Below are 112,500 nucleotides of genomic sequence, written 5' to 3'. Positions count from 1 at the left end.
CTTTGACCAGCAATACGTTTATTAAATAATTCTTTCCTTTACCAACAGAACCGTACAAAAACATTATCTCGACCACATCCTGCCTCGACATTTTTGATTACCTGTCTGCGTGAGTTTCTGTTGCCTTTTGATAATAATAATCGAAAAGATCTCGTTACTAATTTTTCACACGTAGTTCAAATTTGGAAATGGTCCTTGCATTAACTATAACTTGCATCACATAATGTTGCTTTGACGACCCATATTAGAGATGATGGGATTAATGCTTGGGTTTATATTTAAATTCTAAATGAAGCAGTCGTTAATACCCTTCTGTTAGCAAATCTTTATTTTTCTCCCCGGGTCTAAAGAAATCGGAAACGTGACTAAACTCCAACAAGAATGATAGCAATACTCGCATTTAACATTGGATGAAATAAGCATGCAATATATTGTGCGTCTTTTGAGGTACTGTCGGTAGGCTACAAATTGGATGTTATACAAACTTTATCTCCTTCACAACACATTACATCAGATTTTTTTACTCCACTTTATACATTGACCATATCTGCAAACCGATTTATTTCGTCTATGTTTGTCACTGGTTTGTGTTTGTTTGTAACCTTCAGGTGTAATTCAAAAAAATCAACCCGTCTTTTTCTATCCTTAAAAATAGTGGTTATTTTTTACACTTATGTTCGTTGCCGTCGATCGCTGTCATTCACACATTTCCTTTATAACGCCTTCATCACGCATTGACTCCTGCAACTGTTTTTCTCGTTTGACATTTCCTTCCTCAAGTTTATTTTTGTTCTATTATTATTATATTTCAGCCTATTTTCTGTTTCCTGTGACGTTTCTAAATCAAAAGTTTGTTTTATATTCTCTAGCAGCGGATGCTGTTTTTTTTTAGATGTTTTCTACATCACGTTTTTATCGGCCCTTGCATTTTCAAGTCTATTCCTTCTTTCTTCTATTATTTCATTGTCACGCCTTAACTTAAACATATTACACGTATATTGATGCCATGTCTCATTATGTTTATCTTTTTTCTATCTTGTTCTAATTGAGTTTTGTAAAGTCCACATCATCAGTGGCTTCAACAACTAGTAATAATTGTTTTACTGATAGTTTTTTTTTGTATAAAGATTTTAGAGAAAGTATTGTGTCATAGAGGTCTAACGCTTCTATCGAGAGTGCAAATGCCTAAGTCAAACTCTGAAACATTTGCAAATTTAAATGATTGGAAAACTATGAGATACATAAAAGAACATACTAATGTTTTAGTCAGGGGTCTATATGATATCCCACTTTGCACTACTTTTACCTATAGGTATTCTAAAAATAAGCAGCACAATAAATTATAAAGATAACAACACTCGACGGAAAGGGCCACTTAAAAGAGAGTTGCTCAATTCAAGTCCGGTATATAGTCTATTTAAACCCCGGGCTGCGGGTGGTCATGCAACATACTGACATGGGCATAGAATAATTAGAGTAATGCAGATAGGCCTATTGAAGGTATTGTGATTATATTAGCAGTAGCTGCATACTCGTGCTCCGCCACGGTAAATCTTTTTTAATGTACCAACAACAAAAACACAAACATAAAAGAAAACACAAACCCAAAAGAAAAAAAAACCTAAAAGAAAACACAAATCCAAAATAAAACACAAACGCAAAGAAAACATAAACACAAAACAAACACAAAAGAAAACACAAACACAAAAGAAAATACAATCCCAATGTCAACAAACACAATGAAAATACAAACAAAAATACAAACGCAACACATTAACACAAAAGAAAAAACAAGCGCAAAAAAATGAAATCATAAACACAGCACTCGTAACATAAGCACAATTTAAATGCAAAAATAAACTCATCTTGCTCACAGTCTAGCCCGTGGCGCCAAATCGCACTCTGCCCGAGCACCGGCGGATGTGCCTCATTCAGTGAACGACTATAAAAACCCCAGCCTGTCCGCAAACCGAAATAAAATAAATAAAAGATTGCCTTTTATCAATCTATGCTAATTATAATGTTCTAACAATAATGTCCTCTTATATATCCGCATAATTTGCATTCACATTCTGCTAATTATATTATTGCAACAATAATTCCTTCTAGAAGGTCTGCAGATTTTTCGTTCACAGTTTTTATTAGCGTGAGTTGAATTTATTTTTAAATTACCTCCCTTGGAAAATTATAAAACAGTTTAATTACATTTTTTTAACCCTATTATTATTAACATGTATCCACTTTTTCTAGGAATCTAAATGAAAACGAGAAAAATGGCCCGTTGAGGAAGGATACACCGGGCGCTAGGTTGATAGTGCTGTCTCTTTTCTCTAAACTAAAACCAACCCACCCCCCCCACACACCCCCCCCCCACCCCCACCCCCCCACCCCACACCCACCCACACCCCACACACCACCCCCACCCCCACCCACCCCCCCACCCCCACCCCACCCCCACCCCCCAAAAAAACATGTCTACCGTCCCATTCAACGAAATATAATTAGATCTATATACTTTTTCCAGTGTCCGCCCCCTCCCCGAAAATTTTACCCCCGCCCCCGAAAATTTCAAGTACCCCCACCGCTCTCCGGGGAGGAAAAAGTCTGAAAGAAACACTGGTGTCGCGCTTAGCCACTACGCGAAGAATTGCATTAAAGAAATTGCGAGAAAACCACTTTTTAGATTAGACACATTAATTAGGCGGTAATTTTATTATAGAGTATCGATGAAGAAATTTCTTTTGAGTTGGGGAGGGGGGGGGCTCAGACGTTCTTACGCGGGGGGTGGGGCTTCGCCCCTACACGAAGAACTGTATGCAAGAAACTCTTCACGCAAACCATTAAGATTAGACAACATTTCCTTTTTATTCAATGTTAACGCGAAAATCAATGACGTCATATAACTGTGAGCACTCTCTGGGTTTGAGATTATTTTCTACTCTATGCTAAATGTGTCGACGTCATACTTCGTTTTTCGAATTACTATGCAGGTTTTTAAATTCCTTGTGTTTTCTCTAGAGCGTTCTTGTCAGACAGATAGATACATAGAGAGACAGCGAAACTATTAGTATTAATGCTATTTGACATTGATCTGGTTAACAGGTATTAGCAATGTGCGTGTATTTAATATTATCCTTACGTTATTCAAAAGAATAAAAACAATGGCAATTATAAAATAAATTTAAGTCGTTATATAAACAAACCCTACTCAATTACTTATAATAAGACACTGCGATGCAAGTAAAAAGCACGACATGTGAAGTGTTTACTTTTATGGTTCCAAAATCTATAGCGATGACTAGTAATCTTACACCTAGCCCTCTTTCACCTAGTCATCTTACACTAAGTCATCTTACATCAAGTGACCTTGCACATAGTCATCTTACACCTTGTCTGCTTACAAATATTCATCTTACACATAGTAATCTTACACCTAGTCAGCTAACATTTAGACATCTTGCACTTAGTCTTCTTACATCTAGCCATCTTACACTTAGCAATCTTACACTTAGTGATCTTACACCTCGTCATCTTACACCTAGTCATCTTACACTTAGTCAATTTACACTTAGTCGTCTTACAGTCATCTTACATATTGTCGTATTACACTGTAATCTCACACCTCTCATCTTACACTTAGTAAGTTTACACTTAGTCGTCTTATACCTAGACATCTTACACTTAGTCATCTTACACCTAGAAATCTTAAACTTAGTCATCTTACAACAATTCATCTTTATCTTAGTCATCTTCCATTTAGTCTTTTGTACCTCGTCATCTTACACTTAGCCAACTTACACCTAGTCATCTTACACTTAGTCATCTTATACTTAGACATCTTTTACCTAGTCATCTTACAATTAGTCATCTTACACCTAGAAATTTTACACTTAGTCATCTTACACTTAGTCATCTTACACCTAGTCATTTTAGACTTAGTGACCGTACATTTCGTCACCTTACACTTAATCATCTTACACCTTTTCGACTTACAATAAGTCATATTACACCTAGTCATCTTACAATTAGTCAGCTTACACTTACTCAACGTTAACTTAGTCATCTTACACGTAGCCAATTTACAGCCCTAGGACATCGTAGTGGTTGTCGGCGTCAAATATTGTTGACAACACCATCGCCATCTTTCGATACGAGATTGTCATCACCAGATGGTAAGACAATAGGATGTGCATCAATCTTACTATAAAACTGATCGTTTTAAGCGTTTTTTTTCATTTTAAAATAATAAAATCAAACTTTTTTTCTTATTTACATACATTAAAAAAAACCGGGAGTGATGGCAACTCGGGATATAGACTTCTGGACATGATTTTTAATACATTTTAAATACTCAATTTTTTAAAAATAGAATATAATCTCGTAGAAAAAAGAAATGCACACCAAGTGAACGCTATATAAAGATGTGTATAATAGTGCGCAATATTATAAGTACTTTATAAATTTACATGCGATTTTCGAGAAATCGGAAATAGCGTAAATAAGTACTTCCGGTCAACGGAAATTACTCAAAATTTGACAGAAGGTAGAAAATTAGATCTTTTACTTACATATCAAATTTCATTTATCTATCTGAAATAGTACTCAAGTTATAGGCTTTTGAAAAATTCAAAATAGAAAAAGGACCACTTCCGGTTATCGGAAATCGCTCAAAAGTTGATCAGGATCTACGATTTTGATAAAATACTTATATATTAAATTTCATCAACCTAGCTGTAACGGTTCTCAAGTTATCGTGTTTACACACGGACACACACACACACACACACACACACACAGACATACGGACAAGATTGCAAAATTATGTTTTTCCGTATCAGTGAGATGTTATCTTGCACGATTACAAGACTTTCTCTATATTTCGTATATACGAGAAAGTAAAAAGTGTTTAACAACGTCAAATATTTGTTAGTGACAATTCGTGAGGTATTAATAATGAGATAGGAATGAACATAATATTTTGATATAAGACGAGTTTTAAAATGTCATAAAAAAAAACGTGTTGCAAATATAGAAGTATTTAATAATAAGAGAAAAATCAATATTAAAAGCATGATATGACCAAGACGTAAAAAATAATACAATGTTAGTAGTTAGTACCCATGCAACTAGAAATCTAGTTACAGAGGGATGGAGCTGGTGTGAATTTCCACTGGGTTTTGTCCCTTTATTTTGACAGAAAGTGATTTTATATTTAACTAGTGTACACGTCCCCGCGCGTTGCCGCGGAAATAGAAGAAAGTCATCGAAATATATAAGGGTTTCATCCATGCGTTACCAATCCTAGAATCTATATTCTTAGACTCGTGACCTTGTTTTCTAAAAGCGAGTTATTTAAATGTAAACAATTCCTGTGCTTGGATCATAAGTACCGGAACAAGAGGTTTACCTACACTACCGCATGAAAACCTTGAGTGTACATTAATCACTTAACGAAATATTGAGATAGAACACACTTCGGTGACCACTTATGTGTCAGGGACGTAGAGTGGCGCTCTCAGGAGCATTCCCCCCCCCCCCCCCCCCGATTACACTACCGCATAGGTGCATAGGTGCCGCGTACGGCCCCTGGCTCCTTAAAACTAACAGTACCCCATCGTGCCAAATAGCATCCTGTTAACAATGATGCAGATTGCGTCATTAGCTAAAGTGACACAAATGAACAGGATTCTTTCTTTAACACGTAAAAAAATATTTGACGAGTTTTAAACATAAGTGTGACTGATGCAATATGTTGAGCGTTACTAATGGTCTATTATTAGATGCTCCATATCAATTTCTATTTGGATTGTCTAAAAATAGGTGCTAATTGCATCAAATCGCAAAGTGACGAAACTGTTTGGATTTTTTTACGGACAAAAAGAAACATCCCAGTTAATAATCTAACCTTGGTTAATTTTTCTGATTATTAAAATAAAACGTATTACATGGCCCTCAGCGGCCCATGTGAGCCTTGGGGGGACGAAACAGACATTTTTATTTGCAGCCTAATCGCACCCTACAAGGGCGCCAGAGGACACGCCTGATTCAATTTAGTAAGCGTTTGTAACGCCACATCCTATCCATTGTCTGTTATATTGTTTAGACCGAACGTATTCACCATAGCGCTCAAGGGAAAGATCAGGGCGCCAAATCGCATCCTGCCGGGGGGGGGGGAGGGGCGCCCATGCAAAATTAAATCCCCCTTCCCATCACCCACCCACCCCTATTCACACCCCAGAAACCTTCTCGGGAGTATTCATCAACTCCCTTGTTTTAAGGCACCGGGTATAAACTGTGTAAAACCGCAATAGTATTTTATTTTTATATACTGTATATGGAGAAAAAAACTACCATTCCGTGGCGCCGCCCTTGCGAAATTAAAAAAAAAAGATTTTTTTTACAGAAACCTTCCCTGTAGTGTTGAAATCAACTCCCCAAATTTTGATGGCGATCGGAATAACGCCGTGCAACCGCAATCGACGTTTATTTTTATATAACGTATAAAGAGAAAAAACAAATCGCGCCCTGCCAGGTGCCACCCCTGCGAATTTAAAAATGTTTTTGGCGCAGAAACCTTCCGAGGAATATTCTCAACAACTTCCCAAGGTTTCATGGCGATCGTGTGAACGGTGTCACGGCTATTCACTTTTATTATTTTTATATACGGTATATAGAGAAAAATCGCACCCTCCCGTGGCGCCGCCCTTTTGAAATTAAAAATGATTTTTTACAGAAGCCTTCCCCAAAGTGTTCTAATAAACTAATCAAAGTTTGATGGCGATCGGATGAATGGTGTCAAACCAAAATCGATTTTTATTTTTATATACCGTATATAGAGAAAAACAAATCGCGCCCTGAAGGGGCGCCACAGCTGCGAATTTGATTTTTTTTTCACACAAACCTCACCAGAAATATTGACAACAACTTCCCAAAGTTTCACGGCAATGTGATAAGAGGTGTAGTAATGCATAAAGGACAAACAGACAAACAGACAAACAGACACACACACACACACACACACACAAACATACATTGCTTTTTATATATTTAGATAGAAGATAGAAAATAGATAGATAAATATACTTGGTAAGGGGACATAACCGACTTTATAAAGATAGAATATTTAAGCAGTTTTCTCCCTTTTATGTTACATAATTTTTCCCCTTCTCCAGAATGTTTACTGTGTGAGCGATTATTTAAAACTGATTAAGAGGGAGGGGTGGTGTGTCAGAGTCACTGAAATGTGCCACGACTATGTTTATTTTGTTGGATCGTGACTTGAATACAAGGTAGCGGCTGGTAGGCGTGACGAAGTGTCGAAAAACTTGTCCTATTGTGCATTTTTTTTTTTTTGAGCTGTTATTTTCCGAGTTTGTCTTTGTCACGAGGTTCGAGAATACAGTGCGGTATCAAAAGTAAAATAGTAGTTTACAGTAGGAAAAACGCAATGTTGAAGCACAGATTATAATTGTGTATATATAATGTGTTTTATGAGCCATTTTTTAATCATGTACATTGTTGTCAAGATGATATTAATTAATAAATTAATAAGTAAAATGGTAGTAAATCGTGTCTGTACACTGTTAGTTTGTAGGCTGTAAAAATTATTGAAAGGATTACATTATTTATTAACCACATAACAAATTAAAAGAATTCAATATATATGGGGATACATTTTTCCCAACAATTACTAAACTAAATTAACAAAAACCCAAATCTACGTAAAATTTAACAAAAAAAATGTGTGGCTATAAAAATCTGTTACCTGTTTAACCAACTGGTTACTAGCTTCCTCACTGTAATTAACACAAATTTCAGTACACTAAAGCTTTGGACCAGTTTTATGGACAATCATGCGGCAAGACAATTACTTTCTTAATCAATGTCGTTTAAAATGTAGCTCACGAAATGCTGTTTTAATGGCACTCATCAAGAAAATAAAAATCGCATACTTAGCATTAATTTTGAAAAAAATCGTAAAACAAGCTTTATTTCTGTAAAAAAAAAATCAAGGTTTTTATATTTAGCACTATCATGATACAGTTAATTATTTAAGCACAATTAAATAATTGCAAAAGAAAATGAAATTATTAAAATAAGACAAGGCACGAATTTAAAAAACTTCCACATGTAAACTAAACTGCCTAACTTACATTTGGTTACCTTCGAGGATGAAAATCTGGCAGACATTGCAGTGTAAATTAATATCGGAAAAACATGAATTGATTCTGTTTTACTAGCACAAAAAAAGAAAAATTGAAACTGAAACTGTTTCTTATAGGTATCTCATACACTACCAATTACATTAAAAACACTAAGAGTGTTAGTTATACTGACATATCAACTTTAATCACTGTTCACTGCTATATATAAACAAACAATTGTTACCTTTTTTACTCACTTTATCGGGGAAACTTTAGTTTCGTTTCTTTTCAAATTGACTGTTCGACAGCGTCTAAAAATAGAGCGACGCCACATTTTCATATTATTTTCTAAGTAAAAATCCTCAATTATTTTTTTTTATATAGTAAGTAAGTAGGCCGTTGTTAGTGTAGCTAACATTGTACTTACATTCTTTTACAAGGTAGGTAGGTGGGTTAGTGTAGCTGTAAACTTACTTAAATTCTTTCGATATTTTTAGTTACAAAAATTGCAAATGCACTAATCTTTTTACCTAATCCTGTTCACTACACAACATTGGAACTATGGGGTCATCCATAAATCACGTCACGCTTTTTTTGACAATTTTTATCTCCCCCCCCCCCTTCCCTCCGTCACACGTCATGACAAAAAGCCCCACCCCCCCCCCCTTCCAATGACTTCACACATCAGCCTTCAACCCCCTCAAAATTGCTGTTGAATTTGTCTTAAAATATCGAAATTTTGATCAATTCCTATTACAATTATTAAAACCGTTTTCTTAAACTCGAAATAACGGCTAAAACTCGTTTTCTAACATTGCTTTTTATAATGCAAAAAAGTCACGTCACACCATCTGAACCCCCCCCCCCCGACCCCCTACGAGTGTTACGTCATTTATGGACGACCACTATGTCTGGTATCTAACTGACCGTGGTGAATTTAGAAAAAAAAATCCACATAATTGGAAATACAAAAATGTAAAAGAGTAATATAAAGGACAGTGCCACATAATGTTTTAATATCAGTATTTCTGATAACCTACATCCTTAAGTCAGACCCCCATTTATGGATTTAAGTTGTGTTTATGTTATGAATGTTGAGTTTTGTGTTTTAGTTTGTGTTTTTTATTTGCGTTTGTGTTTACATTGTGTTGCTGTTTTCATTTACGTTTTTATTTGCGTTTGTTTTTTCTTTTGTGTTTGTGTGTTGTGTTTCTGTTTTCGTTTGTGTTTGTTTTTCTTTTGTGTTTGCGGTGTGTTTGTGTTGTGTTTGAGTTTGTGTTTTTGTTTTGTTTGTGTTTTGTTTTGTTCTGTTACTAAGTTGGTGCATTTAAAATAGATGTACCGTGGCAGAGCATGGGTATGCAGCTAGTAAATATATATAAAAATAAAAGTATGTCTGTATTTCTGCCTGTGAGTGTGTTTGTCTTTTATTTTTTTCTACTCTTGTCACCGCTTGCCATGTAACTTTTTGAAAAATTCTCTTAAAATGGTTTCCACGAAAAAAATAAACATGGGCCTCCACGTGTTTATATTACTATAAATTTAAATAAACTCATTTATTTTCTACTTTTTAGTGTATTATTACGTAAAAGCTTGTTATTAAAACATTTTTTTATGAATTTTTTTTAGTACTTTACATGTTTTTATTTACAATAAAGTTACCATTGCGCTCCTATTAAACGTGATGACGCGGTATTGAACGTGGTGACGCGTGTTGAGTAGTTGGATAGAACTGCCTACTAATTTTTAATTAATTCATACAAATTAATTAGGCATCCAATTAAGTCAAATTTAATTTCACGATGCATTGTCTTCATGTCTAGACCCATGTACCAATTACGAACCGTATCTATCAGGTATAAGTCCCTGCAATTTCGCTAGGGCGTTTCGATCTAGGCAGACAGACTGACGACAGACAGACAGAGGAAATGAGTTAAATAAAAGCTTGTAAAAAATCAATTATTGTTAAATATTTAGTTTGTTCTTGGTTGGACAAAGGCTATGGAAGCAAATCCAAAAAGAAAAGCAGGCTGAAATCGGAGTCAATGGCCAAATTGACACCTATTCAAACAGGACATAGTAACATTCATATATACATGTATATTTGAAATTACAAAGGTGTACCTTCTTTGGTGCTAGTTTTGTCTTTTTCAAAATCTTCGGTGTTGTGTTTGTTTATTTAAGATTTTCCGAAAGAATACAAATTTAAATCATTTAGTAAACTGAAATTTAAAAAAAAAAAACATTTCGATTACTTATTCGTACATTTTTAAAATTCTTGAGCAGATATTGACTTAAGGCTTAATCGATTAAAAATGGAAATAATTATGTAGTGTTTTTTATATCATAAATTTGAACTGTTGAATTAAATAAACTTCATGTTCTTATACGTCTTATTTTGAATTGGTGTTTTCTTTAAATATTTGTAATAAAAATAAGTATTTACATTGACAAAAACTCTTGGCCTTTGTTGTTTTTTTAAATTTATCTGTGAGCGAGATACTCAAAAATAATATGGCGACACAATGCAACATGTGCAGCAGACGACAGTAAACAATTCTACACCAGATAAAGTTTAAAATCTATTGAAAAACAGTAAAAATAACAACTTAAGTAGGAGGAATATATTGTATAAGTGACCTGTAGCATGATACGACATACATGAGAATGATACAATAAGTATTAGCTAGCACTGAGGCCAAACATGGGGTAAAATAAGGGACAGCACTTAGATTTAACTGTGGAATAGCAAAACACGATTGTCGACCTTGTCACGTTTGCTATTGCTTGCAATGAAAATACACAGTTTATATTTTTTATTTTTGTTTCCTTTTTTAATCGTTTAAATAACATTTTAATATTAACATTAACCGTTTAACTAATTAATATTGCCATGTAACCCAACAGGTTAATGTATAACTAAATAAGCTTTGTAAATGACAGTTCAATGTTTCAATTTTCACCACATGTGGAGCTCTATAAAACAAAGTTTATCTCCAATGTTGTCATTCTGTTAAACGTAATAAGTCAAGTAATTGCATTATCTTTATTAAGTATTCAGAGAACAGTCTTCAACAAACATGTTTAATCTCCAGTTACTTACAGATTGTACACACTCCGATCACTCTCAAGGGAAATAACCATGTTATTTGCTATAAAACTGACGTTATAACTAACACGGCATGTAACAATAACTAGCAAGACAAAACATAACACTTCTATTCGCGTGTGCAGATCCATGTCTATAGACGTGAGTCTCACTGTTACATGGACAAGTAAAAATTGTGCAGGTGTACCAAAACGTGACACCATCCACCAACTGACTGAGTACCCAATGACCTACAGAGACCTGCTTAGCTCAGCCTAACTAAAGAACAAGCGCTAGTAGACATTGATAACTTTGGCGTTCAGTGAATACAGATATTCCTTATGTTTAAATTGCAATTTATAAAAATCAGTTTATATCTAGCCTTTTGTCTTCTTGTTAGCCGACAAGATAAAGCCCCAAAAACAAAATTATTACACAAAGAATATTCCTTTGGTAATAAAACTTGCCAATGCCAATCTCTGAGATATAAATCGTGTCCGTGCTATGAGCTACAAGATCAGGCTGTGGTTAATAACCGCTAGCTACCCCTTGAACGTATGTCTGCTAATACCCGTAAAACAGTGCGGGCATCTCTTACAGGGGCAAAATGTTAACGTAGTATTAGCTTTACATATGGTATATTGTTGTCTTCTCGTTAACTAGGAAAAGATTGGTTGTTTCGTGTGTAAATGTAGTTAGAAAGAGAGCTCACAGGGAGAAGGGATGAAATTCTTGACAAAAACATAACAAAACACGTCCATGTTGTTATTCATTGATTTTTTAAAGCACAGCTTTTTTTTTCTCAATCGAAAACCATTTATACAAATATAAGTTTAAAAAATAAAAAAAAATCTTTCAATAGCTTAGTAGCATTATCACATGCATTATTGTTGTGTTATTATTACAACCACTAAACGCCATGTCTGTTTACATTATTCACAAACGTAGATACTAAAAATGTGGGTCATATTCCAGTCCACAATAATTTAATTCTGCCATCTTTGGGTTCGTGCTAGTTCCGCTTTGTTGATGGAGAGACCAGTCACACCCGAGACCTGAGCCCCACTGCTACCTGGACAGGTACCTTCCATCTCCTTTATGTTGACTCAATGACCTACAGAGAGCTGCTTAGAACAGCCTTTATGATGTGACACTATAATGGTCAGCTTGTCCACATCTCTACGACTCTTTTATTTGTCACGCATTTCCATCAAAAGGCGTCGAAACCGCCTGACCATCTTCTCCACGTTTACACCTATTACTTGTTCAAGTGTCACACAAAACATACTACACCAGTCTTTTTCAATATCTGACCGACCCACCATCCACCCATAAATGTTGACCACTGGATTTTATCGTCATCAAACCACGACCTACAGCTGGATTGTCTCGCCTCCTTATCATCAAAAAACACATGTCTGGCTGTTTGTACATCAACCTCCCACAAACATTGTCTGGCTGTGTCCGAATGGTCACATTTAGGACATGGACAAGTTTTGTAGCCCATATTATCCCTGTGTAAATGGTCACTTTCAAAACCCTCCCAGTCCCTGCCCTTTGTAAGTTCTGTCCCCTATTGTTGTAGCAAGGACATGGATCGTTAGTGTCTGGTACAAGCTCTGGTCTGTCTTCACTTGTCAACTGAACGACTATCCTTACGCTTAGGTCAACCTGGGCTTTAACGAGGTCATACAGGACGTTGTCAAGGTTTTCAGGTGGTAAATGTTCAATAGAAAAATTATTTACGGGTACAAACCCCTTTATGAGATTTTTGACAGTTTTTTTTATAAAGATCAAAGTGTGCTTCATTCGAACCTGTTTCAGGTATACAAATCAACTTTATTTCTGAAAACATTTTTTAACTTTGACAATTATAAAACATGACAACTATCGACAACAGCCAATGTCACAACAATCTTAACCATCATCATCATGAAAAAACACCTCCAAATTGTTTCACCACAATGTCTACATCAGCTTGAATCCGGATTCGAACTCGAGACTTTCGAGTTAGCATATTATAGCTCTACCGCTAGGCCACACCAAGGACAATCTGCTACGGCAGATTTAAGGTATTTTCTATCAGATGAGTGGGTGTCCCCAGCCAACAAGCTTTGTCAGCCCGGGTTTCGTCAAATACGAAAATGGAACGGATTGTTTATATGTCCAGTTTAAGGGAATACTTACATACAGAGGGGATCAAAATGCGTGGATTGCTGGACAGTGACATCAATGTAACCAGAATATCTATTGTTTAATGCAAGACTTGAGGTATTTTTCAAGACTCAAACACAGCAGGTTAAAATGGAACATTCAGATCTGTCTCCAGAACAAGCGGTACACAATGTTTTAGAACAAAAACAACGTCAAAAATAAAAAAAAACTTGTTTAATCAACTAGAATTAAACGTACTTTACAAATAATGCCCTGGAAAAAAGTGTTGGGTGTTTTACCAAGATTTTGTCAAGTAAGAACAAGTGTAACTCGAGCATATTAAATACCGTAGCTTTCTGCTAGTTGAAGTTAAGGGCATTGTGTACGACAACGCTAATATATATTTTATTATAAAGTATTTAAATGTAATAAACAGAGAAAGATAATTTATAAAAACACCACTTGAGATGTACAAAGCCACTCAAACCCGTCAATAAGTTCTACTAATGACATCTCGTGTGTTGACGTAGAAGTTTGGTATCAGGACCATACAACATCCCCACGTGTGTTGATGTAAACATATGGTATCAGGACTTTACAACCCTCCCCCCGTGTGTTGATGTAAACATATGGTATCAGGACCTTATAATCCCCCAACCCCCGTGTGTTGATGTAGAAGTTTGGTATCAGGACCTTACAACTCCCAACCCCCCGTGTGTTGATGTAGACGTTTGGTATCAGGACCTTACAACTCCCAACCCCCCCGTGTGTTGATGTAGAAGTTTAGTATCAGGACCTTACAACTCCCAACCCCCCGTGTGTTGATGTAGAAGTTTGGTATCAGGACCTTACAACACCCCACCCTCCCGTGTGTTGATGTAAATATATGGTATCAGGACCTTACAACACCCCACCCTCCCGTGTGTTGATGTAAACATATGGTATCAGGACCTTACAACCCCCAGCCCGTATGTTGATTTAGAAGTTTGGAATCAGGACCTTACAACCCCCCCCCCCCCCTGTATGTTGATGTAAACATATGGTATCAGGACCTTACAACCCCCCCCCCCTCTCCCAACTCAATAACGTGCAAGATACCAATGGCTCTACTAAGCTTCCCGTAAGGAGTCAATCACTCAACTAAGCCACATGTTAGACGTCCACACCCCCCCGGTTGCTGATGTAAACATTTGGTACCCGCCCCCCTCGTCAATGACTCCACTAAGCCACCTGTAAGACGTCCACGACCCCACGTGTGTTGATGTAGAAGTTTGGTATCAGGACCTTACAGTGCCGTGACCAAAGCCCGTCTTCCTCCAACCTTTGTATTTCCTTCTCCCAAGACTTGCCGTAGTTGGTGCTTAGTATGTCAGCGCTGTATGCTACTATACAAAACCTGAAATGGTCAGGAAAAATCATACATGATATATAAGACGTCAACTAGGAAGAAGCGAAATGAAAATAAACAGGGAGTGTCCTTACCTAAACTTTCTCGAATATTCTTATATAACACTACATGGAATGGTTACTAGAGAAATAGATGTTTTTACTTTCTCGTTAACGAAGAATATAGATTACTACTTCCGATCAAAGGAAATTTTTCAAAAACTGAATGAACTCGGATAATAGTATCTTTTACTTATATGTGACATTTCATTTATCTATCTATAACCGTACTCAGGTTATAGGATTTTAAACAATCGAAAGTAGAATAAGTTCCTCTTCCGGTTGCCGGACATCGCTGAAAAGTTGATACAGTACTACAAATTTGATATAAAACTGATATTTGTAATTTCATCAATCTAGCTGTAACGGTACGCAAGTTATCATCTTCACAGACACACATACACACACAGATATACGCACAGAATTGCGAAACCCAGTTTTTCCTCTCTACTACGCATAAAACGCCTAAATTTTGATAAATCTGGATTTATTATTTTGCCTGATAAAAATAAGTCCCCTATACTTAGTATATTACGAAGTCCTGAGGTGTAAAATGGTGAAAACTGTCAAAATTTAATGTGATTTTTGTGCGAGATTTCAATACTTCCTCTATACTGTGTATACGAGAAAGTAATATGCGTTTGCCGGAATTAATACTTTACGCTATATTCCATTTCTCATAAAAAGCATGTGAATTATACACAATTTGTTTGGCATTCAATTGGTGCACAATTCTTTTTTTTTACGAGATTCTATTCTATTTTAAAAATCTTAAGAAATAAAAAATGGATAAAATATCATGTCTATATCTCGAGTTGCCATCCCCCGTTGCTTTATAAAAGAATATTCGAGAAAGGTTAGGGGAGATCACACACGGTGTATTTCTTTTATTATACTTTTAAAGACGCATAGGTGTGAAATTTTTTAGAATAGGATTCACGGGAATACAATATAAAAATTGTCGAATTCTGAAAGATTTCGATAAATCCAAAATAGAGAGGAATATCCTTTTATAAAGCACAAATTACCCGCTCTCTTTAAACACAATTCAATACAATAAAATGGATTAGAAAAGATGCTGTTCCCCAAAATTGGATAAAAATTATCAAAATCTTAAGTTTTATTGAGAAATCGAAAAGCTCAAGGCACTACTTCCTTATTAGTATTTAAAAACCGGAAAAAAAAATACCACTGGCGGATATTGAAAGTCACTCAAAATCTGAGAGTAATTCAAGTATTAAATTTTACTTATGTATGGAATTTTGCCTACATAACTAAAAGTTTTAGTGTACCATGGAAATAGAATACATTACCACTTCCGCTTTCCGCAGTCGCTCAAAAGTGAAAAGAAAACTATCAATTTGATGAAATACTTATATATGAAATTTCTTCAACTCACTAGTAACATGTAGCATATTCATATTTTTCCCTTCGAAATATGACTCAATAATTATTTAATTTAATTTTGTATATTAATATAAGTTTGTATTTGCACTTTTTTCTGTATACGCAACTTTTTTTGCAATTTTCCGATAGCCCTTTTTTCTATATATTAGATAATGAGCGCTGACATATGCGTAATAACGTTTTTTTTTTTGTATTTAAAAAAAAATAAATTAAAAAACCAACTAAATTTACAAATAAAATGTAAGAAAAACGGATAGAGAATAAAAAGCGAAATACATGTACAATTCAAATGCTAATTGTCAACCCAAAAACCTACTCACCCTCCTGATTTAGTAACACGTATGATTTCTGCAAGTGCTGACACGGGAAGATGGTTTTCCAGGACTGCCCCGGATGTAACAACAGCATCATAAAAACCTGGGGGAGAAGTAGATGCTCCATGTCTTTGCAGTACATATAATGGGAACAGAAGGTTAGAACTAATGCATCTACCTTCGGGAAAGTAAATAATTTAAAAATAAAAATTACTAAAACAGTATAGAAAAGTATCGAAATTAGTTTAGAAATGAATATTTTATAAAACAATACATTAAAAATAGGTGGTAAAGCTGAGGGATGCCAAATTAAAACGTCTCGAGTTCGAACCCTCCGGTAGTTGAGGCTCATTAGCTGGCGACAGCCACTCTTCTAGGAGAGAATACTCCAAAATTTAAAAAAATGCTGCCTTGTAGTTTATTTTGGGTTGTACAAAAGGTTAAAAACAAATCCAAAAAGAAGAAGAAGGAAGAAGAAAAAAGAAGAAAGAAGAAGAAGAACAAAGAAGAAGAAGAAAACAGAAGAAGAAGAAGAAGAAGAAGAAGAAGAAAGAAGAAGATAGAAGAAAAAGAAGAAGAAGAAGAAGAAGAAGAAGAAGAAGAAGAAGAAGAAGAAAAAGAAGAAGAGATGCCTGGAAGAAATTATGCTCTTAGACACAGCCAGTTCTACACGTAACCGAATAATGCCTTGGTTAAAATTTGGCACCTAAACAACTCACCGTTTTTAACCGGAAGTCTTGTGTCGTCATTGATGACGCTGCAAATAAACTTGGAGTAAACTTTCTTCCTGCGGCAGACGTCAAGCATGGCGCACGAGCCGTCGTGCGCGTGAACGTTCTCAAACCCGTGCCTGGACAGCTCTTCTCCCACCTGCCCTGTGGGTCAAATGTCACGTTCAGATTTACGGGTTTGTTATCAAACTCTATCATTAATTTTAATCTACAGAATAACCAACCAAATTGTCGACACACACACACACACACACGCGCGCGCGCGCGCGCACACATACGCACACACACATTTAAAGAAACATACCAAATGATTTTTCTAGTTATTTTTTGTCTCAAAATTATTTTAAATCATGCATTCTATCATGCATTTTAAATTCAACTACGTTTTTCTCACAAAATATAAACATACATTTCCCTGGGTATTTAATAAAAAAAAAATTAAAAACATTACTCAACTATGTGGTTATTAAATAACACTTTTTGTTTTAAACGAAGCTCAGCAATTTGAATTCTAAAATCATTTCTCAGAATAACACTACATAACGAGAACTTTACTCGTTGTAGCATGTCCCTTTATCATGCCATTCAATATATCCCTTTTAAAGCTACTAGTTATCTAAGGGACTTGTAGGGCCGAGATGCCAAGACTAAAATCCAAACATACGGCCCCGTCAAACTAACTGGTCATCTAGGGGACCTACCAGACCAAAAGCCAAGACTAACACCTGGGTTTACTGGTCACCTCGGAGTGGGACCTACCTGAACATACTGCCCCACTAAAGCTACTGGTCAGCTATGGGACCTACCAGTACAAAATGCCAAGTCTAACTCCAGAAAATAAGGACCCACTTAAGCTACTGGTCAGCTATGGGACGTACCAGGGCCAGATGCCAAGTCCAACACCCGAACATATTCCTTGGCATGCACGAAAATGCCAGCCAACATCTGCACACAGTAGACTGGTGCTTTGTACTCCATGGCTTGAGCGTTCGCTTCATACTTCATCACGTTCTCAGGGGTACTGTAATCTACGAAAGGGAGGGAGGAGGGAGAATCAACATGAGTTTGAAATGTTTTGTTACAAGTTTTATAATATGTAAACTATATAGCATTGTCTTGAATTAAATTATCTTGCTACGGTACAATACATCGTTATATGTGCCCAGTAGACATCGCTGAACTTGGGGATCGAAATCCGCAACGTTTTTAATGTTTTTCTGTGACTCTTTCTTTTTTTGCGTTTTCTTTCTGCACTATAGCAGTTTATCGCACAGAAAACGTATCAAATAAAGTTTTTAGCTAAAAAGAATTAGTGTTCGCAAGTACCTACTGATGTAACTACAGACGAACCAACAGATGTACCAACAAAAAGATGTACCAACAAATAGATGTTCCAACAAGTAGATGTACCAACCAATAGATGTACCAACCAACAGTGGCGTTGTGAGTTTGGGTATCACCCGGTGCGACACTTAATGGTGTCACCCTCCCAGAGGCGTAGGGACCCTTCCCGACGCCCGGGGACAAACTTTCAATTTTCGATTTGCACCCCCCTCCTCAAACTTCCGATTAGCACCGCCCCCCCCCCAAACTTCGATTTGCAACCCCTCAAACTTTCGATATGCACCCCCCCTTCCCCTCAAACTTTCGATTTGCACCCCTCCCCCTCCACCCTTGTCGAGATTTGTCACATTTGCTCTTAAAAGACTTTTTAACACTCGAATTAATCACTTAATTAAGTGGAATTAACATTTTTCTCTATATATTTTGCTATTTTTTGCCTTGGTGTCACCCCCTAAATGGTGTCATCAGGTGCGGTCCGTACACCCTCCCTCTCGCTATGCCACTGCCTACAAATAGATGTACCAACAAATAGATGTACCATCATATAGATGAACCAACATATGTATTTAAAGATGTATCAACAGATGTACCAACAGATGTAACGGCAGATTTATAAACATATGTACCAACAGATGTACTAAAAGATGTAGAAACAGATGTATCAGAAGATGTACATATATACCTGCAGAATTACCTGTAGTTGTTGCCAACAGATGTACCGGCAGATGTACATGTACAGGCACCTGCAGATGTACTTACCTTTGATGCAGAGGTCGATATTGCCAGCCTGGCTGCTTACAAATCTGGATGCATCAGAACGAGGCTGTAAATACAACGTAAACATTCCCATCTCTTCTATAAAGTTTGAAATCTTGAGCAAAACGATGCTTGGACTTATTGTTCTTAGTATTTTCGCTGGACGTACTAATTACTAATTATAATTTTTGAGCAACTACTCCGCACTATTATGTTAATTAGGTGCGCAATGGTTTTAATCATGACACTCTATTTTAAATATTTTAAATTTGAGTTAATGAAAATAAAATGCTGAAATTGCTACAGTGCAATATGGTAGGTAAACACTGTTATTTTAAATACTGCCTTTGCGTTTGTATTGTGTTTGTGTTGTGTTTGTGTTGTGTTTGTGTTGTGTTTGTGTTGTGTTTCTGTTGTGTTTGTGTTGTGTTGTGTTTGTGTTTGTGTTGTGTTTGTGTTTGTGTTGTGTTTGTGGTGTGTTTGAGTTGTGTTTGTGGTATGTTTGTGTTGTGTTTGTGTTGTGTTTTTGTTGTGTTGCGTTTTTGTTGCGTTTTTTTGTGTTTGTGTTGTGTTTGTGTTATGTTTATGTTGTGTTAGTGTTATGTTTATTTTGTGTTTGTGTTGTGTTTGTGTTGTGTTTGTGTTGTGTTTATGTTGTGTTTGTGTTGTGTTTGTGTTTGTGTTGTGTTGTGTTGTGTTTTGTTTGTGTTGTGTTTGTGTTGTGTTTGTGTTGTGTTTGTGTTGTGTTTGTGGTGTGTTTGTGGTGTGTTTGTGGTGTGTTTGTGGTGTGTTTGAGTTGTTTTTATGTTTGTGTTTGTGTTGCGTTTGTGTTGCGTTTGTGTTGTGTTTGTGTTGTGTTTGTGTTTGTTTTGTGTTTGTGATGTGTTCGTGATGTTTTCGTGATGTGTTTGTCTTTGTGTTTTACTCAGGTGTGGAGGTGACACCATGAGGTGCCGCAGGGGGTGACGACCTAAGGCCGCCACTGATCTTGAGGTAAAGACACGGTTAAAGGAGAGTTTCGGTACCGGTTTGTTGATGACAGAAATTTCTGTAAACGTTTTGTAACAAAATAGAAAAAAAATGTAGCTGTGCGTCAAAACTTCAATAGAACAATATTAGATAATAAATGTCATGACTTGAGAAAATGAAAACAAATATTGCACGAAAAAAAAATAAACTTCAAATAGCACGCGCCCGAGTTTGGAATAGAAGGGCGTGGAGTTCGCAAGTTCCCGTTGGTAGATAGTGAAGTTCGGAGTAGCTCACGGTATCAGATTATAGCTAGTTCTGATTGCGAGACATGGTGGTTTATCGTGGCTAAAGATATTAGAGTATGGCAGTTTCTGATTGCGAGACATGGTAGTTTACTGTGGTTTACGATAGTGTGTAACTGTTAGCTCTAATTACGATATTTTTTATCATACGCCATTATTTAGTTGTTTTATTTTCTACTTTTCAGTAATTCATAATGTGCGAATTCGACAGTATCAACGCTGCCACTAAAAATATTTGCTTTAAAATACTATCAGTAGGCTGTGAAGGACGATACCCTTCTTTCCCCCAACCCCAACCACTACCCTACACCCCCCACCCCCGTGAAAAAAAGCCCCCACTTAGTTACCTCCCCTAAGTTTAAAATAGATTCAAACTAAATTATCCGTCCCTAATAGGCATCACTAAACCCGCCTCTACGATTATAAACATTTAGCGTGAACCACAGCTCACCAGACCATGTGGGGTGGGGGAGGTTGCGATATGCCTAGAGAGGAAGAGAGGGGACTGCTAGTCGCGCTTACAACTTGTTTTCTAACGTTGTCCAAGAAGTAAATTATATATATAGATTGACTTACGATAAAAAATCATGTAGTTTGCAAGAGTTCATAATATGAAAACATGTCAAAATTTGTTTGCAATATGGTAGTATCAACAAGTTCAAGAAAAAAGAGCATATATTGTGGTTTGGGGAATAAAAATAACCAGCAATGATGCTATCATTATTTTTCTGCTTGTAAACTTGATTTATGTTTTTGTCCAAAACAGGCGCCTCTCTAAAAATGGTCTTATCATCACTTGCAAATCACTCTCTCAAAAGCTAAATCTTAATCTTAAAACCTACTAACACAAGACGGTCTACGCAAAAGTCTCAAAAGTAAAGAAAAAGACTTTCCGCTGAAGCTATTATAGTAGCTGCGTACGTTATTAAATCTTACCTGTACCTGATTGTACACCAAACACCTCCAGGAAAATATGGCATCACGGAAGTAGAAGAAAATAAAAGCGAGGGCCAGTATCATCTTTACTTGTTGTTGGGGTCGACCATGAAGTGGTGGATGATGTAACACCCTTTCAAATAGATACAACAATTCAAATCTATACAAAAACCAGATTTCAAAGGTACTGAAATAAAACATGTATGTCGTCCGAATCTGTTAAATAAAATTTCAAATTAAAAGAAAATGTTTTACTGTGAGTTAATAAGAAATTAAACCTTTATATAGATATTACAGTTAAAATAAGGGTTGCCTGCTTTAGAGGCTATATAATAAATTTTAACTAATTATGGTCAACTTACATCTTTTATTTAAAGATATTTGAAGACTAACACATCTCTGCTAACATGATTTGATGGGCAACATTTGTTCCTACTCGCTTATTTATTTACATTCATTAACAGGAATACACACGTTAATTTATTCATGTAAAGATACATTTTTATAATTAATTTTTTTTTCTAGGACAATGAGGTTAATCCTGAGTTTCTACAGTGGCCTTTTACATGTGAACTTAGCAAAGGCATTTAGAACTGTGTTTCTCATTCAATCTGAGCTATCATAATAAAAAGAATCGCACATCAAGTGAACGCAAAACAAATGTGTATAATAGTGCGGAATATTATTAGTACTTTATAAATTCACATGCGTTTTTTGAGAAATCGGAAAAGCGAACATTACTACTTCCGGTCAATGGAAATTTATCAAAATTTGACTAAAGGCAGAGAATTAAATCTTTAACTTATTTGTTCAATTTTACTTATCAATCTGAAATAGTACTCTAGTTATGGGCTTTTGGAAAAATTGAAAGTAGAAAAAGTTCTTCTTCCGGTGATCGGAAATCGTTTAAAAGTTGATACAAATCTACAATTTTAATATAATATTTATATATAAAATTGTATCAATCTAGCTGTAACGGTACTCAAGTTATCGTGTTTGCAGGCACAAACACGCATACACACACAGACACACTTACAGATATACGGACAATATTGCAAAACTATATTTTTTAGACTCTGGAAAGTACTTTGCAATTACGAAAAAGAGATACTTTGCATTTACGAAAAATTAAAAATGGTAGCTTATCACATCCCATCAGCTGACAGTACTTTATTAACTAGATATTTTGTCCGTTATGAGGACATACTACGGGCGCCTAACTAAGGATGCTTCTTCTTTTTCCCTTCCACACAGCGATGATCAATAAAGGTTTACAGATAAATGGGTTGTAAAAACAGTGACATGGATTTACAACAGATAGGCTAATTGTTCAGAACTGTGTGTCTTAACAAAAGGAAGAAGACTGGATTCTGTTTACCTTTATTCAGTAGGTCTACTTTGTAAGATTAATAATAAAATGTCATAATTAAAAAAAATATATTTGCTAGAAGAAAATATAATGATATCCTTTACCCTTTAACTGTCAGAAATTTTATTCGTTGCGTTATGTTTTTTTTTTCCGGCACATTATAGAAAACACTTATTTCATAAGGTGATAGATTAGAGCCTCCCTCCCTCTCCCTTCACGCAGAGACCCCCATAAAATGAAAGTTACCTAAAATCAGGTTGGGGCTATTGGCACGAACGCGTTCTTCATTACGTCTATGTTGAGGCCAAGTCAGGAGTCGGCTTTTTCGCGAGCTGTCGGTGAGGGTTAAACGTACCCTCTTTTAAAGCATTCATGTAACGTTATAGATCTATAGCTAGATCTATTTCAAAATGTACAAATCAGTTCTTTAAAAAGATCTACCTTAGTTAAAATTATGTTATACGAACTACGGAAGAGATCGATATAGATTTTAGGGCCATCCATAAACAAAAACGTAACACTTTTGTCTGGATCCCCACTCCCCCCCCCCACCCCCGAATCTTCACACCGTTATAAGACCCACCAAAAATGACGTCAACACTTCAGTTTATCTCTCTTCTTCATATTGCAATGTTTATTTTATGAAATAGATATAGCTACTTTCAAATATAAAGCGAGCTTCTCTAATATCGATCAGCTGTTAATACAATGTAAAAATAAAGTCTTAAACTGCGAAATACCAATATTCTAGTCTGTTAGTTAAAAAAAAGAAATATAGGCCTATTTATAAATGAATAATTATCTTTCACTATGTTTATGATTTTTCTATTGTTTATTGCCAGAGTTTCTTAAAGGCATCTCTTCGGGGGAGGTGGGGGGGGGGGCTCCGCCTACCTCTCCGAAGAATATCTACCGCCCCCCACCCCCCCCCCCCCCCCACAAAATTGATTTATATAGAAAAAATATACTTTTAACAGTGTCCACACCCCTGGAAATTTTAGACCCCGCCCCCCCTCCCCCGAAAATTTCAATTGCCCCCCCCCCCCCCCCCGCTCCGGAGAAAAAAGTCTGGTAGAAACACTGTGGTTTATATAGACGTTTTTCATCCAGACATTTATAAAGAAAAATTTCATAAAAAACGTTTTAATAACAAGCTTTTATGTAATGATGCACTAAAAATAGAAAATAAATTATTCACTACTATTTAAATAACTATAAAGAAAAGCTTGGGTCACTTTAGTACTTTAGTACCTATTGGATACCTTTACTAATATTTGAGAAGAGACCCAAGCTTTTCTTTATAGTATTTTAAATAGTAGTGTATAATTTATTTTCTACTTTTTAGTGCATCATTACATAAAAGATTGTTATTAAAACGTTTTTTATGAAAAAAATTTTAGTACTTTACATGTTTTATTTACAACTAGGCATACTGCCTAGCTTCGCTTAGGTTTTCTAAAAAAAATGAGGAATTGAATGATTAATTAATAGGTGATTGGCTGCTACTGTTAAATGCTTAGGGTCTAAATTTATATAGTGGAGTAATTTCATGCTACCCAAATATTGATGGAATATTCGCAAACTTATTACTCGCACGGTTATTAGAACTGCAAGGGGTTACTTAATAGTATCAATCTAATATTATAATAAATTACTTTCGCAATTAATTTTTACAATTTCAGTACAATGCAAAACTTAATTTATAACAAAATATTTATTTAGCACAATGCTATACTTTATGATTTTTGTTTTTTTCTTAAAAAGAGTATACAAAATATTTAAAAATTATTACATTAAAAAGTTACATCCCCTGTTCATAGATCAAATGACCAAATCTCGTATAATGAGAATTTCACTCGCGGTCATTTTAGCCCTCTTAGAGGGTTTTAAGACTGACAAGTTTTTCCATACGGCGTAGTCATCTATAGAGGTGTATACAAACAAAAATTAGCAAGATGTAAAGTACGTAAGTGCCCTAAAATCCGCTTTCAAATTACCCTCAGTTTTTCCCATAAAATACAAAGATTATATAGGGAAATACGTCTGGTCAGTTTTGACCCATTTCCCGATTTTTCCCGGACATGGCGAGTTTTTTGTGACACTCCAAGGCGTTCTTCTACCACCTCACAAAATTTCAAGGGTGGTCGTCGGAGGAAAATTTTTGTCGTACTAGTGCTCATAAAAAGAGAATTTCACTCGCGGTCAGTTTTTAACCCTCGTCGAGGGTTTTGAGTGAAACCCAGAGATTTCCCTAAAGGTCAAGCCATTTACCTAAGAGCATGCAAAATATTAGCCAGATGTAAAGTGGGTAAGTGCTTGACTTTAGATTCTTAAATATGAAGAACTATTGAAAATTGATATAAGTGTTGGAACATAAAAACAATAGCAAACGGACGTATTTATGAAAATCTATAGCCGGCAAAAAATTAGTTTTAGAAAGCGTTAAACGTTTGAATGGGCACTAAATCTTCGCTGGAAGCCGCCATTGTTGTTGTAGAAAGTAAATAAATCACGTGACGTCACTATAAGTAGTCATTGCTCTGAAATTTTATAACTAACGAGCCGACCCACGGCGTATCATACGCCGCTATTTAGTTGTTTTATTTTGTACTTTTCAGTAATTCATATTTGTGAATTCGACAGTACCAATGCTGCCACTGAAAATATTTGCTTTAAAACACTAACCCCCCCCCCCCCCTTTCCCCCAACCCTACGCTACAGCCCCCCCCCCTGAAAGCAGCCTCTTATTAGTTACCTCCTCTAAGTTTAAAATCGTTTCAAACTAAATTATCTGCGCCTAATAGCCGTCACTAAACCCGTCTCTATGTTTGTAAACATTAGGCCTAGCGTGACCACAGCTCACCAGACCATGTGGTGGGTGGGGGTGGTAGTGATAGAGAGGAAGAGAGGGGACTGCAAGGCGCCCTTGCAGCTTGTTTTCTAATGTCTCCTAGAAGAGAATTATATTTTATTATATAGATATGTTTAATCTACCAATGAATATATCAATAAATTAACTAACGTCTTCAAATGAGAAATCGTCGTGTTAGACAAAAAAAAAAAGGAATACATTATTTTAAACATATGTAACAGTGCTTTGCATTTTAGTAACGTGGTTTCTAAAAATCTGCATAATTACAATTATCTGAAAAACGCTAATACAATTAGGCAATGTTCAAAAGCTAATATTGGAAACTCGTGTCACATTTCGAACAAGTCATAGCCACACCAAAAATGCTTTTTTTCGTGTTTTTACGACCCGTTTTCGTTATGTTCAAATGTATTTTAAAAAAAAATGCACGTAAAACTTACCGAGGAAAATGCCTTTAGTGTTTTTAATTTCTTGAGACTACCAACGCTTATATATATATATATATATATATATATATATATATATATATATATATATATATATATATATATATATATATATATATATATATATATACTTAGAACTTGCACATTATGTTGCCCTAGTGTAAGAATAAACGATAGCGAGATAAAAGCAACCCGAATTTAATTTTGAGTTTGCCTTTGTAGTTGTATGAAAGAGGCGGTGTCAGCTGCAGTGCCTAATTTAAAATTCTTTTGTAAAAGCTCCAGCAGGAATGTTTTGCTAACTTACAAATGATAAAAAAAATAGCAAAACATTTATTTTTAGGGTTATTCTACGCTAGGGTACGCCTTTTCTGAGATCGCAACTAGTTTATATATATATACTAGACTACCCGTTATCTAGTTAGATAACTGTGGGTTTCGGGGGGTCATCCATAAATGACATCTCGTCTGCCAGCTCTTATCATCCCAACATATCCAGACCCCACATTCAAAAAGACGTTTTTTATATTTTAAAACTCTACTAAACTCTACTTCACCTGCCCAGTGCCCCGCCAAGTCTCAGACATGTTTGTATTTAAAAAAAAACGATTCCGGCCGAGCATGGCTCTGACCACACTATCCCTTCATATGCTGAGAAGATAGAAACTCTACTTCACCTGCCCTATGCTTCGCGAGGTCCTGATAGTCAACTTTATCATTCACATACAGGCCTAAAGAATAAGTAATTGAACATTGTTGTAAAAAATACTTCTAACTGTTACTATAGTCAATGTTCTAAACTTTTACAATAAATGTGGTTAATCTACCTATGAATATATTAATAAATTAATTAACGGCTTTAAATTAGTTAGTAATTAACAGTGTGTTCAAGAAAAAACAATATTTACCGCCCAAAATCCTATTTTACAACTCTACATATAATGCAGATTCTCCACAATAACAAATAAAAAAAAAAATGAGTTATCAAACGTCACTATTCAGTCAAAATTAAGCCATTGTTCTAAAACTTTTTAAAAAATGTGGTTAATCTACCTATGAATAAATCAATAAATTAATTAACGTCTTAAATAAATGTGTGATTAACAGTCTGTCTGCAATCAAAAATTATTCTCTACCTACATACTATTTTACAGCCCCCTATATAGAGCAGTTTCCTTACAGTACGAAATCAGACAAACAAATAAATATTCAAACATGTAAACAAACTTGAGTTTTAGTAGTATATATATATATATATATATATATATATATATATATATATATATATATATATATATATATATATATATATATACATATATATATATATATATATATATATATATATATATATATATATATATATATATATATATATATATATATATATATGATATATATGTATATATATACGTGAATTATAAGCCTATATATTTTAATGCTATGCTTGTTGAACATTATGAATGACACCATATTAAATGCACACACTGAAAGACACGTAAATGATTTGGTTAAAACCCGATAAGATAATTTTTATTCCGTTTAGGCTGAGAAACTTGGTGCTTTGACCATAGGGGGTTTGGCCATAGGGGTTTTTACCACAGCGTTTCTTTGACAAGCCGCTCCTTATAAATAATGCAAATTTGTAACATTTGCATCAACACTACACCATCTGTTATTAAATAGATTGCTCAATTGATGACTCATCTAAAGTGATGACGGTAACCTAAAAACCAGATGGTTAGCTAGATTAAAAGAATGTGCAATAAGTGAGCTCTTAGTGTATAGTTTTTTGTATATTGTTTGTATATAAAATGTAGGCTACAGCTATATGTTAGTTGTGGTTGTCGTTAAATATTATTGTAGTTGTGGTAAAAAGTTCTTGTTTACTATGTAAGTATAGACTAATAGTTTTACGAAGTTATGTTGTGTTTATTTATATATATATATATATATATATATATATATATATATATATATAGTTGCACACAAAAATAGAATATGACGTCGCAGGCTCTAAACCTTTCGTAAACAAAACAAAAATCTAATTCAAATGTAGTCGTTTGAATTGTTATGTTAATCGTTTAAAAAACGATAGAACGCGATTAAAATTCCGATTATATATGCCCTCCTTAATAGCAGCGACTGATAGTTACCGTCGTATAATTTTTATTTCAACTTTTTACTTGTTTTTGTTAATTTTATATTGAGTTTAAAAAGTTATATTTCAAAAAACTAATTTTAAAAAGTTTAATTTTTTAACAACAAAAATCATTGATTTCTAATGCATTATAGTAGGCGCTTAAATATAAAAATCGAGGAAAGCGGTATTGCTAATGTTTAGTAGCTTTACCTGTTGCTATTTAGATTAATGAAAATAAGAAAACATTGATTCACAGTCACAAAACAATTAAAACATATACCGGGAGAGCTAGTATTGTAAAAAATCGTATATATGCTTATAGTTTGGTGCAGGAATCTATAAAAGACAGACAAAAACGAATGCGCAAAAAAAGACACAAATAACAACCAGCTGTAAATCCCGTTCCCGAATAAAGATGTTTTTTTTCTTACGTCAAATGTATTTGATTAAAAAAAAATATTAGTAAACAGTACGTCCAGTGTATTAAATAAATAAATTGCAGTATTTAAAATACATGCAACATTGCACTTGATCAATTCCCGTTAATTATGTAATTATTTTTTTCCCAACACCAAAACAAAGTAATAAAGAATAAATTCTTTTCCATCCGATGTAAAACTGTTTTCATAATGCAAAGTCATTGTGTTTTCTTAATTAATCCAGGGACGTAATGAGTGCTAAAGGACTAAATGTAAATAATTTTCAGGCATAATTAGAATTCGTGAAAGATTATACATTTTTGTAAAACAAATCACAAATCTCATAGACAACAATAACCAAGAGACGACTGACCCTGAAAAAATTCAATCAATATTTAGACTTTATTATACGCAACTATACAATTTCGAAGAGACAAACACAGACATACAAGACTAATACCTTAAGTTTATTAAGCCCTTACATGACATCGACAAAATTAATATCGACACCCTCTTTCAGTCAGTCGACATAACCAAAACCATACTCAAATTAAATTCAAACAAATCACTTACTTTTAGCTACCTTTAGAGAAATTTTTCTCCTAGAACAATGCCGCGAAAACGTCAACAGATGATACATAAAAAATTAATACGCAAACCCAAAACCGATCCTAAATTAACCCCAAACTGTAGACCTATTTCTCTCTTAAACATTGATTACAAAATCCTAACCAAAGCTCTAGTCTCCAAAATTGAACCACACTTGCATAAAATTATACATGTAGATCAACAATGCAACATCACAGGTAGGAACATACAAAATCACAAGCACTTAATTAGAGACACACACGAGAAAAACACACAAGCATACAAACTCAGTTTAGACCAAGAAACAGCCTTCGACCGCGTAGGTCACAAATACCTTCACAAAATCTTAGAAGCAAACGATTTAGGACAATACTTTACGACATGGATAAAAATAATCTATTTTACTGAACTTCGTCACGTTTTGATAAACCATAACATTTCCCAACCCTTTAGAATAAATAAATCTGTCTGACAAGGTTGCCTCCTATCTCCAATCCTTTATATACTAACACTCAAACACTAGAATGCATTAGGAACTCTAGAGACATCAGAGGGATGGACATTCAAAACTAATTAAGTACAAAATCACATGTCTATTAACGTGCAAAAAAAAATATTTGTTTTTTTTCGGATTTTGGACCCTTCCCCTCTCCATTGCGGGGACTGGCGATATGGTAGTTCCATCCATGTTTCATTACCACGCTTGAGTAATTTTGTCTCTATCTTAGTTGACCTGTTTAAGTAGAATCTAGGTCACAACGCATTTCTGCACTCAGCAGGCTGCTACCAATATTTCAATTCTCTTTTAATGCTTTCTTCTTATATGTACATATATCAAATGTCATCTACTTTTTCATGTTTGCTTTAGATACTCAGTGTTGATTAAACATTTTTGAACCTTTATTTGTTTGATACTTGTATATTTTTAACCCTTATATGATTGGTTACCACTTTGCAATCATTCCCTCTTATTATATAAATAGCCTCTATCTATTCTATCATCATTGATTAGATTTCTGTCAACGTATATCACTATATTTATACTGTTGCTTAGGATTTTTCTTCACCATTATCCTCAATTTTATTTTACATCTGTATCATATCTTTCTTCTTCCACTCGTGATCTGAGTAGGTAGTGTTTGCCCTTTTAGTCCTTTTTACATTAATGTTCCTTCTCAGTGTTACGGGTCAGTTGTAGGTTAGATAGAAATAGGTTAGAATAATCTAGAATTAGGGGTGAGTGCGAGTGTGAGTTGAAATAACCATAGCGTATTGTTAACCCCGGTGTGTTTATGTACTGTTATCCCAAGGTCGAACGCGGTATAAAAGTTAGAATAATCTAGAATTAGGGGTGAGTGCGAGAGTGAGTTGAAATAACCATAGCGTATTGTTAACCCCGGTGTGTTTATGTACTGTAATCCCAAGGTCGCATGCGGTATAAACATTAGAGTGAATGGTTATCAGTGTTAGTTTGTAGAGGTTAGGGCGAGGGCGACCCTGTAATGTTGAACGTTAAACTAAATAAAAGTATACTATATGTGCCACGAATTGTTGTTGTTGAGTTGAATCGAACCCGGACGTAACACTTTGGTCTGCCTATCTATACCAGCAATGAGATTGGTAGTTACTTTTTTTTTCGAAGTAAAAACATCTATTAGATTGTGATTTCCTATATTTATGGTTACAATATCACTAATGAATACACTGCTTATTTAATGAGTTTGTGCCTTACCAAGAGAATCTGTAGTTTCTACAGCTTGTTTTATAGCCTATTTATTAACCATTTTTTATTCTTTACTGACTGTAATTCATATAGGAATGTTTTTGTCAACTTCCTCTTCTCTCTTTTAAGTTCCAGTATATCTTCTTTATACTTTGACTTCAGGTTTCGTAGTAGTTCTGCTATAGGTGCGTTATCTCTAGTGTTACTTGTTTCGTTGACTAATTTCTTGATGATAATTGGTTCGCTGCCATCCGACAGACGTATTGTATCTTGATTGCTGCCATTCTCTGACGGTCTTTTGCGATCACTATAACTGCCTTCTCCTTACGTTATCTACTTAAATGCCATACTCTGATTGTCTAATGATACTGTCCTCCTTGCCCACTTAAGTATAATTCAACAAAGAGCCAATCTCATTAGTATACGTTAATGTATCTATTCCCTTAAAATCTTTGTTTTGTTCAATCTGAATTTTCTCCATGGGTTTTATTGTTTGTGTACTTTAATCTCTGTCGTTTCAAATTCTAGTTTCAGTTTTTTTATTTCCTATATCCCTTGCTACCCGTATTTCCTTTTAGGCAATTATTATATTGATGTCTTGTTCTATTTGATTTTTATTCAACTCTCTTTCAGTTCCAATTCTTTCTCTATTTTCATTCACACCTGGGCCTCAATTTCCACTTGTTTTAATTTTATTTGTTGGCATAGCATTAGCCTTTATGTGGATACTAGTTCATGTAAATTTCAATGAATAGACTCTAAAAAGCCATGTATACAATCGTATTAATTGTATTATACATTAAATCAAATAACAGTTTATTATTTCTATTTGAAATTCTATATATTATGGTTAACTGTGTTCAACGCCCCGCTGTGGACAAAGTCCCTATGGTCAAACCCCGTATGGTCAAAGCTCCGCTGTGGTCAAACCCCTTAAAGTCAAACCCCCTATGGTCAAAGCACCTGTGGTCAAAGTACCAAAGACCATACAATCAAGAGCAATATAATAAGTAAATGCAATATGAATCATTTCATTTAGTACTTAACTTGATATAATATCAACTCGCTGCATACCCGTGCTCCGCCACGGTAACTCTTTTTTAAATGTACGAACTTGGGAATCAGAACAAAACTAAACGCAATACAAACGCAACACAAACATAACACAACCTTAACAAAAGACTAACACAATACAACACAAACACAACACAAACACAAAAGAAAACGGAACACAATGCAAACAAACACAAAGCAAACACAAACGAAAACGAAAACGAAAACACAAACGCAACACACAACAAATAAACCGGGAGTGATCTCCCCTAAGCTTTCTCGAATATAAAATATAACTCGGAATATAGACATGATTTTTAATAACTTAAAATTTTTAAAAATAGAATAGAATCTCATAGAAAAAAAAAATTGCGCACCAAAAACAATAATGTGCATAATAGTGCGCAATATTATTACTACTCTATAAATTTACATACGTTTTTGAGAAATCGGAAATAGCATAAATTAGTACTTTTGGTCAACAAAAATTACCCAAAATTTGAAAGAAGTTAGATAATTAGATATTTTACTTTCATGTAAAATTTCATTTATCTTTCTGAAATAGTACTCAAGTTAAAGGCTTTTGAAAAATTCAAAGTACAAAAAGTACCACTTCCGGTTATTGGAAATCGCTCAAACGTTGAGATGGATCTACGATTTTGATAAAATACTTATATATGAAATTTCATCAACCTAGCTGTATCAGTACTCAAGTTATCGTGTTTACACACAGACAGACAGACAGACAGATAGACACACACACACACACACAGACATACGGACAAGATTGCAAAATTATGTTTTTTCCGTATCAGTGAGGTGTAAAACGTCGAGATTTGTAAAAATCTCGATTTTTTTTTTTTTGCACGACTACAAGACTTCCTCTGTACTTTGTATATACGAGAAAGTAAAAAGACAACACTCATAAATTTGCATTTGCATTTTGCTAATTATATTACTGCAACAGTAATTTCCCCATTGACGTCTGCAGAATTTGCAATCACATTTTGCTAATTATATTATTTGCAACACTAATTCTTTCTAGGAGGTTCGTAGGTTTTGCATTCACGATTTTTTTCAATAGTTTAAGTTTAATTTATTTTTACATTACCTCCCTTGGAAAATTACAAACAAGTTTGATTAATTCATTTTTTTCATCCCTATTATTATTAAAACGTATCCACTTTTCGAGGAATTTAAACAAAAATGATATTTGACATTGGTCCGTTTAATATGTTTTTGCAATGTGCGTGTATATTCGAAAGTGTAAAACATTGGCAACTATAAAATAAATTTAAGTCGTTATATAAACAAACCCAACTCTATTACTTATAATAAGACAATGCGATGGACTGGAAAACACTGCATGGTGCGATGTTTACTTTTATGGTTCCAAAATCTATAGTGATGACACGAAGAAGGAAGGAAGGAAGGACTGACACACTACCAGCCCGCTTATGTTATAGATTATAGATCTATCAAGTTATTTGGGTTTTGAAAAGTGGACTAAAGAGAATAAATAACTTAAATACAAAATTGATGTTTTTAGAAGAAACTGACTCGTACATGTAATGATATGTTGGCAGGCAAGGGAGATAAAGCTGACGTAATTACTGCTCAAAATATGATGAGAAAAACGTGACTAATGTACAAAATGAAGCTTTACATGTAACTAATATAAAGCAGTTATCTAGACAGCAGTTTACTTTAACAAACTACACATTGTTTTAAACAAAAAAAATTCTAGCTTACGCTGATGATGCAGCATTTACCCTCCAAACCGAAAAATCTATCATTCTAATAACAGACACTTTTCCTTGACTTTGGACTGGGTAGCGGGTCAAAAATTAACCTAATGAAAACCAAAATCATAGGACATTGACGTTGGATCAACAAACCAAATTACCCACTAAACATGCTAGGTATCAACAAATTAAAACTTTACGTCATAACCCACTACAGCAACCCACACACCAATAACGATGACGAATGGGAACAAGTCTCAAGCAAAAAAGAGACCTACAACATCGAGGTAGTTATAACCATAAACAAAATCCGTAAACAAAGAGACAGGGCAGACCTAGAGCAAAGTGCAAGGACTGTAGCTATCTACAGACAGACTATTTGGAACATTAGAATAAAAGCTAAACAGCTCATGGGACACGTACTAGACTTGATTTATCGTAGACGACTCGACAAAAACAGCATTTAAGCACGTATACCATAATTAGCAACACCACAACGTAAAGAACAAATCACACTTCATAACACCCTCCCCACCCCTCCTCCCACCCCCCACCCCTAAACCTCATGATCCGAATATTGCCCCCATAACTGCATTCCCTTCGTCCCTATGACCCCACACCTGTGTTGAAATACTATGTTAAATACTGAAGATGATGTATTGTCCAAATACATGTCTAACATTAATTTTACTCCCACCCTCACAAACCCCATGTCCCCACCTTGTTTCGCATAATTTATCATTTGTCATTCAGGTTCCTATTGTTGCTTATTTGTGTATTGTTTTATTTACACAGCCTATAAACAAACATTATAAAGTCATTATTTAATACTATTTTACTATTATCATATGTGTACGGTACTTTGGTCCGCAACGCACAAAATGACCCCAATGACCCCCTCCCCCTTTTCTATTCATTTTATTATCCCTAAATTAATACTTACAGTTGTTTTGTTGATTTTAATAACATGTTCGGCCTTATTTGAACCCTTTTACGAGAACACTGATTACCAATTTTAAAACTCCTCTGTATCCCCACACCCCATGATAGCTACACGCCTATCCAACCCTTAACCTGGAGGTACTAAACATTCAAATAAACATAAACATTAACTTGAACATACCTACCTTTCACCTTCCCGCTTAATCGCTCACACAGCAATCTGTTCGGCGAACTTATTGTTTGTTATTTTGGCAAAACATTACTGTTTTCTGTAACTGCATTTTTTTATTGATGCTGCCAGTAATGACAATCCTATTTATTGTACACATCATTTGTTTATATACTCATCACCCTTTATAAATGATAGGCATCTAAGATGTAAATTACTAAGCCGGGTGCTCCTATTGTTTTATTATGTGAGACTGGAAGAGTCATCTCCCCTTTTAGGTAACCCAAAAGTAAAAACTGTAACCCGGAAATATTTAGTTTGTAACATGGATTATTCTCAAAGTTTAAAAAGGAATTTTTATGTTTTTTTTTTATTTTCAGCACTCTTAAAGCCACAAGACCTTAAATTTAAGTTGAATTTGATATCAGTAGGATACTACTGAACGTTTATGTATATTAATTTATACATTATATAGGCCTACATTATATATAATTTTATTAATTTATAGTTTGCTATTGCTGAATGATAATCATATACGGGGTTTATCTAACCTCAGATCCTTTGTAATCTGTACTATGATTATTCCCCTTTGGGTCTACTTTTGTTACTTTTTTTTCTTTCTGTATATATCAACCATCACAGATTGGACACGATATAAATTATTGTTCACTTACCTCTTGTTACTGTTAAACATGTAGCTTTTTTTTTAAAATTGCAAATAGAAGTATTTTTAAAAAAGATATATAGAAAGGGTGTAGGCAAAAAAAAAAATTGTATGAAACAGATATTATAATAGCTATATAGTTATGTCATGGTTTGAGTTTAGCCACAAATCAAATTTATTTGTGAAACATTTTCTAGGTTCTAAGTATCTTATGGAAACGGTAGCAAAAAAAATAATGAAATAACATTACAAAATAAATTGAAGCATTATTTAATTAGATATTGTCAATCTTTAAGTCTCATTTGTTGGACTGCAGTTTTCTTTTATGTCGCACATAATTTGGCATTGAAAATTCGATACGACAATAATAGGGCCGAATTTCAGGGCCAATGATTTGGTAGAAGCAAATATAACAGTTTGCGACATAGCAATGGATTAAAAGACTGTCGGTCGTTCTAGCTGTGTTTATTTACAAAAGCTAAACAGTACGCTTTGGTGACCCGTACCCTGCTTTTTTATCTATGTTTAATACTACCCAGAAATCCTCTCTCTATTGTTCCAATACTTTTGTCCTTCATTTGACGTTAGAATTTTACTAGTTTTGTTCCTCACCGGCCTGTTGGGATTGGTTTTTCTCTCACTCAAAGTTCTGATTGTTGCATAGAGCATTATGTGATCTCCTTTGTTGACTGCTGCTTCAGCCTGCTCTGCCATTTCATTTAGTAGGGCAATATTTCTCCAATCTAGATTTTTGTCTCTCTAAAGGTGTTTCATCTTGTTTCGCACAGGCCAAGCACTATAAAGTGATGCTATTGCATTTTTTTTCACTGCCTGTGACCACCCACATGTTTCCCACAGTATTCTGACGTTCCATGTTCCTATGAGGATAGTTTTTTTTGCGACTGTAGTTTTGGGGTTTCAATTTTAATTTTTCTCGGTTGAAGAAGGGACATCGACTCCGTGGCTTCCTTGCGGGTTTGGCTGCATAGCTTTATCCTTCCATAATGTACTTCTATTATGTGGAGCCCTGATATTTCGAGTACTGGGTAAAGTTTAGATTTGGCTTTGTTCTCTGTAACTATGCTTTAAGTAGAGAAGTAATTTGCCTATAACACAATCCCTTACTTGAAGGACAGAGTCATCGTTTACAGAAATATGCGCACAAAAAATGTGAAACGTAAAATGCGCAAACAAAAATAGCGCAAACAGAAAAATGCGCATTTTTCTTTATTCACATTTATCTGTAGGAGCGAAATTCCGTTGCGTTTTTACTATCTCGTATATACGAATTATAGAGAAAGTATTGTAATTGTGCACAAAAATAACATAAAATTTTGACAGGTTTCACCGTTTTACTTCTCAGTCCTTCATCACATCCGGAGTATAGAGAACTTATTTTAATCAGGCAAAAATTATAAATGCAAATATATAAACATTTTGGCGTTTTATGCGTTATCGATTCGTAAAAATTGGACTTTGCAATTCTGTCCGTTGACTGTGTGTGTGTCTGTGTGTAAACACGACAACTTGAGTACCGTTACAGCTAGGTTGATGAAATTTCATATATAAGTATTTTATCAAACTCGTAGATCCTGATCAACTTTTGAGCGATTTCCGATAAACGGAAACGGTACTTTTTCTACTTTGAATTTGTCAAAAGCCTATAACTTGAGTACTAATTCAGATAGATAAATGAAATTTCACATGTAAGTAAAAGATCTAATTCACTCCCTACCGTCAAATTTTGAGTAATTTTCGTTGATTGAAGGTACTAATTAACGCTATTTCCGATTTCTCAAAATAACGAATGTAAATTTATAAAGTACTAATAAGTTTCCGCAATATTATGCACGTTTTATTTGGTGTTCACAGGTGTGCAATTCTTTTTTTCTACGAGATTTTATTCTATTTTAAAAAGTTTAAATATTTAAAATGGATTAGAATTCATGTCTATATTCCGAGTTCCCATCCCCTGTTTTTTTTTTACAAAATAATATTCGTGAAAGTTTAGGGGAGATCGCTCCCGGTTTATTTTTTATATTAACGCTGTATTCATGCATATTTTTTCGGTCAACAGTCCCGCAATTCCCTCCCCCTATACACGCGTGTTTCTAAAAGTCAATATTTTTGGACCTACTTTTTCAGTATAGAGGTCATGAATGGGTACCCCTATAGAAAAATGAAAACTGATATTCAGAACAGCCATTCCAGTGAGATTTCTATGTCCAGTTATTATCTCCCTCGTTAAGTTTTGCAACCATATCATAGATGGGTGGACTAAAAGGAAAGTACTGTAATCGCCCAAAAAATCGTAATTGAAATTTTCACAAATCTCGACCTTTTACACCTCCTTGAGTCGAAACATTTTGTCAAAAAGTGAGAATTCGATTGCCAAGCCTACACGCCACAGTAAAATATTCCGAGCTCTCGGAAAACTTTGCACAAGCTGGACATTGAAGTTTCCGACGCATACAGGGGAGACCTACACAGTAAATATACGAGTCAACACTGGGTAAGTTAAAATAGGTACCGATATACACATAACCAAAAGCAAAGTACAACCCAACTAATCGAGATCTTAGAAAAACAAAGTTCTAATGTCCATATAGAGAAAAGTATCAAGTCCTTAGTGACACATAAAATTTCACTAGATTCTCAATAACAATCGCCAAGAAAATTGGAATAATGTGTCTAGCTAAGCCCACCAGAGGACTCAGAGTTTCAAATAAAAACATTTCTGCAGAGCGAATTGTCTGTAAGTAACCCTGAAAGGCAAGGGTGGTCTTACGCCAGCGTCTAAGTACAAATTACCACGTAGTTCCCAGGCCGGGCATTCGACTAGTTGTGTGGTTTAGTAGACGCGTGCCACGCAAGAAAAAATCATGAAAATGAAGAGCGTAGCTGTTTTACAACAGGGCAAAGCAGGTGTTACAAGTCATTGTATGGTCAGATTAGAATAGGATAGAATAGTCTAGAACTAGGGGAGAGTGCGTGTGTGAGTTGAGTTCACCGTAGTGTGTAGTAACCCCGGTGTGTTTATGTATTGTAATCCCAAAGTCGAATGCGGGTATAATAGAGGGAGTAAGCGATTGTGAGGGGACAGCGAGTTAGGGAACAGCGAGCTAGTTGTTAGAGGTTAGGACGAGGTCTATTCTGGAATGTGAATATGTGAGACCGAATAAAAGTATTGAATGTAAACACGAGTCGTTCTTGAGTTGAAACTAACCAGGACGTAACAGCAGACAAAAAATAGTTGCCGAACAGCCGAACAGCTAAAATATGTTTAAACTAGATCTAAGATTTATTAGTATAAAAAGTGCAAACGGAATAGAAAACTCTTTACCCACTCATAGTTTCTATGTATATAGTAGTTAATCTAATTTCAAGTAATCTGTTAGAACACACGAAATTGATTTTAAAAACTGATCTGACTGTAAAATATAATCGAATTTTTTTTCCACAAAAACGTTTTAATAACAAGCTTTTATGTAGGAATGCACAAAATAGTAGAAAATAAATTATAGACTACTATTTAAATAACTATAAAGAAAAGCGTGGGTCACTTTAGTATCTATTGGATACCTTTACTAATGTTTAGGAAGAGACTCACGCTTTTCTTTATAGTTATTTAAATAGTAGTCTATAATTTATTTTCTACTTTTTAGTGCATTAGTACATAAAAGCTTGTTATTAAAACGTTTTTTAAGAAAAAAACTAAAAGTACTTTAAGTGTTTTTATTTACAACAGAGTTTCTTGACTAAAAATCATTGCGCGCCTATTGAACGTGATGACGCGCTATTTAACTCGATGACGCGTGTGGAGTAGTTGGATAGAAATGCCTACTAACTTGGTCAAAATTTTTTATTATTTCATAAAACATTAATTAAGCATCCAATTAAATCAAATTTAATGTCACGATGCACCGTCTTCATGTCTGTGCCCTCGTTCCAACTATGAACCCTATCTGCAAGTTAGAAGTGCCTGAAATTTTGCTCGGCCGTTTCGATCTAGACTGACGACTGACGATAGAGGAAGCGAGAGAAAAGCTTGTAAAAATTCATAAAAAACGTTTTAATAACAAGCTTTTATGTAATAATACACTAAAAAGTAGACAATAAATCGTACACTACTATTTAAATTATAAAGAAAAGCGTGGGTCGCTTTAGTACCTATTGGATACCTTTACTAATATTTGAGAAGAAACCCACGCTTTTCTTTATAATTTAAATAGTAGTGTATGATTTATTTTCTACTTTTTAGTGTATTATTACATAAAAGCTTGTTATTAAAACGTTTTTTTACGAATTTTTTTCCAGTACTTTATATGTTTTATTTACAATATAGTACATGACCAAAAAACAAGTGCGCGCCTATTGAACGTGATGGCGCAACCATTGAAAGCGATGGCGCAGCTATTGAACGTGATGACGCGTGTGGTGTGGTTGGATAGACATGCCTACTAATTCGGTCTAAATTTTAATTAATTCGTAAAAAATTAATTAAGTCAAATTTAATTTCAGATTGCATTGTCTTCATGTCTTGACCCACGTGCCAAGTGTGAATCGTATCGGTCAAGTAGAAGTTTCCGAATTTTGAATCCGGCGTTTCGGTCTAGACAGACTCAATGACGAGGAAGTGAGTTAAATAAAAGCTTGTAAAAACAAACAAAAGCAACCAAGCAAGAGCTCTTTTAGGTTTGAAATTTACAATCAACGCGTTCATTAAAAGTGCGATTAAGTTTAGATCTACATCTAACTAGTAAATTTGTTTTTATGTTCTAGTATACAGAATGTAGAGGAAGTATTGTAATCGTGCACAAAAACTACACGACATTATTTACAGTTTTCACCGTTTTACCTCTCAGCATTTCATCATATACGGAGTGTAGGGAACTTATTTTTATTGGGCAAAAATTCTAAATCCAGATTTATCACAATTTTCGCGTTTTACGCGTAATCAATTCGGAAAAACTGGACTTTGAAATTTTGTCCTTGTGTGTGTGTATATATGTTTGTGTATGTGTGCCTGTAAACAATATACCGTTACAGCTAGATCGATGGAATGTCATATAAATGTACTATATCAAATTTGTAGTTATGTATCAGTTTTTCATCGATTTCCGGTGACCGGAAGTGGGGCTATAGTCCTAACTATTATACACATATTATTTTGCCATTCAGCTGGTACGCAATTCTTTTTTCCACGATATTTTATTCTATTTTTCAAAGTGTAAGTTATTAGAAGTGGATTAAAATCGTGTTTATATCCCGAGTCACCTTCCCCCGTAGTGTTATATAAGAATATTCGAGAAAGTTTAGGGGAGATTACTCCATGTTTTTTTTTAGAAAGGAATCGTATTTGTTAAAAATGTTCATATGAAACGTTGTAGCATTTAAAGTATTCCTACTTAATAAACAATAAGTAGAAATTACTATAATAAAAACCGCTGAATAAATCACGGAAATCATGTTTTATTTCATGAGAACATAAATAGATTAACATTTGACGGGTAATAAGTATAATCCAAAATGTGGATACAAAATTCGTTTATTTCTGACTTAGCTAACAGCATTTAAAAAGGTCCCTGACTAAGTAAAACATATTAAAACTTCTACATGTGTTAGGGTAGGCCTACACTTTTGCATTAATATTTTCTTTACACTAGTAAAATGTACATAATTAATCTACTTAATATAAAAGTGTTTTTTACCTTACATGCTACCTCTACACATTTTAGCCAACCGACGCTTTTAATTCGGATTACATTTTACAGTAGCAGTATTATCAACTTATGTATTATATAATAGCTGGTAACTGCGTGCTATGTGAATTTACTTTCTAACTTTTTCTTTAGCTAGCGTCTCTGAGCGTGGTTCGTTGGGTACCAGCTATTTTAACCTATTCTATTGAGAGGCTGTCACGCAAGACATAGAATGCGCTTCTGGCATTGGTATTGATTTATCTCTTGAAACTTGTTCTTGAATAGAGATTTATTTGCGTCGTTCGTAGGATGATCATCAGTGCACTGCGGGCGCTTACAACCTAGAAAAAAGACTTTAAAAATAATATATATAAAATAAATAAATAAATAAATAGATAAATAAATGTGTGTGTGTGTGTGTGTGCATACAGCCAGCTACACCCTTTTTATGAGTTTCGCGACGGCTGTTGTGAATGTCGATACTTAAGACGTGTGAGAAAAAAAAAATTCATAAAAAAAGTTTATATAACAAGCTTCTATATACTAATGCATAAAAAAGTAGAAAATAAATTATACACTACTATTTAATTGACTATAAAGATAAGCGTGGGTCACTTTAATATCTATTGGATACCTTTATTAATGTTTAGGAAGAGACCCACGCTTTTCTTTATAGTTAAATAGTAGACTATAATTAATTTTCTACTTTTTAGTGCAGTGGTACATTAAAGCTTGTTACTAAAACGTTTTTTATGAACTTTTTTAGTACTTTACATGTTTTTACATACAATAGAGTTTCATGACTAAAAACCATTGCGCGCCTATTGAACGTGAAGGCGCAGCTATTGAACGTGATAACGCGCTTTTGCTGTGATGACGCGTTTGGATAGAAATGTGCACTAATTCGGTCCAAATTTTAATTAATTCATAAAAAATTAAATATCCATCCAATAAAGTCAAATTTACTTTCAGATTGCATTGTCTTCATGTCTTGACCCATGTGCCAATTACTATAAAGAAAAGCGTGGGTCTCTTCTCAAATATTAGTAAAGGTATCCAGTAGGTACTAAAGTTCTAAAGTGACCCACGCTTTTTTTATAGTAATTTAAATAGTAGTCTATAATTTATTTTCTACCTTTTTAGTGCATTAGTACATAAAAGCTTGTTATTAAAACGTTTTTTTATGAATTTTTTTTCAGTGCTTTACATGTTTTATTTACAATAGAGTTACATGACTAAAAACCAGTGCGCGCCTACTGAACGTGATGGCTCAGCCATTGAACGTGATGGCGCAGCTATTGAACTTGATGACGCGTGTGGTGTGGTTGGATAGATATGCCTACTAATTCGATCCAAATTTTAATTAATTCATAAAAAAATAATTAGGCATCCGATTAAGTCAAATTTAATTTCAGATTGCATTGTCTTTATGTCTTGATCCACGGGTCAAATGTGAATCGTATCGGTCAAGTAGAAGTGACCGAATTTCCACTCCAGCGGTTGGATAGAGACTGACGACTGACGACAGACTGTCGATAGACAGAGGAAGTGAGTTAAATAAAAGCTTGTAAAAAAGGACAAGTTTACAATAAAGCGAACTCAGCCTGATGTATCAACATTTGTTTAGAATCCATACAATATTTAAAATCCAAAATCATTACTGTCCTAACTATTGTAAATGATATCCCTACAAAAAGTGCACAATCACTCTACAAATATCGATAAAGTTCACCTAAGTATCAGATATAAATTGAAAGACCGCGTTTATTAGGAAAATTTAATGACTACTAAATTAAATCACTCCCTTCATTGCCTCCAAAGATTCTCCTTCCTCCACAAAAATTGTGCGACGAGGACTATTCGCGTACTGTATCATGTCAGCACCACTGGAAGACGATTGAATAAAACAATTTGGATGAATTTGGTAAATTAATCATTCTGTCTTAGAACGGGTGAATTCTGAAGAAGACAAAACATAACAACACTTTTAGCTTTCTTCCAAAAAAAATAAAATAATAAATCACTTTGTTGAATGCCCCACTGATGTAGATCCCCACACGCAACTGAATGTTAATTTTGTTATACCAAGACAAGTTCATATACGACAGCTACAACAAGAAAGTAAGGACTAGCGTTCATCGGGTTACTGTCTAATACAGGCATCCCGTCTGCTCACTAAAAGCACGTCTTCATCGGTCCGCATACAATAGGGTATCTATTTACTTGTTTCCCAAATTTACATCCCATTACAGGTAGTTGGCTAATTCGCGTCGAACTATCTCCCTTCACTTTAGGTCAAAACCGAGGCGACCCTACCCAGCACACAGTGAGGTGTGACACTGTTTTTGTATAGAATTACGGTCTTTCCCAGTTCAGGTAGGTGATAACTGATAACTCACTAACATCAACCGTGGTCTCAGTTTTAGCAATTAACAACGTCGGCTTTTATCGATCATTTAGTTTTCCCAATTGAATATTCAGCAACAGTTATTTAAGTTTACAAACTAACTCAGATAACAATGACAATGCTGAAGCGCGGGGCTACTTCAAGCGCGGGGCCTGTTCGACCGTTCCCTTTGCCAACTCCAAACGCCGGCTCTGACAGAGAGAGAGAGAGAGAGAGAGAGTGAGAGAGAGAGAGTAAGAGAGAGAGATAGAGAGAGCTGATATTGAAATGTTTTTTTTTTCAAACCTGATTCAACAACACAGGCTTGTCGTTAGAAATTTAAATAGAGTTAAAAATAGCACTACGTGAAACAAAAATGCCGTTTTTCGGCCTGTGAAACCATGCAAGGAATTCTACGCTTGGTTGGTTGCCTTATATTGAAAGGTCTATCATTAACATATATATTCCTCATGTGGTGCTTGATCTTGAATGGAAAAATATCTGACGTACGCAAGTATCACCAGTGCAAAGAATGTGTTTAACAGCAGGCAATAGACATGACAACGAGTAATCAGGTCAAGTATTGTAAAAAAAAATACGCGAAGAGAAAAATACCTTACCTTACCTTACCTTACCTTACCTTACCTTACCTTACCTTACCTTACCTTACCTTACCTTACCTTACCTTACCTTACCTTACCTTACCTTACCTTACCTTACCTTACCTTACCTTACCTTACCGTACCTTACCTTACCTTACCTTACCTTACCGTACCTTACCGTACCTTACCGTACCTTACCTTACCTTACCGTACCTTACCGTACCTTACCGTACCTTACCGTACCTTACCTTACCTTACCTTACCTTACCTTACCTTACCTTACCTTACCTTACCTTACCTTACCTTACCTTACCTTACCTTACCTTACCTTACCTTACCTTACCTTACCTTACATTACCTTACCTTACATTACCTTACCTTACCTTACCTACCTTTACGCATGGTTACACTAAGTCAATTTAGGTTGCGCCGAAGTAGGTTATGCGAGATTAACATCTACATTCCTATATACCCGCATTATATAGTCGAAAATACCCTTTTATCATCTCGAAGCACAAGTATAGAAAAGCTCTACACTGAAAAATTCAAGTGCTTTTGGGTCTTAAGCATCGAGATACACTAAAAGCAATTAATGTTTTGGTTCCTAATGACTCCAACGGAATTTTTGCTGGGAGAGCAAACCACGTTTAGAGATTTTATCTTGAATCAAGACATTTAAATTGTTGTTCTGAATATCAGGTAACGATAAAATAATTTTAATTTAACCATTTTATTTCTTATACACTCACACACATATATATGTATAATATATATATATATGTAACTAGGGTAGTTACCATACTATGGTTAACAACGTATTACAGTCTGATGCAATAGTGCAGATGGTAGACTGATAACGATCATAAAGCCAAGGCGTAGTTAGGGAAGCGATTCGACAAAGCCGCTGCGCAGTTCACAGGCTGACGTAACAGTGCAGATGGTTTATTAATCGGATTGTATGACAGAAGCTGCGCAATTAATATTCTGATGCAACGATTAGAATACGAGTACGAATACGAGTACGAATACGAGTACGAATACGATTACGAATACGAAGGGATATATAGGAAGGCGACAGCGGAGAACGTGGATCAGTATCAGTATCAGTATCAAAGGACGGTGGACAGTAGAGAACTCAGTTGGTTACTGAACGGGTTAGACGTATTGTGTTAATAGGTACGATAGACATGTGCATTCGGTTATGTGAAGACTAAGGAGGACGGTTGGGGGTCAGTTGATTCATTATATTATTGTGAAGCATTTCTTTTGATTCATGTAATAAAAGGATCAATGGTAAACCTGCATCTTCGAGTATCTATATTGTGGTCGATGTTGTGTAGAATGAGTAAATACACTCGTTAACATTTGGCACTACAAGCAGATAGACTCGTTACATTTGGCGTTGTCGAGCAGAAGATGCAACTAGACTCGGTTACATTTGGCGTCGTCGGCAGGATGATTCAACTAGACCAGCCGCTTTAGGCACCCATAGTCAACCTAGTTCATAACTGTGTTTCGTGTGTGTGAATTCGGACATTCAGGAACAGTGAAAATTGAGGAACGAGGAAAATTATTCATACATACACGGTAGGAAAGGTCTTTTTTTTTCTACTCAAAGAATTAAAAATAGAATGTGTACTCTTGACGAGAAGCAGACCCATATTGTGGTCCTGCCCAGAGAGTCCCACATCAACAAATTTTACGGGGACGGTGATCCAACTTTAACCAACAGGTTCAGTGAAGAGGTCAAAGCGGCCTGGGCCTCGAGATACATGTCACCAGAGGAAAGATTAAGACTGCTGATGGGCAGTATAGGGGAGACGGTTAGGGCAGAGGTCAAATGCCACGATAAAACCATCCAATCAGATCCAGATAAGGTGCTGGATCTAATTATGGAGACCTTTGGGGAGAGACGGTCGGGATCGCAACTGCTATCCGGGTTCGTAGGCTTAAAGCAGAGAATGGCGGAGAGTGTGATGGAGTATTCACACCGAATGAACAGGGCCTTTGATTCGGTAAAGGGCAAAACACCTGACATTGATGTGCGCCTACTGAGGGACCATTTCATCGAGGGGCTAGCAACCCCGATCTTAAGGAGAGAGTTGAAAGAAGAGGTCTACAAAGACCCACAGTTGACCTTCCTTCAGGTCAGGAACTCAGCGATCCGCAGGTCCGAGGATGAGGACCACTCGAACTGTTCGGTAGACAAAGTCTCAGTCCCGGAACAGAAACAATCCCCACCCACAGGGACCGGCACGATGGAAACCATGATGGCTCAACTGTTGGCCCACCTGGATAAGGTTGACCAACGATTGGAGAGGTTAGAAAGCAGGTCAACAGCAGAGAATCAGGACAAAAACGGGACAAAACATAGACAGGTCGGACAGCCGCGACCTGCTGGTCCATCACTCCAGTGGACAGCTGACGGTCGACCAATCTGCCTGTCCTGCTCACAACCCGGACATATGGCACGGTACTGTCCGGTGAAACGATCGCCCTCTGTAAGGCAGGTCAAGGCTACAGAGCGGCGAGGTTATGGCGTAAGAAACAAAATGGGACAAACAATGAAAGAGTCTCAAACAAGACTTGAAGAAAAAATGAACTGTGAAATGAACTTGGATGTTGAAAAGTTTCAAGTGAACAATTTGTTGGCTAAGAAAAATGATGATAAGGAAGAAATTGGTAGACTTAATAATGAGATCTCAATGTTAGCCATGAAACTGGATAGGGAAAGTTCATGCAAATTAAAAGCACAGGAGAAATGTTCATCTTTAGAGTGTCTGTTATCTGAAGAAGAAAATAGAAAATTTGTGCCTGGTTTTGCAAAAATTGCCGCACCGTTGCATGACTTGGTAAACAAAATGACAAAGAAACACAGTAAGGAGAAAAAGAAAGGCAAAACACAACTGATAGGTGAATTGTGGACTGAGGAATGCCTGAAATCGTTTAAGCTACTGAAAAAGGCTTTGACAGAGGCGCCGATATTAGGATACGCAGACTTTGACAAACCATTTCGGCTAGAAATTGACGCCAGCTCTAAAGGTCTGGGAGCTGTACTATCACAACAACAAGAGCAAGGTTTCAGGGTTATTGCGTATGCCAGTCGAGCTCTGAAGGAATCAGAGAAGAACATGACAAATTACACCGCCATGAAACTAGAACTTTTGACATTAAAATGGGCTGTGACTGAAAAATTCAGGGACTATCTATTAGGTGCTAAATGTGTGGTATACACTGACAATAACCCCCTGAGTCACCTACAGACAGCAAAGTTGGGATCCATCGAACAGCGATGGGCAGCAGAATTGGCTCTCTTTGACCTAGAGATAAAATATCGCCCGGGGCGGTCCAATGACAATGCGGACGCTTTATCAAGGAATCCTTACGAGAGACCGGGCGATGAGGAAGAAACGCTGACAGGAATATGTGAGGTCAGAGCGTCAACAGATATCCCTCACGTGGTGCAAGTGATGCAAAACGGGCAGACTGTGGTGGAGCACACATCCACAGAGCCCCGACATATGGACATCAGTGATTTTAATTGCCTGAATCACAAAGAGATAAGAGATGCCCAGAGAACGGGTAGTGGCTTACAGCCGCTATTGAAATACGTCCAGGAACAAAAATTCCCAAGAAGAAGGGAAAGAGAACAGTTTGGTCGAGAAACAAAGAAACTACTGAGTCAGTGGGACCGTCTCAGTATAAAGGATGGTGTTCTCATGCGGAGAATTCATGACCAAATAGACGGGACAATACACCAGGTGGTGGTGCCTGGACAGTTACGAGAAGAAGTGCTAAGGTTGGCACATGACAGGGCAGGACACCAGGGTCAGGACAGGACGCACAAAATATTACGACGGCGGTGTTACTGGCCCAATATGGAGATGGAGGTCAAACGCCATTGTGAGGCTTGTGTTAGGTGTCAGCATGCGAAAATGCCAGTTGTCAAAATGAGACAGCCATCAGGACACCTACTGGCGACAAAACCACTAGAGATTGTGGCTATGGACTTTACGTCGTTGGAGCAATCATCGGATGGGACGGAACATGTGTTGGTAATGACTGATGTATTCACCAAATGGACTGTTGCGGTGCCCACACGAGATCAGACGGCCAAAACAGTGGCAAAGGTTTTAATATAACATTGGTTCATCAAATATGGCATACCAAGACAATTACACTCTGACCAAGGAAGGGCCTTCGAGTCAGAAGTAATTAACCAACTGTGCAGCCACTACGGGATCAACAAATCTAGAACAACCACATATAATCCTAAAGGAAACGGACAGTGCGAGCGGTTCAACCGCAGCATGCATGATTTGTTGCGTACTCTAGAACCTGAACAGAAAAAACGTTGGCCTGATTTTCTCCCAGAGTTGGTATATCTATACAACTGCAACCCCCATGCCACAACCGGCTTTTCGCCACACATGTTACAATTCGGACGGGAGGCTCGACTCCCTCTTGACTTGTTCCTAGGAAAAAAGGAAAGTATGACTGGCTCATACACCGCACTGGAATATGTAAATGAACATATGAGACGAATTAGAGAAATGTACAGGGTGGTACAGGAAAGACTAGAACATGAAGCACGGCGAAGGGAACCGCCGGTACAGACAAAGGACCCGCCACTCAAACTGAACGACAGGGTATTACTGCGTAGCCACCCGTTAGGCAGAAACAAAATTCACGATCTCTGGGGACAGGAGATATGGCAAGTCGTGGAGATGCCTAAAGTAGCAGGTGGCCCCTTTAAGATAAGACCCACCAATCACACCAAACCGGATCGGTGGGCGAATATTGATCAATTAAAGAAATATTGGCATAGGCAAGAAGAGCATTTACATACAAAGAAACCTAAGACAATTAGGGAACCGGAAACTATAACGGAAATTCACATACCCATCCCGGAACCATGTCACCATCAACAGAACAACAGCGATACACAAGTGGAGGATAACGGCAACAAAGAGGATCCCGTTCCTCCCAGAAGCAGAGAGACAGTAGACCATCAGATAAGTGGTCCGCGGAGAAGTGTGAGAAACAGAAAGAATACGAAATTTTTCGTCAGCAACCATCAATTCTTTCATGGTCGCGCTGGTATGAGAACAGACTGTTCAAAAAGTTATAAAAGTGAACTGGTGAAGGCACCAAACGAAAAAAGGTGGATGTGAATTCTAGAACTGCTTTGTGTCTGAGGAATATGATGTAGACACATTTGATATGTGAAATAGGGATAACTGTCAATCTTTTACGAATGTGACGACATTGACAGTGAGTGGAACAATAATTTTTTTTTACGGCGGTGCGTTGGACATTGAAGGAGTGCACCTGCCAAGCGTTGTTTGTGGTTGAAAACACACAAAAAAAGGCGGGGGTGGATGTAACTAGGGTAGTTACCATACTATGGTTAACAACGTATTACAGTCTGATGCAATAGTGCAGATGGTAGTGTAACACATATGGTTACTAGCCAAAGGGGGATAAAACTATGAAGTTTTTATTCATTGGGTTGCGGCCCCTGTGGGACTGCAACTGAACTGTTGACGTTTTTTTATGCTTTTGTGAGCGAAATTACCTGTGTTCCATGTCATGTGACATGTGCCTAGTCGTGTCGCACACGCAAGGCTGCTGTCTGTGGACCAAGATGTAGACCTAATGAAGGTAGTGTAGATATTTAAATTATGTTTGTTAAAATACTTACTTATGTATTCCTGCTAGTGCTGCATGTGCACACTAGTTAGGGTGATGTATTAAATTAAGTATTTATTTTGTAGTACTACTTATTGGTACTTGTTGGCAGTACTGTGTACTGGCCGAAAACATAATTTATTGTACCCGTGTATATTGTAGCTTACACGTGGTGTTGTCCTGAATGTAACTTTTTTATTTTACATTTGTTTTAGGGCTACAGTTTTCTGTTTCTATTTTGATCTTTTGATCTTTTGATCTTTTGGTCTTTTGGATTGTTTGGATCTTTTGGTCTACCTTGGCTAGTTCGTTTTGTGTTGCATCGCCGTCATGGCTCGATGCTATAAATAAACGAGTACTGGACAACAACTGTCGGTGTCGGTGTATACTTAATCTCAGGGTCAGCCCGTCTTAAACCACAACACCTCAGTGGGTAAAAGCATCCCCACTGAGTGAGGGTTACATTTGGCGCCCAACGTGGGGCTTGACCTTGGGAGGTAGGATGGCAAGCACCAAGCCGACGTTCGAGAAGTTGTCGCAGGAGCTGGCCAAGTTGAGGGCTACGATGGCGGAGCTAGAACAGACAAGTGCGCAGCGGCCCGTGACGGTGAAGGTGTGTGCTCCGGTACACAGCGATGAGGAGGAGTTCACCGACTTTCTACCCACGGGCGGGGTTGCAGGGGAAGCTAGCCCGAAGATGGAGTCCGTCCTGAAAGCTGTTAAAAGGCTGGACGGGACAACTGAGTCCCCAGTCGTAGCCACGGCAGCAGCTAACAGGACTATCCAGGTAGACTCACTAACGGCAGCTGTTCGCCAAGAGTCGAAACCGCTGATACTCACGGAGGAACAACTTGACCGTCTGGCGGAGAAGGTGGCAGCAGCTATCCTAGCCCGGAAACAACGGCCTTACAGAGGAGCTTGTTACGGGTGCGGGTCCAGGAAGCACTTCGTCCGCGACTGTCCGAGGAAAGCAGCTAGGCAACGGAGTCAGCAGCAGGGGAAATGCCAGTCTATCAGCGTCGGGGAGCGGATGCTGATGCGTGTTCTGCCAAGCTCTCAGCCCAAGTTTACGCCACCGAGATCATCACAGTGTCGAGCAACCACAGCTCAGGTTACCTCGCCTAGCGGCTGGAGGTACGGCTGTCGGGTGTTCCGCCGTGGAGGAGGGTTGCAGCCGGAGGGTGCGCGTGAGGAGGGTAGACAGCCACACCATGAATGTCAGTCTCAGCGCGAGCAAGATCGTCGCTTGGGAGACAGACATGACACAAGCAGAGGTCGGAGACGCCGCCGGAGGAGAGGCCGACGACGTGGTGGACGCCGCCGTGGTTGGCAGCGACCCGACTATACAATGTCGAGTGCTGAACCCACTGTGGCGGAGGGGGAGCGACGGAAAGAGATCATCCCAACCAGTGAGGCAGATGAAGGTGAGGAACTGGCAATCAAGGTGGTTGTCCCAACCAGACTTCGGCCGGAGGCAATGCCCTTCGGGCCAGAGGTGGTCGCCCGGGACGGGCAAGACAAGGTGATGGTCAGGCCAGCCCCACATCTGGATGAGGTGAATGTGAGGGGCGAGGCATCGGACGAGGATGACTCTTGGATCAACCCAGAACCACCAGTGGAGCTGCGGAGGTCAACCCGTCAACGACGACCCGTCGAGCGACTCAACCTGGCGCATCAAGTGGTGACCAGTACCAGCACTGGAGCCTCTACCGGTTTGCCGGGAATAATGTATTTGAGTTGAAAGGACTTAATGTCTGTGTACTAGTGTACTGAACTTTTTTTTTAAGTACTATTATGTGTGAGTGTAAATGTAAATGTAAATGTGAATTCCATTGTACATTTATTTGTGAGGGGGGCTGTGTAACACATATGGTTACTAGCCAAAGGGGGATAAAACTATGAAGTTTTTATTCATTGGGTTGCGGCCCCTGTGGGACTGCAACTGAACTGTTGACGTTTTTTTATGCTTTTGTGAGCGAAATTACCTGTGTTCCATGTCATGTGACATGTGCCTAGTCGTGTCGCACACGCAAGGCTGCTGTCTGTGGACCAAGATGTAGACCTAATGAAGGTAGTGTAGATATTTAAATTATGTTTGTTAAAATACTTACTTATGTATTCCTGCTAGTGCTGCATGTGCACACTAGTTAGGGTGATGTATTAAATTAAGTATTTATTTTGTAGTACTACTTATTGGTACTTGTTGGCAGTACTGTGTACTGGCCGAAAACATAATTTATTGTACCCGTGTATATTGTAGCTTACACGTGGTGTTGTCCTGAATGTAACTTTTTTATTTTACATTTGTTTTAGGGCTACAGTTTTCTGTTTCTATTTTGATCTTTTGATCTTTTGATCTTTTGGATTGTTTGGATCTTTTGGTCTACCTTGGCTAGTTCGTTTTGTGTTGCATCGCCGTCATGGCTCGATGCTATAAATAAACGAGTACTGGACAACAACTGTCGGTGTCGGTGTATACTTAATCTCAGGGTCAGCCCGTCTTAAACCACAACACCTCAGTGGGTAAAAGCATCCCCACTGAGTGAGGGTTACAGTAGACTGATAACGATCATAAAGCCAAGGCGTAGTTTGGGAAGCGATACGACAAAGCCGCTGCGCAGTTCACAGGCTGACGTAACAGTGCAGATGGTTTATTAATCGGATTGTATGACAGAAGCTGCGCAATTAATATTCTGATGCAACGATTAGAATACGAGTACGAATACGAGTACGAATACGAGTACGAATACGATTACGAATACGAAGAGATATTTAGGAAGGCGACAGCGGAGAACGTGGATCAGTGTCAGTATCAGTATCAAAGGACGGTGGACAGTAGAGAACTCAGTTGGTTACTGAACGGGTTAGACGTATTGTGTTAATAGGGACGATAGACATGTGCATTCGGTTATGTGAAGACTAGTGAGGACGGTTGGGGGTCAGTTGATTCATTATATTATTGTGAAGCATTTCTTTTGATTCATGTAATAAAAGGATCAATGGTAAACCTGCATCTTCGAGTATCTATATTGTGGTCGATGTTGTGTAGAATGAGTAAATACACTCGTTAACATTTGGCACTACAAGCAGATAGACTCGTTACATTTGGCGTTGTCGAGCAGAAGATGCAACTAGACTCGGTTACATATATATATATATATATATATATATATATATATATATATATATATATATATATATATATATATAACGATATAGAAATAGAAATAGAAATAGAAATAGATATAGGTATAGGTATAGGTATTGGTATAGGTATAGGTATAGGTATAGGTATAGGTATAGGTATAGGTATAGGTATAGGTATAGGTATAGGTATAGGTATAGGTATAGGTATAGGTATAGGTATAGGTATAGGTATAGGTATAGGTATAGGTATAGGTATAGGTATAGGTATAGGTATAGGTATAGGTATAGGTATAGGTATAGGTATAGGTATAGGTATAGGTATAGGTATAGGTATAGGTATAGGTATAGGTATAGGTATAGGTATAGGTATAGGTATAGGTATAGGTATAGGTATAGGTATAGGTATAGGTATAGGTATAGGTATAGGTATAGGTATAGGTATAGGTATAGGTATAGGTATAGGTATAGGTATAGGTATAGGTATAGGTATAGGTATAGGTATAGGTATAGGTATAGGTATAGGTATAGGTATAGGTATAGGTATAGGTATAGGTATAGGTATAGGTATAGGTATAGGTATAGGTATAGGTATAGGTATAGGTATAGGTATAGGTATAGGTATAGGTATAGGTATAGGTATAGGTATAGGTATAGGTATAGGTATAGGTATAGGTATAGGTATAGGTATAGGTATAGGTATAGGTATAGGTATAGGTATAGGTATAGGTATAGGTATAGGTATAGGTATAGGTATAGGTATAGGTATAGGTATAGGTATAGGTATAGGTATAGGTATAGGTATAGGTATAGGTATAGGTATAGGTATAGGTATAGGTATAGGTATAGGTATAGGTATAGGTATAGGTATAGGTATAGGTATAGGTATAGGTATAGGTATAGGTATAGGTATAGGTATAGGTATAGGTATAGGTATAGGTAAAGGTAAAGATATAGACATAGGTATAGACATAGGTATAGACATAGACATAGACATAGACATAGACATAGACATAGACATAGACATAGACATAGACATAGACATAGACATAGACATAGACATAGACATAGACATAGACATAGACATAGACATAGACATAGACATAGACATAGACATAGACATAGACATAGACATAGACATAGACATAGACATAGACATAGACATAGACATAGACATAGACATAGACATAGACATAGACATAGACATAGACATAGACATAGACACAGACACAGACACAGATAGAGATAGAGATAGAGATAGAGATAGAGATAGAGATAGAGATAGAGATAGAGATAGAGATAGAGATAGAGATAGAGATAGAGATAGAGATAGAGATAGAGATAGAGATAGAGATAGAGATAGAGATAGAGATAGAGATAGAGATAGAGACAGAGACAGAGACAGAGACAGAGACAGAGACAGAGACAGAGACAGAGACAGAGACAGAGACAGAGACAGAGACAGAGACAGAGACAGAGACAGAGACAGAGACAGAGACAGAGACAGAGACAGAGACAGAGACAGAGACAGAGACAGAGACAGAGACAGAGACAGAGACAGAGACAGAGACTGAGACTGAGACTGAGACAGAGACAGAGACAGAGACAGAGACAGAGACAGAGACAGAGACAGAGACAGAGACAGAGACAGAGACAGAGACAGAGACAGAGACAGAGACAGAGACAGAGACAGAGACAGAGACAGAGACAGAGACAGAGACAGAGACAGAGACAGAGACAGAGACTGAGACTGAGACTGAGACTGAGACAGAGACAGAGACAGAGACAGAGACAGAGACAGAGACAGAGACAGAGACAGAGACAGAGACAGAGACAGAGACAGAGATAGAGATAGAGATAGAGAAAGAGACAGAGACAGAGACAGAGACAGAGACAGAGACAGAGACAGAGACAGAGACAGAGACAGAGACAGAGACAGAGACAGAGACAGAGACAGAGACAGAGACAGAGACAGAGACAGAGACAGAGACAGAGACAGAGACAGAGACAGAGACAGAGACAGAGACAGAGACAGAGACAGAGACAGAGACAGAGACAGAGACAGAGACAGAGACAGAGACAGAGACAGAGACAGAGACAGAGACAGAGACAGAGACAGAGACAGAGACAGAGACAGAGACAGAGACAGAGACAGAGACAGAGCTAGAGCTAGAGCTAGAGCTAGAGCTAGAGCTAGAGCTAGAGCTAGAGCTAGAGCTAGAGCTAGAGATAGAGATAGAGATAGAGATAGAGATAGAGATAGAGATAGAGATAGAGATAGAGATAGAGATAGAGATAGAGATAGAGATAGAGATAGAGATAGAGATAGAGATAGAGATAGAGATAGAGATAGAGATAGAGATAGAGATAGAGATAGAGATAGAGATAGAGATAGAGATAGAGATAGAGATAGAGATAGAGATAGAGATAGAGATAGAGATAGAGATAGAGATAGAGATAGAGATTGAGATAGAGATAGAGATAGAGATAGAGAGAAAAAATCTACCGCCCTCTTAAAAGTTAAACAACCCGCGTGATTTGTAATTAGAGAGTGTTATAGATTACAACGAAGTGCCAGCTGTTTTAAGGAATTTATATATATATATATATATATATATATATATATATATATATATATGTATATATATATATATATATATATATATATATATATATATATATATATATATATATATATATATATATATATATATATATATATATATATATATATATATATATATATATATCCCCTAATGTATTAAAGCTCATGTGCGAATTTCTTTCTCTCTCTCTCACTCTCTCTGTCTTCAACATGTGCCAATCCTGGTGGGTTTTTTAATTGAATTAACTCAATTTTTGTACAGAAAGAAAATAAAAATAAAGCAATATTTGAATGTTAAAACATATTTTCAATTACGCAACCGGTAAACTATTTATGGATGTGACTAGAATGCAAAAAACAATGAAGTCACATGTTACGGAAATAACACAAAACTAATGGCGTCATCTTTCAATTTTAGAATATGAAACAATGAACAATTTCATTCAAATCTGATTAAAAGATCTACTCATCAAAACGTACGCTATGACATTTATACGAATACATTTTTTAACGAAATCAATTAAGTCTCTTTCAGTGTGTGCATTTAATATGGTGTTGTGTTGACTGATAACGTATCATACGCCGCTAGCTATTTAGTTGTTTTATTTTCTACTTTTCGGTAATTCATAATTTGTGAATTTGACCACTGCTGTCACTGAAAATATTTGCTTTAAAACACTATCAGTAGCTCCTTAAGGACGAACCCCCCCCCCACCCTCCTATCCCCCAACCCCTACCCCCCCCCACCCTGAAAGCAGCCTCCTCTTAGTTACCTTCCCTAAGTTTAAAATCGTTTCAAACTAAATTATCTGCCCCTAATAGCTTTCACTAAATTCGCCTCTACGATTGTAAACATTTAGCGTGAACCACAGCTCAACAGACCATGTGATATGCCTAGAGAGGAAGAGATGGGACTGCAAGGCGCGCTTACAGCTTGGTGTTTTCTAACGTCTCCAAGAAGAGAATTATATATAGATCTATAGATAATTTGATTTTAACTTTTGAAATAGGTAATTGTACCTTATGATATTTCAAATTAGTCGGATTGTAAGCTATTTAGTTATTTCTTTGCTTTTTCATTAATATTGTTCAATTTGTAGGAAAGCTTACTGAAACAAGTACAACATTAACATATACGAGCCGACCCGCGGCATATCATACGCCGCTATTTAGATGTTGTTTTTTCTACTTTTCAGTAATTCATAATTTGTGAATTCGACAGTACCAACGCTGCCACTGAAAATCTATATATATTCAGAAAAACATCCCCCCTCCTTCCCCTCCCCCTCCGTGAAAGTAAACTCCACTTAGTTACCCCCCTCCCCCCTACGTTTAAAATCGTTTCAAACTAAATTATCTGCCCCTAATAGTCATCACTAAACCCGGCTCTGCCTATAAACATTTCGCGTGAACCACAGCTCACCAGATCATGTAGGGGTTGGGGTGGTAGGGAGCGCGCTTACAGCTTGTTTTCTAGCGTCTCCCAGAAGAGAATTATTTATATAAGCTAGTTGCGATCTCAGATAAAAAGGCATACCCTAACGTTGAATAACCCTAAAAATATTTTTTTTGCAATTTCGTTATCATTTTGTAATTTAGCAAAACATTCCTGCTGCAACTTTTACAATAGAATTACAAATTAGGCACTGAAGCTGACACCACCTGTTTCATACAACTACAAAGACAGACTTCAAATTAAGTTCGTGTTGCGTTTATCTCGCTATCGTTCATTCTTACATTAGGGCGACATAATTTGCAAGTTATATGTATATATATATATATATATATATATATATATATATATATATATATATATATATATATATATATATATATATATATTTATATATATATACTGCCTTTGGTAATCTCAATAACTTTAAAACACTAAAGGTATTTCCTCGGTAAGTTTTACATGCATTTTTAAATGTATAGTTTAAAAAAATACTTTTGACCATAAAGAAAACGGGACGTGAACAACATGAAAACAAACCGGGAGTAATCTCCCCTAAACTTTCTCGAATATTCTTATATAAAACAACAGGGGATGGGAACTCGGGCTATAGACATGATTTTTAATCCATTTTAAATAATTAAAGTTTTAAAAATAGAATAAAATCTCGTAGACAAAAGAATTGCACACCAAGTGAACGTCAAATAAAAAAAGTGCATAATAGTGCGCAATATTATTAGTACTTTAAAAATTTACATTAGTTTTTTGAGAAATCGGAAGTGGCGTAAATTACTACTTTCGGTCAACGGAAGTTACTCAAAATTAAACAGAAGGTAGAGAATTAGATCTTTTACTTACATGTGAAAGTTCATTTATCTATCTGAAATAGTACTCAAGTTATAGTCTTTTGAAAAATTCAAAGTAGAAAAAGTACCACTTCCGGTTATCTGAAATCGCTCAAAAGTTGATACAGATCTACGATTTTAATAAAATACTTATATATGAAATTTCATCAACCTAGCTGTAACGGTACTCAAGTTATCGTGTTTACACACAGACACACACTCACACAGACAGACAGACACACAGACATACGGACAGAATTGCAAAGCTAAGTTTTTCAGACTGGATTACGCATAAAACCTCTTAGTTTTGATAAATCTGGATTGATAATTTTTGCCCGATTAAAATAAGTCCTCTAAACTTCGGATGTGATGAAGGACTGAGGTGTAATACGGTGAAAATTGTTAAAATTTCAAGTGATTTTTGTGCACGATTACAATACTTTCTCTATACTCCGTATATACGAGAAAGTAAAAATGAAATATTTTGGTGTTAATCACTCGTTCGAAAAGTTAACATGATTTTTCAATATTAGCTTTTACACTTTACCTAATTGTAATAGCACTTTTCTGATCATAGTAATTATGTAGATTTTTAGAAACCTCGTTACTAAAATGCTACGTACTATAACATATGTTTAAAATAATGTATCACTTTTAATTTGTCTAACACGACCATTTCTCATAATTCGTGTTGTAATACTTTACAAAATATTTTTTTAATGTATGTTTTTACTTTCTCGTATATACGAAGTCTAGAGAAAGTCTTGTAATCGTGCAAAAAAAAAATCGAGATTTTTACAAATAATATCATAAAAATGAAATTCGATGTTATTATAGCATATTATGAAAAATTAATAATTTATATATTATAAACCTCTACGTAATAAACATGTAAAATAAAATGAAACATCATGAGGAACATTTTTTTCTTTTTTGAAGAAGAGTAATTTTTTTTTAACCATCGATCAAATTCGCTTAACACAAATATAAAATACAAAAAAAAGCTAATAAAATCCAAATGTTTCATCTTACAAATGTTTTCTGTAATCACCATTTATATTTTTTTAGACTCAAAGCAGATACGATTAATTTCGGTAGCTCACCTATGATAATTGCCTCCCTTATATAACTAGGGGAAAGAAAATTTAGAGGTTAAAATGTTTTATTGACAAATTACATTTTTCAAAATGTATCCCTGTTTTATTTTCATAATTCTATATTTAGACACTAACGAAGTTTTATGTTTTGTGTGTGTTTATTTTAGATTTACAATGGTGAGGGCGTGGTACATGGACAGCTCTGATGCAGACCAAAGGGAGCCTCACATGAATGATCCTCCTGTCTTTCTCAAGTTGGATGTGTTATACAAAAAAACTGGAGTGGAATGCTTTACCGTTAGTCTAAAGAAATGTCTCAATATAATTTGATAATATTGTATTGAAAAAAAAAGTAGTACCAATACATTAAAACCATTGGTCATCATTTATCACACAATTATCATCATTATTTTCCTAATGTTCCTTTGGGAAATTAAGGACACCGTTAAAGCTCTCCACTTACTTCTGTCATTCTTTTCACCTTTTCCCAGCTCTATCCTTAAAATAAACAGCTAAGTGCTTCTTAGGCTATTGTAATTTAATTCCATCCAGTCGTCTGTTATCCGCTTGTTATCTTTTTGGCATAATAAAATTGTTCTTCCGTGTACCTCGCTAGAAGTATTGAAGGTATGTGTATGTTAGTATAACCACTCTAATGCTAGTCCTAATCCAGACCCAGTGGTGAACTAGGCAGTCAGAACACCGTTAAGAATTTCGATCGCGGATCACGAACTGTACGGTCATATTGGAAAATTAAAGTAAGGTGTGACGTAAGGTGTGACCGCTATCATTTTTCCAATGGGTCGCTCTAACACTCCAGTCGACACTCGTCGAGGCCCCCAACCCTAACAGTAATACTAGCAACAAAAAACTGCCGCGAGTCACTGAAGAAAACAAAAAATTCTAGTAAATATGCAGTTCTTCTCTTTTTTTTTGGGTAACTAGTCAATGTAAGTTACGGGGAAAGACAGGACAAATCACAGTTTAGCAAGAAACTTACAAAATAAGGTGTAGATGGATAGCTCATACACTGAGGAAACCGGTAGCAAGAATAACCAGACACGGCATATGATGGAATCTGCAAGGTTCAAGGAAAAGAATGAAACACCTGGCTTTTTACTTTACATTGAACAACGTTTTTGGATACTAATCTTTGTCAAATATGCATATTGATGAAAAAATTGAACGACTGCTTGAAATTATCCAGTTATGGTTCTTGTGATATGCCCCAATAGGTAAACAAAGTTGAAGCTAATGAACACGCTCTAAATGGCATCAATTTGCAACAAATGTCATCAACAAATTAAAATTCAAAGTACCGGCGATTACAAATAAACAGCAGCAGATTTTACAAAATGTGTTGGTTCTGCCTAATTATCAGCATTGAGCACAGAAAACTAAAGCTACTGCAATAAAAAAGAATTTGGATGCAGTTTAGATTAAGATAAAGCGTATGGTTTTGGTTAGCAACAGGGTTGGGTATTTGGAGATAAATATGGGGAAAGAAAGGGATAGATACGGGTTTAGTATGTATTGTGTATTGGGGTAATTACACGAGGTGGTATTTCAGATGATGTATTTGATTTGGGGGCTAATGACGCGTGGAGGGCAGTAGTGGCTAACGTTTTACACACAGATACAGCATGTAACATTTCGGATTCAATTAATATTGAATTTTAGTTATGTGCTTGTTTCAAGTTAGTTTTCGACATTATTGACAATTACTAATAATTATGTGCATATTATTTAATATTTAGTTCGTACTGGACGCTTTTATTTTTGTTGTAGATATATATCCAATGCTGTTAGTGTACAATGGTCTGTTACATTTTCTTATAATATTTTCTTTGTTTACATTAATGTTACATCTGGCAGTTGTTGGCTTTTACGGTGTAAAAATAATATGCTCTTAAAAGATACTGTTATGAAACGCGAGTCATTTATATGGTAGGTGATGACGGTGATGATTACTGCAGTGAGAGGTCAAACAGTTGTGGGGTGGATTAGACACAGTAGAGTACTTGATTGTTAAAGAAGACACCAACACAATTTCAGCTAAACAACTTTAATTACATAGATAATGGAACTTCACTCTATATCAGGGGTCTCCAAACTGTTCAGTCCAAGGGCCGCATTAAATATCAAATTTCAGTTCGGGGGCCAATTTCTTTCAGGCATGTCTTTGATTTTTCTGGGCAAAGTTCCTCAGCCATCACCAACAAATGGTTTTTCCGTGGACAAAAAGATCTCCGCGGGCTGGATGAGAGGACATCGCGGGTCGCATCCTGCCCGCGGGCCGTAGTTTGGAGACCCCTGCTCTATACGGTAGTATTACTATGGTCTAAGGAAGCAGAACTAGTTCATTAATAGCGGCCGGCCTTAGGTGCCAGCCCTATCACACATTACAAAACACAAACACGACTACATGCTAGCAAGCCTAACGTTCAACTGTCCTAATGTATTCTTCTAGTCCAAGCTTCACCCTCGGGTTCCTTAACCCCTGCCTGACCCTGGCAGTCCAGCGAGGGAGAGGGTCGGGCGCCCTTTAAAGCGGTCCATTAGGGTTGTTTGAGCCCAGGGCGACCAACCCCACCCGCCCTCCATTAGTTGTATTGCCATGAAAGTTGGAACTGCTATGTGATGTCATAGCGTCATGATCAATTTAAGTAAGAGTAAATAACATATAACATTAGCTAAAATGTTAATAATTGTATTGATTCAGTTTGATGCTGGCTCATTGAAAACAAATGAAGATTATGCAAACTTAAAAAAAAATCGAGGATACTCCTATGAAGATATCTGTGAGATCTCCAAAGAGACCTTACCTAACTATGACAACATGGTGAGTACTATGTTTTAACAACCGGTTAAGAACCAAGAATGTAATATCAATATTGGTACCTTACATCTGACAATAGGGCTGGTATCATGGATGTCACTAAAATATTTGTGCACACAACTACTCACTTTTGTGAACACAAAATTTAAGATGAACATTAAGTTGACACCTTTCAACGGCTATTGGCACTTTAATTATCTAGGTGATTATTCTTCTCTTAATATTTATTTACGGAATTAGGTTCTGAATGAAATTATTTTCTTAAACAATGTGTTATCATATTGCTTTTGGCACACTTAAAGCATATGTAAAAGAAAATTTAGTTTTAATGGCCCAAAAATGTATTGTTACTTATAAGTACCGTCAGGAATATTGGACATTTTTTATTTTTAATTAAAAAAAAGTTAGAAAACAGGAACAAATGAAACAATTTATTAACTATCTATAATAATAATCCATCCGCCGATACTGCCTGAGCCGATGTGATCTTCTAAGGCCTCAGTCTAGGTAGATATTGAATGCGATAGTTCAAGCAGCCTTGTCTGACTCCTGTGGCTAATCTAAACCATTCGCCTTTTGTTGTAAACACTACTGCTCAGGTTGCTCTATAAAGCCAGCCCCGTTCTTCACCTATGATCTTTTCAGCTTGTGGCTTCAGTCAGTTGAATATTATCTTTAACAGGATTTGGCGTGGATGACTTATTAGACTGATGGTATTGTCATTCGACAGAGCTATAAGTTGCTTTTCTTGGCAATGGTGTTGATAAGAAATTGGGTCAACAGATTGGGCCATTCTCCTGTCTGTCAGGTTTTGCTGTAAGTATTTAGCAGCGCATCTGACAGATTGTTTCTCCTGCTGCTATTATTAGTTCAGCTTGTAAATTCTCCACCCTTGCTGTTTTTCCCTTCTTCAGCTTTTTCATGTCCGCCTTTACATGTGCAGATAATGGGGTCTTTATGATTATGGGTGGCATTAGAGACATCTAGTATCCTATTGTCTCCTGCAGTATCATGATTGTACAACTGCAAACAATACTGGTACTACCTTGTTATGATGTCTTATACTTAAGAAAGACTCCATTTATGTCCTACTCATTAAGAGAAACTTGAAAAAAGTATAAATATACGGTGTCTTTCTGCCTCTGAGAATTCTGCTATTAATCACACTTCTGCTGCTTCAAATAGCTTTACGTCTTATTATCTTCAAACATTTCTTAATTCGAATTTTCATTTCTAAAATATTCCGCTTATAGTGTCAGTTACATTACTAAAAGAAATTAAATGAGAAGGTGCTTTTGAAATGCTTTTCAATGAAGGAACTTAAGATTTTCATATCTCGAACCGAGTTTGCTTTTTTGTGAGTTGTAGAAATAGTTTAAATAGCGGTACTTTTTACTCAATTTCCGTATTTAAAGTGTTGGTGTTAGCTGCCGCACTACCATTTCCCACTGCATTCCATTTAATTTTGTATCTAAATTTTTAAAATCCTGCACAAAGAAACGATTAGACCTAGCATTCAAATATAGCTATTGTTTATACTACGACATATGCTATAGTGACTTGGTAATTTATTACTATCATAATGATTATTCTTGTCTGAAATGTTTTTTATTTTCAAATATTACTTCGAAAGCACTTTATATTTTTTTAAAATATGAACCCTATCTAATTTCAGATATTCTGTTTAATTACCTAGTTCAGAAACTAAAATAAAAAGTTAAAATTACTATTAGGCTCTTATCTGCTGAAAACTTTTGATTAAGCACAAATAAATGTAAAAAAACGCAGGTGTAGAGAAATTGAAAAAGAATTGAAAATAATAAGAAAGAAATGGAAAGAAATGTAAAAAATTGCAAAGGCGAGAAAATACTTGGAATGATCTTGTAAATGGCCGGGCATAGAAGAAAATTAAGTAGCTAGGTAATTTTCAGGACTGAAAGAATTTTCGTAGAAGTTTATTTTTAATTGGATATTTTCAGTTTGGTCTATGCAGAACGCTTGTCAAATCCCAAGATTATTGAGATAACAATCACGTATTCTGCTATTTAAACTTGTTACTTATGGTGCTATACAATTGTTATATTTTAGATTGCAGCTTTCTATACGGAGCACATCCATGCTGATGATGAGATAAGATTTGTGGTTAAAGGCAGTGGTTATTTCGACGTGCGTGATATTGATGACAAGTGGATTAGAGTGGAGGTTGTTAAAAATGACCTTATAATAGTCCCTGCAGGGTTATATCACAGATTTACTCTCAATACTTCGGTCAGTTATTTACATTTTTTTGAAATATTTAAATTTTGTTTTTATTAATAACTTTATATTTTTTTAATATGTTTTATATACTTTCATATTTACAGAATTACATAAAGATGAAAAGGCTTTTTGTAGATGGAGCAGTGTGGATACCAATTAATCGACCAGGAGCTGATGAAAACGCCACACGATAACTTTATCTCTAAACTATGGCTGCTTTAAACTCATGCAATGTTTTGGGCTGTCATACACATATTAAGTCAACATTTGGAATGCGTTTGTTTTTCAACAGAAATATTATTTACATTTTCTATTCAATAACCAGTTTTTTAGTTATATTTAATGTGAGTGTGAAAATAATATGCATATATCTGCCTTCCTGTAATTAATGTCAATTTTAATTAGTTATTTTTTTATTGGTTTTTTAAGTTTGTGAATTTAAGCAAATGTCGAAAAAAGGATATATTGAATTAATTTGTTCCCCCTTAAACTACATTTTAAGTTTTTTTTTTAAAATACAACACAGGGATCCGTTAAGGAAAGTCTGAATTGTGTTGTAATTGATTTGTATTTGTGTTACTCTCATCGTTGCAGAAACAGAGAATGACATATTTCACGTTGATCTCAAACATTCATTTCTTGTAAAGCTAAGACTGCTCATAACGTCCATGCTGTGCAGAGAAAGTTGAATGTGTACCTAGTCTTACTAGTCTCCTCATCTACTTCCCTATCCTTGTTTTATACACTTCATAGATAAGTGATCCCATTCCGAAATAGTCATTTCTTGAATCTTAAAAGGGAGCTCCTGTCGGTTGATAACTCTAATTACCTTTTTTTCCCACTTGATCTTTAAGCCTGTTTTAGGTGCTGAGTTTGGCTAGCATGGGCTGGACATGCTGTTACCGATGTAAGAAGAGGCTGATGCCATCCTCAAAATCTAGGTCCACCAAATGTTTAGTGAGGACTCGCAAAATTCCAGCTTTTTGGTCTTAGATTGTTCTTATCATAACCGAGCCAGTGATTAACAAAAAAGATCATCGGCGAATGCATGCAGCACTATTAATAATAAGGGCTCAGTTAACTTGTAGTGGCTAATCTGGCAGATTCATAAAGCTATTAGGTGATTTTGATGAATTTCGGAGGGATCCCTTAGTTGTACATAAACTTCCAACGACATCTTTTTCCGACTATCAAATGCCCTCACAAAATCGGCAAAGGTCACGTAGAGAAGTGCTTGACACGCAATTGACTGTTAAATAATTATACACATCGTGGTTATGTGGTCAGTACACCACATGTTGTGGTGAAACCCTACCTGTTCTGGCCTTGTTTCTTGTTAAATGTCTCCCCAGCGTCTAAAGCATGATTCTAATAAGTACCTTGCTAGGACAGATGATAGCATTATTCCTCTATAATCTGTTGAATTGTGAAAGGTAACAGTTCTTTAGAAGCTTCATTGTGAAACATTTCTTGTCAATTATCGCAATCTTCTTCATTTATACTAATAGCCTCCATTACAAGGTTCTGAGGATTTCCTTTTTCTGTTGGTCCTTGCATTGATTACTTTTTTTGGGATGACAGCAGAGTTAAGGGGTAATATTACTATAGCCAGCCAGCCATAAACGTCTGGACTAAAGACATGACCGGAGGCAGACATGAGATCAACAACACCAATTGGAAACCAACAGAGGATGTTGGAGATGACGAAAAACGAAAGGTTTTTGGCAACTGTGATCTCACGTCTCATGTGGACAGATGAACTAATTAGAGAGTTGCTGAGCATAGTTAGGTGTTTGAATATTTCAATTTGCCCTGTGACTATCAGAACGATAATTATAAAATTGATCACAATATAGAGAAGTAAGAAGAAAATCCATAATAAATTCTGAGTCAAATTTACAGGAAATCCCAGACACACAGCGTTAGATGAGTAAATCTGCCAGTCAGGAAATACAACTGATATTGTGGAGATAACGATGCCAATAGCGAAGATAAGACAAAAGAAAGTTGATTATATTTTTGGCGTTATATTTGTCTAAGTCAGTAAATCTCTAAAGATTAAATATCGATCTAAAGTGATCACTAGCAATGCGATAATTAAATATTTTTGATACACCAATGTCTCAGCAGAGAGAGTAACGAGAAAACCTGCGGCCTTACAATCCGAACTGTGTCGCCATTCATTGTCATACAACAAGTAGTCCTCACGGTAGTAAATATCAGCTCCTGCTATGATCATCAGGTAAACGCTCATGATAAAGTCTGACAAGTCCAGGTGTGTAACAAACAATCTATAACCCTGTTTTAGCAAATGCTTCTCATAGAATATGCGGCAGCCAATGACAACGCCAATACCTCTTAAACCTTCCATCGCTACCATCCATATCAGTATACGTTTAACCACATCACCAAGGAGATTTTCACATGAAGATATGGCGTCTTTTGGTGCTTTACAAGAATAAGTGGGAATCACCGGCCATGTGCATTTGTCGCAGCATAATTTGTAACTGTCCCCATAAACAATAATAGGTGCAGTAAGTTTTTGTAACAATTCAGATGTTCGCATATTAAACAATATGTTAGTATTTTTTAAGTCAATAATATCGATAGAAATTTTATCTTTATACCAACCAGAGACTTAGCGACCCTTCCCGGCGCCCGAGGACAAACTTTCGATTTGCACCCCCGCCCCCCCCCCCCCGGGAACTTTTCATTTGCACCCCCCCCCTCTATATTTCGATTTGCAACCCCCTCGAACTTTTCATTTGCAATCCCCCCCCCCTCAAACTTTCAATTTGGCGCCCCCCCCCCACCCCTAAGGTCGGCGCCCGGGGACATATGTCCCCCCACCCCGCTACGCATCTGATACCAACCTATTGTGTTTATCAATGTTGAACTTAAATTCAGAAAACTCATAAGATAGCGTCATTTGTTCACTAATTTAAAATACCTGAGTGGTGTGTACGATAAATCTATATTTTCTAAAAATATCAATTTACTCAATGGTAATTGCAATGGTCAGACTAATGTGTAAGTCAAATTCAAAAGTAACATATGCTATGAAGAAATCTATTTTTCTAATCCTATAATCCAAAGTGTTCTATAATGAAACATGTCGCGTAAAGCAATAAGCCGCTGAGTTAAATGTTACACATGTTGGGCTATGATATTATTCGGAGTGATCTGTTCTTTAGTTTAAATAAACCGGGAGTGATCTTCCCTAAACTTTCTCGAATCTAATATATAAAGCTCAATTCTATATGTAACATATAATAAGTTTGTTTGTCGTGGACATACTTCGATGGATTTAAGTGTTAGATTATTATCGTGCTCATAGTCTAAATGTATGAGTTAAAAAATTACTATTGAAAGTGTTGGGAAATAGTTTTTCAAACTGATAGTAATAATTGTCGGCATGTTGATAAACACAATTTTAAAAAAAATATCATCTTTTACAAAAATTCTAATTATGTCTAAAAATTATTTATATTTAGTCCTTTAGCACTTACTTCCCTTTGATAAATTAGGAAAACACAATTACTTCCCTTTATAAAACATTGCATTCGTGGAAAAAAATTTACTTTTTATTACTTTGTTTTGGGGTTTGGAAAAAAAAATACATAATTAGCGGGGATTGATCAAGTGCAAATGTTGTAGGTATTTTACGGTTAAGCTTGGAGTATTATAATTGTTCATTAAATTGAAACAGGCGCGTCCGCCTGCGCCCCACCAGGGTTCAATTTGGCGCTCTGGGCTATCCTGTTAAGCTATGGTGCATAATTTCACTTTAAACAGTGCGATAGAGTATGGATAAGAAAGGTTACTATAGTCTTTAAGTGAATCGAATCCAGCCGTCCTCTGGCGTGCTATTTTGGGCCCCGGGCCTCCCGTGTTCGGTTTGGCGCCTACGTTCGTTTAAGTGAGTGCAAAAGACTATGAATAAGTTGGGGTACTATAGTCGTTTATTAAGCTGAAACAGGTGATTCCGCCCCGGGCTAGACTGTGAGCACTTTGCGTTTATGTTCGCGCTAGTGTTTTCTTTGTGTTTAGGTTGGGTTTGCGTTAGTGGTTGCGTTTTGATTTGGTTCGTTTTTGTTCTTTCTTTTTTCGTTTTCGTTTGTGTTTTTTTCTTTGGGTTTGTATTTGTGTTTGTGGTTGGTTTTGCGTTTGGATTTGGTTTGTTTTCGTTTGCTTTTTCATTTGTGTTTTTTTCTTTGGGTTTGTGTTTGTGGTTGGTTTTGCGTTTGGATTTGGTTTGTTTTCGTTTGCTTTTTTGTTTGTTTTTTCTTTGTGTTTGTATTGGTGTTTGTGGTTGTGGTTGAGTTTGTTGTTAGGTTTTTGTTTTCGTTTGCTTTTTTGTTTGTTTTTTTCTTTGTGTATGTATTGGTGTTTGTGGTTGTGGTTGGGTTTGTTGTTAGGTTTTTGTTTTCGTTTGTATTTGTAATTGTGTTAGCGTTATGTTTGCGTTTTGTTGTTTAGGTTTTGATTGGTTGTGGTTTGGGTGGGTAATGCCGGGTTTATGATGATTAATAAACACACAGGTAATGGTCTTTTACAGAAAGGTTTTCACAGAAGCCAGAGCAGGGCCTGGCCGGGACGGTTAGTGTATTATATACGTATATATATACGTGTATGCTTATAGTAAGCCTAAACATTTTACAAAATACTTCTTAACGACATCCATTAATACTTTGTGGGAATAATGAACAATGCCCGAAAAAAACTGGTCACATGCTGAAAAACGGTTAAACCTGTTCAGAGGCCATATTACATTTTATAAACAAATCCAGTTTTTACTGAAAAAAAGTAGGTTGATTTTTTTTTTTAAATTACGAGAACTTATTTTAAATCGGAAAAAGTAACATTCTCCTTCTTCAATAATTCTAGACCAATTAAAAAGTAAAAACGACAGAGTAAAGATCTCAATGGCAGTACTATGCATTTTAAATTTTTAATATAGATCATATACAGCATTTTTTAAATTTGTATACGTAGAAAATTAAGGTAGTTTTTTTTTTAAATGATGAAACATTTCAGAAAACGCAATACAATAGATGACAGAGTCTAACAGTGAAGAGTAAACGACTTACTGTTGTAGAAATATCAGAAATGTTGACTACACAAAACCACTGTTTTCAGCACTACTCTTTTCTACAACTTTTCACGTTGCTTTTACTGAAGTCTGACGTTGTTCTCTAAATTTAAGCCACGCTTGTTAGGATGGACGTGAAAAGTGGCTTTTCTCAACATTAAAAAAAAGTTTAGCTGTCAACATTTTCTACTTAACCGTGTTTTAAAAACCAAGAGCATTAGTGCATATATAAATCAAATGTAAAAAAAGGCATTAACGTCAATCCGTTAAAAACAAATAAGCGAAACTTCATCTTAAATTTACAATAAATGACATCGTGAGATGGTTTGTGTTTGTCTTTTAGCGCGTTAGCATCCCTGACGCAGTAAGGTGATGATCGATATGACCATGTTTTTGTGCTGAATCATTCCTGCAAACCTCCAACTAACCCTCTCGCCCCCCACCCTTATCACTCTCCCACAGAAAAAAAAAGATGTTGACACTAGAACACTCGTTTAATCATTTATGTCAATAAAAATCCGAATACGTAAAATCGAGTCATACAAAACCACCAAATCCTTACAGAAACCTTTAATAGCTGTTAATGTTAAATCTATGGGACGGCGGCGTAGAATGGTAGAGAATACGAGTGTTAACGCGAACGTCTCGTGTTTAAATCCAGGTTCAAGTCTGTAGAATGTCCATCCAACTCTTATAGGTATGTGACTCAAGATAAGGAAAGTTAAATCGGCTAAGCATAAAGCTAATCACACAATCAGTCATTTGCGAGTTAATAGAAACATATGACCTCTACTTCGCTATACCGTCAGGTTCGAAAGTGAACTTTACAGTTACATATATCTGAATCTTATAACAATTTGAAATTAATTTATTGCTTACAAGGGCTACATCTAAGATATACCGATGCCAAATATAATTTCACGTTTTTATGTACTAAATTACCTCAAGTTATACCACTACCTATCATTCCCAACATATTCCGTTCTATAGTATAGAAATTGAAGATTAGCTGATATATTTTTTGAGAATGACAATTGAGAAATATTAAGAAAAGTTAAAAGTTTTTTAAATATTGTGCAAATTGCAAGATTTCAGTTAGGATTATTAGACCTAGCAATCCCCTTAAAGCCAATCTATATATTGATGATCATCTAGTTCCCGCTCCCAATTAGCTGCAGTAAATTTATTATTTCCCAAGATATATATATATATATATATATATATATATATATATATATATATATATATATATATATATGGTGACAGGACAAATGATCTCAGGACAAATGATCTCAGACAAAATATCTCAGACAAAATATCTCACGGACAAATGATCTCAGGACAAATGATCTCAAGGACAAATGATCTCACGGACAAAAGATACCAGGACAAAATATATCAGGACAAATGATACCACGTACAATTGATCTCAGACAAAATATCTCAGACAAAATATCTCACACCAAATTTTAATAGTGTAGTTGATGATTTTAGTTGATCTGAAATTTTTTTAATGATTGTTATATGGTTTTGTTTATTATGTTTTAATATTGTTTATAGGCCTATATAATTTGTTGTAAGAAATGTTTTTGTCATATTGCACTAAACATTTTAAAGTTAGTATTAGTAATATAGTATACGAAGATTAAAGATTGTTTTTGATAGACAGCGTAGGTGGGCTTGCCAAACAGGAGACAATCCTACCACGTCAGGTGGACGAAACTAAATAAAAGGAATGAAATAACAATAAAGACACACCTTCGTATCAAGGTGGCCGCCCGCTTTGATGGCAGAGACAAGCCTTAAGGGAAAGACATCCGCCCTCCATGGACAATACAACTAGCATCAACAGTCAATAGTTATGCGTCGGTCACACCTTAGTGATCAGGTGACAAATTCTTATTTAAACAAACAGCGGTCATCGCAGAGCTAAGTTTGTCGTAGTGTGCATCAAACAAAGCAGTATTAGTGGTGATTACTCAGTTATGGCCTCTTTCGTTACCTCGCAGATAGGTTTTAGGACATTAGTTTCTGGTGAATTTATGTTTGCCATAAACAGGCGAAGAGATTTGGAAATGTGAAATTAGGACATGTCGAGCAAGAGTTCACACAATATATGATCACATAGTATATGAGAGGTGTGATCATGTTTATGTACCTGCCAGCAAAGAAACGTAAACATTATGTTTGTGTTGATGATGCAATAAAAACAATAGTTTAACGTTACGATCCTGAAGACCCATTTACATTTTTGAAAATAATTTCGCGTGTTTTGAACCTTAATGTTGTATAACTACCATTACTATATTTGTTTTATACATTATCATTTATTACAACTTTCAAGCTAAAGGAGCAGTGGCGTAGCGAGGTCGGGTGTCACCCGGTGCGGCACTTAATGGTGTCACCCCCCCCCCCCCCCCCAGAGGCATAGAGACCCTTTCCAGGGACAAACTTTCAAATTTTCGATTTGCACCCCCCCCCTCAAGTTTTCGATTTGCACCCCCCCCCCTCAAGTTTTCGATTTGCACCCCCCCCTGGTCACCCCCCTAAATGGTGTCACCCGGTGCGGTCCGCACCCCCCGCCCCCCCCCCCCCTCGCTACGCCCCTGTAAAGGAGTAAGTTATAATTTTTACTTTTTCGAATCAAATGCTACGACAAAGTTTAATAAATCTTTAAATGGTTTGTTATGTTTAACAAATTCATTTTATTCACAATTATTATGCGTAAAAAAGTAAACAAACCCATATTAACAGTCAATAAAAAAAAGTTCTAATCAACTAAAATCATCGTACATACTATTAAAATTTCGCTGTGAGATATTTTGTCTGAGATATTTTGTCTGAGATCATTTGTCCATGATATTATTTGTCCTGATATATTTTGTCCTGGTATCTTTTGTCCTGAGATCATTTGTCCTGAGATCATTTGTCCGTGAGATATTTTGTCTGAGATATTTTGTCTGAGATCATTTGCCCTGAGATCATTTGTCATGGAACCATATATTTATATACATATTTATATATATATATATATATATATATATATATATATATATATATATATATATATATATATATATATATATATATATATGGATTTTATAACAAATGATCTCAGGAAAAATGATTTCAGACGGAAATATCTCAGGCAAAATATCACAGACATAGTATCTCATAACAAAACATTATAGTTTTGAGGATGGTTTATAGATGAGTTTAAATTTTAAAAACAATTGATTTTCATTTTGTTTAATTTCCTTTTTCTTTCACATAATTATTTTGAGAAAAAATTTGTCCCGTAGGTTTGTTAAATGATATTTGTAGATTAAAGCTAAGTTTAGATAGACAGTGTAGGTGGGCCGAACATTTGACAATTCTACCTCATCAGCTGGATGAAGCAAGATTAAATGGTTAGCTTAACTATGGAAGGGAGTGTGGCTATGAAAACACTCCTATGTAGCAACGTGGTTGCTCGCTTTGTTTGCGGAGACATGCACTGAGGGACAAGATGTTCGCTTTCCGTGGACAAATCAACTATCAATTAAAGTCAATAGCTACGGTCACACTCTAGTGACAGGCGTCTGCTTTTTTAACATGTCGGATTTACGCTGGACAACAGCCAGTAAAGTACAACCGTAGTTAACGGTACAATTGTGTTGATAATAAAATAAAAGCATAATTTTTACATTACGATTCTGAGGACCAAATCACCGTGGTGAAACTTATTTTACTTGTTTTTAACATTTATGTGACTTAGGCTTTTATCACTTTTACAAGCTTTTTTTTTTAAATTGTTACATTCATTTTCATGTCTTATACATTTAATATAAAACTCTATTTAAAAAATGTAGTTTAACTCATTTGTTTAGTATATATCAGAATAATTACGTGTAAAAAAAATTAATAAACAATAAAAAAAAAATTTCAGACATGTTGAAATTCATTAAAATCCTACTTGATAATGTAAATGTTATGTTATGAGATATCAATTTTACCCTAGATATTTTAAATGAGAACATTTGTCAGTTGTATCTTTCATCTTGATATATTTTGTCCTGATATCTTTTGTCCTTGAGATCATTTGTCCTGAGATCATTTGTCCTGTCACCATATATATATATATATATATATATATATATATATATATATATATATATATCTATATATATATATCTATATATATATATATCTATATATATATATATATATATATATATATATATATATATATATATATATATATATATATATATATATATAAATAGTGAGTGTGCAAGTAGTTTAAAATAAAGCGCCCCAATCTTCACCAAATAGTATATAGTTACAATAAGTACAATAGCCCTCCTCTTCTCCAAAATATATTATTAAAAAAAAAAAAATTTAAGAATATCAAAACCCCTTCCCCTGAGAAATGAATAGTTTTTTTTTCTTTTAATTATCGTCTTTCATTAAAATAAGCAAGGAAAAGAACAATATCTATTTTATTGTCAAAACAGACAGCAAGATTTTTGACAGGCTCATGTTGGCGAGAACGTAAAAGAATTGCTTTGTTATCTCGCCACGTATTTCATCCTTCATCTTTATGTGGAATGTTGGATAACAAGCCAGACATTTTCAGTTCTGCTGAATCACAATCATTTAAGTCTACTTTTTTAAAAATTTTCGTTTAGTTTTATTTCTGCTACATTATTGAAATAACTTTTGTTTAAAATGAAGAAAAAAAAAGATTTTTAAAGACTTTGAATGCACAACTTATTAATATTTTTGTTAACATAAGCTTAGTGCACTATATATTTCCATTAGATAAATGTACTCATATATTATGTGGATAAATTTACACATGTAAATGGGCACAAATGTACTTATACACCTACACCTACACCTACACCTACACCTACACCTACACCTACACCTACACCTACACCTACACCACCTACACCACCTACACCTACACCTACACCTACACCTACACCTACACCTACACCTACACCTACACCTACACCTACACCTACACCTACACCTACACCTACACCTACACCTACACCTACACCTACACCTACACCTACACCTACACCTACACCTACACCTACACCTACACCTACACCTACACCTACACCTACACCTACACCTACACCTACACCTACACCTACACCTACACCTACACCTACACCTACACCTAAACCTTCACCTTCACCTTCACCTTCACCTTCACCTTCACCTACACCTACACCTACACCTACACCTACACCTACACCTACACCTACACCTACACCTACACCTACACCTAAACCTACACCTACACCTACACCTACACCTACACCTACACCTACACCTACACCTACACCTACACCTACACCTACACCTACACCTACACCTACACCTACACCTACACCTACACCTACACCTACACCTACACCTACACCTACACCTACACCTACACCTACACCTACACCTACACCTACACATTCACATGCACATTCACATGCACATGCACATGCACATGCACATGCACATGCACATACACATACACATACACATACACATACACATACACATACACATACACATACACATACACATACACATACACATACACATACACATACACATACACATACACATACACATACACATACACATACACATACACATACACATACACATACACATACACATACACATACACATACACATACACATACACATACACATACACATACACATACACATACACATACACATACACATACACATACACATACACATACACATACACATACACATACACATACACATACACATACACATACACATACACATACACATACACATACACATACACATACACATACACATACACATACACATACACATACACATACACATACACATACACATACACATACACATACACATACACATACACATACACATACACATACACATACACATACACATACACATACACATACACATACACATACACATACACATACACATACACATACACATACACATACACATACACATACACATACACATACACATACACATACACATACACATACACATACACATACACATACACATACACATACACATACACATGCACAACTTCACCTACACCTACACCTACACATACACATGCACAACTTCACATACACCTACACCTACACCTACACCTACACCTACACCTACACCTACACCTACACCTACACCTACACCTACACCTACACCTACACCTACACCTACACCTACACCTACACCTACACCTACACCTACACCTACACCTACACCTACACCTACACCTACACCTTCACCTACACCTACACCTACACCTACACCTACACCTACACCTACACCTACACCTACACCTACACCTACACCTACACCTACACCTACACCTACACCTACACCTACACCTACACCTACACCTACACATACACATACACATACACATACACATACACATACACATACACATACACATACACATACACATACACATACACATACACATACACATACACATACACATACACATACACATACACATACACATACACATACACATACACATACACATACACATACACATACACATACACATACACATACACATACACATACACATACACATACACATACACATACACATACACATACACATACACATACACATACACATACACATACACATACACATATACATACACATATACATACACAACTTGACCTACACCTACACCGACATCTACATCTACACCTACACCTACACCTACACCTACACCTACACCTACACCTACACCTACATCTACACCTACACCTACACCTACACCTACACCTACACCTACACCTACACCTACACCTACACCTACACCTACACCTACACCTACACCTACACCTACACCTACACCTACATTTACACCTACACCTACACCTACACCTACACCTACACCTACACCTACACCTACACCTACACCTACACCTACACCTACACCTACACTTACACCTACACCTACACCTGCACCTGCACCTACACCTACACCTACACCTACACCTACAACTACACCTTCACCTACACCTACACCTACACCTACACCTACACCTACACCTACACCTACACCTACACCTACACCTACACCTACACCTACACCAAGATGATAATGATGAGAGGATAAAATACTGCGAAAAGAATAGCGAAGTTTGTAGCACACAAAAAAGTGCTGCGGTTTTTTTTTAGGGAAAGAAAAATGCTCTCTTCAAAAGTAGTGTGAGAACGATTTTTTAAAAATAATATTATCTGCCGTGTTCAAATGTTAAAATACACATTTAGCAATCCCAATGGAATAATTTTTTTTTTCAAATTAGAGGAATCAGTTATCAAGCAAAATCATAAAAAAAATGTATCATCCTGGCTTGGCGTCGTCGAGTCGGTAAAACTCATGGTTGTTCAACCGAAAAGTCTCGAGTTCGAACCCTGGGGCAGATGAGGCTCGTTAGCAGAGTTTCTTCCAGGCGTCTCTTCGGGGGGACAAAGCCCCCCGAAAAAATTTTATCGCCCCCCCCCTAACGAAATGAAATTTATATAATTTACATAGAAAATATATACTTTTAACAGTGTCCGCCCCCCCCCCCCCCGAAGAAAGTCTACCGCCCCCCCCCCCCCCCGAAAATTTCAAGTGCCCCCCCCCCCCCCGGAGAAAAAAGTCTGGAAGAAACACTGCTCGATAGCTGGGGACAACCCCTCTTCTAGGAGAGACAACTCCAAATCCAAACAAATGCTGCCCTGTAGTTTGTTAGACAAAGGCTATGGAAGCAAATCCAAAAAGAAAAACAGGCTGAAATCGAATCGGAATCAATGGCCTCAATAGCGCATTACCAGTTGACGCTCATATTTGAATGTGCTGGAGGGGGATACATTCCAACGCTAAAATTAAGAACGAAGAAGAACAAGTATCATAGTTCACAAACATTTAATTAACAGTGTACAAATTACTTTACTTTGCTCCTTTATTGCCGATAACTTCCCTTGATAGATAACAAACAATTGTTTACTTCCCTTTAAAAAAAAAACATTACATTGGTGGAAAAAATGTACATTTTATTAGTTTGTTTTGGAAAAAAAAATTATATAATTAGCGTGTATTGATAAAGTGCAATGAGGTAGGTAAAACGCCGATATTTTAAATACTGCATTTCATATATACATTGAACTTACTATTTACCTATCTATATACTACTGAAAGTCAAGTTTGTTTACATGTTTGAATATTTATTTGTTTGCCTGATTGAAAATTGTGATATGTTCGACTCTATCTGGAGAGCTGTAAAATAGTATGTAGGTAGAGAATAATTTTTTAATGCAGACAGACTGTTAATCACAAATTTATTTAAAGACGTTAATTAATTTATTGATTTATTCATACGTACAGTAACCCATTTTTTTTTAAAAGATTTGAAAAGCCACTAGACTCGGCGGGACCGTGACGTCACAGGTTTTTGTTTACTCTTTAGTACAATAAAATGGCGGCGTCTATCGAAGAAAATTGTGTTCCCATTCACAAGTTTAACGCGTTCTAAATCTAATTTTCTGTCGGTCATAACTTTAACAATACGTCCGTTTGCTGTATTTATTACGTTCCAACACTTATATCAATGTTCAACTGTCTTTTTCATTTAGTTTTACAATAAATTTCTCTAGATCTAAAGATCAGCTGTCGAAGGAAAGTTATGAATCTAGAATCTAGCCTAGGGCCTAGATCTAGATTCTAGATCTAGGTCACTAGACTCAATGTAAATATTCTAGATCTAGATTAATGTAAATTCTACATCTAGAATCTATTTCGGGCCTTAATTATTTTATATAAATCTTTGTTTAGCTTCAATCATCATCTAATTCGAGAATACATGGGATTTTTTTGTTATCTACGTTCCATATCTAGATAAAGTAGGATTACTCACTAACTTGGAGGCGTGGTCGGCTGCTAACAACAATATGGCGTACGGACCGGACGCATGTCTGCCGATCATTTTTAGGCCATGTTTACCACGAACAAAATGGCGGGTGTTCACATTATTTAAACATTGTATAGGTGGCCAGGGCTAGATATGCCAGAAAAGCATTTTAAAATTTGCTTTGGAGAATGAAGGCTAAATTTTAAAGTCAGTGTCATAAACATTAATAGAACTTTTTTTTTTTTTACGTTTTCAATTATTTTTTCTTAAGCCCTATATGTGAATGATAAGGTTGACTATCAGGACCTCGCGGGGCACAGGGCAGGTGAAGTAGGGTTCATCTGTTTCTTTGTCCTAAGCAAATTAAGGGATAGTGTGGTCAGAGACATGCTCGGCTGGAATAGTTTTTGTTGTCTGAGACTTGGCGGGACACTGGGCAGGTGAAGTAGAGTTGAGTAGGTCACCTGTGACGTCAGTATATGAAGGGATAGTCCGAAATCGTTGTTTTCGGTGTTTTTAAAAGATAAAAAACATATTTTTGAATGTGGGGTCTGTTTTTGTGACGATAAGTGACACTGCAGTAGCGTAGCGAGGAGGGGGGGGGAAGGGGAGGCGGGGGGGGGGGGGAAGGGGGGGGACATATGTTGGGGCGCTAAAATGGTTTGGAAAAATAAATTGAAAGGTTGAGGGGGGTTCAAATGGAAAGTTTGAGTGGGGGGGGGGGGGGGGTGCACATCAAAAGTTTGAGGGGGGGGGGTTGAAAATCGAAATCTTGGGGGGGGGGGGGGGTTCAAATCGAAAAGTTTGTCCCCGGGCGCCGGGAAGGGTCGCTATGCCTCTGAGTGACAGACGTGATGTTTTTTGATGGATGACCCCCGAAGCCCACAGTTATCCAACGGATGACGGGTATTCTAGTTATTATTAAAAATCAATAACAGTTTAGAAGCCGCTTCTTAATGTCCTCTTTGTTTACTTTTATCTTTCGCTTTGCGGACCAGTTAGGGGTATTATAGTCGTTAACTAATCAAATTAGGCACGTCCACCGGCGCCACGGAAGGGTTCGATTTGGTGCCCTTGGAGCGTTTTAAACAGTGCGATAGTCTATGGATAAGAAAGGTTACTACAGTCTTTAACTAAATCGAATCTGGGCGTCCTCTGGCGCTCCGAGAGGTTGCTCTTTTGCGACCTGGGCCTTCTCGTCAGCGCTATGGCGCATACGTTCGATTTATACAGTGCTATAGGCTATGAATAGACTACGGATAAGAAGGGTTACTAAAGTCCCTTTCTAAATCGAATCCAGGACGTATTCTGGCGCCCCAACAGAGTGCTATTTGGCGCCCACATGCCTTCCTGTGTATGCTTTTGCGCATACGTTCATTTAAGTGAGTGCTAAAGACTATGGATAATTTAGGAATATTATACTCGTTCACTTAGTTGAATCAGGCGGTTCCGCCGGCGCCTAAGCAGGGCTCGATTTGGCGCCCCGGGCTACATATAAGTCCGTCTTTGATAACAATGTAAAATTATCCAATTTTAAATCTAATTCGATTAGATTAGCGACGACATGGGCTAGTGATTAACCTTGGTAACTCCGCATTTGTTGTTACATTTTGTAAAGATTTTAATAGAATTTTAAAGAAATAACCACTAACAACAAGGATGAATTACTACCTGATGACGAAGTATTGTTGGTCATAGATATTCAATGCAAAAAATGTGAGTCAACCGTGGACTAAACGGCAGTTGATCGCTTTCGGGTATTTAGGAAAACACTAGTATTATGTAGCACCTTCAGTTTGCAATTAGAATGCATATTTAAAATAAATACAAAACATACACCAAACTCATTTTTTAAAACTAATACTGACCTACACTTTCAGTTTACAAATGTCATAAACACTAGAATGCAAAAAAATTATAAACATTTTATTTAAAAATAAAAACTTTGTTTTGCGCTTAAAATAAAAATATAGACACATTTTTTTTCTTTTTAACTAAATAATCACATTAACATTTTACCGACCACTACAACAGGGGGTGTAAGTCTCGTTCTTCGAATTTAAATTCGAAATCTCGTCAGGGAGGGGAATAAATTTTCGAACAAATTGTATTGTTGTAACTTGATTAATAAAAAATAAAATATACATGGTAGAGGTAGGCCTATTTGTTTATAGGGCTGGTAAGTAGGTCTATAAACAGTTCTTTGGCTAATGCAGGTTTTATTGAGCCGTAGAGCTGGTTGGTGACCTACTTACCAGCCCTATAGACATCGCTTTGAGATTTTAAAATATCAAGAGTACCAAAAAAACGCAACAATCATTATCATTTTGCTAATAAAAGAACAAAAATTAAGTACCTGTTGGCCTAGGTTAAGACAATTTTAGACAATACGCTTCTTTAAAAAAAAACTCAAAATATAACCTTGGCTATATTTTTCTTTGAGCTACACTACATCTTGTAATCTGATATTATCGTCGTTCACTATTTTTAAACACTTACTAATAATAGCGTTCTATTTCTTAAACGATTGCTGTTACCGATTTAATAAAAGAATTCAAATTTGGTTTTAAAAATACTAGCTGGCAACTACAAAAAAGTGAAACTGATTACCTATTTACAGGCCCAATTATAGGCAAATGTAAATTGTATTGATTTGATTGATTTTCCCGTACAAAGAAAAAACTCCTGGTGCAGAGGGTTGACGTCATTTATATAGTTCTCTTTTACTTTTTATCACCACATAATCGGGGGGGGGGGGGGGGTGGAAATAATAATTCAAAATCGTAACAACCGTTATAGTACAGAAGACCCGTTTCTAAACAAGGTTGCCTTGGTGTGATCCCCCCGCCTCCCGCCCCCTGAGCTGTTTCTGTTCGTAAATAAGAGCACTGCCGTCTTACTGTTACTTTTCATATGCAGAAACGGAGTTAAATAATGTAATTAATTTAGTATCAATTTAACATGTGGAAGTCCACCCCTGCCCGAAGACTCACCACCTCCTTACCAATCGACATGGGTAAACAATAATTATTTTATTTTATTTTACGAAAATACAATGTGTTTATAGCGACAAGAAACCTTCCAAGTGCTTCCGACCAAACCTTACTTAAACTGTACCGGGTCGCTGCAAATGTGCTGTCTAACTTTGCTATCACATCTGCTTGATTTTAAAGGTAATCTAAAGATAGGTTCAACCCTTCTTAACTACTAGCCATCGGTACCCGTTTCACATGAATTATAGATCTATATATTTTAAAATGTTATATTTGTTTGAGAAAAATAATTTATGAAATAGTTATTGGTCAAAACGCAATGTGCTTTACTACACGCTGAACTATATTAGTGACAAAGCAAAGAAATAACTAATTAGCTAAAAATCCGACACATTTAACATAACACAGGCACACACTGATTAAGTGGCTTAAATAATTCCGTATAAAAATTTGGTCATTATGTTGTTTTTAAGTAATTTGTATTATTAGTTTGACCGATAAAATTGTATATATTTCATAGCGTGCGTCTTGATGAGTAGATCTATAGATCTAGATCTAAATCAAATTTGAATGAAGTAGTTCCTTTATGTATAGTCTAAAATCGGAAGATTCAAATTTATAAAAAAAAAATTAAAAAATAAGTTTTACTTGGTGTGTCTCGATCACGCACCACCTGCGTGGTATTAATAACACTATCATCTCAGCTATTTAGGCAGCTTAACAATCATGGAGAATGAAAGACCTATTTTAAAAGTTAAAATTACGCTAATATGCCTATTCGTTCAAATTATTTTTTTTTTATCTCAAATTAGCCAGTTCCATAGCTAAACAAACAAAGATGTCTATAAAATAATTAAGGCCTGAAATAGTTTAATATAGAAATTTATTTTTGGAATAGATTCTAGAGTAGATAGATTTTGAAATCTAGATCTTAGCGACTAAGCGTCTACGTCTAGTTTTTGCGCAGATTTAGATCTAGTCTAGATATAGAATCTGTAGATCCAGAATCCAAATAGATCGAATAAATTTTATTAGTTTAGGCTGGAAAAAATGTATTGTATACATTTCATAGCGTACGTAGATCTAGATCTAAATTTTCATAGCGTACGTAGATCTAGATCTAAATACATTTGAATAAAATAGTTCATTTCTTTTTATTCTAAACTCAGCAGATGAAGTCATTAGTTAATGTATAAACATTAGTGACGTCATTGTTTCATGGGTTCTTTTTCACAACTATAAACGCTTTTCCTGTTGTATAATTAAAACTCATTCGAATACGCCTTTATTTTTTATTTTTCTTCTTTAAATGAAATTGTGTTTATACATTTAAAACATCTAACATATTATTTTCAACAAAAGTCAGTATCAAGTTCACCATATATCGCTTTTGATTCTGATGTGATAACCTGCGAAAATATTTTGCGGACAGAGAGAGAGAGAGAGAGAGAGAGAGAGAGAGAGAGAGAGAGAGAGAAGTGCGCACATGGGCTTTTATATATTAGGATTGTCGTAATGCGATAAAAATATGAAAGTTTGGCAAATTTGAAAACGCGTGAAAGATTTCGACAAAAGTTAAAAGTGCAAAGTGAACATGTAACGAATGAGACAAAGTGTGTAGTTGTAAGTGGATTTAGCAATGTTACTGAGTTGGTAAGCTCGAAACGTTTTGGACTAACAGTAACAATCAACTGCTTTAAATAACTTCGCTTACGGTAAACGTATGCAAATCAATATATCAAACGAATTTGAAAAATATATTTACAACAGGTATTATTATATTATTTTTAGTTTAAACAATGTGATAACGAATTAATATCTAGATGCCTAATGATATCCATTATAGAGCTATATCCGTGTTTGTGTTAGTTTCGCCAATGTTCGGTTTTTTGACCAAGCAAAAAAGCTGCCTGAAGCTATGCCTGTACTTGGAACTCATGGCATAGTACAAGACCAAGGTCACGCTTGAGTGCACCACCTCGAAGAGCATGCCGAACGTCCAAGCCACGAGAAACAGGTTGGACAGTCCTCCGGTGACCTTGAACTCTGGCACGACGAACACGAAGACCGTGATGATGACCGAGGGGGTGAAAAACACGATCATGACTGAGGCGATGACGATGACCGTGCGGATAGTTTTCTGATCCCGTGGAGACACTTCCCCGGCCTGGTTAATTTGGCCCGTTGATTTCTGACGCCATTGACTTTTACTTCTCAATTTGTAAACGAGAACGGAAGTGCAGACTCCGACAATGAGAAAAGAGAGGATCATGTAAATACCGAAAAGTAAAAAACTCACACCGTCTAACCCGTGTGAGTCTGATGCGTGGATGAGTGATAACAGCGATGTGTTGGTCTTTGGGTCAAACTGCCAGCCGATGAATGTTGACATGTATTCTGGTACAAGTGTTAGAAAACAAGTGACGTAAATTGTTACAATTATTAGACATGATCTTTTCGGTGTGAGGATGCGTTTAATTTTTAACGGCGAAGAAATGCAGAGACACCTTTCAGCGGTGATGTAAACGGTGATCCAGCCGGTGATTCGCGTGAAACACAGGTGTGGCATCCCACCTGTCAGGTGCTGCACCTGCGCAGGTATCATCGGCACCCCGGAGTTGACAAAGAGCGGGTTGAAACAGAGGTTGTACCATTGCATGACAACCAGGCTGCAGAGGTCGGAGACGGCCAACCCGGTGAAGCTGATGTTGACAGTGCTACGATAACCTTGGCGGTAGAAGATGATAATGTTGATAATGTTAGCGACGATGCCGAACAGCGCGATGAGACTGCTGAGGAAAACGAGGTTGACCACCTCAAATACATGACGCGAATCGTCGCTCAACATATCACAAGACAAGGGTGATGTCTATGGTAAGGAAGACGAAGTCGATCTGATCGATGACGCTTGCTAATAACAACTATACGAAAATCTCTGGGACTTGTTAATGGTTCTCGCTTAGTCACGATCAGGTCACTGTTTTGTAAACAACATCTTTACTGTTAATATCTGAAGTCAAAACCATGTTCACTGGTTAATCTGTTAATTCCAGACTCTACTAGGTAGCCTATGTGTTTGTCTAGCACATTCATTGAGTTTTTAATGAAAGCAGCTTCCGTGCAAATCAATTAAACCCAAACTTTAAGTACGTCAAAAAAATCGTTTATAATGTTGTATTATATTCACGTTTAGTAAACATTTCTCTTAAGTACTTAATTTATATACTCTTCCAACAATAAACAGATATATATCTTCCGTTAAAAGCACGAATATGAAAAGTAGTACGTGAAACGCCATTTTAACTTGAAGAAATGTGAAAATTTGTGTTTATAATGCAAGTCGATGTCTATAAACTTGGTAGATCATGTTTCCCTTAAGGGTATTTGACCATTTAAATAGAGCTATTTCTAATTGCCATAAACCAATTTTGTGAACATAAGTGGAAAATTATGACAGGGAGAAATGATACTACAACTAATAATTTTCAGAAACTACTAAAAAATACTGATCAAACTAACCAGGGCTTTTCCAAATGACACAGTTTAAACTAATCAACTTCCGACGCAAGTTATTTTCAGAAAATACGAAAATAACACTTAAAATTCACCTATGAATCGATTTTTTTTAGTTTTATGTGCAGCTTGCATCTTATTGACAGCAATGAACTATAAACTTGCAGAGAAGTTTGAAATCAGATAAATGGTAAATTGGATTTGAAGTAATCGTAGAAATTAGTAATCGATTGATGTATAAAAAGTTTGAAACCGGTCGTTCTTAGTTCAGCACGTGTATGAAGCTCAATTCAAGACGTAATTTCTGAGCTAAATAAAACTAACCATCGATGATCGTAAACAGTCGATTGAGAAATTGAGAACAAAAATTAAAATTGTACAAGGGCTTTTTTTAATTAGGAAATTATGTTAACGTGGAAGACGACGATACATTGCCAATTACACTAAATTAGGGCTAAAATCGAAAGCCGTTTCGTCTATCATAATACAATTTCAACTCCAGAGTTAATTGTATAATACCATGTCTTTCTCGGGTCCCCCTTTCTTGCTGTATTCTATAAATGCTTTAATAATTAACTATGGTTTTTTTTAAATTGAAACGGTTAAACAATTTGATTCAGTGCAGGTTTGGCAAACACACACACATTAAATCAATAGTCGCTTCGTGTTTCTTGATTGGATAAATGTAGTTCGATTTTGACGTCTTGGTAAAACCACTGTTACGCTCGTGCTATTGTAAAGCGTAAATATTGGTTACTTTGCTTGTTTTGTTTTAGCTACTACAGTTATAGATATCTGGAGACTAAATATTCTAGTTATTACAGTTATAGATATCTGGAGACTAAATAATCTAGTTATTACAGTTATAGATATCTGGAGATTAAATATTCTAGTTATTACAGTTATAGATATCTGGAGACTAAATGTTTATGAGGAGAACATTTGCTAGTAACGAATTTAAATGTTTGCTGAAGTTTCTTAAAGACAGTACTTCTATAAACAGCCGTTTGATTATTGAAATTTCTCTACTCGGTATTGGCTGCCGACGCCCCAAAATCATGAAAACAAACTATTCTCAGTTTGGCCACAATAGTCGTCGGAAACTGGCATCTGTTTATGTATTTGTCGAGTTGCCTGGTGGTACATTGCTGTGGAGATATATAGGCCTATTCGGCGATCGGCACCTGGCGACATCGTCAGAAAAAACTGACAGCTTGACAATCAACAGTCTTCCTGTTAGAATACGAAAAGTTTCCCTTGAATTTATAGTCAACGAAGAAATGATATGCTACTTATTCTATCGAAGTATGTTCTATGCAAACTAGTACTAATTGGTGTAATATCAGGAGTGTGAGACTTTTAGAGTAGACGCTATTAATTTTCAAATTAACCAAACCCATAAGGTACTTGGGCCTAATAGAGGTTAAAATGTGTACAATTTGTAATGTTGCTTCAAGCAAAATATATTTATGAAATGGAAACGAGCGTTGATATCTCTACATTTTTGTCCAGTTCGCACTTGTATAAATAAGATGCTTGTGGTCGGATGGCAAAATAAATCTATTGTGTAGCCAATATTATACCCAGCTGCCTTTACTTTTTGTAACGTGAGCTAGATACACATCACGATGCATTGACTTAAACCCGGATTCGAAATCGACGCTTTCGTGTTCGCAGACTATCGCTCTACTGTTGTAGGTGGATGGTCGACCTGTTAGAGAGTTACGTCATCAAGTTTGTTGTTCTAGACAACAGGTGGGTTCACTCTTATTTTTATGACTTTATGAAACTGTAATCTACATACTTCATAAATTCAAGTTGTGTACAAGTTTGTATATTTTTTTTTGTCCTTACGGTTACATGAGAGCATCTGCACTATGTCTAAAAATGTAAAATACGTATTTATGTAGAAAATAATGTGCTTTTTAGCAAACTGTTAATCACAAATTCATTTAAAGACGTAAATTAATTAATTGATATTTAAGTTTGTAAAAACACCACTTTACTTATAAAATGTTCAGAACAAATACTTTATTTATAGTGACGTCACATGATTCATTTTTTTTATTTTTTTTTTAAAGCATGGCGGCTTCCTTAGAAGATAATTATAAAGTTTAAAGAATTTTTAAAACTAAATTTTCTGTCGGCTATAGCTTTAACGAAATGATTGATGACTGAGCCCTTTTTTTTTAGGCTCCAACAGTATTATTAATGTATAACAGTTCTTCTTATTTGAGTATACAATAAATTTATCTAGATCTACAGATAAGCTGTCGGAAGAAGGAAAAGTTATAGATCTAGGTCTAGAATCTAAGTCATGCGGGTGGTAAGGGTTAGAGATTCATCATGCCATTGAAAATTATTTTAGATATGAATTATAAAGAATCGGGACTTGGAGGAACACCTGGCAGGTGATGTAGAATTCACCCGTTTCTTTGTCCTGAGCATATTAAGGGATAGTGTGGTCAGAGAAATGCTTAGCCAAAATCGTTTTTTTTTTTAAAGACAAAAATATGTTGCCTGAAGTGTGACGTCTTTTTGAATGTGGGGTCTGACTTTTTGTGACGATGTATGACAGTGGGAAGGGAAGGGGAAATGTAAAGATATGGATTACTCTCAAAACACGTGGGACGGAGTGGTCTAGCGGTAGAGAGCTGGACTTCTAACCCGTAAGTCTCGAGTTCGAATCCGGGTTCAAGTCAGTAGACCGTCCCTGAGCCCACCCAACTCTGATGGGTATCTAACTCACGTTAGGGAAAGTAAAGGCGGCTGACCACACTATCTCTTCATATGCCGAGGTCACAGAAACAAGTGAACTCTACTTCACTTGCCCCATAGACCGTCAGGTTTGAAAGGGAAACTTACTCCCAAAACACACGGTTATTTAATAATAACGGATAATCTAGTGTTATTTTTAAAAATAAAGTCCAAATTAAGTTAACTCACTAACGAATTAGTTCTATGCTTTTTCTGGAAATGATAATCTGGAGGCATCTATGAGATTATGTAATTTCAAGATTGATGAATTTAATGACGATCCCAGACTGGTGTCCACATTTCCTACAGTTTCTGGAGACATTTGCTACAACCAGACAGAACCTGCAACAATTGGTACCTTCACGTGGAAATATTGGAAAATACTGCTGACGTATGCTAATTTAAAGAATAAAAATTACTTAGTATAAAATGTGTGTGTGTTAAATAAATGATTATCTCATAATCATTACAACATAATTAATATGTATTATTTGTTTGTTTTTGTGAGATGCAAGTGATGTCCCCTTTACAAACACAAGTCAACGAATTCAAAGTTTATAAAAACCAGATGCTAAACACGACGGCAATGTCTAAAGTCACCGTGTCAAGGTCCGTGATGTGTGTTCCGAATGTGCAAAGAAACGTTACACAGACGGCTGTACGGCTTTCAACTGGTTCCTTTCTACTCGTCTGTGTCAATTACTGAATGTTGATACGAGAGTTGTAAATGTTGTGGCACAACTTGTTACCGCACTTGATGTCAATTTCTATCTCGTTAAATTAAATTAAAGAAACATATATCAGAAGATGTTTTTGTATAACAAATCGCAGAAAAATTGTGTGACCACAAAAGACAACATCACACAGCTAAGTACAATACCACCTACCATACCACTGAACAATGACACGATAACATACAACATACACCACAATTTTAATAGACAAAATCCACGACACACATTTCACTAAATCACAAAGCACAAAATATTTCTCTCTCCAGAATACACGTCTTTTTATCCAATACATACACTACATTTACGATATACCTTGCTCCGAAACACACACACGCCGAATAACACAAGATTTAGAGCAAGCGCCTCACCACCACACCATACTCTCCAAACAATATCACACATCTCACCGCCCTTATTATCTACACCATAAATCATATAACAAACAAAACATCGCCCTCAACACACCATCTTTGCACCTTACACAACCCCTTCCATCAACACTACCAGCTTAACCAATACAACACCTACTAACCCAACAATTCACACCCAAGCCTTCACAACATACATACTACTCCCCAAACTTCATACCTAACCCACCACACACATACATATGCCATTAGAAACATATTATTTTGAAGAACCCAACAAGACACTATCCTATATCCCACGCAGCACGATTCATGAACTTAACACTAGCCTACACTACATCCTAACACGAACTACACCCAAACTCTATCCAAAACCCAACCCTACACACATACCTATGAACCAAAATGTTCCCGACTTCATACTTTAAAACGTATATCTCAAGTCCACATTGACAACACACTTTTCACAACCTACATAGCACTAACCACACAACATCCCACAGTCTTTAAAGTATTACCACGGGACGGAGTGGTCTATCGGTAAATAGCTAGACTGCTAACCCGTAAGTCTCGAATTTGAATCCGGTGTCAAGTCTCTGAGTCCAACCAACTCTGATGGGTACCTAACTCATGTTAGGGAAAGTCAAGGCTGCTGGCCACACTATCTCTTCATATGCCGAGGTCACAGAAACAAGTGGTCAACTTCACTTACCCTATAAGAAACAAATGCGTATAAATTTGTGTTTCTAAGTTGGTAATATTACACTAACCGGATTGCTTTTTATGTTCAAGTATTGGATGTTGATGTATCATGTCGGGTTGTGTTTTTGTGTTATTTTTTCTTTCTTCGCATTTGTTGTGTATTTTTACATAATGTGTTTTGTTTTGTTTCTGTTATTATTTTGGTTGTCTGTGTTGTATTTTGTTGTGCTTTGTGTTTTGCGTTGTGTTTTTATTTTTATGTATTATTTTTTTGTTTTCTCTTTGTGACTAGTGTACTCAGAGGCGTAGCGAGGGGGGGGGGGACGGGGGTGCGGGCCGCACCGGGTGACAACACTATTTAGGGGGGTGACACCAAGGCAAAAAATATCAAAATATATAGAGAAAATGATAATTCCACTTAAATCGAAAGTTTGATGGGGGGGGGGGGGTGCAAATCGAAAGTTTGAATGATTGAGGGGAAGTGGGGGGAGTGGGGGTGCAAATCAAAATTGATAGTTTGTCCCTGGCGCTACGCCTCTGGGGGTGACACCATTAAGTGCTGCACCGGGTTGCACCCGACCTCGCTACGCCAATGAGTGTACTTTCTTTATGCCTATATTGCGTTTCGTAGCGATTTTCGCATTATTAATGTTATGTTATGTTAGTTTAAGCAATATTCAAATCGTGGAAGTGTTTTGCATTTTCATCAGTTCTTTTTTTCGCTTAAAATTCTTTCGCTTTAGAGATTAGTGTTTTTAAAATACGTGTTGTCTAGTCTGATTTTATATTCTGAATCACACCTTGTATCTGAATGTTAGAACCCATGTCTCTTTTTTAACTTCGGATCAAGAAAAAACTATTTCGTATGTTTAATTACACGTGAACTTGGACGAGTCTGGCTTGACACCCTTAATGTCCTTCATTATGGCCTTGGACAAGGTGAGCCCAAATATAAATACACCAATAGCAATAAAAATTATGGCGACCCCTCTTAAAACGTGAACTACTTTAGCCTGTTTTTCGCCTGATTCTAGTCTCTCCTGCATCGTCTTCAACAAACACAGACCTGGAAATGTTAACAAAATACACTGTTATGTTGGTCATTTATCAGATAGTTCTTTTACTAAATTAATCACGATGTAATTTACCTGGAAATATAAAAATAAAAGTTCCAGCAAAGGCCCCTATGATCTCTATGACCATTCCTATGTTTGGTACGAAAACTGACAGTATCAAGGTCAAGGTGAACCACACCAATGTCGTTATGACGCATCTCATCTTTTCTCTGTACAGAATTTCTTCTGGGCTCATTTTCCATAACATGCTCCACACTGTGTCAAAAGCTGCCCTGTGGAAATAGTCATTTAATAAAACAGTGTATAGTTAATAGTTATAAATCTTTTTGCCCCACGCGATTTAATGCTATTTTAATGCCATTTTTTGGTGTTATACAAGTAATTTGTTGTGGGTTTTTTTTTGTATTTTTTTTTAATTTTATCAATTTCTATGATTAACATTGTTTTAATACGACTGAGCTTTAATTAATAATTATAATATTTGCTTGCCTTTTTACTTTCTCGTATATACGAAGTATAGAGAAAGTATAATAGTCGTGTAAAAAAAAATCGAGATTTTTGCAAATCTCGACGTTTTACACCTCCCTGAGTCGGAAAAACATAGTTTTGCAATCTTGTCCGTATGTCTGTGTGTGTAGCCTATGTGTGTGTGTAAACACGATAACTTGAGTACCGTTACAGCTAGGTTGATGAAATTAATTTCATATATAAATATTTTATCAAAATCGTAGATACCTATCAAATTTTGAGCGATTTCCAATAACCGGAAGTGGTACTTTTTTACTTTGAATTTTTCAAAAGCCTATAACTTGAGTACTATTTCAGATAGATAAATCAAACTTCACATGTAAGTAAATGATCTAATGCTCTACCTTCTTTCATATTTTGAGTAATTTCCGTTGACCGGAAGTAGTAATTTACGGTATTTCCAATTATTCAAAAAAACGCATGTAAATTTATAAAGTAGGCCTACTAATAATATTGCGCACTATTATGCACATCTTTATTTGGCTTTCTATTTTAAAAAGTTTAAGTATTTAAAATGGATTAAAAACCATGTCTATATCCCGAGTTACCATACACTGTTGTTTTATAAAAGAATATTCTAGAAAGTTTAGGGTAGATCACTCCCGGTTTATTAATTTATACAAATCTAATTTTTAATATTATTATTCTTTTCTTACTCACGTATTAGTTTACAAATACCTGATACACTTTCAGAACTAAAAGTGTTAAAGACTTACTTCCCACAGAAGCATAAAATAGGGTAGGTGGTGTATGTTTTGACAGAATAAAGAACGACAGCCACCATCACATCAGCCGTTGGGTTAAATGACAGCAATATGTCATTTGTTACATTGTCGCCAAACTGTAAATAGTGTAAATATTTTTTAAAGGCAACCTTGCTCATGGTCACTGTGGTTTATAAAGACATTTTAAATAATTTGGTAGGTTAAACAAAACGTAATAAGGCAATAATGAGGTTTAATTTGCCTGTTTTAACTCAAGAAACATCCACTTCAATATCTGGTAAAGTCATTCTGACTTTAACGTTTCGTATGTTATTAAGTCTAAGATCTAACGTTACCAAACCTGAAGATATCCCAGAACTGCAGTGACCGTGTAAGTTACGACAAACAATATCATGGCGAGTGTTACTGTTTTAGAGAACTCTCTCAAGTTACGCTTGGCCATACATGAGTAGATGGGGACTAAGCCGATATGACACTGAAATTTTAATAAAACGTTTAGTTTTTTTTTAATATAATTAATATAGATAGATCACAGAAAATTTATGTATCAACGTGTTATTATGTAAGGGGCGAAAAAACACAGAAACAAAAATAAATGTAAACTTGTTTAAAATAACGTTATAAATCCACATGTTGTTTTTACTTGCACTTGACAATAAACGAATAAATAACACTGAATATTGCATGTAATCAATCAAACAAAGAATACGTAAAAAATTATTATTTTATAGCAATTATAAACTTGTTTTCTTTTACTGTTAATTCTGGTAACTAAAAGCTTTTAAAATATGAATATTGTATTAAATTTATATTTATTCAATAATTTATCAGGCATACTGTATATACAAAAGCTACAGACCTGATAAGCAAAACAAATATCTGGGATAACGAGAATCACATCAATCCATGAACCTGGTCTGAAAGTAGAAACATTTGGGACTTACAGTGATGCTGTACTTAATATCAATAGTATAATTTAATATATTGATGTAACAAAATATTATTTATGTCATATTTAATAGAAAAGCTCTGTTTTATATTTTATAATTATATACTGTGGGAACTTATGTCTTATCGTTTAGATATCTATTTCTATTCCAAATTATCAATGAGAAATACTAAGATCAAAATATATGAAAAACAAATTTAAAATACATGAATCAAAGTTCAAATTATTAGTTACCCTTAACATTTAAGGTATCTCTTTGTAAAATGTACAGAGAGGCAAACATACCGAGTTTGAATTTTTCCTTGATTATCATGAACTTGAAAATATTTGAAGGTGACAAGTACGACAATGTAAGTGGCACCCAACACACCAATGATACTAGGAGGGAAAAAATTAACATAAAATATACACTAATTTTAGCTGTGAATTTGAATTTGTATAGCAATCCTGAACTGTGTTTGTATATACCCGAATTAGATATAGCGAAAAGTGATTTTTTTAATGTAAAAAAAATTAAATAAACTTTAATTATCCTCAAGTTCTGTCGAAATTCCCTATATACATAGTTACATATTTTGAACAAACATTTGGAGATTGAGAAACATAGTTTTTGAGGAGAGGAAATAGCAGCTGGATCTGTATAATATGTTTGCATTGTTTTGCGTTATTAATTCAAATCTATTATGTTTATCTATTTTTTTTAACTGGGTCGAAATAGTATATTTGAATTTTTAGTAGATATTGTGATTGAATTAATTAATTAAAAAAATAATTATTTAGGTTTAAAGGTAGAAATTAAAATTAGTGTTGTCTAGATTTTCACTTAACAAATATTTAAAGTTTTATAAATAAATTAACAAGTTATATCAAACATGGACCAACGTATTAAGACAAGAAGAGTCTACTGCACAAACCAATTAGGAAAACATATTACAGGATGCATCACCAAATAATATGTAGATAGTAATGTTAAAAAATTAACACTGCATTATTGAATACTTATGACTACTAATTTTAATATTAAAATTTCATAAATATAATTATTGAAATAAAATATCTGTCATAAGATTGTTACTGGAATTTGTTTTTTATTTAGTTTTAAAATTATGAACTTTGTATTTTAGTATCATAACGGCCACATGTTTTCACAGTTTACTTATTAATTAGCGTACAGCGCAGTTTACATTTAAACCTACCTCGTATATCTTAAGAAATCGATTCTTTTAGGAAAACACATTGGCAGTATGAAGGCTATAGACGTGAACGTTATCACAAAAGCTCTACTCATGTAGAATGGATTTGTATTACAGTAAGTGTCACGGGCTACATTTAGAAAAACTGAAAGTAAATAACAAGTATAAAAAAGATTTATGAAAACTTAAGTAAAATAAGTCGTTGAATCATATAGAACTATTTGGAATAATTTAAACACACACATAGAAACACAATCACACACACAAACACACACACATACACACACACATATATATATATATATATATATATATATATATATATATATATATATATATATATATATATTTGTTTTGAACTCAAGACAAATGATCTGTAAATGTTTCTCTATCACTTAATTTCACTGAATTATGTTAAAACTGAGAAAATGAAACTATTTTAAAAACCTTAAAGATAATAGATTTTAAATGTAGTAAAAATATGAAAGTATATTAGAGTTGGGTCATTTAATAACAACTTTTGTCACTAAAATATATAAAAGATTTCTTGAGACACTAAATCTATTGATTTAAAAAAAAACATTTTTTTTCTTTTTTTTCTCATTTTTAGTTCGTTTAAATGCTTATTTCTATTTAGGTTTATATTTAGTTACAAGATTTGCAACGACCCACAAACAAACAAATAAACAAATAAATAAAAGCTTATAAAAAACAAATATTCATTGGGAACTAAATAAGATTAAATAAAAAATAAAAACTCACACAGCTCCCATAGGTCACCTATTATAGCTAGAAACATTATACACGTGCTAAAGTTGGACAGAGAGATACAGATAGCGCAAGCTAGCTGGGCTTTTGGGCCACAAATGGACAGCACCACATCTTGGTAGGTCTTGCTGCCTGTTATGTCAGAACAGTAACTCAAGACGAGCACTGTGGGCACTAGAAACAGGAGGAAAACCTGTCGATAAAAATAATTTAAAATTATATAACCATTCGATGAAGTGGAATTTTTGAAATACAAATTTCAATTCGGTAATATTTTGAAAACTATCTTTTTAAAAAATACAAAACAAAATAAAGCAACAGTGATCTTCCGTAAATATTCTTGTATATATTTTTACATAAAATTTAGGGAAATTGTACTTTTTCTGCCAACAGGCTATAGAAATGTAGAGAAACCTGTAACAAACTAGTTTTTTTTTTGTTTTTGTTTTTGTTATTTGTTATTGTTGTTGTTGAAAAAACACCTACAAATGAAAATTAATTCTAAAAATAAGCTTTAAAAGAATATGATATAAAAGTATGAAATTCTAAAAGTTTTTTTTCTAATTTTCCGTTTTATCATACACATTTTAAATCAAACTAGGCTACCCGTTATCCTTGGATAACTGGGTTTTGGGTGTCAACCATAAATGACGTAACGTTTCTTTGACGATTTTATCTTTCCCCTCCTCCTAGCCACTATCACATATCATCACAAAAAGCCAGAACCTATATTGAAAAAGACTTCACACCTTTTTGTCCTTTAAAACCACCGATTTTGGTTGAGAATATGTCTGACCACACTATACCCACACATGCTGAGGTCACAAAAGCAGGAAAATCAGTTTCACCTGCACTATCTATTTTTACAAACGGCAACTTTATCATTCGCATTCAAAACGAAGTCACAACTTTGCTTATATTACTGTGTTTCTTAAAAAAAACATCGATTTCTTTCTTTATTTTCTGAGCTCGTACCTCTTATGAATACATTTCTTTAAGCTAACACCAAACTAATAATAATAAATTAGAACCAAAATACTGTGTTGTGATTTCCCACTGTGCATTTTCTATATGGGAAAATTAAAGCAAAACTTTAAACAGTTAAATGATGTGTTTAGAACACTGAAACAGCACTCAAATTAGTATTACTACTGACTGTAAATGTAAAGCGTTGATTATTTTACTGACTTAATTTAGAACCTGACTCAACTTACTGACTGTGAAGTTGTAACTCGTACCCAATAACTAACTGTATATGTATATTTAATGTCTGGTTTAACTTACTGACTGTACAGCTATTCCCGCGATGACCCCTCCAGCATGATGGTAGGAAATTGGAAGGTTTAAAAGTCCACCACCTAATGTACCGTTGAACATAAGAAACGCTAAGACAAGCCATCCTGAGCCTGGCGACATAAAGACAAAAACTATTTTGACTCCTAATTAATTAAGTTTTACTATCTTAAATATTAGAACAGAAAAATATCGATTTTGTTTTTAAATTGCTCCTGATTTTAAACTATGCTTTGATTTCACTTTGAAAATGTATCATTAAAAACAATAATTTGAGAGAACATTACGTTTGAAAATATTAAATAACCGAACATCAAATTTTGAATTTCACGATATCCATAATAAAGTTGTCATTTAATAGGTCTTTTAATTAGTATTTAGTGAGATATTTTACAAGTTGTTTTAAAAAATCTACCTGAATGTTTACTTTTGGTGTCTTTCAAAGAACTAAAATCTGATATTGACTTCAGTTCTTCTTTGTCAACAAGGCTTTCTATATTTATGTTGTTCACTTGAATACCCATGATTTATCTGTTATAAATCAAACTCAAATAGTTAAATTAACACAAGTCAATATTATTTTGGTTTTACAAGATAGTAATAAAAAATATTTTTTCAATATAATCATCGCTGACTGTTTAGTGAACGGAGACTTGTGTTTTTACAGTAATTCTCACAAATATACCGTTTCGGCTATAAAGATAAATTCCAGAAACTCAATCACGATTGAAACTTAAACCATAGTAATTCAAAATGGAAAAAGTACTCTGGATAAGTTATCAGAGAATTTAAATTTATTATATGTTATTTATATGTTATGTTATTTCAAAGTTATGAACAGTTAATCTTAAGAACGCACGACTACTTATTAGAAAGTCTTGAGTTTAAATCTGGGGTCGCGTCCTTAGGAAGTCCCTGAGTCCATCCAGCTCTGATGGGTACCAGGCTCACGTAGGGAAAGTAGAGTTGGCCGATTATATGCGATGTCATAGAAAAACTGAACGCTACTTTATATATCCCATTGTCCACGAGGTTCGTGGGGGTATTTTAAAGTAATTTTCTCTGCTATATCTTCAATCACATTCTAACTACGTCTTTCATTATATTGACAATGCTATAACCTCTATGTGAAACTAGACCTACACGCAGTCTTGTGTACACTACAATACAAGATCACCAGGTTAAACAGACCATCCCTTTATCTCTTTACACCTGTCACATATCAGCTTTTATCCAGCGTGAAGCTATCCCTTTAAGCTCTGTTGACCTAATTCGTTCACGTGCGTGTAGCATAAAATTAAAGTAATTGATTAGATGCGTGAGGCATTTGTTGATATTGATGCAGGGAGTATTCGATTCGTATTCTATTCGCTCTACTTTTTGCAGAATCTGATATCTATCCTAAGCATGATCCTTATCTCTATCCTTATTCCTGACCCTATCTCTATCCTTAGTCCTGACCCTATCCCTATCCTTAGACCTGACCTTATCTCTATCCTTAGACCTGACCTTATCTCTATCCTTAGTCCTGACCTTATCTCTATCCTTAGTCCTGACCCTATCCCTATCCTTAGACCTGACCTTATCTCTATCCTTAGTCCTGACCCTATCCCTATCCTTAGACCTGACCTTATCTCTATCCTTAGACCTGACCTTATCTCTATCCTTAGTCCTGACCCTATCCCTATCCTTAGTCCTGACCCTATCCCTATCCTTAGTCCTGACCCTATCTCTATCCTTAGTCCTGACCTTCTCTCATCTTTAGCTCTGACATTTCTATCCTTAACTCTGACCTTAGCTCTATCATAAGCACTGACATTATGTTTATCATCAGTCTCATCCTTTGAACGAACGCTTTTAAAAATATTTGCTCAAGGGTAATCGCATTGTTACGTCTTCGTAGTTACTAATGAGAGGGGTTTGTTAAAATAGCTTAACCACAAATTTGATTTGGTTTTAGACTCTTGGGATAATTTCCTTTTGTTTGATTGTGGTTTGTGGGTGAGGGGGGGGGGACGCACTCCAGAATTCTGAAAAGGCAATATTTTTTAACCTCTGTTTTGAATAGTCCATTAAATGGCTTTATGGCTATTGCTTTTTTTAAGTAAGAAATAGAAGGAAATATATAACGTATTTTTAAAGTAAAAATTCGGTTTTAGTTTGATATATGACGACTGGGGAAGGACGGGGAAAAATTTGTGTGAATTAAATTATCAAGCAATTTTTTATTACTTTGAAACAAACCATATAACTAACTTTTTCGACAACGTAGAGTTAGGCACATCCAAGTGTATTACAAGTGTCTTAACAGATGTTTTACTTAATTATGTAATGCGATGTTTTATTCCAGGTGAACAGGGTTGCTGTGACCCAATGTTTAACTTGTTTAACCCGGTTAGGATGAGCATGTAACAGGTGTATAATTGTTACATCACTTAGAACCGTCATGCTCGGATAGCCACGACCTGATGCACGTCTAACCGAGCACCAGTTTTTCGCTGAATAAACATAGTGACGGTCAAGTTTTGCAATGTTCAATACATTAAAATACAGGAAGTATTGAAGTTCAGTTTGCTCACCTAAACCCATACAAATGCGTGTATATTACATATCGCAGAATACATTCGTATAATATGCTGCATTATGAAAAATATTAGTTAAAAAAATCACATTTTGAGCTTTTGAGAAACCGAAAAGGTATCTTCATTTGCAATTTTGTATTTCTTTGTCCATTAGATTTTGGGGTGATTTTTACCCTAGTTCGGTGTTTGTTGTTTTTTTTCAAGCCACCCCACGGTCAATATACGACGCAGGCATCTCTTAACGAAAGTCTTGTTATGTTGTTGTTTTTTGTATGGATTACTCTTGACGTCTCAAAACCAATTAGGAGAACCAATTTAGTGTGGTCTTAAACAGTCGTATTTTGGAATGTGTAAACAGTCGTCTCGATGTCTACGTTGTTGGGAGGTTGTCAACAGTGTATCTTTCAGACTTTTTTTTTCTCCGGGGGGGGGGGGGGGACGGGGGCACTTGAAATTTTCGGGGGAGGGGACTAAATTTTCCAGAGACGGGGGAGGGGGGTGTTAATGCACTGGTAAAAGTATATATTTTCTATATAAATTTTATTTCGTTCGGGTGGGGGGAAGGGCGGTAGAGAAGCCTGGAAAAAACTGGTTGTCAACGCATACATAGCCCTAATTTTGTTTCTTTTTTATGGCTCATTTTACTTAATAAAACTACTACCTATAAAAATGATTTCATTATACATTTCATACTACATTTGATTCACTTTATTTCTACAAAAAAAATATTATTCATCTGTCCCTATATGTAGAAATAAAATTTAAAATTCTAAGTACTGTTAATGATTGTATCTCTCTCGTTAGTATTCCTACATCACAAAGTATACACCTGTTTCTATTTGTCATACATTTATATTATTTCTATCACAAAATGGTTATATGTTCGTATATGTCTGTATATTAGCAGTCATACACTTGGCAAATGTACTGGCTACATGTTTGAAAAAAAGACGTTCGGTTTTGCAACAGAGTAGTATAATCAATTGATTAATTAGATGAGTCTATTACCATCCACAACTTGAAATTAGTAAACACGACCTAGTGATCGCCCGCGTGTCACACGCCTCACGAGCGCGCGTGAGTGCTGTCGCCACGTTAAGCCAAAGTTCCGCTTCAATGATCATAGTTTTATTTACATTGTACATCAAATAGAAAATACATATTCATCGCCACATTCTTCCACCTCCACCCACCCCCAGCCCATCGTTACAATTATCCCACTCGCCCAATTAACTAAAAATCAATTACCCAGCCCGCCCACCAAACTGGAAATCAACCATTATTAAATTAAAAACCAAGATAAGTCTCTTACCGATTATATACTTAGAAGTAACTTAAATAATTTAACTACAAAATTAACTAATTGTATTAATATGAAAACGTGTACATTAATTAAATGCCATAATTATATTTACATCGTAAGTATACCTACAAATATGTGATATTTCAAGACTGTACATTGTATTTGACATTTTATATCTCGACGTTTTATATCATACACTATTTTCCTCGCAAATAATTTTTTTAAATACTATTTTATTTATTATGAAAATATTATTTTAAGGACTACATTAAAAGTTATTGCGTAACATTGAAATCTATTGCTTTAAATTCCGAAAAAAATAAAAATAATAAAAAGCAATCTAATATGGGAATACGTCTTCAACAAGTCTGTACTCACAGGTTTGTTAATTAAAGTTTCTCTTTCATCCTAGCGATCAAGATGAAGTGGAGTTTATCTTTCTTTACCTCGATATCTTAATTAATGATATGGTAAGCATTAACTCCAGACGACTTTAATTTCCCTAACGTATTTTATTTACACAACAGAGCGTGGTCGATTCAGTGACGTTCTACAATCACAAGCCTGAACCGAGATCCGATCTCGAGAACTTCATGCTACCAACCAAACGCTCTAACATTAAACCACGTTGTCACATTCATGTGAAGTGGGAAACTAAATTTTTCCATATATTTATTTAAACACCTCATCGACTTTTCAGATGAATAAAACATGGGAACATTTATCCCATTCTATAGCATTCTCTGTCCTTTATGTCCTGCATAATGTTGACCTGAAAAATGCGTAATTTCACAATCGTGTCTGTTGGTTTAGCTTTCGTAATTCCACATTATAATGAAACAGGTGTGAGGTCTAATTGAAATATATTTCTACCTAAAGCGGTGGAAATTCCCGTATTTCATTAGAGTTTAGTTCAATGTATGAATACTAATTTCACAATTATATTACACGTAAGTATTAAAAGATAGATCCGCTGTTTTCCCACAGTTATAGCTTTAACAACTAATTACACCTAATCTGTCTTATCCTAAAAACAAGCCAAACACTAACCTTAATCCTACATCAAAATAAAAATATTCATTTTGATCTTAATACTAATTACACTTTTTCACACCTCTATAAATGAATCTAGCTCTAAATAAAAGTACGTTAAGAGTTTAGTCTAATACTCTGTAGCTGTGTATCTTTATAACCTTACCAAACATTTGCACCAAACTTTACCTAACACGATTATAAACCTAACCCATATCAAAAATAATTGTATTTTAACATAAGAACGAAATATTTTTGTAATTTGTGCCTACCAGATTACAAAAATACAAATTTAGACTATGAGTGTTGTTTGGTGCTTGAATCTAAAGTTAAATCAATCAAGATATAAGTCATGTAAAGATGACTGATAACTTTTGTCCAAGTAGCCTATTAGTCTGCAGTGATAACGACAGAAGCGGTTTATTTTGGTATACCGTTGTTGGACGCCTATATCTTCTTCACTCATATTTTTTTTTACTTAAGGACGGCCGCTTGTTGTGGTTTTTTTTTTGTTACATTAATTTTTTTTTTGTTAAATTCATCATCATTATCATGTTTTCCGTTTTGTAACCAAGAGACATACTGTTGCGATTGTAAGCTTTTTAATACTCTTGTCTTTGTCAGTTCTTTTTCCGCTGTGCTTTTCCACATCTTCCTCGGCTTTCCCAGTTTTCGTCTATCTAGAGTCGTCCAATTACTGCCCTTTCTTATGATATTTGGACTCATTCTTAAAACATGACCCACCCCACAACATCTTCAATTGTTTTTCTATGGAAGACCACATGAGCTAAACCACAGTTGTCACACTATTTCACTTTAGAGAAAAACGAAATTTAGTGTTTGCAGTCTCCAGTAGCCTCACAGCTGATACATTTTTAATTAAAATTAGTTTTTTTATGAAAAGTAGATTAATCCTTGATAAGTAGATTTATTTATTTAGTTACTAGGTCGAACCACGAGTTCAGAATAATTTTTTTTTAAAAATGCATACCAATTATGTACTTGTGTGTTTTTTCCCTTGAAAGTTTACTTTATTTATGCATTGATAATCACACAATTTGTATTGGAAACTCGTTTATTATTCCAATAATGATAACCAGGGACCTATAGTACTAAATAAACAGATGGTCAATATCATAACTTTCACGCTGGTTTCACATTCTGACTCACGCTCTGGCTGTGGTCTGCTTCGGACTCAGGGTTGCTCAGGTCGGTGCGCGGACCTTTGACCACAGGTGCTTTGACCATAGGGGGTTTGACCACAGAGGGGCTTTGACCATAAAGGGATCGTAGTTTGGCAGTGCTTCAAAGAATGATTTGTTTTGTTCACATACCTATTGATTTAGTTTGCATGTCTTTAAGTTTTAGATAGTTGTGTAGACTTGTTTTCGGGTGGTCAGACAAGGAAGCGACTCGGGCAGCTTGGGCATGGTTTCTGTCAATTGCTGCACAATTGGATGCTCTGGACTGTGTGGGAGTGCAATGCATAGAGCTGAACTGTTTATTCTAGTTGTCTCTGTACATGATAACGTGTGGTTTTTCCTTTAAAAAATGTATTTCTGTGAATTTCAGAAGCATATTGCTTGTCATTTTATGATCTTTTTTATCTCTTGTGTAGTGAGTGAAGTTTGCAGAATGCTAACCATTCAGTTAAAAGCTTTTGATTAACATTGGTCATTGTCATTCACATTCTTTAAAGGACAGTCCTCAAACTGGAAATTCTGTCAAATCACTATAGTCTATTTCGTGTGCTAGATGTTGACGTATTGATTTTTCCTTGATTCTCATTGGATGGTACAGAAATAACTTGGACATCTGTGGTTTTTCGCGGGTAAACATTGGACATCCATTGTTATTCCATTGAAGCATGTTTTTTAAAACCTAAAAGACGCTAACTCAAAAATAGCAAAAAAGACATCTGTGTTTTAGCCCAAGTGGTCTTCATTGTGCAAACAGACATGTGGATATTTTATTCGATAATAGTTCCAAATACCATTTATTCGGATTAATGAAGGTGAATATAATAAGTTATATACCTCCCGCGTATTTTAAGATGGCAATGAACACTACTATATTTAATATTGAATAAAAATAACTAACTATATTTCTTTTTTTTTTCACAATAGATATGCATTCTTGCACTTTCCAATAATATTCTTCTTAATGTCATCGAAAATTCAAACTTAAAAGACAATTAACCCTACCAAATTATTCTCCACATTACACGCTAATAAAAGTTAACATTGAGCTGTTTTTATAAATCCATACTAATATATACCTCAATAGACGTGGTATTTACTACAATTGTCTGAGTTTTTAACTTATTAAAATCCCAGTTTATCATCACTTTTCTCAACATGCTATGAACAATTGTATTGCAATAAGAAAGTTGCGAATATGGTGTTGAGAAAGTAGGTGTCAAAATAGAAGTAACTGCTACACTAATACAGAAATATTTCACTTTGGGCATGAACATTACCGTAAAAAAAACACAACAGCTAAATGAGAAATTAATTCTTTGTTAAACTACACGCACATTCAGTAATGCTGGATTTGTTTCACTACTTGATTTGAATGAATTATTTCTAAACAAAACATAATCAATAAATGTAATTTTTTTTTTAAACGTCTACCGTTTAAATGAGTACAAAAACTCATTTCATTTTTATCTACAACAAAACGAACATTGTAACAATTGCGTCAACTGGCTATTATGTATCGTAAGGACTTAAGCATTTGTATAATTTCACTAAGTTTGAAACAAAGCAATATCGCTGTATAATAATACAATAAATGTGTTTTACGTGGTTGAATTTTTAAATGAGATGAACTCGGATGCCATCTTAATGCAGGGGCGTAGCGAGGGGGGGGGGGGCGGGGGGTGCGGAATGCACCGGGTGACACCATTTAGGGGGTGACACGAAGGCAAAAAATAGCAAAATATATAGAGAAAAACTTGAGGGGGTGCAAATCGAAAGTTTGAGGGGGGGGGGTGCAAATCGAAAACTTGAAAGTTTGTTCCCGGGAAGGGTCGCTACGCCTCTGGGGGGTGACACCATTAAGTGCCGCACCGGGTGACACCCGACCTCGCTACGCCACTGTCTTAATGTTTAACTTAATATCGACATTCAAATAATCAATAAATATTAAACTTTACATAAAACTATTTTACAAATAAATTACTGACTGTAATACATCGTTCTGTTGTGTCATTTGTTCCGGTGTTTTAACCAGTGTAAACTTTTAGCACTTCTAGCTGTAAAAAAAACTATACAGATTGACATCATGCACGCAATAAATTTGTTTGCGATTCTTATCATTTCACGGTCCTAGGTGCTTTGACCATATGGGGTTTGACCTCAGAGGGGGGTTAACCATAATATATAGATTTTAAAATAAAAATTATAAACTGTTATTTGATTTAAGTTTATAATACAATCAATACGATTTTATACATGTTTCCTGAGAGTCCATTAATAGAAATTAACATTAACTAAAAAGGTCAAGAACGATATTTTAGTCTCCACATGAAGGTTGGTGCGAGGCCTCATAGATTTATTTAAATATAAAAGTAACACATATAGTGTGACATATAAAAAGCTTCACAAATAAATAATATAGATGTAGGCCTGCTTGAAAATACATAATATATATAAATCATAAATAAGGATAGAAAACATGTGAACAGTATAATCACGAAGTAATACTTGTATGGTTAACTAAATGACAGATGTGCTATAGCACGTCAATATATAAGTACATCTGTATTACCATATGTCTGTACAGCACGTTGTACTTTTGGACAAAACACCTGTGTTCAAAGACCCTATGTTGACAAAAAAAGTGGTCAAAGCCGGACACAGCGCTTGTGATAAAACACACGTTGAAAAACAAATGTTATTGTCGGAGCCCCGCTGTTGTCAAAACCCCTATGGTCAAAGCCCCTATGGTCAAAGCCCCTTTGTGGTCAAACAAACTACGGTCAAACCCCTTATGGTCAAAGAACCTGTGTTCAAAGGTCCGCGCACACCAAGTGTCACATACTGTCTTCTTTAGCAGACAATAACCTGTTTAACGAAGCGCTTTACAAACCAGCTTTTCAATCGTCGGTGTTTCAAGGCAATTATGCTGAAAAAGAAAATAATGGTAGAATGCGAGGCGAGATGAGCAGTGAAAATTGTATGCACACATTGTAATATCTTAACTGGAGGGGGGGGGTGGTTGTTTGAATTATACTATTACACAGTAATTATTAACATCACTACTGCTTTTGCTTTGTTTTGTTAGCGCAAAAACAATGGCGAAATTGCTCGGTAACCAACAATAGAATGGCGCCGAAGAAAGTTTATGTTTTGAGATATAATATAGTGACATATTGGCATTTCAGGGAGCGATACAGCTGGTTGATCCAGCATAACCCAGTTAGGGACTAACGATCGTGTTAGTTCGATGAATTATCTAACAGTATTTTCTGTTAGTGGCTGTGGCTGTTTACAAAATCCCCCACATAAATTACAATTGATGTCCTTTTACTTTAGTATTTAGCACGTTTTAATTAATCACAGAACTTTATTTTTTAACTTAATTTAACACTATAAATATCACTATCAATCACAATTATATTTTAGTATAGCTCTTGGTTTAAGTAGCCGGCTTTGGAAATTATTGGTACTATTTAGTGTAAGGTTTCATACGTTGTGTTTGTCAGTTTTGTTTTATGCATGTATCTGGGAATTGCATAAACATATCATCTATATATATAAAGCAAAGTGGTCAATATTGGCACGATGGTGCCTCGGGGCGATAGAACACGAAAGCCGGTGACGGTTTGCCGAAAAGTCTACGGAGAGGGGGTCAAAACTGACCACGACTGACCGGCGCCTTATATGGGCTATATTACGAAAAAAAAATTCCTCCGACGACCCCCCTTGAAATTTTGTGAGGTGGTAGAAGAAAGCCTTGGGGTGTCACTAAAAACTCGCCATGTCCGGGAAAATCGGGAAATGGGTCAAAACTGACCAGTCGTATTTCCCTATATAATCTTTGTATTTTATGGGAAAAACAGAGGGTTATTTCAAAACGGATTTTAAGGCACTTACCCTCTTTACATCTGGCTAATTTTTGGCATGTTTGTAGGTAAATGGCTTGGCCGTAGGGCAGACCTGTCGATCTCACTCAAAACCCTCGACGAGGGCTAAAAAGTGACCGCGAGTGAAATTCTCTTTATATGAGCTCTATTACGAAAAAAAAATTCCTCCGACGACCCCCCTTGAAATTTTGTGAGGTGGTAGGAGAACGCCTTGGGGTGTCACAAAAAACTCGCCATGTCCGGGAAAAATCGGAAAATGGGTCAAAACTGACCAGTCGTATTTCCCTATATAATCTTTGTATTTTATGGGAAAAACAGAGGGTCATTTCAACGCGGATTTTAGGGTACTTAAACTCAGTATATCTGGCTAATTTTTTGCATACTCTTAGGTGAATGGCTTGACCTTTAGGAAAAACTGTCGGTTTCAATCAAAGCCCTCGACGAGGGCTAAAAAGTGACCGCGAGTGAAATTCTCTTTATATGAGCTCTATTACGAAAAAAAAATTCCTCCGACGACCCCCCTTGAAATTTTGTGAGGTGGTAGAAGAAAGCCTTGGGGTGTCACAAAAAACTCGCCATATCCTGGAAAAATCGGGAAATGGGTCAAAACTGACCAGTCGTATTTCCCTATATAATCTTTGTATTTTATGGCAAAAACAGGGAAATTTTAACACAATTTTTAGGTTACTTAACGTCTGTACATCATGCTAAGTTTTTGCATACACTACTATAGATGACTATGCCGTATGGAAAAACTGTTGGTCAGGCTCAAAGCCCTCGACGAGGGCTAAAATCTGATCGTGAGTGAAGTTCTCCTTATATGATATATATATATATATATATATATATATATATATATATATATATATATATATATATATATATATATATATATAAATTGACGAACGATCCCCTTAATATTATATGACGTCGTAGACCAACCCTGGAGGGTAACAAAAAATGTATTCCCGTCGGAAACAGCCATTATAGTCGTTAAATATGTTCATATACCGTAATTTCTTATATAAGCATAGCAACTGTTTGTAAAAAAAAGTAAACAAAGACATACGTCATAAGTTCAGTTTTCAAGGGAGGTAACGTTTTTTAAATTATTATTTTTCAAATAATTGTATACTATTTTAAACAGAAACAGAAAATGACGAAGTATAGCATTTGTTGTAGTACAAAATTAAGTCGTTAATTCAGTTATGTATCCTAATTAAATAATCAAATTAATTTCAAAAGGCAATGTAATATAAACTATTAGATATACTGTTCATGGAACCTGTGTAGTTCTAATTCCATTTTAGTTATACATTGCGTACTTTCCAACATTTCTCTGAGAACGGAATTTAAATGACAAACAAAAACATTTTTCTAAAGTTAGCCTTACTGTTTAAATTAAAGCATCCCCCACCCAATCCATCGCTAAATAATTAAGTATTCAAATTCTCAAATGTTTTTTTAAAAACGTAAGCGAAGCTAGGCAGCATGCCTAGTATATATATATATATATATATATATATATATATATATATATATATATATATATATATATATATATATATATATATAACAGTGATGTAGTTGATGTGTAAAAGTTTAAATTTTAAAGTATAGTTTTGTTGGGTACATACATTCCAAACCTCTTGCAATTAGTAGACAGATGTCCTAAAAATGTAATGTATACAATGCCAGTGCGGCTTTGGCAAAAGGACGACAGCCAAAAGGCCGACAGGACATAAGGCAGATAGGACATAAGGCAGACATCCATAAGGCCGACAGACCATAATGCCGACAAACCATAAGGCCGACAAACCATAAGGCCGACAAGCATAAAGAACACTAATATCGCGAAAGTTGTGTTACTGTATAGCTCCTATATTGACAATCATCGAAATAAGGCATGAAAAAATGTGAAACGTTCAAGAGAAGAGACGGTGCTAGTTGCTATCCTTATAAGGTGAACCATCGGGTCAAGCGACTGGAGATTACGGGTGTGTCTTAAATACAAAGGATCAACACTTAGATATTGCGAAATGCTGTCACTGCTGTCTTTCATAGCTCCTTCATGTAATCGAGGTAAGATAATCAACAAAGAACCAAGTCAAAAGCCGCCGGCATCATCGCCCACATGCAACAAGGTGGAACTCCAAGAGACAATGCTAGTTGCGATCCTTATAAGGTGAACTATGGGGTTCATGCGACTGGAGATGACGGGAGTGTACAAAGAATTAACAGACAGGTGGCGTTACCACCATATTTCGCAAAGAAATAAAAAAAGACCGAATGAAGTAGAACAATCGCGAGCCTTAACTAAACTACATGATAAATACAGACACAAATTGAATTATATTTAGTTGCGAAATTCGTGAAAAAAAAGTGTATATTATATTCGTTGGATTCATTAATAGACTGGAAAAGTGGTTCCAAAAGTGGTTCCACTTTGTGTTGCCAGAAAGCATATTTTTGAACCAAAATTGAATATTTTATAACATTTGTGAAATTAGTAAAAATCACTTCCGGTTTTTACTAAGGCTAGAATTTTAAACACAAAATTACTAATAATATAATAGTAATTTACCAAACATTTTAATTTTAATTTGGATTAGTATAGTCAGGGTGTTTTGGCGCAAGGGGATGTTATATTATTTAATATAATTAAACTACTAGGATATATTCCATTGTAATAATAAGTAAAGCTTAATTAACATCAACATTTAATATAGACCTAATCAATCTAGATCGACCTCTGACTATGGGGTCATCTATTAACGATGTCACAACGATGCCAGAACTCCCCCTTCCCCAAAAAAGTAAACCTAAGCCAACCCCCCCCCCCCCCCGCTATTTTGTTTTTAAAGCAGCGATTTTCATAAAATATTTAGACCTATGGGCTTTTCCAACATTCAATGTAGGCCTATTGATGAATTATTTTATAACAATTTATAAAACAACTTTTAATAATGCAAATAAGGGCTTAAATTCAGCTTCTTAACGTGAGTGTTTGTTGAACATGGAAAAGTGTCATCTTACTTTCTGAACCCCCTCCCGCTTGACCAGAGGCGTAGAGACCCTTGCCGGCGCCAAACCTTTAGATTTGCACCCCCCTCAAGATTTCGATTTGCACCCCCCCCCTCTCAAGATTTCGATTTGCACCCCCCTCAACCGTTTCAATTCATTTTTCCAACCCATTTTGGCGCCCGGGGTCATATGTCGTCGTCCCCCCCCCCCCTCCCCGCTACGCTACTGCCCTTGACACAAAGGTCCAAATCTCCCCCACCACCTCAAAGTCCGAGACCACTACAACATTTTGCTATAATTTATAGGATATTCATTAATTAGTCATACAAACCTAATTACATTTGTTGTTTTGATGGTATCTCTGCCATTACATTTATTAAATAGTTTATCTTAACTCAACATTTCCCCTAACCTCATTTGCTACAGCTGCCTATCCTTTAAAGAAAACATCTTTTCCTCAAATATCTGGAATGCATCTGATCAGCAAGTCTTTTTCTTTTGTAATATATAAACAATTACATGTTCATAAACTTGCACAGCCAATAACAACACATTACCAGGAAACAGGCAGTGATTATATGTTGTATTTGTGGTTGATGGTTAGTTATCAGCTTGGTCTACATTTATATGCTGGTATTTGTGGTATGGCTAGCATTGAGAAAAACCCATATTCTTGATTCTTCCCTTATCATTATGTTTTACAGCTATGATAGATATATGCAAATGTAAGACTTATAGTGGGACTACATATTTGTGAACACATTTGCTAAAGCAAAAGTTCTTGAGTTGAAATTTTAATTCTTTAGGTTGTCTCTGATTCAAATTCAAAGCAGCTTTAACTGGTACGTGACTGGTTATGGACAGTAAAACTTAGTAAATGCTGTTTAACATTTTGCTGACCGTACAATTTATTAATATGGAAGGGCAACAAAACTAGGTGAAATCTACTTCAGCACCATATTCTTAAAAACTATTTATAGTTCGCCAGTTTAAGTTAATTATTGAATAAAGGTAGCAATAATTAGTTTCCGCATACACCAGCACACACAACCAGTACTGAAAAAAAAAACATAACAAAGTTTATATTTTCTTTTTTTAATTACCATATTCATTCAGAATATTAAAAAAATAATTGTTCAATATGAACAAGTTTTCTTGGGTCCAACATGTATCCTTGGGTCAGTTTTTAAATTGAGCTTCATCTTGACTTTTGTCTTCTCTGTATGCAGTTGTATAATCCACAGTATCTAAAAAAACAACAAATGAATTTCATAAACTGTTATATTAAACTCATTATGTTTACATACTTTCAACTCTTAATGTTATAAATAAAAATATTTGTCTGTCTTATAAAGATCATAAAGCAATGATGTGTATTTATGTATTGGATTGTATGGGCTATCTAACCATTACCATTCATTAAAAATATAGGTCTAATAGTTTACTTTTAATATTTTAATGTAAGGAGTTTGTCATAAAATACAATAGGCCTTCAAAAGAGTCCAAAAGTCATGTATATATCATTAAAAAAAAGAAAAAGGTATCAATAAAGATCTACTACTTATGTTTAGCCACCTCAGGAATTAGTTGAAAATTGATATTCAAACTAGGCTACTATAACTATCATTAATTCATACACATACTATAATAAATATTAGGATAATTATATTAATTTGATTAGTAAGTTAATCCATCTATGACAATTGACACCTTTTGGCTTTATCAACTATTCTGCATTTTAAATTCTAAAGATCACTATATTATTATAATACTAAGAGTAGACTAAGTCATATATTAAGTTAATTAAGTAGAACTGAAATAAGACAGCTCTTTACTAATAAGCCTACTCTTCTATTCAGTAATTTTTACTCTTATTATTAGAGGCCTAAAATTACTGTTAGACTACTAATCTAGATTAAACTTAAATTTTGGATATTATTTAATGTACTAGTCTGTAACCTTTTATTTAGGCTACATGTAATTTTTACAAGTTTAAAATTGTAGCCTTATTAAGCCTAGTTAACTTTGCTTAACTTACATACAAATACTAAATACCTACCCAATCACAGGCCTACTAGACTACTACTAAGCTACTACATCTAAATCTACAGTCTAGATAGGCCTACTGAACTAAAAGTAATATGACAACTGTAAAAATTAAGCATACTTTATTTTTTTTTTTTACAATACTATTAAGCCTATAGACCTACTGCTATTAAATATGAATCTATTAGTTATTAGACTAACATAAGTCATCGTAAGTCTAATTAGTAATTACCTCTAACTAGGCCCTAATCATATTAACAAAGTAAGTATTAGGACTGTCATCTGTACCATAGAATACTACTACTATAGTAAATATATTTTAACAAGTAGGCTCTAACAAATTAGACTAATCATTTATTAGACTAGGCGTATGTAGTGCCCTACTAACTATTTACTAAGGACTAAGATTAACTATTTACTATATGACTAGTCTATAAAACTAGTTTATACCAGCTACACATTTATAATATAAACTATGGGCCTTATTTATTTAACTCATCTATTATTACTATTAACTTAAAATACTTCAATATACTTATTGAATTATTTAATATAGATTTTTATAAATATATAACTTCTAGATCTAGACTAGAGTAGATCTCTTATTCTCTACTAGAATCTACTTGACTTAGGCCTATACTTAATAATTAATAGATCTACTGTCGTACAATATAAAGTTACTTAACTAACAATAAGATCTATAGATCTTATTGTTAGTTATTAGTATTATAAAGTATTATTGAGTATTAACTTATTTATTAAGTTTATAAATTAGAATAGATCTAGCTAGATCTAGTGTTTTTATATTTAATAAATAGGGCCTAATTAAACATATTAAAAAGCTGTAACATACTAGATCTAGAACTAGATCTACTACTAGACTAGATCTAGATCTAGAATCTAGATTCAAGATTAGATCTAGATAATAATTAAATTAAAGTTAATAGATTCTAGATCTAGATCTAGATCTATCAGTATCTAGCTAGACTCTAGACTAGTCTAGACTACTCTAGAGTCAGTCTAGAGTATTCCTCCTAGAATCTAGTACTAGATTCTCGATATAAATCTATTTTAGTCTAGATAATCTAGATCTAGATTAGATCTAGATCTAGAATCTAGAAACGTATGGCTTGATTCTAGATCTCTAGCTTAGAGCACTCACAGAACTTACAGTGAGTAGTCACAGTCACAGGCCTAACAAAAATAATGAAACCTGCGTTAAAAACATTCTACAAAAACATTGGTAACAATTAATAAGAATAATGTTAGATATTAGTAATCTGAGCATAACAGTCATAAAAAAATAAGCCAACTCTAATGAAAAGGTATACAAACGAATTTTAAAAGCCTGAATCGAACTGAAAATATTCCCTTGTTCGCCATTTTGTTTCCTTGGATCACCTTGTCGGTATTTATCATGGACAA

At 35.5% G+C, this 112,500-nt stretch overlaps 5 protein-coding genes across 5 annotated transcripts; 2 read left to right on the top strand and 3 right to left on the bottom strand.

Moving 5' to 3' along the window:
- Positions 1-14,607: 14,607 nt before the first annotated feature.
- LOC131935628 (methyltransferase-like protein 27) lies at positions 14,608-36,441 on the bottom strand. Its single transcript, XM_059292130.1, has 6 exons — positions 36,340-36,441; positions 19,388-19,451; positions 18,163-18,312; positions 17,273-17,428; positions 16,560-16,656; positions 14,608-14,782 (listed from the first exon to the last, which is right to left on the bottom strand). Exons 1-6 carry the CDS (start codon positions 36,439-36,441, stop codon positions 14,608-14,610), a joined length of 744 nt encoding a protein of 247 aa, XP_059148113.1.
- Positions 36,442-49,872: 13,431 nt separating this feature from the next.
- On the top strand, positions 49,873-52,592 carry LOC131935627 (uncharacterized). The gene is made up of 3 exons (XM_059292129.1): positions 49,873-50,081; positions 50,324-52,179; positions 52,422-52,592. The coding sequence occupies exon 2, from the start codon at positions 50,611-50,613 to the stop codon at positions 51,847-51,849; it is 1,239 nt and encodes a 412-aa protein (XP_059148112.1). The 5' UTR covers positions 49,873-50,081; positions 50,324-50,610; the 3' UTR covers positions 51,850-52,179; positions 52,422-52,592.
- A 6,833-nt stretch (positions 52,593-59,425) lies between these two features.
- On the top strand, positions 59,426-64,544 carry LOC131935626 (acireductone dioxygenase-like). Its single transcript, XM_059292128.1, has 4 exons — positions 59,426-59,549; positions 61,975-62,094; positions 64,180-64,359; positions 64,455-64,544. Exons 1-4 carry the CDS (start codon positions 59,427-59,429, stop codon positions 64,542-64,544), a joined length of 513 nt encoding a protein of 170 aa, XP_059148111.1. The 5' UTR covers position 59,426.
- An 18,689-nt stretch (positions 64,545-83,233) lies between these two features.
- LOC131935624 (putative G-protein coupled receptor 139) lies at positions 83,234-84,241 on the bottom strand. Its single transcript, XM_059292127.1, has one exon. The coding sequence runs from the start codon at positions 84,239-84,241 to the stop codon at positions 83,234-83,236; it is 1,008 nt and encodes a 335-aa protein (XP_059148110.1).
- A 6,095-nt stretch (positions 84,242-90,336) lies between these two features.
- LOC131935623 (sodium-coupled neutral amino acid transporter 7-like) lies at positions 90,337-96,523 on the bottom strand. The gene is made up of 10 exons (XM_059292126.1): positions 96,415-96,523; positions 95,991-96,112; positions 94,701-94,899; positions 93,942-94,083; positions 93,031-93,123; positions 92,656-92,713; positions 92,137-92,271; positions 91,788-91,912; positions 90,616-90,815; positions 90,337-90,533 (listed from the first exon to the last, which is right to left on the bottom strand). The coding sequence occupies exons 1-10, from the start codon at positions 96,521-96,523 to the stop codon at positions 90,337-90,339; spliced, it is 1,380 nt and encodes a 459-aa protein (XP_059148109.1).
- Between the last annotated feature and the right edge of the window lie 15,977 nt (positions 96,524-112,500).

The sequence above is a fragment of the Physella acuta genome, unplaced genomic scaffold (assembly GCF_028476545.2).
Source record: "Physella acuta isolate Inbredline_101_S28 unplaced genomic scaffold, ASM2847654v3 ptg000150l, whole genome shotgun sequence".
NCBI lineage: Eukaryota > Metazoa > Mollusca > Gastropoda > Physidae > Physella > Physella acuta.
The sequence above is the reverse complement of the archived record's forward strand: the minus strand, read 5'-3'. Positions and strand labels throughout refer to the sequence as shown.

Excerpts from the sequence above, each read along its gene's own strand:
- LOC131935627 (XM_059292129.1), top strand. The coding sequence starts at position 50,611 with ATGGCAAGCACCAAGCCGACGTTCGAGAAGTTGTCGCAGGAGCTGGCC.
- LOC131935623 (XM_059292126.1), bottom strand. The coding sequence starts at position 96,523 with ATGGGTATTCAAGTGAACAACATAAATATAGAAAGCCTTGTTGACAAA. Across the intron at positions 92,272-92,655 it reads ATATTTGTTTTGCTTATCAG|TGTCATATCGGCTTAGTCCC; the intron begins GTCTGTAGCTTT and ends TTAAAATTTCAG. Across the intron at positions 91,913-92,136 it reads CAGTTCTGGGATATCTTCAG|TTTGGCGACAATGTAACAAA; the intron begins GTTTGGTAACGT and ends CACTATTTACAG.
- LOC131935628 (XM_059292130.1), bottom strand. The coding sequence starts at position 36,441 with ATGGCAGAGCAGGCTGAAGCAGCAGTCAACAAAGGAGATCACATAATG. Across the intron at positions 19,452-36,339 it reads AAACCAATCCCAACAGGCCG|CCTCGTTCTGATGCATCCAG; the intron begins GTGAGGAACAAA and ends TTGTATTTACAG. Across the intron at positions 14,783-16,559 it reads CGTGTTACTAAATCAGGAGG|GTTTTGTATAGTAGCATACA; the intron begins GTGAGTAGGTTT and ends TGACCATTTCAG.
- LOC131935624 (XM_059292127.1), bottom strand. The coding sequence starts at position 84,241 with ATGTTGAGCGACGATTCGCGTCATGTATTTGAGGTGGTCAACCTCGTT.
- LOC131935626 (XM_059292128.1), top strand. The coding sequence starts at position 59,427 with ATGGTGAGGGCGTGGTACATGGACAGCTCTGATGCAGACCAAAGGGAG. Across the intron at positions 59,550-61,974 it reads CTGGAGTGGAATGCTTTACC|TTTGATGCTGGCTCATTGAA; the intron begins GTTAGTCTAAAG and ends GTATTGATTCAG. Across the intron at positions 62,095-64,179 it reads TACCTAACTATGACAACATG|ATTGCAGCTTTCTATACGGA; the intron begins GTGAGTACTATG and ends GTTATATTTTAG.